Source organism: Megascapheus bottae, chromosome 10 (assembly GCF_031878675.1).
Source record: "Megascapheus bottae isolate mThoBot1 chromosome 10, mThoBot2.hap1, whole genome shotgun sequence".
Taxonomy (NCBI): domain Eukaryota; kingdom Metazoa; phylum Chordata; class Mammalia; order Rodentia; family Geomyidae; genus Megascapheus; species Megascapheus bottae.
In genome coordinates, this window is record NC_143518.1 from 44,768,434 (window position 1) to 44,912,612 (window position 144,179).

The window sequence follows — 144,179 nt, forward strand, 5'->3', positions numbered from 1 at the left end:
TATTTGCTGAGAAACAGTGGCTAGAGGGTTAGGCTCCAATTCACCTTAGGAAAAGTGTCCCCTTTGTTCTAACATTTGGTACATTCCATCGTCTGGCTGTTACATTGTTCCCTCAAGGTTGCCTGTTTGCTACACTTGGGCCATCCCTGTCTGGGCATCCCTTCAAAGACTGAATTCTGCCACTCATTTCTTTCAAGACAAGTATTTCCAAAGGCATTTTGTGCCAAGAGGAGTTATTTTCCCAACTGATTCCTTTTTCTAGCCTAAGTTTCTTTCTTTTGTTTTTTTGTTTTGTTTTGTTTTCCAGTCTTGGGCTTGGGCTCAGGGCTTGAGCACTGTCCCTGGATTTTCTCAAGGCTAGGGCTCTACCACTTGAGCCACAGCACCACTTCTGGCTTTTTGCTACGTATGTGGTGCCGAGGAATTGAACCCGGGTTCTCGTGCATGCTAAGCAAGCACTCTACCACTAGGCCAAACTCCCAGCCCCTAAGTTTCTTTCTTTAAGATATCATTAGTAGCTAATCAGCTAGACAAATGGAGGTCAGAGTAAGAGAGAATTATTCTTTTCTCCTTTCTTTTTTTTTTCTTTTTTTTAACAAACACTGTGAGGTTTTTTTTTGTTTTGTTTTGTTTTGCCAGTCCTGGGCCTTGAACTCAGGGCCTGAGCATTTTCCTTGGGCTTTCTCAAGGCTAGAGCTCTACCGCTTATGCTACAGCACCACTTCTGGCTTTTTTTCTATGTATGTGGTATTGAGGAATTGAACCCAGGTCTTCATGCATGTTAGGCAAGCACTCTACCACTAGGCCAAACTCCCAGCCCCACTGTAGCTTTTGTGGGAGTCTAAGACTTAAAGACAAGAAAATAGTGTCAATGTGTCTTAAATTAAGTTATTCACTTCTCGGTGCTAATTCCCAGACTTCTTTTTCCTGATCTATTTGGTCTCACAGAACAGTTTATAGAAGTGAAATAAATATTTATTTCATTTATGGATTTGTTCTCTTAATAAAGGATGTGATAAAGATATACACAGACAGCAAAATGAAGATATGACAGGCAAAATCAGGAAGGACCCAGGTAGGAGGTTCTGTCCACCTGGGGTTGGAGTGTACCACATTTCCAGAAAGGGGAATGTGCCCATCAACCAGGAGGATTCCCCAAACCCCAGAGTTTGGGGATATTCCTGGATGAATCATTACATACATGTGATTAATTATTAGCTATTCATCCCTTATCCCTTCACCAGAGAATGAGGTATGGAGTGTCAATGAACGTTCCAGATATCTGCTTGTAACTTTGTCCTTCTAGTGACTAGCCCCCACCCCAGAGCCCCCTACACAGAGTCACTCATTAGAACAGAAGATGCTCCTATCACTCAGCCAGTTCCAGGCTGCTCAGTATCTTCTCTATAGCTCTGGAAACACACACACACACACACACACACACACACACACACGCACACGCACACGCACACACACACACACACACACACACACACACACACCCAAGGGCTTATTTCCCTATAGTTGTTATTACTTCAGTACCATAGCTTGACTGTGACCCCTCTAGAATTCAGACACTGCCAATGTGGCAGTAGTAAGAGATGAGGCCTCTAAGAAGGAATGGGTGGTACCCTTCCAAAGGGACTTAATGAACAGAGTTTGGCCCTTTTGTCCTTCTGTGCCCTGACCCATGAGGAAAGCAAACCCCTCCTCCAGAGCAGGCAGCAACCCAGGTGCCATCTTGGAACCAGAGACTGAACCCTCATCAGACAACCAAACCTTCTAGGGGTTACCGGTGGTTGTTGGGGAGTTGGGGGGGGGGGCAATTCCAGGTGCTCCTCAGTCCTTTGTCAAAGGCATCTAAAAATTAACTCACTGTCCCAGTGACAGCAAAAGAACTATGTAGTAAGACTATAGCGGCAAGGAATGACAGTACAGTCCAAGGCAACTGAGGTAGACAATTGAATAAGAGCTGGCTGCATAGAAGCTGTTGGAACTTGGAATTGAGTTATCCAATAGAGTCGAGTAACTAGATGGAATGAGACTAAGGCCCCTCTGCAGTGGTTTAATGCCTGTTCCTGGAGCTACTCAGACGTGGGAGGTCATCCCCTGAGAAAGGGCTGAGTTTTCCCAAGGCCCACAAGGCATGCAGGATGGCCCCTCCATGGATCCATGACCCTGAACCTCAGCCCCTAAGTGATGATCTCTTCCGTCTGTCCTCCTGTCTGGCATTCTGCTGCTCTGGGGCCAGGCCAGACAACAGGACAAAGCATGTGCTTCTGATCAAAAGGCAGCCCGGGAGCTGACTCCTGAACTGCGGCTGGGGTCTTTCCCTTCCCGTCACCTTGTGCACGTTCCACACAAAGTGGGGTCAGGGATGCTAAGGGCAGCGACAGGGTTACTGAGGGTGGCTTTCTACTAGATCAACCACATAAGGGAAACTTACTGACAGTTCCCTGGTTTCGGAGCAGAGCCCACCAGTCCTATAGACTTACATTTTATGTGAGGAGCTTATGTTAAATAGAAACAAATTTGATCTCACTTCTATCCCCAGGTTCTTTGTAGAGTGTGTGCTATTTAAAAATAAATTTTTTTTCTTACTCTTTTCCTCTCCTCCTTCTCCCAAACAACCACCACCTCAGGCTGGACCTAGTACAGGAATGACATGGTGAATTCCAATACACAGCCTAGTAAAATTACAAGCGGAGAATGAGACTGTGCTCAGTGCCAGCCTGAGGGTTAGCTAGTAAAGTTTTCAAGAGAAGTACAATTCCAGGAGCTGGGGGTGGAGGGAGGGCAGATAGAAAAGCTGGACAAAGGTTGGGGATGGTGGCCACCCCCACCAAAGTGGGCTGTCCTTTTGCCCCAGGGACCTTGATCAAGAGAGCACAGGGCAGAGGGTGTGGTGGTGTTGGGGAAAACAAGAGCAGTGCCAGAAAAACCACGTGGGCATCCCTGCCCCCTGCCGGGGAAGTGATTCCTATTGTTTCTGCTTCCTCCTGGGGGCTGCTTGAAAGGGGGCTACAGGCTGCTGATTGTCTGGGTGGCCTTGACAGCTGCTTCAGAAGCTAAGAGGGGGGCCAGGACAGGAAATGGCCACCTAGAAGATGCAGAGGGTAAGCAAGGATCAAATAAAAACAAGCCCTGATTCTGTAGAGAAAATGCTTTAGACTCAAACAGCCGGAAGTGGCTACCTGAGCCCTTCAGACCCATTCCTTTACAGAATATGTCCAGGCTCAGAGGGCCAGTGACAAGTTGGGGGTCACACAGCGATTGGCTCTTCTCATTCTCGTTACAGAGCCTGGGCTACTTTCTGGAGCTGAGAACAGGTAGCAAGGAAACTTTCCTGGTAGTGTGAAGGGATGGCTGGGATTGGAGAGAGAGAAGGATGGAAGGGGTGACACTGGTCCAGATGCACTGCACTCATAAACCGACATGGCACATTGAACTAGTACAATTACTCAAGGATTGAGAAACTCAGGTCACCTCTGCAAAAGATGACACACAGTTTCCCAACCACACCTGACAACCTGCTTGCATGACCTTGATGAACTCATGGCCTGACCCTTAGCAGGACTTCCAGGGCAGACGTAGCTGCCCTACTACTCTCTAGCCTCAGAGATCAAGGTCTAGACAGGGACACTCCCCTGTGCTTCCGTGACTCTAAGACCTGCGATATCTGAGGCCCCCCCCCCCCCTCGCCAGCCCAACTAATCAGGAGAGCGCAACAGGCAAGGCCTGGCTCACAGCAGAAGGCCCTGCCCTCTCCCACACACCTCTCCTCCCATCCCCCAGCCCTGCCACACTGTCATTCAGGGTTCTCATGCATTCCACTGCCTGAAATCCTCCTGCCTCCCGCCTTACCTCTTTGGCCTGAACAGCTTGGACAGACATTCCTTCCTGTTGGGAAGTTTTCCCAAGTTGGGGTGAGATGCTGCCTCTCAGAAGGTTCCATGGATGCGCCTATGTATGTACTCATCATCCTGGGATTCAGTCCTGGGTTAACCGCCATGACTAAGTTCTTTCCACAGACTTCACTATTATGAGAACCAACTCACACTTGCTGATAATTGTGAAATGTTATTGCCCTGCTTGTCAGATGGGCAAATGGGTGGCCCAAGCTCACACAGAAACTTTTGAAGACAGATCGCACAGAGCCAGTGAGGAGCACAGGACCACCTGCTGTCCAGAACCCCCAGACTTTACTCTCCCAGCTAGGAGTGAGGTCAGGAGATCCCTTTCCATTCAGAACCCCTTCAACATGGCTCCACAGTTGGCAGCCACCTTTGCCAGAGCAGTTCATGTGTGGACTAATTAATGTGGGGTGCAGGGGCCTGGGCTGTTGCATCCCAATGCACAGCTAAGGCACTGCAGCTCAGCTTCTCCACTTGCTCAGAACTGCTCCCAAACTGTGGAAGCTTATTCCAAGGCACCTGCAGTCATTCCTGTACACCAATATTCAGCCGGTGACCAGGTCACAGAACCCACATTGCCCCCAACTCACTGCAGCAAGTACCACAGGCTCAGCATCTCCCAGGGCTCCCCTCCCCCCCCACCGCCAGCAGTGCTCAGAACTACGAAGGAATGCACTGAGGGCCTCTGAAGGAAGGAAGTATATATTTGCCTCTCAAACCTTACATAGCATTATGACACGAACAAAGCACCATTTTACTTACTATGAGCCAAGGGGTGACCCCAAGCACCTTCCTGAGCCCCAGGATTGTCTCACTGATCCTCAGGCTCATGCTTGTCCCCCAACTCTGAGCAGTGCCCTGGGGACTGAAAAAGCCTCTGCCTATTACATGTAAGGGGATTCTGGGTGTGCGGAAATAAGGCCAAAGACAAGTGGGAACCGGGCAAAGTCTTTGGTCTTCTGATTGGTCAGCAGAGAACCAAGAGTTGCCAGCCAATCCATTTCTTTGCCCTCTTGCTAGATGATTCATCTGCAACCTGCCCAGCCTGAATGCTGGATCTTGTCTCCAGCAGATCTCCAGTCCAAATCCTCTGCAGCATCAACCAACAAAGGGCAAGCTGGGTCTCTGATCTAGACTGTGAGCTTGCAAGAAAAAAACCATCACAGAAGAACATGGAGCTGTCTCTGTCTTCGTGTTCCCCCAGTCTGGTCCACCCCAAGGCTCTCAAGACTGCACATTTTTCCTCTGCAGGGGGGCAAAATCCACAACAACCTAAATGCTGTCTGTCTTTTTTCCTTTCCTCCAGTGCTGGATCAAATCCAGGTCAGTGCTTTTCCACTGACCTATATGCCCTCAGCTCCAGTGCTAGTGTAGTTCTTAGTATACCTCAAATAAGCCTCAGAAGTAGACACTATTTACTTCTTAAATGGTATAAAATCAAATCCTGGAATTCAAGAAAGGCTGAAGAGCTTGTTCATGCAGAATGGCTATAGTTGCAAAAATAGGCCAAGGAAGTATGGCAAAATCCCCAAGTAAATTCAATACCATGAAGTTAGTGGCGGGGGGTCACAACTTCCTTCCTTGCGAACTCTACATCCTCTCACTTTACAGTTTTGGCCATGGCAAATTAGACCATAAGCAACTTTGGTATTTTGAAAATCCAGAGTATGATGGGGGCTGGTCAGCACTTCCACTTGTTCTTAGAGTCATTCTAAACACTGCATCACAAGAATGCAAACAGGATCGCAGGATGCGTGCGATTACTTACAAAGTCTCTTTCTTTGTTCTCAGGAGCCTGAGAACTGGAAATGAGAGCTAGCTGAAGCAGGCAGAAAGAGCACAGCTTTGGGTCCTGGTTTCACTTCTCCTGGCATTATGGTTTGGATATAAAGTATCCTCCCCAAAGAGTCATGTGTCCAAGGTTGGGTTCTCATCCACAGCGTTCAGAAGTGGGGTCCTTGGGGAGTGATTGGATCACTGATTCTCTGACTTTTATGGAAGATATCATTGATGGAATTATAACCGATGGTTTATTGAGAGGTAATAGAAATTAACAGGTGGAGTCTAGTGTGAGAAATAAGTTACTGGGAGGGTGCCTTAAAGTTGTATAACTTGTTCCTGGCCCCTGGTTCCTATTTCTCTCTCTCTCCCTCCTTCTCTCCCTCCCTCCCTCCCCTCTCTCCTTCCTGGATGCCAGGAGGTGAGCAGCCATGATATTTCTGCCTTGCCACCAACCTAAAAGCAAATAAGTCAGCTAATCATGGACTCTTGAGACCTCTAAAACCATCAGCCGAAATAAATCTTTCCTCCTTTAAGTTTTTTTTCTTCCCTCAGGTATTTTGTCACAGCTACAAAAATTTAGCACACCTGACCATAGATGGCATCAAAGCTGACTTCCTTAATTTCTTAAAAGCTTTGGTTTGCTCATCTTTGAAGCTAAGAGAATCTCAGATGTTACACTGGAAATGGAATCGAAAGGAAAATTAACTAAAATGATGTCATTAACTACCCAGCACAGTGACCTGTGTACCCAGGAGACGCTGACTGTAACTGAGTGCTCTTTTCTGATCCTGTGCCCTGTGACAAGGGCCTAGAGGACTCTAGAAACAGCTTACTGACTTACTAAAACAAAAACACTGGGAAGAGAAATTCAAGTCTTGATTTCATATGGAAGAATGAGAGGCATGAGGCAAGTTCATAATTAACTTGTATGTGCTTTCCTGCTCCTTTCAATGAAGAAAATTTGTAAACATGCTGTATAGGCTCCATCAGAGAATTTTTTACATTTTATATATATATGTATATATACATATATATACATATATATATATATATATTTTTTTTTTTTTTTGGTGGGTCGTGGGGCTTGAACTTGGCCTGGGAGCTGTCCCTGAGCTCTTCAGCTCAAGGCTACTGCCCTACCCTTGAGCCAAGCCCCACTTCCTGTTTTGTAGAGGTTAACTGGAGATAAGAGTCTCAGGTCCTTTTGTGCCCAGGCTGGCTTTGAACCTTGATCCTCAGAGCTCAGCCTCCTGAGTAGCTAGGATTACAAGTGTGAGCCACCACCATGCCTGGCAATATTTGTGTTTTATCTCTATTTCAAATATTTTTATTAAAACATTTTAAAAGGATATCATGCCATTTTTTTGCTTTAGTAACAATTCTATCTCAAGGCAAGCCAAAACCAAAACCAAGTTATTTATGAATGAGAAAAGCAGAGCCTAAGTGGAAGTGATTTACCCTAGTTTTGAAGAGCCAGTGAAGGAAATATGAGCCCTTCAGTTCACTTCTATTTCTCTTCAGTCCTTTGGCTCAGACTCATCTCCTCCCACCACACACACACACTCACCCCCTTTTCTCCACCCCCCACCCCCACATGGAGCTGGGATCCAACACTGGCATGCTAGGAAAGATCTCTGCCACTGCTCTCAATTTTAACATTTAGTATGGAACCAGATGTGTTTAAAATGTTGTCACCAGATTATTAAGAGGAACCACCTGAGAAATAGCTCTTAAAAAAAAAAATACAAAAAACCAAAGCCAGTCCTCAAGATGCTGAATTCCTAGCCTCATTTTTGTCTCTAGACCGAGCTGAAGGTTGGAAGGCATCAAGTAGCCCAAGGGGCACAGATTGGACACAGGCCTCCAGCCACCTGCCCTTTGTGCTCCTTCCGATGCCCTCGAAGGCCTGCCCTTCAGCCACTCCCTGACTGGGGTGCCCACCAGACTCTGGCACTAAACCTTGGGGAAGATCTGAAGAGACCTCTTCCCCTTGGCTCTCATGGTCAGCAAGTAGTATAACTCACAAACAACCTCACCTCTACTTTTTTTTTTTTAAAGAAAAACACTCACGGGGCCTGGAGTTTGACTTAGTGGTAGAGTGCTTGCCTAGCATGCATGAATACCCGGATTCGATTCCTTGGCACCACATACTTAGAAAAAAGCCAGAAGTGGTGCTGAGGCTCAAGTGGTAGAGCTCTAGCCTTGAGAAAGTCCAAGGACAGTGCTCAGGCCCTGAGCTCAAGCTCGGGACTGGCAAAAAACAACAAAAAAACCCAAAAAAACCAACAAACAAAAAAAACACAAAAATCCCCAAAGCATTTAAAAAAAAAACCCAACACTATTTCTGGCCTCACATTTCCATATGAATGGTCAAAGGAGTTCGTGTTTTTTTTTTTTTAGACTTAGAATCCATCTGGCTTTTTGTCAAAACCTTGAGACCTACATATGCAGAAATCTCCACCCCGCCTCTTTTGATTTTTGTCTCCTTTTTTTTTTTTTTTTTTTTTTTTGGTAAAAATAAGTTTACAGGGAGCTCAATGAAGTGCGGAGGCTAATTTCATTTCTTTGTACTCCTGCAGAGTAAAGGGCCAGAGAAAAAGGTCATGTATGGAAACCTCTAGCAGCATCTACCTAAAACAACACCATCACCGTTCCCCAATGGCACAGCTATTCCTGGCAAGGAGGCTTACATTGAAGCCTACCCCGGATCTCCAGCCACCTCCTGTCTACCTCACCACACTAGGTCCTTTCTTATTGCATCTTAGCGGAGTCAGCGAGCCAGCATACCCAGGTGGCACCCTGCAGGTTCCGCCCCCCTCATGGCCTAGCTTCCTGGCTTGGAGTCTCACTGGCCAAGCAACCCAGGCCTAGCATTTCCCAGGCAGAGGGCAGCGGTGTCAGCCTTCTCAGCTACTTGAGGGGGAGGGGGCGGGGAAGTGGAGCTTCCTGGTTCCATGCTGGGTGATCTTAAATCCAAGTTGGAGGTCCTAGAAATGTTTTCTTTCCACAGATGTGTGAGCTGAGGCTCCTGTATCCCCAGAGCCTGTGGCAGGGGCTTCTAGCAAAAGCCTTTTAACCCCCTGGTTAGTGGGGGCCATCTTCCTCTCCTCCAGTCTCCCTGTAGCTCTGGACTCCTCTCCCCCAGCCCGTCACCCTCTGCACCACTGGGCTAGCCTCATGTTTCAGTCAAGGAAGAGAGGGAAAAATAGCCCTTTGCACACAGAAATATCTGGTAAGTGGGGCTTTTATTTCTATCACAGGGCAACAAAAAGATAAAAAAGAAACAAAAAAAGAAGCCTCTTGTTCAAGTCGGTCATGGGGAACATTCAAAGCTCATTCTCAGTAAGGTGTGGGCCCAGTATGAAAAGATTAAGGGAGAAACAGAAGGTAAGCAAGTAATTAGCCAAGTATGACACAAGTTCTTCAGCTCAAAGAACAATCCCAAAGAATGAAGATTTGAAGTCCATCTGCCAGAAATGGGAACCTGGGATCCTGCCGGGTTTCAACTTTTGAGATTTCTGAGTTTAGACTTTCTGAGAAGTTTAGGGCTAGATGTGTGTCCAATTTGGAGGCTGGAAGGGAGCTGCTTTTCTTTGGATAGGCTCCCAGACAAAGACACAGCCCTTGAGAAGCCTCCCTCACTTCCGGTGAGGTGAACAACAACCCCCTGGCCTCTGGCTGTCTTCCCACTGACTACACTTGACTTTTTCTCCCGTTCATATCAGCATCTCCTTTTCCTCACTCCTAGCACTGCCAAACAGGCTATCAGCATGTGTGAAAATGTGCCATTAGCAACTGGAAATAAAAAACATGATCCTTGGCGTCTTCCTTTGCTTGAAACTATGAATGATGTAGGGATCGGGTGACCAAACATCTTCACCAAGCTAGCTAGAGCTGCAAGGCTCTCCTCTACCCCTTTCTCCTTGGCCCATCTTCCCATCTTTACCACTCCTCCCTCCCCCTAGTGCCTCTTAGCTAGACTGTTGGGAGAGTGAGGAGTGTAGAGACCTTACACATATGTCCTCAGGCTCCACTGGCCCTCCAGGGTGATCTAAACAACTGCTCAGGATCTTAGACATTCTGGAAACAGTCTCAACAGTTGCCTACTCTGGGGGTTGGCAAAGGGACATAGAAAGAAGGCCCTCCGCCTTCTTTGATCTCCCTAACTACTTCCAACAGTCTCCACCTAAGGTCATCATTTATTTCCATCCTCTTGACCTAGTGTCCCACAGCAACCCAAGAGTCTGCGCTGGCATGCGTCATCCTTGAGATGATTCAAGTGAGATGTGGTCAATCAGGGCAGCGCAGAGAAGGAAAGGATGCTAGAAATGTCACCAATGCAAGCTCCCGGGTCTCAGAGAAGATGAAGCATCTGGACATTCCACATCCCTCCGCCTCTACCTGGAATGAATGGCTGGATCTCTTAAAATTCTCCGCTGTCACCATCCAGACCTGGCTCCTGGACTCCAATTGCTTTCCTCCATTGTCTTTCTGGCCTGACTTCTACTTCCTCGGCACCTGCCTCCGACTTACTGGTTCCTTCTCTAAATCCATACTTTGATTCCCAGGCTTTGTGTCCACTCCCTCGCCTCCTGTGTCCCACTTCTGACTACACTGAGTTGGCCTGGCAGTTTGTCAGCATTGCATAGAGGCTGCGAAGGCCAGCTAATCACACAGCTGTTTGCAGGGTAGGTCCAGTCTGTCTGGATCAGACTGGGCTCAGACCAGTTATAGCCCCTCAGATCACCTGTCCCAGCTCTGCAGCCTGCATCTGCACTTACCCTTCCTCCTCCTCTCACAGCCTGTTACATTTTTATTTCTTCTTTTTTTTTTTTAATACAGAGCTGGGGAAAATGACATGCTTTTATCTACTTTAAACAGTCTAACACAACTGTGAATACCACTTTCAAAGCATTATAGCTTTCAAAGAGAGGCTTTTCTTCCTTCCTTCTCCTCAGGCCTGTAATTAAACTCCTGGTGACAAGAGTGGTGGAGGAAGGAGAAAGGAACAACCTCTTTGCTGCTCTCAGCAGTGAGGCAGCCCAGGGCTGTGCACACACATCTTTTCATGACAATCTAGCAAACTACCACAACTCCAGATCACGTCCTCCTCCCAGTCTCCACACTGCATCCTGTGCTTTTTCAATCTGTCACATGTCTGTCTCCATCTCTCACAGGAAGGCTCTTTATGTGAAGCAAAGTAGCCCTAATCCCAAACATAATGTCAGCCTAATTCACTGCAGGATGGTCAAACCTGGTGGTCCCTGGGTGGGCCTGGGATGAAGAGAAGTGAGAAACTCAGTAGATGGATGGGGACGGCTCATTCCTAACACCCCTGCAATGCAACATAGAAACATATTTTTTTTCCCCTTCTTCAGTGAGTCCAAGTCTGAAATGCTCCTGGATTCCCACTGTCCCCAGAGCAGAGGCTTTCAGTCATTTCTCAGGGCACCAGCCACAAGACCACAAGAACTCCAGTTAGCGCACAAAGGACACCACGCTGGTGGCTACTCCAAACGGGGCAGAGTAGGCTGCGGCGAACCCTTGCAGGCCGATGACGATGTAGCGGCAGCCTTTGGTGATGACCTTCCCAACGTTCTGTTTCCAGAGAGAGAAAGGCAAAAGATTAGGCTGAGCAACTTGGTAACAATTCCTGCTTGAAGTTATGGCGACACAACTGGGGGACAGCGCTTTCTCCCAGGGAAAGGTCACTCATCACAGTGTTTGGCATCCCTCGTGTCCAAGCCTATGTCTGTATTACAACACAGCAGGCTCTGAGGAGGGGTCACCTCTTTGTAGAATGCTGTAAGCACAATGTATTTCCAAGTCTTCAGAGACATTCTTAGAAACAACAGTGAGGCTGCCAGTTTAAAGCCAAGCCCATTAGTAATTTATTATTATTATCATTATTATTATTATTATTGGTCGTGGTGGTGGTAGTGGTGGTGGTGGTAGTCATGGGGCTTGAATTCAGGATGTGGGCGCTGTCCCTGAGCTCTTTTTGTGCAGGGCTAGTGCTCTACCACTTGGAGACACAGCTTCTAATTTTTGAGTGGTTAATTGGAGAGAAGAGTCTCAGAGGGACTTTTCTGCTTGGGCTGGCTTCGAACCACAATCCTCAAATCTCAGCCTTCTGACTAGCTAGGATTATAGGCATGAGCCACTGGTGCCTGGCAATTTATTATTATTATTTTTTTTTATTTTTGTCAGTCGTGGAACTTGAACTCTGGGCCTAGGCATTGTCCTTGAGCTCTTCAGCTCAAGGCTACCACTATACCCCTTAAGCCACAGTGCCACTTCCAGTTTTCTGGTGGTTAATTGGAGATAAGAGTCTCATGGATTTTTTAGTGCCCAGCCTGGCTTTGAACCATGATCCTCAAATCTCAGCCTCTCAAGTAGCTAGGATTACAGACCTGAGCCACTGCACCCCGCTCTACTATTATTTTTTAACCCCAAACTATTCTTCCAGCTAAAAGTTTCTGGGCCTTCGGTAGGCTGGATTGATTTATCCTCATGTTCCTTGTCTGGAAGCCCATCTTGCCTTCCTTCTATCTCCAGGGCTCATTCCTGTCGGACCCACACATTTGCCCCCTTGAAATATTCTGCCATCCTCCAAATGTTGTCTGTATTGAATCCTGTGATTCCAGAACAAATACCAGAAACTTGTTGAGGGCAAGGAAGGATTGGACAACACTTTCTTGGTGTCTGCTTCTTCCTTTTCTTTAAGAGCTGATGGTGGACAGGAGACATCCAAGAAACTCAAAGTGAATTACAACAGGAGAAATAAAGGCCATAGTAACCACTCATACTGACTGCCCTGCTGTCCCCCATTTCATTATTCTCAGGGAAATCAATGCCTGTGTAAGCCAACCAGAATTCTTTCTCACACACTTCCTGTCTCAACCCTAGAATTTTCCCTAACCATTTGAAATTCTTGATCCCAATCACAAAGCTTACTTTAACATTGATCCCAATCACAAGGCTTACTGCCTGGCAAATCCACCTACCTGTCTATTAAGCTGGCTTGTCCTTTCTCAATACAACCTTACACTTTCCCCCTCCACACTTGTCTATCCCCATCCATCTCCATACACTAAATGATCTCAACTGCTTCTGTCACTGTAAAAATCTCATGTTGTCAGGGATCTGGACATATAAGCTCCTTCCTGGCTTCTCCTACCTTACCTGTGCTACAGTGAAGTAGAGGGACCTGTCAGCCAAGGGTGATTTTTTGACATTTGTGGTGAGTCCCTCATGCCTCTGGCTTCCTTTCACCAGCATTATCCTTCACGTTGCCTGAGCCAATGAGTGAGTTTCAGTTCCATCCCCATCCCCACCTCCTCTCAGCAGCTTTGGATACACTGTGAGGTAATAATTGTGAAGTGATAATAATTTGAGTCCATATTTTTAGGTTTCCCTTACTTCAAAGGGAGCTTTGTCTAAACTTTCTTTACTGGATTCTACCGGCATTGAAAGTGTAAAGAGACCTTCAGTCCTGTTCTCTCCTCTTCCTCTCTTTAGGTTGTCTCATCCTAAACCTTCTTTAGGTTTTTTCTTCTCTATTTACAATGACTTTAAGTATTTCCTGGAATGGATTAGTTTTTGGCTTAGACTTAGATATTCCCTCTCTAACAGAGATCTTGGCTTGCTGAAACCTACAATTCCTTCAGCATACACCAGCCCTCCTGGTGTGTCTTCATGGTCTTTGGCTACTGGGCTTCAACAAGAGCAAAGCACCAAGAACTGACAGTGAACCAAAGAAAAATCATGCCACTGGTAAGAGGTAGAGGGGAATCTCAACCCCAAAGACATCGCCCTGAGGAGCCCCTGTCTTTCAAATCCACCTTATGTTTCCCTTCTTCAACCAAAGCAGTATTTATGTTATTTTGTAGCAAACTGCTCATAGCTTGAGAGTGCTCACAAACCATTTTGGTATTTGTACATCTATGTTTCTCACACTAATAACTAAAAAACAAAATGAAAAAGCTACTTGTCATTTCATATTTGCAGGTATTTTTCTTTGGGGAGGGGAGGAATCTACTAAAAGAACTCACAAGCTGAACATTGTCAAATATAGATCTGAGAGATGCAATACCTGTGTGTTCAGAGGAGCCTAATTGAGATTTTTTGATCTGACTAAAACTAATCTCACAGAGAGATGTGAGGGTCAGAGGAACAGGAAAGGGTGTTCAAAGCTGAATCATGTCCCCTTCCTAAGATGCTCATGCCTTCATTCTATAACTATGTTACCTTACTGAGCAAAGGAGATTTTGAAAATGTGATTAGACAGGATATACGTGGGTTATTTACTCCAGGATTGATCTCCTTCACAGAATCAGGATAGAACCCAGGGTCTCATGCATGAGAGGTAGATCTCAGGTAGTCGTATCTCCAGCCCAGGTGGAGTATTTTTATTTTTATTTTTTGGGGGGTGGAGTATTTTTATAAAGAGGGATGCAGGAGATGTGGGAGGGAAAACAATGTAAGGTCAGGAAGCAGAGGGAAAGAGAGAAGGAGCAGAAGAACGGGGGAGGGGGTGGTTGTCCAGAAAGCTGGAAAAAGCAAAAAACTGATTCTCACTTGGAGCCTCTAGAAACAACAGTCCAAGGTCTGGGTTTAAGCCCTAATGTCTTGTGTGAAGTGTCGGAGCTCACACCGTGAGTGAGGCTTTCTGAGGGTTGCCTCATATTAAACGAGGCCCACGTAATGCAGTCCTATGGCACTGCCTCTCCGGTTTCAAAATGGAAACCATCCTTCCACCATGATGCCTTTTTTGGAATACCGAAGTCAAGTCTTCCACCGTGAATGGGGTCAGGACCTAGCACCTGGGGCGGGTGGTCTGTTTTTTAAGTTAGAATTCATGTGAGCACCGATCAGGAGGAAAAGCGGAGCTCTCTTCTATCGCCTCACATGACAGAACCTTTTCCAGAAGCTCACCAGGATCCAAGACTTCAACATGGATCATTTATTCTCACTGCAATCTCATTATTATCCAGTGTTTTACATGAAGAAACTGAGGCAGAAAAAGAGCACGCAGGTTATGAGCAACTGGACAACAAGCCTTGTATCTGCTAGTCTGGCTCCAATGCCCATGTATGTACTGAGAATACAGGAATTTCCTTTTTCTTTTTGTAGTGCTAGAAATTGAACCAGGTCTTCACACCATGCTAGGCAGTGCTCTTCCACCGAACTACACCTCAGCCCAAACATGGGGATATTTCTAACAGTTATTCACACCTTCCTCTTCCCCTCTCCAACTGTCTTGGTTGTATGATTAGCAAAATTTTAATTACTGTCTGCTCTGTGGCTCTCAGGGTGCCTGGAGAAATGACTTATTTTAAGTTAAATTCTGAGGAATGCTGGGCTTCCTTCTGATACCCAGCTCTGCAGCTCCGCAAGGAAAGGGCCCAGGCCAGGCTGCTTCCCTCCCTCTCCCCTCCCTCTCTCCATCCCTCCCTCCAAACTCTCTGATCTCTAGCTTTGTGGCCTTGAACAGCTTCCTTCATTGTACAACAGGTTACTCACAACTTCCCAAGGTTGTGAGAGGATCCGGAAGCATGGCACATAAAGTACGAAAGCAGGATGCCTGCACCCTGAGGGATACACAGCAAATGTGTGTTCTTTCCTTTCTCTGGTGCCCAGTAAGGAGCATTTGGACAATATCACATATGGCATAGGAATGCTGTTATCATTACTTCAAAGCCTGCTGGGAACCTGGATCTTCTCCAAGAGTCCTGGGCACACAGGCTTCCAGAGGGCTGAACCACCTCAGTTTAAGGTTAACCTCGGGATGAGACCAGCAGAGAATGTACCCTCCTCTCTCCTGGCACAAAGGCAAAGTCTTTTACTTAAGCAGAGGCAGGAATTGGCTTGGGGGCAGGGGAGAGGCAGGATCTAGGAAGTTAACAGTAATGGGAATGACAAGAAAACACATTCCTTAAAATGTGGACTGCTTGCAGGTTCCCTCCTTAGTCCACTGAGTTCAAGGAAGATAAAATTTCTGAAGATGGGTGAAAGTGGGGTCAAAATATTTTACATACTTCCCAGATGGCGGTGGCTAGGATTATGTTTGTAATCTTAGCTACTTAGGAGGTTGAGATGTGAGGATCTCCATTCAAAGCCAGCCACACAGGAAAGTCCATGAGACTCTTATCTGCAATTAACCACCAGAAACCAAAGTGGCACTCTGGCTCAAACTGGTAGAGTGCTAGCTTGGAGCAGAAAAGCTAAGGGACAGCAACTCGGTCTCAAGTTCAAGCCCCATGATCACCACCACCACCACGACCAGTGAATGACATACCTGAGTGAAAATGGAACACTGGAGCTAGTTGAGATTGCTTGGAGGGTTAGGGGGAGATGATGGAGGAGGTCCATTGTGTGCATATATGGAGTTGTCAAAAACACAACCCCCTTGTAAAATAAATGGACAGTGATAAAAAAACATAAGAAAAACCATTATTTTAAACGTAGAAAAAGGATGAAAGTTCACCTGGTGAGTAAAGCAGGAAAAATCATCTTCCACTTTCTAGCTGAGCTTTGACTGTTCTCATGGCCTTTCCCCACAAAGAGGCTGCCGTTCCCTTCTCCTTGCTCCAGCCTGGTGCCCAGTGGGCTCTGAGGGATGGGACCTGAAGTCACTTTTTTGACTCCACATGGAAATGGCTCTTGCCTGGGTCCTAGGTCTTTGAGCTTGTATGCTACTCTAGAACTTACCCAAGCCAATTTCTTTATGCCTTTCATCTCTGATGACATACCTTGTCCATCTTTTAAGATCTCTTACTGCTCTAGTTCAGGCAAAATTCATGTAAGACAAACCCAACTATTTTCGAGTGGACAATTCAGTGGCATTTCAGGTATTTATAATGTTGTGCCACGGCCATGGCTTCCAAAACATTGTCACCTTTTCCCAAAGGAAACCACATGCCTCATTCAGCAATTAATCTCTATTCCCCATTCACTCCCTACCCCCATCCCAATCTGTGTTCTGCTTTACCTAGTCTGGGTATTTTATCACTAGAATCACACAAGTAAAGTTTACTGTGTATAACTTGTGGCTCTGCCTCAACAATTCAGTAGCATATATAATTAGTACTTTGTTTTCTTATGGCCACATCACATTCCATTGTATTTATATGGCATATTTTTGTTTATTCATTCATTTACTGTAAGCCTTTGGGTTATTTTCACCTTTCGGCTATTTGTAAGTAACGATTGCATGAACACGTGTGCATAAATATTTGAATATCTCATTCAGCTCTTTTGGGTATATGCCCAGTTGTATAATGAACTGTTGGATCATACATTAATTCCATGTCTAATTTTTCAAGAAAAATCCAAATTATTTTTCACAACAATTATATCATTTTACATTTCTATTTGTTACAAGGGCTCAAACTTCTCCACAGTTATTTTATGCTTGCTTGCTTAACGTGTGTGTGTGTGTGTGTGTGTGTGTGTGTGTGTGTGTTCATGGCTGGTGTATTACCACTTGAGCCATGCCTCCAGTCTTGCATTTTGCTATTGATTGAAGAGTGTATCTCTGAAATTTTTCTGCCCAGGCTGGCTTTGAATCTCAATCCTTCAAGTGTTAGCTTCTTAAGTAGCTCAGATTAGATGTGAACCATCTATATCCAGCATTGATTTTTTTTTTTTGGAGTATTCATTCTAGCAGCTATGGGTGCTTCATTGTACATTGTTATCTCTTGGATCTCTCTCTCTCTCTCTCTCTCTCTCTCTCTCTCTCTCTCTCTCTCTCTCTCTCTCTCTCTCTCTCTTCTCCCCTCTCTCTTTCTGATTTTCTACAGTAGCTGAAAGTACAGGAGTAGGCAGCACTGCCTGTCTTTATGTGGTGAAATCTCAGCTTTTGTGTGTCTAGTGTTCATGCCATTCTGTGAAGTCTTCCCTGATTTTACATCCTATCCTGGAGGATTCATCTGCTGACCTCTGCCCCATGAGGCCCCACAGTGGATTCCCTACTTCTTATGTCTTGTCTCCAGCAGACTCTAGAGTTTCTAGATTAGGGCTGCTAAGCATTTGGGGTTTTTTGCATCTCTAGTGCCTACACAAAGCCCCATACAGATTGAGTACTCCAGCAGGTTCTTGAACCAGCCTCTTGACTGGGGTTTGGACATCATCAGCTTACCAGTGGAAAGGCAAGGGCTGGCTACGCTGTGCTCTATTCAGACAAGGAAGAAAGATGATTAGTTCAGGAATGACCTTAATCATTCAAGTCTCAAGTGAGAGTTGCTTTTCTTTTTCCACTACCAGGACTTGAACTCAGGGTCTGGTCACTGTCCCTTGGCTTTTTTACTCACTTCCACTTGAATCATAGCTCCATTTCCAGAGTTTTTGGTGGCTAACAGGAGATAAGAGTCTCACAGACTTTCTTGCCTGGGCTGACATTGAATTTTGATCTTCAGATCTCAGCCTTTCTGAGTTCCTAGGATTACATGAGTGAGCCACTGCCTCCTGGCTCCAATGGAGTGTTTTCTACTAAGGAATTTCACCACTGCCAGCTTCGGATCTATTCCCAAAGCTGCTGAGATAGTGTTCAAGAGAACGATAACCCTTAGCAGCCAGAAGGAAGACGAAGTGGCTGCAGGTTGTGTGAAGTTCACAAAGGACTGGACACTAAGTCAGTTGGGGCCATGGCAGGATACAACGCGGTGGGTTTTTGCTGGTTTTCCTCGTGGCCTTGTCTAGGTTGAAGGAACGGGGTAGCAGCAGGGTCTACTTCTTCCAGGTCTTTGGGCTCCCAATCTGGGAAGGAGATTGGTCATTCTAGTCCACAGTCTTCCTTCCTTTCGCCTTCCCCATGGGCTCCCCTGGTCCAAGGTAAATGGCTCCAGCAAAGAAAAGGAGACCCAACAGGTGCCTAGGCACGGAACGAAGTGGGAGGACAAACCCAGGCATCAGGGCTCAGCTAGCGGGACATCCAGGCGAGGCGGCGGTCCTGGGTTCCAGTTCCTCCACGCACCGCCAGCCCCCCGCGATCCCCTCCGGCTCTCCACGCGCGGCAGAGGCCTCCAAGCCCAGCCCCTCACCCGGGCAAAAGCCCCCCTCCTACCTTGCCGTACTTCTTCAGCTTCCGCCGGTATCTCTTCTTGGGCTTGTCGGCGGCGGGTGCCGGCTCCTCCAGCGGCTCGTAGCGCTCGGGCAGCGCGGCCAGGTGCACCCTCCGCGCCCCGCCGCGGGACCCCGCGCGCCGCCGCCGCCCGTGCGCCCCAGGCGCCCCGTCCACCGCCTCCTCCTCCTCCTCCACCTCGCACTCCAGGTGCTCCACGATGGCCTCCGCCTCCTCGTCCCCCTCGGCCCGCACTCGCCCCAGGGGCCCCCGGAGCGGGAGGCTGCTCGCCGCCTTGCTTCGGAGCTTGGCTCCCACCGTCATGATGCCCCGCTCCACTGGAGAAGGTGGTAGCGAGACGACGCCAACCTTTGCTCTGCGCCCGCCCCGGCCAGTCCTAGGGGGAGGGGGCGGGGGAGATGTGGCGACAGCGCCCCCTGGCCGTGGGGTCTGGGATGGCGGCGACCCCACCGTCGCCTGGCCTCAGTTCCCCCACCCCCACCCCACAGACACCGCGTCCCCCCACACCCAGGCCCCAGCATCCCACCTGTTGGCTGGAAGGATGCAGAACACTCGCCCAGCACAGGGCACCGTGGTTCTCAGCAGTACTGAGAACAACGTGGATATATATATATATAATATTCCATATATATTATATTATATATTTTAATATATTATATATGAAATTCGAAGTAAGTCCATATTGTTCTAGGAAATGTTCAGAATATGAGGCAGTGTATCATAGCAGAGGCACATAGTGAAAAGGCAGTAAATCTACTGGGATGGGGAGGAGTGAAAGGAAGACAAACAGTAAATAAGACAAACATTAAGTTAAAGTTGCTTAATTATTGAAGAGAATTAAATTCGGCGAAAGGTAATCCTCATACGTGGATTGTAAAATTTTATCAGTTTTGTAGCTGGTTTAAAATCATATGTAAATTGGCTTTAAAAAGTTAAAAAGGTAACTTGAGTAACTTTTCTACAGCAACGACTTTAAAAAAAATTCAGAGATGTTTGGGAGGAGGTTGGGGGGAGACAAAGGGGGACAAAAACATGAGAGGGGGTATCAAGGTTCAAGAATTAATATACCTATTACATGATGAATGTAACTGTAACCCCTCTCTACATTATCCTGACAATAAAATACAATTTAAAAAGATTCATTGTAGGGGCCAGGAGTGTGGCCTGGTGGTAGAGTGCTCTCCTTGCATGCATAAAACCCTGGGTTTGATTCCTTGGTATCACATAGAAAAAGCTGAAAGTGGTGCTGTGGCTCAAGTGGTAGAGCACTAGCCTTGAGAAAGCTTGAGGACAGGGCCCAGGCCCCGAGTTCAAGCCCCAGGACTGGCATAAAAATTCATTGTAAAGATGATAAACAGGAGGGTTAGTTATATAAGTAAAGTAATGAGTACATTTCTTTTTAAACACTCATTTTCTCCTGCTCACAGCAAGTACTATTTTTAAAGCAGAGGCTCTGTATCCCCTTTTCTTTGTGCTAAATGAGCCTCCAAGACACCCAGGCTACTTGGATACTTATCAAGCGGGAGAAAAGGTGGCCTGACTGTGGGTCTAAAATATGTTTTTGTCTATAGAAACTACTGCTCAAAACCAGACAGTGGTGGCTCATGATTCTAATCCTGGCTACTCAAGAGGCTGGGAGCTGAGGAATGCTTGATACTAGAAGTGGGTAGGAAAAGTCCTGAGACTTTGATCTCCAATTAAGCAACAATAAGCTGTAAAGAGAGCTATGGCTCAAGTAGTAGAACATTAGCCTTGAGTGAAAAAGCTCAGGGAGAGCACCCAGGCCTTGAGTTCCAGCTAATATGGGCACAAAAACAAATAAGCAAGCAAACAAACAAAAAAATCCCTTTATTCATTTGGTTTTTTTTGGGGGGGTTACTGGGGTTTTAACTCAGGGCCTTACTGGGCAGCTGATCTACCACTTAAGCCACACTGTAGCCCTAAAAATTCCTTCCAAAGGTTATTTTTGATATAATACCTCCTATAGTAAAATACCCTGTAGTTCAAACAATGATCAAAATCAATGGCATAAGAATTAGGATGAATTTTACATTTGCCTTTACATTTTCCTTAAAATTTGTACCTGTGGCAACCATATGGGTCCCGTCGTTTAGGCAGAATTTGGCATTTCACCAGGAGTAAATTTTTCACCCGGAGGTTTGGATTTGTGCACCAAAATAAAGGAGAAAGAGTTGAGGTGAATACAGTGCAAATACAAGAATGAAGTTAAAATGGAATTTGCTACACACAGCCAGATCAAGTCTCTTCCATGGAGTGTTCCCTGTGGAAGCTGAAGAATTAGAAAATTTATGTCTTGTCTTTCCTCTGGAGAACTAAGTCCTTCCTTCAGCTATACTGTGGGTCCCCTCCCCCACTTCCTGTGCCCTAACCTAACCTAGTGGTTGTACCGGTGACCACTTTGGGGCAGCCTTCACCTCATCTGCCAAGCTTGCAAACTTCCGGACCATCATCGAGGTCTGAAGGCCCTTGTAGTTCTCTGATGTGGGAGGGAAAGGGGCAAGTGGCAGGGTTTTGGTTCACTTGTAGAGTCTGGCACTCCCAGGTTTTCTGCTTTCCTACTGCTCTCCTGCAGTCTTTTAGCTAACTTGCAGGGGTGAGGGTGGGGGAGCAGGTGTTAAAACAAGCACCTCAGGGCTCCACGATTTAGTTTTTTTCATTGCGTGTTTTTTTTCCCCAGATTTCAGCCTATCCTGCCAGCTCACAATGAAACTATAAGCTTGCCTGATTTTCATCATCCAAGAAAAGGCAGTAAGTGCCAGGTAAGCCCACTAACTTCCCTTCTGCACCCAAAAGGGCAACTTGAATCAGCGTGGGGCTCTCTCATGAAGGGTGAGTGTTTGGAATCCTGTGCAGGAGGCTTCCTGGTGTGCACCACGGCCTGTCACCCCTGTAGAACATGATTTGCTCTTTGTGCTGTCTCCAGATAGAAAAGTCCTTTGTAACATTCTGCACCAGGCAGACTTGGGAGTCTGTAAAGTAAGCTGTATGGCACCATATCTAACATTTAGAATCATTCTTTAATAATTTAGTGAAGTCACAAATGGATCTTATTTAATTGCCTTTACTTAAGGCCACTTAAGATTTCAAATGAGCATTGAGAGTTGAGAAATATACATGTAGAGAAAGAAGGTCAGAATTATGATTTTTATGGGCTAAAATATCTCTGACAAAAACATGGAAATCCTAGCCAGGCATGGTGGCTCACACCTGTAATCCTAGCTACTTAGAAGGCAGAAATCTGAGGTTCAAAGCCAGCTGGGGCACTAAAAAGTTCATGAGACTCATCTCCAATTAATCACCAGAAAACTGGGTGTAGTGCTGTGGGTCAAGGGGTAGGGTAGTAGCCTTGAGCTGAAGAGCTCAGGGCCATTGTCCAGGTCCAGAGTTCAAGCCCCACAAATAATCAAAAGCAACAACAAAAAACCCTGGAAACCCTGCATTACTATGCATTCTCCCATGCCCACAGAATGTCATCCTAACATACACACACACACACACACACACACACACACTTGCGCTCAGACACACACATATCCCAGCCACACGAAATCATGCAAGAACTACATAGTGCCACATACACTTGGCTCTCTAGTTAATCAGTTTTCTCTGAAAAAAAAAATCAAGAAATTGGAAACTTAGATGATGGTACTTCTGGGTTCAAGAATGTTCAAGATCAGTTCAAGGTATTCTGGTGCCAGATAACAAAGACCAAGGTTTTGTGCTTTTTTTGGTCGAATCTGTCAAAATAGTATTGTGAGCCAGTTAAATGGTTCTTTTGGCTAAAATTTGACTTTTGGGTCAACAAAAAGTAAAATTACTGATTATGAAGAATTGAACTGAATAATGTCAGTGAAAATCCATGAGCTCATAAGAGTATTCTGAGAAAAAGTATGATATTAAAAAATAAGATAGCTAGAAAAGACTTATTTTTTTAGCATTCTCAAGGCTTTTGACCTTGCTAAGCTCACAGAATATGAAAAGAATGTAGAATATGAAGTTCTAAGAATGTTATAAAAGCATTACCTTTGCATACAAGAGATTCAATGTAATGGATAAAAGTCTCTTTGTAGCCAGATGGAAAGTTAATGCAAGTGAATAAAAAAAAGTTGCCAAGTCCGAAATAGTAAAGCAAGGGAGAAAGTCAACCTCATATTCATTAGTAGGCAAGAATAATGTTTTGTTTTGTTTTTTGTTAAGTCTAAGATAGCGTGGGTCCTGAAGCCAAAAACTTCAGGGAAAGCTTTGGGGTACCTGCTGTACAAACAGTCCCACAATTTTAAATTACAGGGGTGGTAGGACACAAAATATAGATTGGGCAGGGATTTGCCCTGACCTCTAGGGGTACTGTCTGGTAATTACAGAAAACAGCAACCAGCAATGTGTCACAAAGTTGAAAAGAAATGCTCAGGCATTTCTATGCTTTGGATTGGGGTTATCTCTCACCAAGCAGAATCTTTGGTGAATTATTAGATGCAGAGTGATGTGACAAGTCTTTCTAAAGTTGGTCTACAGAAAACAGTGTGCTCATGGTTGTTGGTTGTGGGGGGATTTTGGAAACCTCAAGTAGCATAGTGAGCTGGATTCAAGATCCAAGGCTAGGCTCTTGCCAGATAAGACTTTAGAGTAACCTGCTTACAACATGTTTGGGTGAATTTCCTCTCCTCTCCTCTCCTTTTTTTCTTCCTTTTTCCTCTCCTGTCCTTTTCTCTCCCGCTTCTTCCCCCTTTCCTCTTCTCCCCTTTTTTACCTGCCTCCTTCCTTCTTTTTTTGTGATTCTGAGGATTTCAACCAGGGCCTTATTTTGCCACTTGCACCCAATCTATTTTTTTTTTTTTGACATAGGGCCTCATTACCTCTGCTCCAAGCCTTTACTTCTGGAGTGGCTGGGATTATAGAGGTATGTGATCACACCTGACTTTTCAATCCATTTTCCAGAAATGAGACTGTGAATAAAATGGTTTCTCAAGCCTCCTCAGTATGTAAGATTCTGAGAACAAAAAGTATACACATTAAAAAAACCCAAAACCAATTCCTTGGTCTGCACACATTTCTTTCCATAGTTAAGTCAAATTCCTATAGTGAACAGTATTATATATTTACATCCTATTATATATTATATCCTATGCTGTTCTAACATTGAAAGCAAAAGCATTTGGATTGGTTTAATCTTTAGCTCTCTTAACAAATGGTTGATGGAAAATAAAATAGGATTGCTTGATTCCTATTTTGAGGCCATTTAATTTTCAAATGATCAAAAGAATACATTTACAGTTTAAAATATCACATTTGGAGTTTATTTGTTTAAAAGGATTATTATTTAACAGAAAAAGAGCTGTAAGATAGCAAAAGGAAAGTGAAAAAAGAGGGACACTTTTCCTAAAGAGAACAAAGACATATTGATGCCAATGACACAGAAATGCCATCTCCAAGAATTTCTGATGCCAAGTTGGCTTTCTCCAAATCAGTCCACCGCAAAGGGAAGATAAAAGGAGGTAATCAGATGCATATTTAGAGCTAGGTGTGATAGCTCACACTTGTAATCTCAGCTACCCAGCTACTCAACTACAGGAAGAGTGCCATGGAGGATAGTCAGGCACAAAATTAGAAGATCTAATAAACAAGCCAGAGATGATGGTTAATAATAGACTTAGCTACAAAGAAAGCGAATGAAGGAAGATTGAGGTCTGAGGCTGGTCCTGGGCGAAAGAGAGACCCTATCTGTAAAATAATAAAACAAACGAGAAAGAGGCCAAGGTGTGACTCGTACGGTAGAGGAGCTGTCCAACAAGTTCCATAGTGCCATGTCCTGAGTTCAGTCCTCAATATTTCAAAAGAAAGGAGGGAAGGGAGGGAAGGAGGGAGAAAGGAAAGAAGGAAGGGAAGGGAAGGAGGGAAGGAGGGAAGGAGGGAAAGAAGGAAGGAAGGAAATGGAAAAAGAAAAAAAATCTCTTTTCCTTGGGGAAGAGTACTGCTCCAGAGAATTTGAGTTCTATCATTTCCCCCTTAATTATGGTTAAGTGTACTTAGAGAAACTGAGTCAAATAAGGCACCAAATGACTATCAAAACAAGTACAAATTGATTCTAGAAAGGTCTTTCAGCTACACATAGGTGGCTCACACCTGTAATTCGAGCTACCCAGGAAGCTGAGATCTGAGAGTCCCAACTCAAAGCCAGCACAGGCATGAAAGACTCTTACCTTCATTTAATCTCCAGAAAATGGGAAGTGATGCTGTGGCTCTCACTAGCCTTGAGCTGAAGAGCTCAGGGACAAGGCCCAGGCCCAGAGTTGAAGCCCCATGACCAACAAAAAAACAAAAAACAAAACAAAACAAACAAAAAAACCCTTCAACTGACCTGGGAACTTAAGATAGAAAACATAAGGTAACTATTACCAACTAGTGTAGATTTACTAAGAAAACATCCTAGCAGATATCTTTTGTTCCTTTTTCCTCTTCTTATTTCTGTTAACATCATGGAAAGGGAATTTAGCTTTCATCTGAACATTTGGCAAAGATTAAAATGTGAAAGCTAGTCAAATGATAATAGATGTAGTAAAACTCATTCCCAGTTGAATGAAATGCATGCAAGTTGATAGCTTGTCCACATTTCTTGTGCTTTGCAGGATGGAGCTAGTAAAGAGAAATGGGGAAAAGCAAGGGAGTGCTTTGGGACTAAGGTCTGCTCTGTGCCTTGTGAGTACTTAGTTATTATTGTAACAGCAACAACATGATCAGGATTTGGAAACCTAGCATAATAAGAGTCCATTGAATCATTGGCATTTTGATTCTTCAACAAGTTTATCTTCCGTTTATTTAGACATGAGGAATCATCTGCAGAAATTACTGTTGGAATTGAAAAATTTGTTTACCATGGATACATAGATATCTGACTTCAGAATGGCTCATGAAAAGTAATTATTAATGGTATCAAGAAAAAAGTCAACGATTACTCAAATTTCGTGTGTGTGTGTGTGTGTGTGTGTGTGTGTGTGTGTGTGTGTGTGTGTATTGGGGCTGGAACTCAGGACTTGGCGCTGTCACTTAGTTCTTTTGCTCAAGGCTAGTATTCTACCACTTGAGCCATAGCAACACTTTCAGCTCTTTGCTGGTTAATTGTAGATAAGAGTCTCATGGACTTTTCTGCCTGGTCTAGATTTAAACCATAATCCTTAGCCTCTCAAGTAGCTAGGATTACAGACATGAGCCACTAGCATCTGGTTAGGTTAGTAATGTAATATGTTAAGAATCTATAAGGAATGACAATTGGCTTTGTTTATATATAAAAAGATATGATTGGGATACTACCTATTAGGAATTATTTTTATAATAATTAAGAATATAATAATAAAACAATATAATTAAGAATCTATCACAAACACAAAAGAAGTGATTTTTAAAAGTATACTATATAACAGCATCAAAATCAAAATATGACTTACCTCAATATTAAATAAAGACTAATTCTCAGTCAGATGTTCAGAACTTCATATGTTCAAAGAAAATATCACTAAAATATAAAAAGAATAGTTTAGAAAATTAATGATCAAGATTGAAGAACTATTTCCTTCAACCTTGTCTATATTTCAAATATATTACCATTAAACCACCAAGTATAAGTTGAGTGAGATAGTAAATTTTATAGGAATATATAAATGCAGTGACCAAATTGTAGTACTTTATATAATTATCTAGGTCAAAAAAATTAAGACATAATATAATATAATGCATATGGGATATTCCATAGCTTCAAATGTGGTTTTAGATTTATTGCCAACTATCCAGTATGTACTAGATTTTTCATATAATTTTCATCAAATATCCTCTTCCACAAGTTGTTTGCTTTATACTCATGAAGATGTATTATGGTATTCTTTAACATATATAGCAAATGCAAATATGATGGTTCACTTCCAGTTTTCTGGTTGTCATTTGGAGATAAAAGTCTCATGGAGGCCGGGAGTTTGGCCTAGTGGTAGAGTGCTTGCCTAGCATGCACGAAGACCGGGATTTGATTCCTCGGTACCACATACATAGAAAAAAGCCAGAAGTGGTGCTGCGGCTCAAGTGGTAGAGGTCTAGCCTTGAGAAAGACCAAGGACAGTGCTCAGGCCCTGAGCTCAAGCCCAGGACTGGCAAAAAAAAAAAAAAAAGTCTTATGGATTTTAGTACCCAGGTTGGCTTTGAACTGTGATCCTCAGATCTCAGTCTCCTAAATAGCTAAGATTACAGGCAAAAGCCATGGCACCCACAAACCATATATTCTTTATTTCTGTTACTGATCCTGTTCTGAATTGACAATCACACATCTTTGCTGATAACATCCAAATCTGCCTTCACGTGCAACCTCTCATCACCCAGTTACAATCTCTAGTCTATAGGACATTTTCTTATTTTGTCAGTTGTGGGGCCTGAACTCAGGGCCTGGGAGCTGTCCTTGAGAGCCTCTTTGTACTCAGACTAGCACTCTACCACCTGAGCTATAGCACCACTTCGTTTTTGTTTTTTTTTTTGCCAGTCCTGGGCTTAATTAAGCTCAGGGCCTGAGCACTTCCTTGGATTTTTCTCAAGGCTAGAACTCTACCACTTGAGCCTCAGCACCACTTCTGGCTTTTTCTACGTATGTGGTACCAAGGAATCGAACCCGGGTCTTCATGCATGCTAGGCAAGCACTCTACCACTAGGCCAAACTCCCGGCCCCCACTTCCAGTTTTTGAATGATTAATTGGAGGTAAGAGTCTCAGGGGGACTTTGATTCACAGCTGGCTTTAAACAGTAATCCTCGGATCTCAATCTGCAGAGTAGCTAGAATGACAGGCATGAACCTCTGGCTCAGCTATCGAATATTTCATTTAGGATCTTCTGCTCCTCACTTCACCAAACTACAGTCTGTTAAATATTGGAGATATTTGTTAAATAGGATATATATATATATATATATATGTGTCTGATCATCTGTAACCTGTGATTTTATGAGTTCATTGAAAATAAGCTTATTTTACCTATAAGCTAGTTAACTCACTATTCTTTGATTTTCTTCTTCACTTATTTATATTACGTGGATACTTGTGAGTAGCATATAGCTGGGCCTGGATTTTTATTTTTAAATCAGATCTGATAATTGCAGGATTTTGTTTTGTTTTGTTTTTGCCAGTCCTGGGGCTTAAGCTCAGGGTCTGAGCACAGTCTTGGGCTTTCTCAAGGTTAGAGCTCTACTACTTGAGCCACAGTACTATTTCTGGCTTTTTCTATGTATGTGTTACCGCAGAACCGAGCCCAGTTCTTCATGCTTTCTAGGCAGGCACTCTACCACTAGGTCAAACTCCGGGCCACAACTGCAATTTTTGCACTGAGGTTTTTTGACGTCTCATTCTGATACGGGTGGGTTTAAAATTGCCACTTTGTTTTCTATTTTCTCATGTGTTCCTTTTTCTATTTATTTTTGCTATATTTGAAAGACTTCTTGTTCAATTTTAAATTGACCAGTAAAAATTGCACACATCTATAGTTTACGGTGTAACATTGTACAAAGGCTAACCTCAATCTATTTACCATACATGTCACCATACTTCTTTTGTACGGTGAGAACACTTAAAATCTACTCCCTGAGCCATGTCCAAGTATACAACGTAGTATTGTTAAACAATTATCCAAAGTTCATTATGTAAAATTGATCCCTTGAGCTATAACTATAATTTACTGTTCTTCCCAACCCCTGCTGCTAGCCAGCCTCTGGTAACTATTTTTGACTTTGTTTCTAGGAGATAACATGTCAAGTTTCTATCACTTAACATAATGTCCCCCAAATTCATCCAGGTATGACAAGTAATATGAGTTACTTTTTTTTTTTTAAAAGAATAGTATTGTTTTGTCTATGTGCCACATTTTCTGTTATGTAAGCATGTCGATGCACACATAAATTGATTCTACATCTTGGCCTTTGTAAATAATGTTACAAAAATGAGTATGGAATGCTGGTATCTCCTTGACTTTATCTCCCTTGGAGACAGACACATTAGTGGGATTAATATAGCAGCTTTAATTTTTTGGAGAAATCTACCTGCTTTCCATAGCACTGAACGAATTCTCATCACACGAACAATTTACAAGGGTTTCATTTTTTCCACTTCCTTCCTAACACTGGTTATCTTCTGACTTAAAAAAAAAAAAACACGTATCTTTTTTGTTGTTCTTATTTTCTTCATCAGTTATGAGGCCTGAACTCAGGACCTGGACACTGTCCCTGAGCTCTTTTTTTTTTTTTTTCTCAAGACTAGCTTTCTACCATTTTGAGCCACAGCTCCATTTCCAGTTTTCTGGTGGTTACTTAGAAGGACGTCTCTGTCTGGGCTGGCTTCAAACAGTGAGCCTCAGATCTCAGCCTTCTAAATAGCTAGAATTATAGGCCTGTGGTGCCTGGCAACACTTATCTTTTTGACAGTGCTCATAAAGATTTATTTTGTTTTTAATTTCATTTCCCTGATTAGTAATGGTGAATATACTTTTGCTTTTCATGTACTACTTATAAACCATATGAATACTTTCTTTTCGGAAAAAAGCCTATTTAAATCCCTTGCCCATTTTGAGTTTGAGTTGTTATCTATCATTTGAATTTCTTATGTGTTTTGGATATTGGAGATAAGTAATTTGCAAATATTCCCTCCCATTCTGTAGGCTATCTCATTGTTCTCTCTTTAGCTGCTCACAAGCTTTTTATATAAATGGAATCCAAAGATAATTATTTTTAAAATATTTCATTTTATCCTGTTGGCTCACTAGCTGCAATTTGTGCATTTTTAAGAATGGTTTAAGATCGTATTATACTTCTAACTTGTCATCCATCTTAAAATATTAAACCACAGTACACATGGTATAGATGTTGCAAAATCAATTCAGCTTTTGTGCTATTTTTGCCACACATTTCACTTTTTTTAAAATTATTTATTTATTTATTTATTGCCAGTCCTGGGCTTGAGCTCAAGGCCTGAGCACTGTCCTTGGACTTTCTCAAGGCTAGAGCTCTACCGCTTGAGCCTCAGCACCACTTCCGGCTTTTTTGTATGTATGTGGTACCAAGGAATTGAACCCGGGTCTTCGTGTATGCTAGGCAAGCACTTTAACCACTAGGCCAAATTCCTGGCACACATTTCACTTTTATATGTTAGAAATTTCACAATATCATTTTTACTAGAAAAATAGTTTTATTGAGTAGATGCAGATTTCCACCTGGGATTTTTTTTCCTTCTGCTTGGAAGATTTAATATTTGTGGTAAGTGTGCAAGTCTTATAAGTGTGCTGATGATAAACTCAAGAGTATATAGAATTCTGATAGGACAGTTTTGTTTTTGAGATTCTTTTTCTGGATAGCATTGTTCTTGACAAGAAGTTGATTGGTATTCTTATTTGTGTTCTTCTGTTACCCTTTCCTCTGGTTCTATTTTAAACATGACTTTAGAGCAACCTTTAAAAAGTGGTATTTGCTCCTTCACTGGTGTTTGCTTCTGTGGGCTTATTGTTTCCAGCAAAATTTTGAAAACTTCTGCCATTACATCTTCAAATGATTTCCTTAGGGACTGTACGCATGGGTTAGGTTGAGGTTAGATCCTCATTTGTTCCAGCTGTTTCTTCCTATTTCACTTTGGGTAGTGGGTAGAAATGGGTATACCATTGTTTACTTCTGCTTCAAATTCCATCCAGTATGTTCTTTCAGAAACTAAAATATCTTTTCTAGATGTCTGATTTGCTTTGCATACCACCCACTTCTCCACTTAACGCCTTCGTTCCTCTTGGTGAACATGTGGTCATAATTGTTTGACCATATCTATTAACTTTATCACAGCTGTCATTTCTGGGTTGGTGTAAATTTGCTGCTCCCCCACTATGGCTTGCATTTTCTTGCATATTTGTATGTAGACTAATCTCCCGTAGAAGTGGCATATGCCTAATGTTGCCTCGTTCTAAAGTACATTTGTATTCTTACAAATGTTCTTCAGCTTTGTTCTGGCACATGAAGTTATTTAGACACATTAATATTCCTTGATACTGCTTTGTTAAGCAGAATAAAAGAATGAAGGGAAGGGCTACTGCATTGCCATGAGTGAGGCAAACTTCCCAGTTGTATCCCCACTGGCCCATGGTTCCTGAGGTTTTCTGGTTGGAACAGGCATTACTTTTGCAGGAGTTCTGATGGTTATTGTAATATTTCAAGTGTTTCATTTGGCTCAAGGTCTTCCCCATGCACACATGGATCTCTGAAGATCCCTGGAGAGCCTGCCTGCCTTTCTTTCTCTTTCTTTCTCTCTCTCTCTCTCTCTCTCTCTCTCTCTCTCTCTCTCTCTCTCTCTCTCTCTCTCTCTCTCTCTCTCTCTCTATTTCTTTCTTTCATTTTTGCCAGTCCTGGGCTTGGTCTCAGGGCCTGAGCACTGTCCTTGGACTTTTCTCAAGGCTAGCACTCTACCACTTGAGCCTCAGCATAACTTCTGGCTTTTTGCTATGTATGTGGTACTGAGGAACTAAGCCAGGTCTTCGTGCATGCTAGGCAAGCACTCTATCTACCACTAGGCCAAACTCCCGGCCCCTCGGATAACCTTTCTATACAGCCCTCTTCCCTCTATGATTCTGCCCTGTATACCCAAGCCTTCCAGGTTTCTCAGTATTGATTTTAACAAGGAGAAAGCCAGACTTCACTCGGGTTCTCCTTTTTGGTCACACACTGTATATATTGTCAAGACAGAGAGCTGTGTCAATCATGGGACCCATTGTCCTCTATAGACTGATATCCAACATCTAGAAGACATGGCTTTCATTTGATGATGCTGTAATGGCATATATTTTGTGTGTTCTTTTCATTGTTTTAGGTGAGAGGGTAAGTCTGGTATTTATTACTCTATGTTATAGGAAAGGAGAAGTCTCGACAAGTTAAAATATTCAATGTCAGGAAGCTACCTGTCATCCAGTGGTGTGTGTGTGTGTGTGAGGGGGGAAGAGGCTGGTCCCAGGACTTGAACTTATGGCTGGGACACTGAGCTTTCATGCTCAAGGCTAGTGATCTACCACTTAAGCCATAGCTCCATTTCCAGCTTTCGGGTGGTTGATTGGAGATAACACTCAAATGGACTTGCCTGCCTGTGCTAGCTTTGAAATACAGTTCTCAGGTCTCAGTCTCCTGAGTAGCAAGGATTATTGAAGTGAATCACTGGCACCAGGCCTCCACTTATCTTTTTTTTTTTTTTTACAGTCCATAAATCTTATTCATGTTCTGATTCATTTTTACCTCTCAAACATACTCCTATTCACCTTGTGTTAATCACTTCTCTGTGTGCCATTTTATATAGTTTTAGAACTAATAAACTGCAAAAAGATCTTCTTGACTCTAGCTTTAAGCAAGCTTAGAAATTTCTATTAAAGATTTTTCTCATTGGTACTTAGGATCTGATGTACATTCATCTCAATAAATTTGCTCAATTAATGAATTACTTTTTAACACTGATGCATTAAGTACATATTGCTCTCTTCTAAATATACACCAAGACCAAGCTGAGGCTGCAATCATTGTTGGTATCATCAGTTATTAACTTATGTGAACCTGGCTGCTTCCTGTAACACTGGGGTATATTTCCACAGCATCTGTTGTCTGGGTTTCCTCACGCACTTGCATTACTGTGCACAGGTTTCTAGTCTATCTTCCCACATGGATCAAAATCTTGGAGTGGTACAAATCACATACCTTAAGACCTAACAGCTATATTGATACACAGAGATTATCTAGCTTATTTTATGCAGACTGACAGAATCACTAATCTACAATAAACTGATGCTTCACACATCACATTATTTTTATATTGTTCTCATTATAAAATGGTTCTTCTGGTGGAAACCACCTCATAATAAAGCCTTTTAAAAGTTTTAAATTAAATTCTACCGGGTAGAATATTATTGGATCAAAGTTCTAGAGTGTATCTTAGTATTTTTCTTTGTTGAGTTTGCAGATGGGACCTGTTATGGTGCTAGGTGCCTCATATTCTACAAAAGTTATTTGGATGTAAGGAATGTTCTATGAAATAGTATTTCCACAGACGCTGGTTATTCATGCAAACATACTTAGAATCCTTTTAAGGCTTCAAAAGAATAATTTATATTGTCATGAGCTCATAAAATGGAATACATAAAGTAAATATCAAGATTTCATTTGTTTATAAAAGCAAAATTCCTTTACACAAAATGGAAGATTGGCCGGAGTGAGGAAGCTTACAAAAATCAGCTTCTATGTTTGAAAGGGCATAACTTCTATTTTTTTTTTTTTTTTGCCAGTCTTGGGCTTGAGCTCAGGGCCTGAGCACTGTCCTTGGACTTTCTCAAGGCTAGAGCTCTACCACTTGAGCCTCAGTACCACTTCCTGCTTTTTTCTATATATGCAGTACCAAGGAATCGAACCCGGGTCTTCGTGCATGCTAGGCAGGCACTCTACCACTAGGCCAAACCCCCAGCCCATAACTTCTATTTTTTAAAAGTATTTTAATGATTGGAATTTGGGTAATAAGATTAGAATTTCTTCTTGACATTACTGAAACCTACATTGCTTCATTCCTCACAAACTAAATTTAGAACATAAGAAAAAAATTCCCCATGTAGAATAGTTTTGTGCTAGCAAACAGGTAATTCACATTCTAATAAAGAGCAAAAGACAAGTGCTTTATTATGAGAAATGTTCAAGTAAAATTCCTGTGTGCACCAGTGGAAGTGAATAAAGATTTGCATCAATTCTTTTGAATGAGCACTAAAAAGGGGCTACACAGTTTTGCTTTTTCTCAAACATCACCCTTTGCTAAGGCAAGAATACACTTCATTTTAGAACAGATGTTACAGAAGAAAGCTATATCACAGTACAGTACAGAAGGTAAAAATCACCTTAGTCTGGAAGCCATTACAGAATGGCACATCACCTATACTTGAGCTTTCCACTGTAGGTTAGTTACAGCATTTAGTACAGCTTTATTTTCTTTAAACTGATAAAATTCAAATACACTTTTTATTACATAGGTGTGTGCAGATGGGGCCCATATGTTGATAGTACAGTAATTACAACATTAAATAACATTGCACAGTCAACCTCCAAGGCTAATTCAGTAGAAAATAACAAGTATTAAAATGTACCTTTACTAGTGGCTTTACACAGCACATATCACTAATTATGAAAGAAAAGAAGGCAAATGCCCAATTATGAAGCTGCACATTCTAGGCATAGAGATGGGGAATAGATACAAGAAATCTGGTAAAATACTTAAAACAAATGTGTTACATGGAAACAAACTGAACAACCCACAAGCATAAACCAATAATAATACACTGTTATAAACAGTCTGGTTTGCTCACAAGTCTTTTAAGTACTTACAGATATTACAGCAGAAGGATGGATGAAGAGGGTGGGAGGAGAATGAGGCAAATGTTCCCCATGTCAGTTAATTCCTGAGGTGGCATTATTTCTTAACGGATGCATTGATCAACACTTAAAGATGAGTTTGTGCTATGAAATAGTCCCAATATTATTGTATTTCCGCAATTACAATGCGGTATTCTGAAGGCAGCAAACCTAAGTGACAGTGGACATTATCACAGCCAGATGAAGTATTGATTCTTTTCAATGTTACTGCTATAATTAGCAGTGGGTCAGAAAACACTCCAAAGTTCAAAAGAAACCTGGTATAGACTAATTTTTTTCTCCCAGTACTTCTAAGTTAACTCAAAGCAAAGCTATTATTTATTTTCATGTACTTTACTTCAGAAACTCTCAGTGCCAACACTGTAAACATTTTGTATCTTTTCAACTAGACCTTGTTCAATGACAAGGCTAAGAGCAAAGATAAGCAAGATTAATTCTGTGTATAATAAAGCTGATCTATGTATCAGCTTCTGGTTTCAATTTAAATATGATTTAAAGTAATTTTATAAAGTTCATGCTACAACTGTAGAGACTTTTTCTGTGTGTTTTTCATCCTGGGCACAATTTCAAAATTGCATGATGAAGGTCAGAATAAACACACACACACACACACACACACACACACACACACACACACAAAACACCAGACTGTAAATAACAAAGACAAGAGATTTTCAACTGAAAGCATTAAACATACATTTATGTGCAGAAATCTAGACAACTGTACAAATTTTTAAGCAATCATATTTTATTATACAACTCTATGAACAGAAAATGAACAGAAATACACAATATACTCACCTGTACATGTGACCCTACTTTTTAATGCTAGATATTTATTACAGTTCATACGGACTTTAATTTTAAAGTTCATGACTATGTATAACCTTATTGCATTAAGGGCAGATTCTACATGGGGAGGCTCCTAGGCGTTAGGCATTTCCAGTACATTCAAAGACTGTACCTTGGACGCGGGTGCATCTTCCCTGATCCTGTAAATTTAGATTTCTTTACAGCTTAAGCTCATTTGCTATTTTGGATGCAATGTTCTTAAAGGCAATAGATGTCCCAGATATTCGCTTGAAACGGACTCCATTAAGTGACAGTCGTGGCAACTTGCAGACTTCCATCTCCCACTGCACGAGGCTATCTTGTCTGGCATCTCCATGGACACAGAAAAGCAAAAACCTCTCTTTTTGTTCGTAATCACAGTTGTTTGCATCTAACACTTTTCGGATTTCTCTCATCATGTCATTAGGGTCCATTGAACTAGTGGTTTTCATACTCCATGTGAACCGCAAAGAACGTGGCTTGGAATCTTTGCCCTCTTCTTTGTCTCTTTCTTTGGGTTCCCCTGATGTACTTCTGGAAAATGAGGGCAAAGGTGAAAAACAAAACAAAACCCCTCCCAAAATTCCATTCATCAAAGATAGCAACACATATAAAATCTAGATAATCATAATACATTGCCTAGTAAAACTACCCAGTCCATAGTCTAGTCTAAAATAAATATACAAAGATTTATTTCTCTTATAGTTGCAAAAATATGAGCTGTTTTGACTTTTAGTGCCTTCAATATAAAGTAATATTTCTTCTTTTTTTATGGGAAAGGAGGGGCTAGGGTTTGAACTTGAGGCTTTGTGCTTCGGAATAATCTCACATATTGGTAGGCTCTTTACCATTTCAGTATTTCCAGCTCCAAAGTAACATATTTTCTTTGTGGAAGACAAATGTGTAGCTGAATGTGAACAGCTTAGTATTTTTTTTCTAAGTTCTTGAAGTACTCCTTCAAGTTTGTCAAAACAGAATCTCCATTTTCTAAACACACATGCACATGCACAAAGCTGGAAACACTAGTATTGTTTATAAAACACAATTTAAAATATCATCAAGAAAACCATTTTTCTGTCCTTTTCAAGCAGGAGGAATGTAATAAGTATTTATGGAAAGAGCATTGTTTCTACCTGGCAATAATGAGGAAGAGAGAATGCTATATTGCAATTACATAAAGAAGTCAGATCATAGCACATACCGATCACTTCCAACACTTTCCCATTTTACTAAAGACATCCTTACAACAGACCACTAGGCTTCACATGACCTCCTGCCAACTCCCCGATTCCTTCGTCATCTACTATTTCCCTTCTTATTCAATCCTGCCTGGACTCACGGGCCTCTGCGCCATTCTTGACCATACAGGCTGTCATTCCTTGAGCACAGAGGCTATGTTCTTGTTTTTAGTCTTCTGCACAGGCAGTTCCCTCTGCCAGGAATGGCCTCTCCTCAGATGGCTGCAGATGGCGGATCCCTTTACAGTTCACTTTTTCCTTAAGGCCTCCATGCACCCTAAGTCCAATCTCACCATGGACAACACCTCCTTACCCTACCTATTGCATCTTTTTTTTTTTTTTTTGCCAGTCCTGGGCTTGAGCTCAGGGCCTGAGCACTGTCCTTGGACTTTCTCAAGGCTAGAGCTCTACCACTTGAGCCTCAACACCACTTCTGGCTTTTTCTATATGTGTGGTACCAAGGAATCAAACCCGGGTCTTCGTGCCTGCTAGGCAAGCACTTTAACCACTAGGCCAAACTCCCGGCCCTACCTATCGCATCTTGAGTCTACCATTCCAAGAGGGCCAACAATATTGTCTGTTTCATTTCCTGTCATATCTCAGGCATCCTGAATTATGCTGGGCCCAGAGTAGGTATTAACACATATTTGTTAAATTAATTTACTTCACTGAATTTTGCTTATGTCAGTACCTCACACTATAGAACCAAAAAGCTACTTTAAATAATCAGAGCAAGTAAAATTAATAGATTAGTTACCATACAGAAAGAATTCACTGTAATTAATTTTGTTGAGTAATTATCCAAATATAGATACATGTTTCTTTTGTGTGTATATATGCTGGTCCTAGTGCTTGAATTTTTCAAGCTCATATGCTGTCGTTGAGCTTTTTTGCTCAAGGCTAGCACTCTACCACTTGAGCCACAATTTCACTTCGGGCTTTCCCCACCTCCCCATGGTTAATTGAAGATAAGTGTCTCAGGGACTTTCTTGCCCTGGCTAGCTCCTGAGTAGTTAGGATTACAGGTGTGAGCTATTAGCATGAGGCTACATGATGCAATTTTAATTTGTTAACCTGTCTCACTTATTTAAGAAAGAATCATATTCTTTGGAAGAGTTTATTCTCTCTTATAAAATACCTTCTATTAATATACATAATCATTTAGTACCACTACTATGATGTACATCTATGTATAATTAACTATATGTAATTTAAAAATGTCATATCTTCCATTTCTAGGTATAGCAATGAGTCTCCAAAGCTCTGCAATCTATGCGAGCTTGAAAAAAATAAGGAAAAGAATAGGCAAAGACAACAAATATCTGAAGAGTGGTAAATAAATATGAAATAAACATTTATTTCACTGCGTCTCTAGCTCAAGGAATCTAAGCCAATGCACACAGGCTTCTTTGGGCTGCAGAGACAGCCAGAATGTTTACCCAGATGACCCCAGTGATGGAATCAGCCTTCCTTTGGCTCCCTATAGGATAAGTTGGTTGCTGACTCTACAAAGACACTGTCAATAGTTCTGACTGAACAGTAGTTTGTAAAGAAGGTTACATGGGAATGCTTAATGGAGTTTTTCCCTAGTTCATTAAGCATTATGTGTCAAATAATTTACAAAGTAGACTAATTCAGAGGTTTAGGCTTACGTTTAGATGGTAAAAAAATAATTCCACAAAAAGCAGAGTGCTCTTCTACCATCCACGTACTTGTTAATTCTGAAGTTTACTTTGTTTGTATCCCTTAATACTTGTATATAATCAAAATAATATAACACTTATAGTTCCTAAATTTCTTGAAACTTAATGTAGAAACACAATTATTAACTTGTCTATCTATGGAAGATGACCACATGACAGACATGCAGGGGTAGCATGGTCTGGGAATTTGTTGAAAATGCAAATGTCCAGGGATTTCCCCACCTCTACCCCCAACTAAATTGAAAACCTAGGGAACAGGACCAGCAACTGATTGTGCCTTGAGCTTGAATATCCAAATGGTATTAAATGTCAAAAATTCCACAGAGCATGCATGGCAGGATACTTTATAAAATGCGGGCTAAGATTGCTCACATAAATTATATCAATAATATCAGTTCTTCCTACATATTTAGTATCTTAGTGTTCTATGTCATTTGTGCTATTTAACTTAGACTAACTTTAGTTACATCCTATTACTGAGAAAAGGAATAGAACATTTTAGGTTCCTTTGATGACAGATTTTTGTAGAAATAAAGACCTCTTTATCAAGTAAACAATTCAAAGTAATGTTAAGAAAACACAAGCTGGGCTGGGAATGTGGCTTAGTGGTAAAGTGCTTGCCTTGCATGCATGAAGCTCTGGGTTTGATTCCTCAGTACCACATAAACAGAGAATGCAGTAATGTCTCAAGTGGTAGAGAGCTAGCCTTGAGAAAAAGAAGCTTAGGAACAGTGCCCAGGCCTAGTTCAATCCCCAGGACTGGAAAAAAGGGAAAGAAACAGAGAGAGAGGACGGGGGGTGGGGGGGTGAGGGGGAGAAGAGAGGGAAGGAAAGAGAAACAGAAAGAAAGAGAAAGAAAAAAAAAGAAAGAGAAGAAAGAAAGAAGGAAAGAAAGAAAATACAAGCTTGATAAACTTAATTAAGCAACAATAGAAAACCTCACTCATATATAAAGATTTAAAGTATGAGTTCTGCTCTTGAATGCTGCTTGATGTAGTATTCCAATGTACACTTCCCTCACAAGCCCAGCAGCCAATGAATGGCGATTCCTCACCTTGAGGCGTCCGTTCTGCCACTGGCTTCCCCTTCACTCGGATCCCTCAAAACCAAAACAAAGATGGAGATGTTAATGATACAAGTGAAAGTATATACCAAAGTAATTTTAAAGTTAACTGGTTGAATAAACTTCTATTTTGACAGTTTGCTATTACTAGTCAGTCAAATACTAATCAGTCTAATATGTTTTTCATCATAGTCACATTTCTATCATTAATTGTCTATTTAGTACTGTCAAGAGAAGGTATGAGGTTAACATGTAGTACAACTTTTTATACTTCTTCCAATTCCTAGCCATGTAATAATTTACCTTTTGGCGTTGTTTAGTACAACCTAAGGTTAAAATTATTTAGTAATCAACTGTAATATTCATATTTCTTGCTATAACTTCATATTTCGTACTATATATTTAGTAGTTACTCAAGAAAGAAAAATATGTAAATCAATCTTGCTATTAGAAATAAAGCTCAAGGGGCTGAGAGTGTGGCCTAGTGATAGAGTGCTTGCCCAGCCTGCATGAAGCCCTGGGTGTGATTCCTCGGTACCACATACACAGAAAAAGCCGGAAGTGATGCTGTGTCTCAAGTGGTAGATGGCTAGCCTTGAGAAAGCCCAAGGACAGTATCCAGGGCCTGAGTTCAAGCCCCAGGACTGGCAAAAAAGAAAGAAATAAAGCTTGAGGTTTGGAGAGATAGAATAATCAAAAGGGTGAGATCAATCAAGATATATTATACTTGTATAAACTGGTATGTTGAATGGTAACCCCTTAGAAGAACTATTTACAGATAATAAAAATTACAACAAAAAGAAGAAATAAAGTTAAACATATAGGTATTTCTAAAAATAAATACAAATTTTCAAATAAGCAAGCAACTGATTTCAGAACTTATACTAGTAATATATGCACAGGAAATATAGCCTATCCAAGCAGGTGAATACAAAAACAGATTCAAACTTAAACAAAAACACTCACCTCACCTAGATAACAACCTATAAAACAAAATCAAGAACAGAGTACTAAAAGTACTTTTAAAGTATTTTTAAAGTTTAAATTTGTTATTTTCCAAGGTAATTAAACATCTACACAAGATCATCAAATTACAAATTAACTAAAAAATACTAAGGTAGTTTACAATAGAATACTTTTTTTTCTTTGTTTTTATTGTAATTAGTAAAAGGGTTACATGATATTTGCCAGATAGAAGGTGCATTAATTCACATACATTGATACCCTTTCACATGTCTTGGTACCCATTTCCCTCCCCCCCACACCTCCCACAATAGAACACTTTTAAGTAATGAGGAAAATCATTAACTTTAATCTTTAAGGTTATGTCTTAATTTTTTAGCCATTCCAGAAACTTCATGTAAAATGAATACAACAGGAATAAAATCCCATTCTAGCAAATAAATAAAATCCTTCACTACAAGCTCTAAAAGGTTTTTTAACAATGAGTATACCATGTCTCTCAGCAATTTATTCTGTCAGAATTGAAAGGATAATAAAATGCATTCTTACATTTAAATGGACTTTCCTGAGACTAAGGTAAATACTTTGCCAGCAAAGTCTCACTAGGCTATTATGCCCAATTAACATTTTGCTTGGTAACTCACTGTTCCAGATACCTACTTCACTGCTGCTGAACTTAACACATTAGGAGTGAAATCTCTGTTAGACTTGAGTATAATTACTGGAAATGGCAACTCCCCCCGTTTCTGCCTAGTTGGGTGCTAGTAGGATGGAATTTTATTTTTGGTATATAGTAATTGTTTCAAGTAGTCCGTTGTTTGTTCAAAGTAGCCCTGGAGGGAGGCAAGTGGGAATACAGAAGATATAGCTGGTACTTCAACAACTACAGCTGAAAAACCTTATCTATAGCAATATACAGGCAACTAAACAAACAGGCTGTGTTGGGGGCCGAGTAACGCCTAATAGCTTTCTGCTGAGGCTTGTAGTAGGGATAAAACATGTGGATCTCTTTGTCCTGTCCATCTTGTATACTGATAGGTTCCTTCAACCAATATAAGGAGGAGGGATTTAGGGAATAAATGGAGAGAGATCTTCCTGCCTTGATAGAGATCTTCCTGCCTTGATGAAGCTGCGTGGCGTCTCTATTCGTGCTCCGGGGTAAGAAGGCTGGGTGTGGGAGGACATTGGGCCCCTTCCTCTTGCGGCTTGGCCTGGTTGGGGTGTGTTTTTCCCCATCCCCCCTACTAGTAGAGAGGGACCGGGGACGAAGGACCCCAACAAGGCTGTTCTCTATATAGGAATAAGCTATAGTTAGAAAAGAGTAAAGCCTGGTACAGAAGAAGCAGGTATTTGAAGCAGAGGATTCCAAGGAGAATCCAAGTACAATGTCCAGAACAGATGTCTGGTGTGCTCTGGTTCAGTGAGGTTCCTGCATGATGGTGTGCAGACACTAAGGGAAAGGCCAGGGAAAAGGATTGAGCAGAGTGGGTAGGAGACTACAAAGATCCGCAGAGGTCTCTGCGAAGACTTGGAACTGAATTCTAGGCAAGAAGAAAACTAGTAAAAGGCCCCCCTTTTTGTGCTGTTGGGAATAAACAAAACAATGTGTGTTTTTTTTTTGCCATAAGGATTTTGCCTTTTCCATTTTCAGTTCTGTCCAATTTTTCTTTTCTTCTCCTGAAGACAAAGATTTTATGTCTTCCTGGATTTTGTTTTTCTCTCCAACTTTTGTAAAAGAGAACACTAATTAAAAGGTGTGAAACCATTTTGGAAAAAATCACTGCAAAGAGAAGAAAGAGTATGCGTCCAAATTTCCTTTTACATTGCAAACACAAAGTACAATGGTGTGCCGGTACTGACCTGCGGACAAACTTGGATGTGATTTTGCTTATTATACCGGTGGACGTTCCCCTTCTGGCGTGTGCAAATGCACCTGTTTCATGCGATGGCGAAGCAGGTGGCCCATTATAAGCAGCACTGCGTCGTTCCCGGAGCTGCTCCCCGTGGAAGGTGCTTCGGCTTGAGCTACCCCTGGGAAACCGGGTCCGGTCTGGAGTGGTGGCACTAATACTGTGAGCAGATGGAGAAGCAGCAGGCACTCTCTGGGTTGTACTGCTGGGACAAATTAAGATATATGAATAATGACAGGGAAAGTTTTCACTCACAGGTGGAAAATTCCACACCTGAGCTCATGCTGTTGTTGGTCACCACAAAAAATGAAGACACAATAAATAAAGTAAAATAAAATTACCTTTGGGTAGGAAGTATAAGGTGTCTAAGAATTTCATGTTCAAACTTAGGTTCCATATCAAAGGTATAAAGCATATATGCAAATATTAAAAATCTGAAAAACTAAAATTCAAAATGCACTGAGCCTAATAAGAACTTTGGATAAAGAGATACTCAATTTGAATTCCTGTAACTCAAAACTATTCAGCAGTGCATTCATAAATTTTATGCTTTATCAAAAAGCGTTTGAGCTGAGTAACAGTGGCTCACATCTGTAACCTTAGCTACTCAGGAGGCTGAGATCTGAGGATTATGGCTCGAAGACGAGTAGAAAAGTCTCTGAGACTCATCTCCAGTTAGTCATCAGAAAAATAGAAGTGGTGCTGTGGCTCAAAGTGGTAGAGCGTTAGCCTTAAGTGAAAAGCTCAGGGATAATGCCAACAGCCCAAGTTCAAGGCCCACAACCACTTACCACCACCAACAAAAGCCTTTGAAGAAAATAATTTCCTACCCCTAATTTAAGCCAAGTGAGGGTACAGTACTCTGTGGCACTATGAGATCTAATTATCTAAGGGCTAACATGTCTGGAATTTCTGAATTTAAGAAAACTTTAAACTAGAAAAAAAGAGACCTGAATAGGTTCTTTGAGTTCATCTGTTTTTCTGTAATAATGGCAAGAATCTAGTAGGACCGGGATCTTAACTCCCACCCCAATGTTTTCATTTTTATTGTATGTGTTGTAAGTAACAACAACAACAACAAACTTCAGTTTACTTAAATGATGAATTAGGCAACAATACTTTATAAATGGATTTAAAATAAAATCCTCTAGAAACAATTTAAATTATAAAGCCACATTTTGGTAACAGTTAAAGCACAATCTAAGTGTATTGTTAAATTTAACTTTTCTTCTGCCACAAACAATGTTTCCAGAAATCTCCTTATTATATTGCATTATATTATATTTATTTATTTATTTGGTCCTGGGGCTTGAATTTTGGGCCTGGGTGTTGTCCCTGAGCAGTTCAGTTTAAGGTTAGCATTTTACCACTTCAGCCACAGTGCCACTTCTGGTTTTCTGGTGGTTAACTGGAGGTAAGAGTCTAAAGGACTTTGGTGCCTGGGCTGGTTTTGAGCCTCGAGCCTCAGATCTTAGCCTTCTGAGTAGCTAGAATTACAGACCTGAGCCACCAGCACCTGGCTTTGTTATTTATTTAGTTATTTTTTTTGCCAGTCCTGGGCTTAACTAAGGGCCTGAGCACTGTCCTTGGGCTTTCTCAAGGCTAGAACTCTACCACTTGAGCCTCAGCACCACTTCCAGTTTTTTGTGTGTATGTGGTACCAAGGAATTGAACCCAGGTCTTCTTGCATGTTAGGCAAGCGTTCTACTAGGCCAAACTCCCGGCCCTATTATTTCTTTTTTGAACAAAAACAAAAATAGGGTCTTACTACATAACCCAGGCTAGTCTGGAACTCACAATGCTCCAGCATTTGCCTCTTAAGTGCTAGGACTTGTGGCATGTGCCACAATGCTTAGTTGAGAAGCATTTAATGTGATAGCTACTATCATATATTTTCAAACGGTGTTGTATTTTCTAAAATCACTATGAAATGAAATGAAATGTTACCCAGGGCGGTAGGCTTCTGAGCCATCTTTAATGGTTGGCAGTGTAACTTTAATGGGATGGCCGGAAGTGGACATGGACTTCTGGTGGCGAGGTCGAGCTGAAGGGCCAGCAGAGGCTACCGCAGAGCCCGCAGAGGACATGCTACTTGCAGACATCTCTGTAAGGCTTTCAACATAAAACAAGAAAAGGTACAGCTCACTAAAACTGGAGAAGTTGATTTAAAAAAAAAAAAAAACTGATGAACACTTTTTTTTTTTGACCAGTCCCAGGGCTTGAACTCAGAGCCTGGACACTGTCCTTGGACATTTTTTGCTCAAGGCTAGTGCTCTACCACTTGAGCCACAGTGCCACTTCCGGTTTTTTCCTGAGTATGTGGTACCAAGGAATCGAACCCAGGGCTTTGTGCATGCTAGGTAAGCATGTGACCACTAGGCTACGCTCCCCTTGAGGAATACTTTTTACATAAAACATCAGGGGGTATATTAGTAACTAATGCAAAGAATTGATATTCTTGCTAATAGTGTATAAGGCAAATCAGTGGAAGAGGACAGAGGTAGGAGGGGGATCTATGCTAATAACAAAATTCTCCAAAAGAAAAGAGTACAGGGAGAATTTATCACTACTTCCCATTGAAAAGATCTTACATACATTTATTCTGAGAAGGTATGATTTTTTGGGGGGGATGAATGACAGTTTCAGACAAGATGATTATGACTAGAGACATATTTCACTTCCCTGAATGAATTTCATGAAATGAGTTATTGAAACCCATTGTCCAAAATTACTCACATTAGGGAAGCATAAATATATTAACATTACTCTCTAGCAATATTATCAAAATACTTTAAACTCATATCACGAAGCAACAGATTACTGTAAACTCAAGGAGCTGTACACAGACCAGCATTTAGTAATCAATCATTCTTCAGCAATGTAGCCTAATGGGTCCAAGGAAGACACATTTATCTTTGTAGGTCTTACAAATAAAATACGTGCCTTATGTGCCCTGGTGAGAAAGGTAGGATGCCATCTGACTGCCTTGGAGATCCTTTCCCCAGATCTACTGATCTGTGGACATGGAAGCTCATCTACTGGAATAGAATAATGACAATGGTACTTGACAGTCACCTGCTGTCTCTCCCATTCTGCAATGTCGTGTACCGATCTGTGGTCCTTTCACAGACATACGTATTCCTCCTTGCCATGCTGCCTCCGGAATACGTGTTGTTCTTTAAGAAGAAAAGGAAAAAGCAATTTGAAAACTGCTAACTCCGTTCATGAAACGTCAAAGAAATGTAGTAAAGCTGGTTTGAAACAAAAATAAGAGCAGAATTTTAACTGATTAGAATCTTACATTAACATGGTTGTCTCTTTTCCTTCATTCTCATATTTAGATTTTTAAGAATAAAAAGTGCAGTATAAGAAACAAATTCATTAAAGATTTGGCTTCTAATCCTATAGTAGCAGGCAGCAGGCATCAGGAAGCAGCTTCCTTGTGAGTGGGTGGTAGAGAAAGGTACAGGCAACTCCATAACTCAGAAGTGAGCCAAGGACACATCAAATCTCATTAGGAACAGGACAGTGAAGCCTTTTTAAGTTAAACTGGAAAATTTAAATCAATATCTCTATAGAAATTGTTGTTCTTGATCCATAATACAAGCAGAGTTCTAAGTTCCCTTATAAAGAGTAATATTCATTTATAACAAATGGGTAATGGCTGTAGCTGATAAATAATAAAACAGATGCTTCTACCAATTAAACAACAAAACTTATTTACATTAAGTTAATTTTTTAACTTGAAACTATTTGCTGTCAATTAAGTGATCAGGTTTTTGTTTTTAGTGGTGATAATGGTGTTGGAGATTGAACTCAAGGGTGGGCTAGGCAGTGGATTATTTGAGCCATGACTCTAGCCCCTTTCTGCATTGGTTATTTACTTACTCACTTATTCTTTTTTGTTGTTGTTGTTTATACTGGTATGAGGGCTTGAACTTAGAGCCTGGGCACTGTCCCTTAGCTTTTTTGCTCAAGGCTGGTGCTCTACCACTTGGGCCACCACTGTACTTCTGACTCTGGTGGCTAGCTGAATGTAAAGACGAATCTCCCATGTTGGAAATGAACTGTACAACTTGGAAGAGAGGATGGACAGGAGGGGAAAAACTGGGTACAAAATGAGGGAGGGGATGACACTGTTCATGAAAAAATATACTCTTTACCTGACTTATGTAACTGTAGCCCCCTGTACACCACCTTTTCATTTTTTTTTTTTTTGCCAGTCCTGGGCTTGAGCTCAGGGACTGAGTACTGTCCTTGGACTTTATCAAGGCTAGAAGTCCACCACTTGAACCTCAGCACCACTTTTGGCTTTTTTCTATGTATGTGGTACCGAGGAATTGAACCCAGGTCTTTATGCATGCTAGGCAAGAACTCTACCACGAGGCCAAACTCCCGGCCCCTCCTTGGACTTTCTTAAGGCTAGAGTTCTACCACTCGAGCCTCAGTACCATTTCCGGCTTTTTTCTATGTATGTGGTACTGAGGAATCAAACTCTGGTCTTTGGGCATGCTAGGCAAGCATTCTACCACTAGGCCAAACTCCCAGCCCTAAATTTTCTTTTTGAAGTCCCATAGACTTTCCTGCTCAGACTGGCTTTGAACTATAATACTCATATCTCAGCCTCCTGACCTCCCGAGTAGCAAGGATTATGGGTGTGAGTCACTGATACCTGATTTTTTTCTATTTATTTTTTTTATTATTTTAAGTAGATGTACAAAAAAGATTTCAATTTAATATATTCATTTACAAATAAAATAATGCATCTTGGTCATCAAGTCACATCTTCTTCTTCATTTCCCTCTTCATCTATTCCAACCCCATCGATATTCTCAAGTTATTTGGTTCCATTCTCATATCAGTCCATTGAATATTAAAACTATATTAGCCTACCTTTCCTCTCTCCATTCATTTGCTTTCCCCTCCCCACGCTTCTTGACGAAATAAGTTTAAGCTTCCTCATATTTATTTGTCACACTATAAATTAGTTGTTTGAAGGAATTATACTTCTGGAATTCTCCTTTGTGTATAGCATACTTTAGTCTCAATTTATGCTTGGGCCTGAGCTATGATCTTTTCACTTGACTTCCACATGTTATGGGGATGGTGGGTGTGCACCACTTCAGCTACTGAGCTTCCCCTGTAGCTGGGATAATAGATGCACACAACTGTGCCAGTAGTTGAAGTGCAGTATCTCAATCTATTTTTTTTTTTAAATGTCTGGTTGGCCTTCAACAGCATTCTTTCAACCTTTGCCTCCTATGCAACTAGGATTACAGGCTTAAACCACCACACCTAGCTGGTTTTAAATTCTGCCACTCAGAGATAAATATCTTATATTTTCAAATAATACTGTCAATAAATCACTTGTAACTAAGGGCTTTTACTATCTGAGTAAAATGCTTCTGATTTTATAAATACTAAGTGTATTATTAGTTTAACACTAACCAAATTAGCTCTGCATGTTATGACTTCTTTTTCCACTGGAAAGTAAAAAGGCTTGCTATCTTATTTGAGTATTTATTTATTTTTCATAATATGCCATTTTACTGATAAATAATAGTCACTTCTAGTCAGTCAGCATCTTTTTTTTTTTTTTTTTTGCCAGTCCTGGGCTTGAGCTCAGGGCCTGAGCACTGTCCTCGGACTTTCTCAAGGCTAGAGCTCTACCACTTGAGCCTCAGCACCACTTCCGGCTTTTTTTTCTATGTATGTGGTACCGAGGAATCGAACCCGGGTCTTCATACATGCTACGCAAGCACTTTAACCACTAGGCCAAACTCCCAGCCCAGTCAGTCAGCATCTTATAATAATACAGAGTTGGGATTATAAATGCTCAAGTTCCTTCTACCTGAGACACTACCTCAAAGGGAACAAAAAGGGATCAAAGCTTTGGCTTTCAAGTAGAGGCAGTCAATTTTTTTCTGGTAAGAGCCAAATAGTGAGCATTTTGGTACTCAATGTCACCAGCTGTCAAGAAAACATAAATTAAAAATAAAGGGACGCAAGGTTTTAGTCTTTCAGATTGGCCAAAAAGATGGATAATATCCAGTGGTTGATGAGGCTGTGGAAAATAATTACTCTTTAAATTGCCCCACCATTTGGAAAATTACACTGGTGGCATCTATTAAAAATTTAAATGTGTATTCTGCAAGGATACAAAAGACAGCAATAACACACATTAGAACTCATCAGAACTGCCAGGAGAGGTGCGTGGGAAGCTGGGACCTGCACAGACTCAGGTGCTGTGACACAGACTGAGGAGTGTGATGTGCCAGAGATTTAAAAAATGTATAATCACAGAGGACCAGAGGTAGAACTTCTGAGAATGCGAATAACAGCAATACAGTCATAACAGGAATATACAAAGATGGATGCTGTGGAAAAGGTAAAGCTCTGAACACTATACCAAGATAAAGACTGAATAAATGATACATTTATCTCTTAATTCTGATGGAAACATGTGGAGCTATTAAAAAGACCTGCATGTTCTGAGGAAGAAGGATGACATACTATCATAAGTGAGAAAACTGAAATGCAATACAGAATGATTTCTTTTTATAAAATGAAAATTAGGGCCGGGAGTTTGGCCTAGTGGTAGAGTGCTTGTCTAGCATGCACGAAGACCCGGGTTCGAGTCCTCGGTACCACATACTTAGAAAAAAAAAAGCCAGAAGTGGTGCTGAGGCTCAAGTGCTAGAGCTCTGGCCTTGAGAAAGTCCAAGGACAGTGCTCAGGCCCTGAGCTCAAGCCCAGGACTGGCAAAAAATAAATAAATAAAATGAAAATTAAAATAACCTTGTATGTTTGTTTTGACAAAGGAAAACTTACAGAAGAATGCGCCTCAAATCATTAGCACTAATTATTTTGAGGATTGAGAATAGAAGGTTATAGGGAGGAGAAAGGACACTATTAACTTGATTTTCCAAACTTCTAAAATTAAAATATACTGCTTAAGTTCTTCAGATTACCAAAACTAAACAGTAAATTAAAAAAGAAGTCTATCATTAAGTGGTTAAGAACAAAATTTCTATATCAGAACTGTTTGGCTGTTTTTCAAAAAACAAGGACAAATGCGGACTAATGTAATGTTTTACATTTTATGCCTGTTTTAAGTCAATTAAATATGGTCTGAATGCCTGCTACGCACATCATCACGAATGACTGAGGAAATTACTGAAGATATGCTATGCTACAGAGAGCTAAGGCTCACAAAAGGAAGCAACATTGAACAGGTGTACAACCAACAACTTAAAGAAAGTGATACAGCAATGGGAGGTGAGGAGACGAGCAGGGCTTAGTCACAGAAACAGGACTTGATATGTGATTTTGGGTAGGCAAGAGTACTACATAAAGAGGTCAACCTGAGCGTGTCCACGCAAATAAGAGCAAGCTAAGTAAAACGACAAGCTAGAACAGGGAGATGGCAGAAAATACAGGACTAGCCAGTGCTTTCTACTATGTGGGTGAGAACTCTGGAAGTTGCCGTTCAGCTGTCAGTTAAATGACGGCTTGCCTGAAAAATTTCTTTAAAAAATGATCAAATCCTTTTATAATTAAAACATTTTCAAGTAAGTCAATTACAAGTCAAGAAGTAAAATCCACTCATCTTTTTTTTAGCTTAATAATTTATTACTATATTTGAATGCAATTGGACTTTTTTTTATAATTCTGGGTGGTTCATTTTAAATCCACTCATCTTTAAAGCAGTTATGCATATTAATCGCATAAACTAGAAAGAGATAACCTAATCAGATATTCAAAAACAGTCTGGTTTTAATTAAGTAAAGTGACAGGTACAGGGCATTTATAACCCATTTGTGATTAAAGATACAGTGGGCTTTGAAGAACACTTCCTTACATGATATGGCATGTTTTCAAATAGTCTATATGTAGCCAAACAGCTGACAAATTTTATGACCAGGAATATGGTTATCGTATCTTACATTTGGATAGACAACTTAGATACACATAAATGTCTAGGCCCCACAATGGAATTCTATGCTGCTGTCAGAAAGAATGACATCTCCCTATTTGTAAGGAAATGGAAAGTCTTAGAAAAAATCATATTAAGCGAAATTAGCCAGACTCAAAGGAACATAGGCTCAATGGTTTCCCTCATTTGTCATAATCAGTAGAAATCTTGGGCTCTCCTACCAGAGATTTACAATAGAACAAAACCTAGATACGTAAGGCCATATAGAATGATGCTAAATGAAAGGATCTCCAGGATATAGAAACAAAAGCCATATAATGATACTTTTGAGCTATTGTGATCTTCTGCTGGGAGAATCCTAGATTCTAATTATTACAAATGAGGGAAACCATGAAACTCAGATGCCTCTCAGTAGATGAATGGATTAAGAAGATGAGGTACTTATACACAATGGAATTCTATGCTGCCATCAGAAAGAATGACATCACCCCATTCGAAAACAAATGAAAAGACTTTGGAAAAAATCATAGTAAGTGCACTACAATTTTTTTAAGCTTTTTTCTATCTATCTATCTATCTATCTATCTATCTATCTATCTATCTATCTATCTATCTATTTGCTTACGCTTAGGGCCTGAGCACTGTCCTTGGATTTTCTGAAGGCTACAGCTCTACCACTTGAGACTCAGCACCACTTCTGGCTTTTTTCTATGTCTGTGGTACCAAGGAATCAAACCTAGGTCTTCATGCATGCTAGGCAAGCACTCTACCACTAGGCCAAACTCCCAGCCCCGACAAGGTTTTCTGTTTCTGTTCTGAATCTCTTTCCTTTCTTTCTTGTTAGTTTTTCCTCACTTCATTTTGTTTTTTTTTTCCCTTTCCAAACACTTTAAATGTTATCAATTCTATTCTATCCTTCAATCTTAGTTTTCTTTTCAGATTTCCTATCTCTTTCCTGCTATCTTACAGGAGAAACTCACATTTCTGTCTCTGTTCTATAATTTCTAGTGTCTTTGCCCTCACTGAACAGTTAATAAAGATTAAATGAACCGATAGATCTTTAACTCCCTGCTATGAACAGGAAATATAAGCAAGAAAGTAATTTTTGTAATTACAAAATGGTACATGGACCATTACTACAACATTAATTATTAATTTAAGAAGGCTTTTTATTATTTTCTTAAATTGTATTTATGAGAAGTTTGGGCTTTCTTTCAGGTTTTTCAAATAACGACTCATTTTGAAACCTTTAAGGTGACAAATATGATAATTTTATATTAAAGAACTGTGACAACAAATCAGTTCAACAAACTGAAACACACTAGAATATTTACTCACACTTGGAATAGTAGAAGATTTTTTTCTCTCTGGACCCACAAGAGGGCTTGCAGTCATCTCACTTTTTGATCCAACCGTGGTGCTGCCAAGTTTACGAGCCACGTCTTTGTCCCACTCCTCTTTCTGCTCATTTTCCACACTGTTAGCCTGAGGCCTTTTTGTATAGGATACAGCAGGGGGAATGGATGGACCAGCTGTAATGAAAAAAGAAAAAAAAGCGCACAATTAGCTGAAAAAAAAACCCTGACATTTTCTTCTCACAAACAAAAACTGTATTAAATAAACTGTATGAATTTACAACTATCTTTCAATATTGTAAGTCTGTGAAGCTGGATGTCAGAAGCACTGGAAATGTGAGTGAGTCTGTAGAGAACCAAGTCTCTAAGTCTAGAACACAGTCTAGTCAATCTTTTCACTACCGGGACTTGTTCCTCACCATGATCACTGAAACGCCGTTGCTTCTGGTTTGCTGAGATGCTTCGCTGGACCTTCAGGTGAGCAGGGGACTGAAGAGTGCTGTTGTTTAGGTCACTACTGGGCCGGGACCTCTGGCACAAATTTCCACTGGACAGTGATTCTCCACCTTCAAACTACATCAAGATTGTAAAATGGAGAACTGTTTGCATAAACAAAATGCATTCTTGATTTCATAAATGATTCAAAACTTTTTAAAATTTTTTAATGTATAGAGGGGTTATAGTTAAATTCAAGAGGTAGTAGATACATTACTTCTCACACATTGATACCCCTTCTCATGTTTTTTTTTTTTTTTTTTGCCTGTCCTGGGCCTTGAACTCAGGACCTAAGCACTGTACTTGGGCTTGCAATCTTCTGTTGTTCTGAACAAATTCTTAAGTTTAGTCAAAATATCAAATACAAATTGCTGGATAGTATCTGGACTACATAGTTTTTAGAGACAAGATACTGCATTACATTTTTTCTTTATATCCTACCCTGAACTCTAGGATGAAAAACTGAAGTTGAGTCAAGGACATTACTGAGATTCAAAATTAGGATAAAATCACCTTTGCATGTTTTATGGTCTGAACTAAGATTAAACTGTTTTGCTTTCTGTACATTTACAAAACAAAATTTGGTTTATCATCTCAGACTGAAAAAAATCACAGATTTTTCCCCCTCTATCTTTAACACAAAAATTGTTTATTGACAGAAAACTTGTATCTGAATCACTAAAGCTAAATTCCTATGTGGAAAATGCCAATAACAAACAGCAGTGTACTACTTATGCTGGTAATCTGCCAGCATAGAGTAATCTGCCAGCAATTATTCTAAGGATTTACAGACTTTTGTTTATTTTGTCCTTTCAATGACCCTATAAGATAAATACTATTACTATTTTTTCTACATAGGTAAGAAAAAGCTAAGGCACAAAAGACTACATGTACAATGGCTGAGCCTAGAGCTCCAAAGTCTACCCTCTTACCACTTACAGCAGTTTCATTAGCTAATCTCCAAGACAATTCATACTTTAATTTATGCAAGGGTATGCTCATAAAATTACTGTTTCCTTTGTGTTCAGCTGTCATTGCTCCCAGTGAGGTTCCTTTCCAAAACTGTGATAGTATTTCCAATTGACAGGTTCATGGAAAGATTAGTATGAATTAATTAATACCTTGAGAAGTGAAGTCCCTGTAACAGTCCTGGCATACTGCAGCATGCAATGTATACTCTTCTGGTGACCACTCCCAAGTTTATTTAATTCTATTTAATTTCCTTTCAAATCCATTTCTTTGTATCCAAATATCTACTAGACAGCATTATTCAACTAGCCTTCAATACAACTATCCCAAATGGAACTTTTCATCTTTGTCTTCAATCCACATCTTCTTGATCCTGGCAAATTACTTTATGTAACAGGCAACCATGCAAGAAGACTGAGTTCTTCCTCATTCCAACTGGTCACCAAGTACTTTTACTTTCCATCTACCATATTACATAGACTACGCTGGTAGGTGCCCACTCTCCTGCGAGCATTCAGAGAATCGATGACACATACACCACACAAACCATGCTGCTGACTGCTAAGCTCTATTCTAAAGACTCATCGAGAAGAGAGACTTAGCAAAAATTCTGTACGAAGTACATTTAATAAATGTCAAAATGTCAACCGAAAAGAACTGTTAATTCACTGCTACTATCTAATTATAAATAATTTCAGCCTTTACCACAAAATGGCTCACAGATGCTTAATTTTTAACCAACTGTCAACACTCTGGCCTCTGTTCCTACTCTCAAATTATATCCTGTATAATTTGTACCCTTTATAATATTCTTTCCCAAAGACTTGTTTGCTTTTATGATTCACCATTTATATACAGTTCTCTTATCATAGATATCTCCTGGCCTTGAGGATTCCCAACTGAATGTATGAAATCCACTTAACATGCTGAAATGCAAAATAAAACAAATCCACTTCCTCCAGGTTCTCACTTATATCTATCACTGTGATGCTGCTATGCATTCACAATAATCATATGGCCTTTGGCAAGGTCATTTTATTTTAATGTACAAACTGTGAATTGAGAAACTCTAAGGACATTTTTCTAAAAGCCAAGACAGTGGGGGTACCTCTGGGTGGCTAACAAGGCAGTGGGCCTGAAATCTCTCTTGTATCCATAAACAAACTTAAGTTTCCAATTCAGCACCTTGATTTTTGAATTCTACTGAATAACAATGTTATTTGTGGTCTAAGAAAGAAAATACGTTTGCTGCCAAATAGTTGGCTGCCTTTTAACTCAAGAAATACCTCAAATTAATATAAAAAGATAAAAACTTACTTCAGGTGGTTTTCTACCCAGGAGAATATAAGTAGCCATAACTTCATCATATTTATGACTTATTAAGGCATCATTTATTTCATCTCGTGCAAAACCCATGGTGACCATAATGTCTAGGGGAAAAATGCAAATCTGAAAATGAGTCTATTTTAGTAACCAAATCAACAAAAAGAAAACTAAGTTTTAAAAGTTTAAAGTGTGGGCTGGGAGTTTGGCCTAGTGGTTAAAGTGCTTACCTAGCATGCACAAAGACCCGGGTTCGATTCCTTGGTACCACATACATATGAAAAAACCCCCAAAAACGGAAGTAGTGCCGAGGCTCAAGTGGTAGAGCTCTAGCCTTGAGAAAGTCCAAGGACAGTGGTCAGGCCCTGAGCTGAAGCCCAGGACTGGCAAAAAAAAAAAAAGTTTAAAGTGTGATTTTAAACTATAAAACTTTTTAGATTATTGACTACAGATACTGTATGTTTAAAGATACTGTAAATGCCTAGTTTTTTCATACAGAATTATTTGCATCCTGGGTTACATACTTACAGACCTGATCAATTTCTCATTGCTTAGTATATTTCTGAGCTGATGTCCTTTGTTCAGAGGGAGACTGTGTCAGTCTGTGTCCCAAAGTCCCTCTTTACTCTCTCTTGTCATTGTCTCTCAACACATACTAGCCACTTATGGAAGTCCGAATCACCTAAACTTCTGCTTTCTTTCTGATCTGCAAGGAATGATTTTTTTTTTTGTGCCAGTTCTGGGCTTCAGTTCAGGGCCTGATCACTGTCCCTGGACTTTCTCAAGACTAGAGCTGTACCACTTGAGCCACAGCACCTCTTCCGGCTTTTTTCTATGTATATGGTACCGAGGAATCGAACCCAGGTCTTCATGCATGCTAGGCAAGCACTCTACCACTAGGCCAAACTCCTGGCCTAAGGAATGATTTTTTTTTTTGATGACTTGACTTCTACAACTATTCTACAGGTATTTTGATCAGTTACTTCGTGTGCGTGTGCGTGTGTGCGTGTGTGTGTGTGTGTGTGTGTGTGTGCACGTGCACTAAAGTCTGATACTCAAACACTTGAGCCATAGCTCTTCCAGCTTTTCTGTGATTAAAGATACAAGTCTCATAGACTTTGCTGCCTGAGCTTTGATAGCCTATGGTAGTACCTCTTACCTATTCTTTTGGAGTCATTGAAATCTGGTTCAGGCTCTGTATATGGCTTTAGTTCTTCCTCTTCATGACCAACATTCATCCATCGATCTTTCATTATTTGCTAGAAAATAAACTCTACATTATATTTGGTAAATCACAGCAGTCATCAGTGTAATATTTTAGTAAATACGAAATTTTACTGTTTTAATTGATAAGAATCATGTAATATTCTCCAATACCTAGTATGATGTGAAGCTGTGGGGCACACATACACTATCTTATGACAGCTGGGACTGTCATCTATTACCCGAAGAGATGACTCACTGTAACCTTTACCCCTATTTTTTATAAAAGAAATATGTCAAATGCTCAAGGTTTAACATTAAAAACTACTGATCCTAACCTTTGGTTCATGTTTTTATATTTAAGATTAATGAAAAGATCTTAATTATGTCTGATTTTCTATGAAATACATGTTGGTATTTAAAAATCACCACAAACTAAAGATAATTCTGAGTATAGGAGGGGAAAACAGTTAAACAGAAGTCTAGAAACACATGGCTTTAGAGTTTGAAGTCACAAGATAATGGCCTAAAGATCAGTTTTACAATAGTGCTCATATAATTAATCATACTATAATATGCAAATACATAATTGTAATAAGCACAGAAATTGTTAAGATGAATTTATGCTTTTCTTTAACCAAAGGATAAAAGAGCAAATTACCACATTCACAGATTCATAATCGCACAATAGGGAACTAAAAGATGGGAAACCCCTGGGTAAAATTATCGTGTATATAATAGAAATTCAGAATTTAAAGAGGCATATATTCTTGAAAAATTGTATTAAATAAAAATCCTCTTTTTTTGGTCAGTCATGGGGCTTGAACTCTGAGCCTGGGCGCTGCCTCTGAGCTCTTCAGCTTAAGGCTAATGCTTTAAACCACAGTGTACTTCTAGTTTTCTGGTAGTTAACTGGAGTTAAGAGTCTCATGGACTTTTGTGCCAGTGCTGGCTTTGCACCACAATCTTCAAATTTCAGCATCCTGAGAAGCTAGGACTGAGCTTCTGGCAGGGTTTTTCCACCTTATTTGCTCATTTACTTACTCCTTATTTAGTAGAAGTCATGCCCCAGAAGACAAACACTCTAGAGCAGATCCCAGACAACTGAGAGTATAGAATACTATTACACAGAATAGATGATTTTTCTAAAGATTTTGGTCATGGGATAAACATTTAAATTAAAATTTATAGATAATGCATATATTTAAAACATAATTGTGTTGCCATGTAGCTCTTAGCTCTTAAAAGATTACCGCTAACCTGGTTTCTAATAATTACTGAGCAATAATAATTTCAGTCTGTTATCCAACTAAATAAAAGCAAACCCACTATAAATTTTCAAATAATAAAACTACCATGTCAGTCGTTAGTGCTCATAAATCAGAAACAAAACAAAACAAATCAAGAATGTTTGGGAGGTTTTACATGAGGAGAAATAATATAGAGAAAGCAGTGAAAATTTCTCCAAGTTAAGATCTTTTCTATTCCTCATCCCTTTCCTTCCAAAAAAAGTATACCTAACAAAAGCTTAGAATCAGAAAGAAAAATTTATTGTTGGCAAAAATGTGAAAGGTAACACAATATCCTCCCTTTATCTGTCTTTTCATTTTCCATGGTCAACCATAACCTGGGAATAATAAATGGAAAACACAAATGAACAATCCCTGCTTTAAGTTGTGTGCTGTTCTGAGTGCTACTTGAACAGACACATTCGCATACCACAACAGTTAATCTAATAACCTAGATAGATAAGTGACTAACCAATGGGTAGTGAATATAATATGGATATACTAGACAAAGGAGTGACCCCTATCATCTGAGGATGAAAATGAACAGTATAAGGTTCATCAGAACTTGCTATCAGTAGCTTCTTAGGGACAAATAGAGAAGGTTCACAGTGACTCGGATCTAACTCTCTATACCGATGTCATTCACCTCATCCATCTCATCAGATAGGTATCATTTCATGTCATCACAAGAAAAAGTGTGAGCAAAATATAATTTTGATATAGAGAGACAGACTACATAATCTATATGACTTTTACTATAACGTATTACTTGAATTTATTATTAGCTGTTACTCTCTTAGTTGGCACAATTTATAAATTAAGTTCATCATGGGTATGCATGGATATGCAGAAAAAAATAGAATATATAGGCTTTGATGCTCTTTTGATGCTCCAGGCAGCCATCCAGAGCTCTGGGAATGTATCCCCTGAGGAGACAACTATACATAACAATCTTCAGAGAACATAATGAACTACCTAAGCATAGTCACTTGGTACAGGCAATGTCTCCCCGGCTTACTAGGCTCTAATCTATCGAGCCCACTTGCTCTAGCACCTTTGTTTACTTCTATAGCTAGATTGCACAAGCACAGCTAGGGAAAGCATATGAATAGCACAGGTGCTATTTCAAAATTGAAAACCTTTATACATATAATCCCATACAAATCTAACCTCTTACCCACACATCAACAGAAGCAAATGAACCTAACTCAACTTTTATCAATATGTGAATGTTCAATGAAGGCCTTGTAGGTTTGCTGTTATTACAATAAATGACAGTGGGCAAAAAAGAAAATGAACCTGAGCTAGTTACAAATACCTGTTGTTCTTCAGACCAGTCCTTTGATACCTTCAAGTTTAATTAGTTAGTAGTAATGAAATAAGGTTTATAATAGCAGCAAAAAAATAGGCTCAAGAAGAAAAACTATTAGTAACAAAAGAGGAATTGGAAGGGAGACAAAAGACTCAGCAAGACCACAACAGGCTCTCAGCAAAGCCAGCAGGATATGTGGGTCCTGGAATTTCAGTATGACTACAGAGAAGTGCATGAAAAGCAAGTAGAGCAAGTTGAGGTGAGAAACTAATAGAAACCAAACCACAAATAGTTACTTTGTGAAAGAGGTGAGGGGTGAATATATGGAGAGTAGATTAGAAGGGCTCAAGGCCAAAGGAACAGAAATCAACTAACAGGCTTCAGCTGAAATCTAAGAGAAAAAGAACACCCCGAAAGGGAGGTAACATAATGACAAGTTCAGCCTCTGCCATGTAAAACAGCATAAAATATGATTGTGAAAAGGAGGAGACATGGGAAAGAATTCCCAGGGTTCTAGTTCAGGAAACTGAATAATTTTCATTGAGAAATCAAACTTTGGAAAAGGAGTAGGACTGGGAGGAGGAAAAAATACAACAGCTGGATGTGTTTTAACAAGTCGTCTGAGACACTATGGGATATGCAAATAGACATGTTCTGAAAACACTGATAAATGTTCAGAGAAATGTGGGTTCAAGACCAACATTTGGAAATAACTAGACTTTTCAGAAGGAATGAGCAGTGAGAAAGTGCAAAAGGAGATTTCATCATTTTAAGGGTTAGAAGAAATGGGACATGTTCACATGGCCAAAAATGGTGGTAACTAATACAGAAAGATGACTGGAAAGATGACTCTGCTGAGGGAAGTTTCATTGGACTGCTGGCATTAGGAACTATAAGGCAATGGATATCAAAGCCAATGGGTAAGGAATTGTTGAGAGGAAGTATGCTCTGTTTAGAAAGAGATAAACAAGAAGGCAGCAATGGAAAGGGATTATCTGAGTTGATGGGTGCACTTTCTGTCTTAAGTGGAAGATACATAATGTATCCATAACGTAAATTGTTTGTGTTTACCTGTTCTTACTACCATTAGATTATAAACCTAAACAAAGACTAGTTAAAGAATGATTTGTTAATCTTATGTATCTAGTCACCTGAAACAGTTAATACTGAAGTTCTTGATGCTATGAGAAGACAGAATGTATAAACCTTGTCTGAAACACTTATTTGCCCTTCCTTTGTGTTTCCATGGAACTCGGCTATTATACTGTTACTGCCAATACACTCCTACACTTCATCACTTACTATAGTTAGCTATGTAAAGGTTTGCCTCCTTCATTATTCTAAAAGTTGTAGAGGTCAAGACTGCCTTGTACCACCTTTTTTTTGGTGCAGGACAAATGCTTATTGTTTTTGAATAGGATAGTTTAAATAAAAGCTGTTGTAGGAGTACAGGATAAAAGAGAATGCAGGGATTTAGCATCAAAATGTCACCTTAGAAAGCTGTCAAAATGTTAGGAGAAAAGCAAGACAGGCCTAGACATTTAGAAATGGAAAAGAAAATGGAGTATCATCTTCAATATCATCTGATACTGAAGAAAAAGATTCTAATCCAAGAGGGTTCTGAAGAATTTAACTCTGGTGACTGACAAAATAGAGATTCTATGAATTAAATACAGGAATAAGACCAGACTGGATAGTTGGAACACAGGCTACAAAAAGTAAAATAAAAAGAACCCAAATTTCCTGATATTTCTCAAATTATGTTTATATGGTACTTTTAGCATATTTACATGTCCACATCAGTAGAGGGTACATACTTGAATCAATATCTAATATATATAAACATTAAGTAATAGCATAACTTCTATTGAATATACAACATCCAACTATTCAATGTCATATTATTAGCAGCAAGCATTTAAAAAAACTCAAAAAAGGACAATTAGTAGCCTGGAGTTGTGTAGGAAGGAGTTATAAGGAGGAGAATGTGAACTGACTCTAGAGATACAATTATTGTTTGGATTGGTAGAAAGTAAAGGCAGAGGGAAGAGGGAGCAAGCAGCAGGGAAGTGCAGTTTTGTGACTTAGAACATAAAGAGTGATAGATAAGGTTTGTTAAGCTTCAGATGATCAACCTAATTTTATCTGATAGGCAATAGAGAATTGCTACATTTTATTAACAAGGAAGATAAACAGCATTTTAGAAACAGTACTGGGAAAAGAATAATAGATACCCAGCCAGAACACTGGCATGTGCCTTACTCAAAATCAGATGTGAGACACGCTCAGCCAGGAAACATGGAAAAGCAGTGATGAGGAAAGAGCAACATCATTTGGCCTTCCTTTTTCATTATTCAAGTAACTGGGAGTTCAAGAGTCTACTTAGCAGTTTATATAACAATAGTTACATTTCTAAGATAAATAAAAATAATCAGAGCTGGGTGTGGTAGTTCATACCTATAGCCATAGCACTTAGGAGGCAGAAACAGCAAGATTGTGAGTTTGAGGCCAGCGTGGAGTACACAGCAAGACTGTCAAACCAAGGGCTGTGGACAGTAGAATGCTTACAGTGTATGTACAAGGCCCTGCATTCTATCTATCCCCAATACTATAAAAATGAATGGATGGATACCAGAGAACAAATGAGAAAGATGAGAAAGAAAAAAAATGTAAATAAAGCAATTGTAACAAACTATATAACCACCATAGCTGGCAAACACTAGAACTTAATATATGTAAGACTATATCAAGCTGAAGAGAAAAGAAATATTAAAAAGCCTTGAGTCATACAACTTTTGGTAAAGACAGTAAGAGCCATCAGATTATAGTATAGTAGTCCCACTCTGGATTATTTACTAAAGACATACCTCAGCAGGAAAAATAAACTATACCATACTATTTTTAAGAGGAGCAATGAAACAACTCAAATGTGCAATAAGAAGGTACAGCTTAATTATAGCTAAATTATAATATGGCACCCATGAAGAATGAATGACACAGCTATTGAAAGGAAATACCTCATTCTATGCAAAAGCAAAAAAGTACATACCAAAAACTTTATCAGATACCAAGTTATGTTTCAATACCCAAAAGTATTTTGAAAGCCACTGCCTTTATTATAAATTTAATATTAAAGGTGGTATGAGAAATAAAAATAAAGACCACTTAATATAATTTATGAAGACACTGGTATTTAAAGACAACTTCTTAAGGTTGATGTACTAAATCCTTTAAAAATGTCTAGTTTCATTGGAAAATTGCTTTTGGGAACTGTGAAGCAGATCAACCTTTGTATAATGAAATCTGCAATATTAAGATAATAACTCCAATATTAATGGAGGGGTCTCGCCTGAAAAATTTAATTCAGATAAACTGGAATAGAAGGTCTTCAAGAATTATTCCAATATACCAACTTCGACTTCTGGAGATCAGATGTTTTAAACATATATAGTCATTCTTGGTTTCATAATTATATAGTATACATAAATTATACAAAATAATAATGGTTTCACTGTGACAAGATTGAATGTTTTAATAACAGTAATCTGGCATTTAAATCCATGCCAACCTATTCAAATATCTTAATCGTCAAATGTTTTAATGTTAAAGATGAAAGATAAATATTTGGCTATTACAAATTAATCATGTTTAAGATAGAAGCATATCTGTTTTGTTCACAGAAACTTATATGATACATTCTCCCAAAATAATTTTTGTATTTACTTTTAGTTTGCCTGTTTGAGCTGCTTTTTCAGCTCTAGGTGTCTACTAAATTAACCTCACATAAAGTGGGTTCCAAGGATGAAAGCAGAAAAGTAGAGGTTCTTGAAACTTCTAGTTAGAAATGAGAGTTAATAACATCAACTATGTAAATATTACATATAATTTTCTATGATAGTTGAAAATAAGCTTAGAAGAGCAGTGATAGATAGAAAAATGGGATTTTCCTTCAGATGTAAAATATTATGAACATACCCTTTTCCACTAAAGGAAAAAGAAAACCCATAAAAGTCTTAAAATGAGAACTAATCACATTTAAACAATCATAACTCAGTTACAAAAGGCTTGATAATTGATCCACTGATACAAAGCATTTGAAATAATTTCCCAGTGGAAGTCACCATCCTTTAACTTCTATCAAAACATATTGCATCTCTTAGTGAAAAGTATTTGTGGAAATAAAATTACAAAGCCCAAACTAACCTGAGAGCTCTGTACCCAGGGATGGCTCATTATAAGGCTGGCTGCCTCCTAACCAGCATGGAATCTGTGCCAGAAAGCCCCACTGCTACACTAAAAAAGTACAGTTTAAATGAGATTAATTCTCTGAATTTTCTACCCTTCCAAATTAAGGCAAACAAAAAAGATCCCCTCCACCCCCCAAAAAAAGCACTAGTGAGTAATGCATGCTGAATCACTGATATTTCTTAGTATAGCCAAAACACCACTCTCAAAAAACAGACAAGCAGAAAACTTAAGCAACAAGTTGTCCGAATTGTAGTACCTAAAGGAAAAAAGATTGAGCATTTTGGTTACATGAACTCCTGATATTCCTGATATTATTTGGGCCTAACGTACTTAGTACAATAGTACGCATGGAATGTTATGTAGGCAACGTAAGTAAGTTGGGTAAGAAATGAAAACATTTATTTCCAATCTTTAACCATTCTGTAAATTTTCTGTATTGAGAGGTTTCTATGAAAATTTTTGTTATCAGATACTAATTTCAGATAACAGTCATATTCACCACACTAGAATTTTTTTTTTTTTTTTGCCAGTCCTAGGCTTGAGCTCAGGGCCTGAGCACTGTCCTTGGACTTTCTCAAGTCTAGAGCTCTACCACTTGAGCCTCAGCACCACTTCCGGCTTTTTTTCTATGTATGTGGTACCAAGGAATTGAACCTGGGTCTTCATGCATGCTAGGCAAGCACTTTAACCACTAGGCCAAACTCCCGGCCCCACACTAGAATTTTTACAATCACTTTTTCATCCTTAAAATATATGTTGAGTCCTTAATAAAATCAATGCTTTGTTTCCATGATAGAGTTTCTGACAGGCCATGTTTTCCTCTTTTACAACTCAAAGTCAACTTTATCCTTATTTCTATCTTATGTTAATTTAATACATCACTGGAAAATCAAGGAAAAATAGAGGAACCTGTGACAAAGTTTGAGAGAAGTATCATGCTGTTTTTATTACTTCTATACACAAGACAAATTAGATAATATGGTAAACGTGGAAACTAGTGCTCTAGAATATTGCAATTACTGTTTTGTAGAAAACAGTACAAAAAAACACTTACTTCCAAGCTGCCTCTCTTTATTGGATTCAAAACTAACAATTTCTTCAGAAGATTTTCACAGTCTGTGGACATATAGAAGGGAATACGATACTTCCCTCTTAAGACTCGTTCCCGTAGTTCCTTAAAAACAGAAAGAAAGCACTTAAACTATCTTTTGAAATGACTGCGTCTGGGGCTAAAACATGACATGAAATTTAACTAGTACCTTTAAATTCTGGCCATCAAAGGGCAAGGAACCACTGACTAATGTATAGAGAATGACGCCGAGGCTCCACACATCCACTTCGGGCCCATCATACTTCTTTCCTTGGAAAAGCTCAGGAGCAGCGTAAGGTGGGCTTCCACAAAATGTGTCCAATTTGTTCCCAACTGTGAATTCATTACTAAAACCAAAGTCAGCAATTTTAATATTCATGTCAGCATCAAGAAGAAGGTTTTCAGCCTAAGAGGAAAATAATAAAAAGGACAATGTAAAAAGTATATATAAAATAAAAATCTTTTGTCCAACTAGCTTCAGATCTCAAACTTACATGTTTACTGCCTTTCATTATTAAATGCACTATAAAATTTAGCAGCCTAAGATGGTATTTCAGTGCATTATTGTACAATACCTATGTTAGACTGAATTTTAATACTAGAAAAGTTGTCATTTATATTTCCATATGCAACTGTTTAAAACAGGTTATCTAAAACCCACTGAATTCCACAGTTATTTTAAGTCTATTTTTTTTTGAGGGGGGGCCAGACCTGGGACTTGAACTCAGGGCCTGGGTATTATCCTTGCTCATCCTCAAGGCTAACACTCTACCACTTGAGCCACAGCACCACTTCTGGTTTTTTTTGTGTATGTGGCACCAAGAAATGGAACTGAGGGCTTTGTGCACGCTAGGCAAGCACTCTACCACTAGGCCACACTCCTGGCCCCTAAATCTATTTTTTTTAACTCCCTTTTTCTCTTCATGGTAGGAAACACAGTGGAACTATGCCTTAACAGGACCTATTCTAAGGACAACCTTATTCTAAACCAAGTTTACTTGCAGGACCTCTATTTTAATGGCATTTTTAAGCTTCTACAAGGCTCAGGATGCATTTAAAATGACTGCTGGGATTGTTCATTTCTTTGTCTTTTGTTTTTCTTCTGGTTCTCAGGGGCTTGTCTTTACATTTGCTAGGTGGAAGCTCTACCACTTCAGTCCATTTCTGGCCTTTTATTTGCTTTCATTATTTTTCAAGTAATGTCTTGCTTTTTGGAAGGTAGACCCTAGACTATGGTTTTATTAAGGCTTCCAGCTTAGTTGGTATTACAGGTATACTATGGCACTCAGGGTATTTTTTTAAACTTTATTGTTACTATAAAGGTAATATATAGTGATTACAATTACATGAGACTCCTAGTAACCCTGTCTATCACCTTGTGCTAATATCAATTCAAAGTGGATCAAAGATCTTAATGTCAGACATGAAACTACTACAGGAAGGAGTAGCAGACACCTTAGAACTTATTGGCATAGGCAATAACTTCCTGAGTAGAATTCCAAGAGCTCTGCAAACAGGAGAGAGAACTGACAAATGAGATCAAATCCAATTAAAAGGTTTCTGCACAATGGGATAAGATCTGATGTATCTGACAAGAGCCTAATATCCAGAATATAAAAAGAACTTAAGAAACTAAACCCTCAAAGAATCAATAAATGGACAAAAGAGCTAAGTACTTTTCAGAAGTAAAAAATAGCCAATACATATATAACAAAATGTTCAACATCCCTGGCCATACAGGAAATGCAACTCAAAACAACACTACGATTCTATCTTACCCCAGTAAGAATGTCCATCCTCCAGAATAAAAATAGCAATATTGCCAGGGATTTTGGGGGAAAGGAAGCCTATTACACTAGTGATGTGGTTGTAAACTAGTACACACACTATGGGAGGCAGTTTAGAGAGTCTCTGAAAAACTAAACATAGAACCAAGCTATATCTGCTCCTGAGTATTTATCAAAATACCCCAAACAAGTCAGGATACAGTAAAGACACTTGCACCTACAATGGATGAATGGATCTATCTATATGTAATATATAATATATGTAACATACAATATATATGACATAATATATATGAATCAAGATATGTGTATATATAAGGGAAATGTATATATGTATACATGTCTTGATTCATTCATATGTTCAAGATGTACGTGTGTGTGTGTGTATGCATTTTCATTTTTTAAGGGAAATGGATAGACCTGAAAAATGTTTATGTTAAGTCAGGTTCTGGGACAAAAGGGACATGGTCTTTCTCATATATGTTGGATCTAAATTGAAAGCATATGATGTGGCCGGGAGTATAGCCTAGTGGTAGAGTGCTCACCTAGCATGCATGAAGCCCTGGGTTCAATTCCTCGGTACCACATACACAGAAAAAAAAAAAAAAAGCCGGAAGTGATGCTGTGGCTCAAAGTGACAAAGTGCTAGCTTTGAGCAAAAAGTGTCCAAGGACAGTGTCTAGGCCCTGAGTGCAAGCCCCAGGACTGGTTTAAAAAGAGCATATGAGAACATATACAAGTTCATATGCATATATAAACATACTATCTAAAGTATGTTATTCAGAGGAGAGGATTGCAATAGAGTAACCCCTTCAAACATGCAACTTATAATAAAAAATGAATACCAGGAAGCTGAAATATGTGTTGCATGCATGGGAGGAGGCCAGAAGGAGGCTAGGAAGATGAATGGTGAGAGAAAGAGTGGGCAAACATAATTATGAGAGTCAATGCACATAGGTGGAAATGCAATCACCTAAGGGGATGAGTGGGATTGAGAGAGATGGGAGGTACAATGGAAAGGGTGACCTTGATCAAGATGCGTTGCTGTCATAAAATTGTATGTTGAACTGATCTGAGACCCCTTTATTCAACTAGTTAAAGAAAATAAAAATAAATACGCAAATAAACTAAAAGACTTATAGTACAGAATAATGTAACTCAGATTTGGGTGAAATAGAGAGGAAAGGAAAAAAAAGACTGAAATAAAGACTGAAATACTTAAGCAGGGAATTATTACCTTCATTTTTTCCACTCTTGACCACAACCATTCCTAACTGGCATATATATTTTTACTGCACAATATGCCAGTTTATATTAATCACAATTATTTAACACTTATTAAATATATTTTAAAAGTTTTCCTTATTTTGGGCTTTAATATAGAGAATTAACACTGGCTCTTATATTAGACAAACATGAATTACCTCAACCTTGCTTCTGTCTGAAAAGAACCTTGGGCATTTTTAGTTGGGGAAAATGTTCCATATTTATCTACTTAAGATAGCTAATAGTGAATCAAATCCTCTATTGTTTAGTGCTAGATAAATTCACGTCCATATTTCCTCCATTTGCTCTGAAAATATTGCCCGTTGTAAAGATGCTGTAAGAATGAAACAAAAACTATCTCAAATAGTGCCTGGAACAGATAGGTAATCAAAAAGATAACTCCAATTTTATTATTAAATACTTAAATACTCATGATTTTGTTAACAGCTTACCTTAAGATCACGATGAACAATGCATTTTTGGTGACAATACTGTACAGCTGACACAATCTGAAATATTTAGATAAAAATCTAATTATTTTATAGTTAAAAACATGCTGATTTTCCAGTTATTATCTCTCATTTAGAAAAACTTCTAAATCAGATTCAAAGTAATACTTGGTAATTTCACTATTTCATTAGTTCAAAAAACTATACATATTAAAGTGATAAAAAAACTTTGCTCATCAAACTATGAGAAATAGATGATAAACAATTCTATAATTCTTACATAAATACAGAAATGGAAAAAATTTGACAGCAGATGATAAAAAGCCAATACTTACTTAAAATTACATCTGCTGAGATCTGGGTGCCAGTACACCTCTAATCTTAGCTACTCAGGAAGCTGAGATCTAAGGATTATGGTTTGAAGCTACCTCAGGCAGGAAAGTCTATGATATTCTTATTTCCAATTAACTACCAAAAAAAAAAAAAAAAGCTGAAGTGGAGCTGTGTTAGAGAGCCAGCCTTGAGTAAAAAAGCATAGGGACATTGCCCAGGCCCTGAGTTGAAGCTCCAGGATCAGCACGTGTGCACACGTGCACACCTACACATACACACAAAATATATCATGTCTATGATGAACATTTTAATGTACAGCAGACCATTCACTTATACAGATGAAGTTAAATAAAAACATGGTTGAATGTTAGATGTTGGTGAATCACTTATAAATGGAGACTGAAGTGAGATTTAACTTTAAAAATGATGTGTGTAAAGTAATGCTAATAGGCACAGATAAAATAAAAGAACTTTAAAGTATTTCAGTATTACCTGATGAAGGTAACTATAACCCCTCTATACATTATCCCAATCATAAAATACAATGAAAACTATACAAAAAAAGAGAATTATTCTGATTCTGATGTTCAAAGACAGAGAAGAAATGAATTCATAACAAATTATCAACACACAATGAGGAATATATAATTCAATCAAATTCAATAATCCATGTCAGTTTATTACCTGTTATGTATTAGAAAAAGTTGCTAAGGGAGCACAAAGGAACAAACAATATGGATCCTGCCCTTAAAGAGCTTAAAATCTGGGCTGGAAGTTTGGCCTAATGGTAGAGTGCTTGCCTAGCATGCACGAAGACCCGGGTTCGATTCCTCAGTACCACATACATAGAAAAAAAAAAAAAGAGCTTAAAATCTGATGGCAAAGAGAAAATATGTATGGAAAAACTGTAATAAGACAAATATTAGGAGGAGAAGAACAAAGAAGCAAGAGTATTATAAAAAAATAAATACAGCACTAAGAGCAGGTGGAAATGATTCCTGCAGAATGTGGTATTTGACTCAAGCTATTCATAAAAGGAGAAAATATTTTAAAATGTAGAGCTTTAAACTATGAGTGCAGGGGGAAAGGGCAAGGAAGTAAGATGCATTCATGATGCGGAAACACAAGTGAAAATTGATGAGAAATGGAGATGGTGGTTTTGTTTCCTTAAGGGTTGAACCCAGTGCCTTGTTGCATAGTAAACAATATACCTTTACCACTGAACTACATTCAAAGCCCAGGAATCAAACTTAGAGGTGCCAACAGTCCTTGAATTCTATACGTTTTTATGAAGGGTGCATGAGAATTCTTAGGATCATTCTGAAATGTGATCTCTAAAAATACGGCAGAATTTAACAATAAATATGTGTAATATTAGTTTTCCTAAGCAATTTGCTTCAAAATTCTAAATCCGGTTTTTCACAAAATTATCAGTCATAAGACATATACTTACATGCATATTTTACAGGGTATGTTTCATAGGTTATAATATGCTCACCCTATCAGGTTACTCTTGGATCATGGATAACATAAATTTTCTGATAATGACATGACCTTTTATAAGTCACACACTTGGCTGATACAGTGAAGTATAACACAGGTAATGACTTCATTACCAAATAGGATCAGCATGGCCAGGCACTTCACATTAGACAGAATGGTCTCTATGAGCGCAATTCTACAGACAATAAAAAATTTCTTATGGCTTCACGCTTTAACAATACAAAGATCACCAAAGGAAATGTTGTGTGTTATGCATGCCTTTTCCCTACAGAGAGAATGACCTTTGACCTAGCATTCAAATATGGTAGTTCATTATATTACCACGTGATCAATTCCGCCATAAAGGAAGGGTTTTGGCATTGCAAGAATCCCCATTCACGACTCCAATCCTTCTTGTTTGACCCTTGAGATCAGACTTTCCCACCAGCCCTGCTGGGATCTAAAGGCTACACATCTTGGTGTCTTCTGCTAAATGCAATTGTTGGGGTTACTCTGGTGTTCCTTATAAATGGGTCAGAAATTTCTATGCTTTATACAGTATATTTGATCTAAAATTATTAGTGATCTTATTATAGGCCCTTATATTCTACAAGATGGGAAGATGAAGTATAAATACTGGTTACTAAAACCATCTTAAACTGTTACGGTGTCTTTGGTATACCTAATAGCAGGGTCAAGGGCATACATCTGTACACCACTGCTAATGTAGTTCACCATTTTTCCACTGCTGAATTTTTAAAAGAACAGAAAATAAATAGAAAACAATTATATTAATTCTGTAAAATCTATCAAGTTGTACAAATGCAACATTTATTAATTTGAGTGTTAAGTGAAAATAAGTCCTTCAAAAATAAATTATCTAGCCGGGAGTTTGGCCTAGTGGTAGAGTGCTTGCCTAGAATGCTCAAAGGATTCCTCGGTACCACATACACAGAAAAAAAAGCCAGAAGTGGTGCTGAGGCTCAAGTGGTAGAGCTCTAGCCTTGAGAAAGCTCAAGGGCAGTGCTCAGGTCCTGTTCTCAAGTTAGGACTGGCAAAAATAAATAAATAAATAAATAAATAATCTAGTGTGGGGGAAACATATATATTAAATAATTGAAAACACAAATGATTATAAGGAAAACACTCTATTTTTCTATATTTTAAATAGCACTATTTCTATTCAACTTCTACAACATAAGGAATATACAAAATACTTCATACTATATTTGAAAAATCAAGGCAATTTAAGTAAATATATGATTAATATCAAACGACCTTTTTTTTTGGTGGTATTATAGATCAAAGCTAAGGGCCCACAATCTTTTCCCTAACTACCTAACACACTCTTGTCAACCAACCAGCAAAGACACAAGCTCTTTCAAATTACAGGCATTTCAATTTCTCTAATTTTACACCATATCAAGTATTTTTTTCTTTTTTTAATACACACTGTGTCTCTGGTGAGTAAGAAGAAAAAGGCAGTAACAATAACCTTTATAATATACATTAAGATTCCAAAGGGACTACTGAATGGCTAGTAGAATTTTCTTGCTAGCCTTCTACTCACTAAAGCTACTGTGATATTGAAACGTGAGTGACACTGGAAGTGATGTCTATAGTGCTTTACTTAAGAGGCAGTTTGGACTCTATCTCAGGACAGGAAAGAACTTAATGATATAGGGTTGAACACAATTCAGTTTCTTAATGCTGCTTTCAGCATCACCAGTTGTTTTTGCACTTAATGTGACTGCTTCGGAAACTCTACCATAAATAAAAGGTTGTTAAAAAGTATTAATTTCATGAAATGTCAATAATAGAGGTTTTGTAAGACATTGCTTCATAATCAATTTGGAGAATTTCATAGCAAGACAAGTTCAACAGTTATTTCCTTCTTTCTTTTTAAAGATTCATCTGATAGTTTAGTACATTAAATACACATGACCACACATGCATATACACATACAACCCTTAGAAGATCTTATGTAAATACAGTGTTCCCCAGACATATAGCCTACAGAATCGCTATAATTGCAGAATCAGTTCTTATCAAAGAGTTATTGAGCAATTTTAAAATAAAAAATCTTAATTGAGTAAGGAGAAGTATCAGATATAACTGTTGAAACCCGACTTCCAATACATTTTATGAATGATTAAAACCAGCAATTTCTACAGTAATTTATAAAGTATGCTTATTATTTTGTGTGTGTATCAGTCCTGGGGCTGATGCTGTCCTTGAGCTTTTTTGCTCAGGGCTAGCATTCCACCACTTGAACTACAACTCCACTTTTGGCTTGTTGCTCGTTTGTTAGGTCTCATGGACTTGCTTGCCTGGCCTGACTTCAAACCCAATCCTCACATCTCAAGTCTCCTGAGTAGCTAGGATTACAAGTGTGAACCACTAGTACCCAGCTAAAATATGCTTTTAATTACCCCAATCCTAAAGATTAAATTTAAATCCTAAGCAAATGTAAATTACTTTTCCTTCTTTTATGACCTCTCCAAGTCAAATTGGAACGGAAAGTCTTCTATCACATTTGCAAAGTTTCTTGCCTACATGGCTCAATGAAATTCACCAGGTACTTTCATTCTATGATTTTATTACCAATATATCTTTAATTAAAAAATAAAATAATATCATAACTTCTTTTACATGGCTAATAATTCTTGATAACAGTTACTGGACACAGGCATCAAAAGATTAAGTTTATCATTTCCATCTTAGTCTGGTTTGCATTTATAAGACACAATTAAACGAGGCGACTTACAAAAATTCACTTTTTATAACCAACTAAAAACAATCTGCAACTATTTTAAGTTTAAATTCACACAAAAAGCAGGTTTCTTCCCTTCTTAAAGTGTTTAAGTAGGATTTTTTTCTTTTTAAAATAGCACACACTCTCTCACTAGTTTGTGAGACAGCCCATTGTACATCACTAAAAATATCAGCAAAACTATTTTCCATACCTGCCTAAATTTTGCACGGGCTTCTTTCTCTTTCATTCTTCCATGGGCCACTAAGTAATCAAACACTTCTCCTGAATCAGAAAAGTAAAGCAGTTAGTAAAATTACATACATAGATTTTTGTTTAACAATACATGTAATGTCAAGCTTCTGTCTTGTTTTTACAGAAACTTGGGGCTCACAATTTTCTGGTGCACTTATGTAAGTTACAAACTTACATATGAACAGAAAAACAATGAAATAAATTATACATGGAATTGAGTATATGCAATTTATAATTTAGAAAAACTCTTTCAAAAACATATTGTAACAATAACCAAGGAAACTTTCAAGTATTACATAACAATACAGTCAACTCTTTATTATCCATTCTAATAAATATAAACCACCACATGGTTGATAAAAATTATATTTAAGATGAATGGGAGGGGGTAAGGGAGGGAAAGTGGGAAAAAAAACATGGGAAGGGATATCAATGTTCAAGATGTAATGTACCCACTCCTGATGAATATAGCTGTAACTCCTCTACACATTACCCCGACAATAAAATACAATTAAAAATATAAAATTAAAAAAAAGCACTGTATGTTGCTTTCTTTTTAAAATTTTACACATCACACAGTCTTGATCAAATGTCATTTTACTACTTCCAATCAAATTGATTTCTTTTTCTTCCTATAATTCCTACATTTCTTCTCATTCTCCAATAACACTTCAGTAAATTGCAAATTATATGCATTTCTACTACCCCAAGTGAAATGCAAATTACTTGAACATCATTGTTATATTTGTACCTTATTGTACCAAAAATACACATTATTTAAACACATGTTTAAATAATCTTGAAATAACCCTTGTTGTACAAATTTTCTATTTGCTCTATTGTTCTATATGTCTTAGTAATTTTTTTTCATTTTTATCCAGTTAGTAACAGTTCAGAAAAATCTTTTTAAGTCTTTAGTATCTCAGTGTAAGGAAGGTTTTTATTTTGCATCTTTATAATCTGCAACATACACACACACATATATATATATGTATATTTAAATTCATAACATAGTTTTAAAAGCTCTTGATAGAGTACAAAAAAAGTGGTTGTAAATCCAGGTTTCAGAATCACATCAATTTTTGTGTGAATCCTGGTTTAGCACAAAGTACTTACTAAGAGACATTAAGATGAGTTAAGTTCATTAGCACTCAGTTTCTACCTATAATTTAACATGGCTGCAATGAGAGCTAATAAATGTTTGTGCTAGGTACCATGAATACGACATATTAAGCATTCAATAAATGATTTATATTTACACTCAAGTATACAGATATATTACATATACAGATGAAATATCAGTCTAACATAAGCAAAATATTAAAAATGAAATGTGTAATGAATATATATCAGATGAAACTAACATACCTACAATGCAAAATGGTATATATTACAAGTACACTTGAGTAATTTAATGGGATAGTGAGAACAGAGAAATAAATACATACTCTAGTTGACTCAATAATAGTTAATTTTAAGTATGTGTTAATATTTGTTAATTCTAGATAATCTACTATAGTGAATAATGAGTTCTAGATACAAGAGTAAGATACGTATAAATCTCTGTGTATTAACAGGGTCTACTTTTAGGTTATGTCTAGAACACTCATAGCCTAGGTATTTATAATACCCAGTCCTTCATGTATCATATATTGTTTATGTAGGACTCAATTCCCCAACTATAATGTAATCTTGAGAATATTATCTTTGTTCACTCCTGTTATTCCCAGCACATTACCTTGCAAGCATTTAATAAACATTGTTTGCATGAATGTGAAAAGGAATAAACATACCATACCTAACTAGCCCTGTCACCTTTTTCACTGGCTCATTTGGATTAAACATGGTTCAAAAAGGTAAAGGACTCTCCTGATTTTTTTTCTTTTTCTTCTTCTTCTTTTTTTTTTTTTTCTTTTTGCCAGTCCTGAGGCTTGAACTCAGGGTCTGGGCACTGTCTCTGAGCAATTCAGCTCAAGGCTACTGTCCTACCCTTGAGCCATAGCCCCACTTCCAGTTTTCTAGAGATTAATTAATGATAAGAGTCTCTCAGTTTTGTATCACCTAGGCTGGCTTTGAACTGTGATCCTCAGATCTCAGCCTCCTGAGTAGCTAGGATTACAGGCATGAGCCACTGCACCCAGCAACCTATGGATTTTAGGAGCCTGTAATTTGTAACATAAAAATAGATCTAGCCATGTTCTCTAAAATTTTTTTAAAAAATCAATATGTTTCCAATATGACAGACTGGTATGGAAATCTAATTGTAGTATAGGAAAATAAAATACTTCATTATGTAGTATTTTGGGATTTGTTAGTTTTATTGTAGACATATATATTTCATATGAATTTGCACACTTACACACTTTTAAACAAATCTATAATAATGCTATAGGTTTTCAGGTCAAGTAAAAAAAATAACACTACACTGAAATATTTTCCAGGTGAACAAAGTTTTGTTGAAAAAAGTTTGGCACTATTTACCATAGCAAAGATATGGAACCAACCCAGATGTCCTTCAGGTGATGAGTGGATCAATAAGATGTGGTATTTATACACAATGGAATTCTATGCTGCTGTCAGAAAGAACAACATCGCCCCATTTGTAAGGAAATGGAAAGACTTAGAAAAAAATCATATTAAATGAAGTAAGCCAGACTCAAAGGAACATAGGCCCAATAGTCTCCCTCTTTTGTCATAATCAGTGGAAACCTTGGGCTCTCTTAGCAGAGATTTACAACAGAACAAAGTCTAGAGACATTAGGCCAAATAGTATGACACTAAATGTAAGGACCTCCAGGATAAGGAAACAAAAGCCATATAATGAGTGATTGTTGTCCTTAATGTACTATGTTATCTCTCATCTCTTTTGCTGTCCCTTGCTTATCTCATATGGTTACAGTATTTCACCTTGTTACCTGATATATTGGTTAGATCTGATATAATTTAGAGGGGCTGAGAGCGTAGCTTAGCGGTAGAATGCTTGTCTAGAATGCACAAAGACCTAGGTTCAATTCCTCAGTGCCATATACACAGAAAAAGCCAGAAGTGGCACTGTAGCTCAAATGGTAGAGTGCTAGCCTTGAGCAAAAAATGTCCAAGGACATTGCCCAAGCCTTGAGTTCAAGCCCCAGGACTGGCAAAACAAACAAACAAACAAACAAACAACAAAACGATAATGTAGAGACATTTACATAAAACCATACATTAATTTTATAGCATTAATGATATGTCATAATAAACCACTAGGCATTATTAATTCTATGTCTTATCAAAAAGAACTTTCCAATTCTGTTCACTCTTACCCCCACTTGCATATTCCATTACTAAATAAAGGGTCTTCTCTGTTTCAATAACTTCAAACAGTTTCACTGGAAAAAAGAAACAAAACTTTATAATCATAAGCACAACAGGATGAGTATTTACTTTAAGTAATTCTTAGGTATCAGTAAGTCATATTACTAAAATAAGAAATAATTAATTTAGAATTCACAAAGGTTCTCAAGAGTGATTACTCCTAAGGGAGAAAACTACCAATTTGGAAATAACATTTTGCACTAAAAAAGTTTGAGATTAAAAATTTGAATTATAATAAAAGACAAAAAATATTAAACCCAAGAAATAGAATTTTAATCAAAGTTTAAAATGAGACTATGATATAATAAGGTATTACAAAGTGTTAAATAATCTTTAATACAGAAACAAAAAAATTCTATAAAATATAGATTATAACAAAACTAAATTACATCTACAGCTGAAACTATTTGCTACAAATAATAACAATAACATTAATAATCAAGATTTAAAAAAAATCTTTGTCACTAAGTTCATACATAAATTCCATACCTATATTAGGATGATTCAGGATCTTCATTATTCGTACTTCTCGAAACAACTGTTAAAGAAAACAAGTAGATATATTTCTGGTTTTGTTTTTAAAAACAAGACTCAAACAGAGTGCCAATTAAGACTTCTATCTGAAAAAAAGTAAGCTGCTTACAAAACCCTGTAAGAGTCTGTTAGTTAGCCCAACGCTGGACAGTAAGTTATGCAACTTAGAACAATTTTACTTCACAGAGAGGCTGGGTTTCTACATGATGAAGAACTCAAATGTGCCTGTGTGGAACATGCTATACACAATGAAATGCACATTTTATTCAATGACGCTTCATGATGACAGATATAAGGAAAGTACCGTGGAAATGAAGCTAAATGATCCTTCATGTGAGCCTCATTCAGAAACAACCTTACTTGGTGTCTAATGTTTTAGACTTATCTCTTTTGGTTCATCAGACATTTTAAAGAAAGATTTGGGAGCAATTTTAGATAGGTCTGCAGAATAATACGTCCAATGAAAATGAAAACACAACCTACCAGAACCTTTGGGATACAGCAAAGGCAGTTCTAAGAGGAAAGTTTATAGTTATGAGCACCTAAATCAATAAAACAGGGAGACCTCATATTAATATCCTAATGATGTACCTCGAGCTCTTAGAAAAACAAGAATAAGCCAAATCCATTAGCAGTAGATGTAAAGAAATAATAAAAATTAGGGCAAAATCCATGAAATAAGTAATGATTTTGAAACAGCAATAAAGAGTCTCCCAACAAAAGAAGTTCAGACCAACAGATTCACAGAGGAATTCTACAAGATCTGTAAAAAATTTGTACTAATACTCTTCAAATGTTTTCATGAAATACAAAGGGAAGGATTGCTATCAAACTAATCCTATGAAGCATTACACAGATCCCAAAACTGGATAGAAAAAAAACACTAAAGAATCAATCTCTTTGACAAACAGATGGAAACCCGAAAGAATACTTGCTAACCAAATTCAGTAACTAATGAAAACAACTGTATATCATAATGAAGCTGTTTTTAAACCCAGGATGTAAGTCTAGTTCAATATACTTAGATCATTCAGTGTAATATGCCACATAAAAAGAATCAACTACGTGAATCATGATGATCATCTCTATAGATGCAGAAGGCATTTTTTAAAAGATAAAAGTCCTAGAGAAGCTAGAAACGGAATTAATATACAACCTTACATCCAAGCTGCAGAAAGATGAAAATCCAAAATCATTTCTTTTATAATGAGGGGCAAGACAAGGACGTTCACTCTCTTTATTCAATATATTACTGGAATTCCAAGTCAGTGCAAGACAAGAGAAAGATAATAAAGATGATCCTACTAGGGAAAGAAGAAGTCACTCTATCCTATTTGTAGATAATGTGATCCTATATCGAAACTATCCTAGAGATTCCACCCCAAATCTACTAGAGATGATAAACACCTTTAGCAAAAGCAAAGTACTAGGATATAAAACTGACAAACAATATCAGTAGCTTTTCTTTCCTTCCTTTTTTCTTAGTCAGTCGTGGGACTTGAACTCTGGGCCTGGATGTTGTCTCTGAGCTCTTCAGCTCAAGGTTACCACTCTACCGCTCTACCACAGTGCCACTTTCAATTTTCTGGTGGTTAATTGAAGGTAAGAGTTGCACAGACTTTCATGCCCTGGCTGGCTTTGAACTGCGATGCTCAGACCTCAGCCTCCTGAATAGCTAAGATTACAGGCATGAACCACCAGCGCCCAGCCAGTAGCTTTTCTAGTTACCAACAATGATCAGATAGGAAATGGAAATTAGGAGAACAATTCTAGTCACAGTATCCTTAAAGAATACTTAGAAGTAAACCTAACCTTGTAATTTTTTAAAAAAAAAATTAAAGCATATATAAGGAAAGAATAAGACGTCCTATGTTCATGGACTGGCAGAACTAATGTCTTCAAAATGGCCAGACTGCAAGGGCAAACTATTAACTTAATGTAATAACCATCAAAATTCCAAGGTTATTCTTTGTAGAGGTAAAGAAAACAAAAAATTCATATTGAACCACAAAAGGCTCTAAACAGTCAAAGTAATTCTGAACGAATAAAAAAACATGCTCAAAGTATTATAATTCCAGATGTACAACTTTACTACAGAGCCATAATAAGAAAAGCAGCTTGGTACTTTCACAAAAACAGATCCAAAAACCAATAGAATAGTCTAGAAGGTCCAAAAATGAATCCTTATATCTTCCTCCATTTAAATTTAGACAAAGGAGCCAAAAATGTATGTTAAGATAAAAGCCTCTCCAGGTACAGTGGCTTATGCATGTAATCCTAACTACCCAGGAGGCTGAGACCTGAGGATCACAGTTCAAAGCCAGTCGGGGAACTAAAGATCCTGAGACTCATCTCCAACTAACCACTAGAAAACTGCAAGTGGGGCTTGGCTCAAGGGGTAGGGCAGTAGCCTTAAGCTGAAGAGCTAAGAACAGCACCTAGGCCCAGAGTTCAAACCCCATGACCAACAACAACAACAAAAAAGCCTCTTCAACAACTGGTATTAAGAAAACTGGACTAACAGCCATTCAAAGTGTATCAAAGGCCTCAAAGTAAGGCCTGAAATTTAAATTACTATACAAAAGGGTGAGAGAAGCAGTAGAACCTGCTGATGTAGGCAGGAACTTCATGAATAAAATTCCAGGGGCTCAGACAATGGGAGAGAGAACTGGCAAATAAGAGTACATCAAGATAAAGGGCTTCTGCACAGTTAAGGATATAGTCACTAAGCTAAAAAGACAATCTACAAAATATACATCTGCCAAAGTTCTAGTATCCAGAATATACAAGAACTCAAAAACCAAACCCTATGGAATCAATAACACAGATCAATAAATGGGCAAAGGAGCTAAATAAATTTTTCTGAAGAAGTAAAAAAGGTCAAGAAATACATGATGAAATGTCTAATGTCCTTGGCCATAAAGGAAATATGAATCCAAACAGTAAGAATCCATCTCACTCCAATCAGAATGACCATCAAGAATAAAAATAATAACAAATGCTCATGAGGATGTGGGGAAGAAGTAAACTAGATAGCATGGATATTTCTCAAAGAGACTAAAAAACTATTGTACTCTATGATCTAGCAATACCAGTTGTGAGCATTTATCTAAAAGACTGCGTCAGGATACAATAAATATGTGCATACCCATGTTCACTGTAGCACTACTTACAAAAGGCAAATTATGGAAGCTGCCTAGATGCCCTATAATTGAAGAATGGATCAAGAAAATGTGGTGTGTGTGTGTGTGTGTGTGTACAGAGATTCCATACAGATAGGGGAGAAAAATGATGGAAGAGATGGCTCTGATCAAGATTCTTTATCTATATATGTGTATATGCATAATGTATATATATACAATTCATACATCAGGAAGGTTACAATGCTATTGACACAGAAATGAATGGACCTGGAAAAAATCATATTAAGTTAGCCAGGCTCAAAGAAACAAAAGGCATGTTTTCTCTTAGATGTGCAAGTCAGATGTAAAATATAAACCTACTTAAAAACACATACCAGGCCATATGCATATATATAAACAAATGTACCTAAAGGATGATATGCATGGGAGTGAGAGTCCATGGTTTGAAAAAAGATCAGCAGACATTAAAATGAGCTAAAACATATCTGACTGTTAAGTGAGTGGGGCCTTAAGATGAATGGCAGATGAATAGGAAGAGAATGGCTGGGTGAACACAACTATAACACTCAATGTACTTACATGAAAATCAAACCAAGAAACACAAGGAAAACAGTAAAGATGGAACAGATAGGGGGAGGAAAATGGTAGAAGAGTGACTCGAAGATCCATGCCCACATATATTCCCATGTTGAACTGAAATATGTTTGTATAACTATTTGACAAAAATTAAAAAATAACAAATGTTTTATAGGAAATAAGCTAGCAGTTGGTGACTTATGACTGTAGACTAGCTACTCAGGAGGCTGAGATATGAGAATGGAGATTTGAAGCCATGTGGGGCAAGAAATGTCGATGAGACATCAACTCCCAATTAACCACCAGAAAACAGGAAGTAGAACTGTGGTTCAAGTGGTAGAACATTACTCTGGAGCAAAAAATCTCTGGGATGGCACCCAGGACCTAAGTTCAAGACCCAAGACAAGCATACAAAAAAATTCAGAAATAACGAGAAGTTACTTCAAATATGAATGTTAAAATTTATTTACTTTTTAAATTTTATTGTCAGGATAATGTATAGAGAGGTTACAGTTACACTCATCAGGTAGTATAGGTGCATTACTTCTCACACATTGATATCGATTCTCATGTTTTGTCCCCATTTCCCTCCCTCTACCCCTCTCAATCATCTTGTTTCTCCCTTTCCCTTCTATATTTCAAATAAACATATATACAATACACCAGGTAACAAAGTCAGATACAGTAATCACTGGAGATTAACCATTAGGGGGGAAAAGAGAAGAGAAATAACATGGTACATTAAGAATGACAATCAGAAAGATAAACCTGTTTCCATACCTACAGTTCATTTCATTTAGTCTCATCATATATGACTTTATGTGCTTTTGAGCTATTATGATCCTCTGGTGGGAGAGTCCTAGATGTGTATTATTACAAATGAGGGAAACCATTGAGCCTATGTTCTTTTGGGTCTGGCTTACTTCACTTAATATTTTTTCCAAGTCTTCCCATTTCCTTACAAATGGGGCAATGTCATTCTTTCTGATGGCAGCAAAGAATTCCATTGTGTATAAATACCACATCTTCTTGCTCCATTTATTTACTGAGGTACAGTATCTAGGTTGGTTCCGTATCTTAGCTATGGTAAATATCGTCGTGTTAGAAGCTTTAGTATGGCCTTGCTTCTGGATGATAGGGTAAATGCCAAGGAGTAGAATTGGTGGGTCACAGGGGAGCTCTGTGTATTAGTCTTTTGAGGAACCTCCATACTGCTTTCCAGAGTGGTTGAATGCGTTTACACTCCCGCCAACAGTGAAGTAGTGATCCCTCCTGGCCACATCCCTGCCAGCATCTGTGTTATTAGATTTCTTGATAATGGCCATTCTAACTGGAGTGAGGTGGAATCTCAAAGTTGTTTTGATTTGTATTTCTTTTATGGCCAGAGTTGTGGAACGTTTCTTCATGTGCCTATAGGCCATTCTTATTTCTTCTTCAGAGAAGAATCTCTTTAAGTCTTTGGCCCATCTTTTAATGGGATGATTGTTTCCTTGAGGATTTATTTTTGAGAGACTCAATTTTTTGAGCCTTAAGTATATTTTAGACATGAGGCCTTTTTCAACTGTTGTAAGGCTGTGGGCTTTCTATTTAACTTGCTAGCTATGTCTTTTGCCATACAGAATTCCTGCAGTTTAATGCAGTCCCATTTGTCCAAACTTTCTTTCATTTGTTGTGTTTCTGGGTATTTATTAATAAAGTTTTGACCTGTAACAAGGAGTCCTAGTATATCTCCTATTCCTTCTTGTAAAGTTTTCAGGGTATCTGCTTTTATCTCAAGGTCTTTGATCCATTTGGAATTAATTCCGGTGCAGGGTGACATAGAAGGATCCAACTTTAGTTTTCTACAGGTGATTAGCCAATTCTGCCAGCACCATTTGTAGAAGAGGCTGTCTTTCTTCAAATTTCTTTACTTATAATAAGCATAAGTTAGCATTTTCCCATTTTTTTCACCCATCTTTCACTAGGTGTTAGATTCAAAGAAATCAATTGAGTTATTTAACTAGTGATGCTCTGAAAAGTAAATATTAAAACATCTATATCTTATTAGAATAAAATCAAAAGTTAGTCTTTCTAGAGGCCAAAAGTATATGTGCTTAAAGAACATGAAAAGATGCTCAATATTATTAATCACTGGGGAAATTTATTGAACTAAAAAGTTCAAAAATGAGAATTTTTTTCATTGTATTTCAAAATACAAGTAAATATATCTTCAATACACTCTGGATATTCTTCCTCTGGAAGGTATTTTTCACATTTGGACAAATCATTTCTATGTTAAACATGTTCAGTAACATATCATTGTGCACTTTCTCCACCTGAGGGCAAACAAGCTTCTTAGTCAGTGAACTGCATGAAACAATTTGATCTTAGACAATTCTTACCAATTAACCTCAACAAGAGGTTAAGACACATAAATATTATTAACATTATTTTTTTTCAAAAAGTTTCTGGAATATTTTATCTTCAAAATCTATCAAGTCTTCGTGTAAAAAGTATTTCCTAGATTCTTCATACAGAATGTTCAAGAAATAAACTCAGCTCTGATTCTTAATAATCTTTATTTTCAATATTCAAAGTCAAGGTCAGAAGCATGTTGCTAATCACTAATTTCATGGAGAATAACTGCACATTAGACATAATCTTATTTGTTCACATATTTTTCTGCAGAATATGAAAAGGAAAGAGAGAAAGTAAGAAAAGCTAGTTGTGTTATTGATTCAAAGACAATTTTGACAGCCTTCAACCCTGTTCATAACATAAAAACTTCTTCTCACTTAGGCTTTTGTAACAAGTGGTCAGAACTTTTGATCTCAAGGTCTACAAATACGACAAGCATGGCATGAAAGAAGTACTCAGCACATACACGACTTTGTTCTACTCTAAAGGGAAATGTGGTACAAAGCATGCCTCTATATGTAAGACTACTGATATTTCAACATATGTCCAATGGAGGCATCTTTTAAAGGAGTATTGCTCTGAGCTTCTTTTGCTTTCTCCTTGGTCACAATAATTTTGTGATCGGCTTCATTAGTTCCCTGATTAAAGTTGCTCAGTGACCTTAATCTCTGAAAACTGCTTGTGTTTTCCTCTCTATCTAAAAAGTTACTAAGTAATTCAACATGATAGCGATTACTCTGCAATTGTTCTGAAAATTTTAGCAGCCTACCTTGTGGAAAGTAAGTGACATTTATTTATATGACTTAGGCCTCTAAGTCACTGTAATGTTTTAATAAATCTAAGATGTCAGTTATTGAAATGTTTATACTTCCTCTGTGGATGCAAATATCACTATCCTAACACAGAGATTCATATTGTATATAACTCTTATGCAACAATCATATTGTTTAACACAATTCTGAATTGTAATAGTCTTATTTTTTTATTTTATTTATTTAATAATTTATTTTGAGATCCAGTCTATGTTGTTCAGGCAAGGCAGGAATACATGATTGGTACGAACTGCCTCAATCTTCTGAATAACTGGGATTACAGACCTGTGGCACTATGCCTAACTCTCCTTTTCATTTGTATTACAGGTTTTGTCATTCAGGCATCATCTGAGCCATAGAGCCATTTTTTTGTATTCTAGAAATACAATGTGACACAGAAAAATAAAAATGTAAATTAATATAAGCTATATACAGGCAATAGAAAAATGTTTGCAGAAACCTTGTCATATAAGCATAATATGCCCCAAGTTTCAAAAGGAGAGAAATTTATGAAAAAGCAATCTTATATTTAAAGTGTATAAATTATGAACAAAATTATGTCATTTTTTGTTTTTCCTTCAACATTACTACTCACCCCCAAAATATCCCCAAGAATCACCAGTATGGACCACCAATCATCCTTCACATGAGGTGAGACCATGCTTCAAATGCTTTTTTGTATGGGTTCTTTTTAAGCAAGGTCTCATTTCCTGCCCATGTGCATGTTTGGACCTTTAGGCTTCTCATCAGTTGGGGTAACATAGGGACACAACTAGATGCAGTTTCTTACTCAGAAACAAGTGTCTCACACTTTTTTTTATTTTTTTTTTGCCAGTCCTGGAGCTGAACTCAGGGTCTGGGCACTGACCTTGGACATTTTTTGCTCAAAGTCAGAGCTCTACCACTTGAGCCACAATGCCATCTTTGGCTTTTGCTGTATATGTGGTACCGAGGAATTGAACCTAGGGTTTTGTGCATGCTATGCGAGCTACTCTACCACTAGGCTATGTTCCCAGCCCTCACAAACTTTTTTTTTTAATCCCAGGGGGCCTGGTAATATTTCCTACAGATATATAACATATGGAAGAGAATGAAAGAGGGTAGTAGCTTAAATATAAACCCAAACAGAACAAGATTTAATCACGCATTCTTGAGGGTAAGATTAAAATGAATTCTTAGCATTTTATTGGTGTCTTTTTTTTTTTTTTCTGCCAGTCCTGGAGCTTGAACTCAGGGCTGAGCACTGTCCTTGGGCTTTCTCAAGGCTAGCAACACTCTACCACTTGGCATCTGTTTTCTAACAGAGGCACAGTGACATGTTTCAGCATTTTTGGGTTTTTTTGTTTGTTTGTTTGTTTTTGGTGGGTCATGGGGCTTGGACTACCTCAGGACCTGGGCGTTGTCCCTGAGCTCTTCAGCTCAAAGCTACTGCCTTACCCTTGACCCAAGCCCCACTTCCCATTTTCTAGAGGTTAATTGGAAATAAGAGTCTCAGGTCCTTTTGAACCTTGATCTTTAGATCTCAGCATCCTGAGTAGCTAGGATTACAGGCATGGGCCACTGCAACCAGTCAGCATTTTTTTTTTTAAACCTGTAGAACTTAACAATGTTAGGGAAAAACAAATGAACTGCATTTCATTCCACTACTCATTTATTATCTTTTAAAATATATTTGACTAGAAGATGCTACTGACAAACTAGATAAGGCAAATGTTAAATGTTCTATAATGATGGAAACTAATCAAGCCATGATCTTGTTTCCCCTATAAAATTTTAACAGCAAGAACATCAATGAACACAACAGTAAATTATCTAAACAACAACACAGGCAGTGTACTGGCTATATTTAGTAGTCTGCTTTTATTTTCATAGTTTATAGTGCGTCCCAGCTACAAGTCCTGTCATCATATCCTTTACCAAACTAACCAAAACTCTAGTATGAAATAGAAAATCTAGTAGCCCATTGGCAAGAAAAGAGCATTGGTTATACTTAGACACTTAATTTGGTGAGCAAAATTGTGAGGCCTAGCAAAATTCTATAGCCTAGCTAAAATTAGGCATCTCTGGGAAATCCATCTGGCTGGTGAGAATGCCTTTTTGTCATTCTGTCACATCACTGCATCATGATTAGCTGGAAGACTGATGGAGGAAAGGCTTTCTCTCAGAGAGACCCATAATATATTATCTCATCTTCACAGAAAAAGATGAATTCAGCAAACCTCTCATGTTCTCACTGAGCAGAAATATCAGTACTATGAAACATTAGTGGGTAATTTAAAAGGAATCTCAGGAAAGAACTGAGATAGATCTCTAAGGAGAAATATATAAAAATATACTAAGTCACCTGGCATTGAGTCAAGAGAGAGCCAAGTTTTGAAATCACAAATGTAAAATATGAACACAACGTTAGACTCACAGCACGTGCAAACACACCAGAATAAAAATTCTTGAAAGAGGGCCGGGAGTTTGGCCTAGTGGTTAAAGTGCTTGCCTAGCATGCACGAAGACCCGGGTTCGATTCCCTGGTACCACATATATAGAAAAAAGCCGGAAGTGGTGCTGAGGCTCAAGTGGTAGAGTTCTAGCCTTGAGAAAGTCCAAGGACAGTGCTCAGGCCCTGAGCTCAAGCCCAGGACTGGCAAAAAAAAAAAAAAAATTCTTGAAAGATTCTATTAGGAATCCAGATTCATTTAAATATGTAATTATGATCCTATTATATTTTTAACAAAATAATAATGTGAATTATATCAATATATATAAACCTAGCATTCATGGCCTGAACTCTAAATTAATTGCTTATTAAAATGCGAAGAACATATTTCTGAGAAGATTTTCCCACTGAAGTAATGTATGAAGAAACAGCTCTGGTTTACCATAATTCATATCCCCATAATTTTATAGTTTTACTCCATGAGGAAATAGTCAAATTGTTTACTGTGAATTATTTGAGAGACAAATCTTGTGAAAAAGGAAGTATAGCCAAGTAAACAACAACATAAAGCCCAGGTATATAAAATATTGACTCATAGCTAGATGGTTTTTTGTTTTGTTTTGTTTTGAGGGGAAGCAGTATTCAGTTTGAACTCAGGGCCAGGCTCTCTGCCATGTCAGCCATGCCTCCAAACTCTTGTTGTATATGTTATTTTTAAGGAAGAACTGTGCCCGTAATGGTGTGGGCCATGATTCATCTACTTCTGCTTCCCCATGCTTATCAAATGATATGTTTGCCACCGCTTGTCCTGTAGCTAAGGTAACGGGCTTGGGCCACAATGTCCAACCACTGATTAAAAGGAAGTCTTACCAACTTGTTCTTTATGTGTGGGCTGCCCTCAAATCACAATCCAAAATCACTGGCTCCAGAACAGTAGATTCTTAATTTTAAAAAATCCTAAATATTTTTGAAATATTAGACTCAGTTTTATTCTATTAATGAAGAGCCAAACTGTTTTCATATGGACATAGAGTCTGATAAAGCCATGCAGCAAGAATTTCAAAATCTGAAACACTTCTGTTCCTGAAGAAGGTATTTTTTCTGTTATAACTTTGTTTTATGTCATGTCTTTTCTTCCTATATTGATAAAATGTAGTAACTAATAAAAAATGTCAAGTGAAACCTGGCACTTGTAGCTTACATCTCTAATGCTAACTATGCAGGAGGCTGATATCTGAGGATCACAGTTCAAAACCAACATGAGCAGAAAATCTGTAAGGCTCTATCTTTAACTCAAATGATAGAGTGCTATTCTTGAGCAGGAAAGATCAGGGACAGCGCCAGAAGCCTGAGTTCAGGCCCTAGGACTGGCATATACAAAAATTTCAGGTGACTAACTGTATAGAACATTATATATCAATAAGAAACTTTGTCATCTATATAAAAATATTACATATAAACAATAACAAATACTCCATTTATTAACTAAGTTAAATACCTTTTGTAGACTGGTAGGATTTAGCTGAGTTTTGTCTATTATTTTCACAGCAACCTATAAAGAGAATTATTAAACATTTTAAGATATATATATTGTTCTTCTGAACAAAAACTTACACAGTAAACATTTTTTTATTTTTTAATATGTTGTTTAGTTCTAACCCAAGGAATAAAATGAATAGAAAGAATTAAATTCATTGGGGAAGGACAATGTCATTGGGTGTGCATTTAAATGGGCTTCAATTGCATTATGCAGACATAAATTTATAATGCACCCACATGCAAATATACATTGTTTTTACTATGTAAGTATAACTTTTTTTAAAAAAACACATGAGATATGGCCTGGGAGTTTAGCCTAGTGGTAGAGTGCTTGCCTAGCATTCAGAAAGACCCAGGTTCAATTCCTCAGTACCACATACATAGAAAAAAGCCAGAAATGGTGCTGAGGCTCAAGTGGTAGAGCTCTAGCCTCGAGAAAGCCCAAGGACAGTGCTCAGGCCCTGAGCTCAAGCCCACGACTGGCAAACCCCTCCCCCACCCCACATCCAGAGGAGATAATGTGGGAGGCAAAGATAGGAGAAGATTTAAAACCAGTCTGAATCCAAAAGCAAGACCCCATCTCAACAAGTAAGTTGGGAGTGAGAGTGTAAATTGGTAATTTCAATTACATGGGAGGTTTACAAAGGTAGACTGTGGTCAGCATGGAGTGCGTGTGGGTAGAACGGCACATGAATCTCGAAAATAACTAAAGCAAAAAGTGCTACAAGTATGGTTCCAATGGTAAGAATACTTACCAAATGTCAGTTCTGAAAAAAAAACCCATAAAAAACAAACCCAACAACCACCAACAAAAATAGTGGGATTTTAGGAGTGGGGATATAGCTAGAAGTGTTGGGTTCAATCTTCAGAAAGAGAGAGGGAGAGAGAGGGGAGGGAGGGAGGGAAGAAGGGAGAGAAGGAGAGAGGGAGAGAGGGACAGACGGAGGGAAGAAGGCAGAGAGGGAAGGAGAGAGGGAAGAAGGAAGGGAGGGAGGGAAAGAAGGGAGGGAGGAAGGGAAGGAAGAAGGAAAAGAAGGAAGAAAGGGAAGGAGGGAGGGAAACAAGGAAGGAAGGGAAAAATGAAGGGAGGAAAAGAAGGAAGAAGGGAAGGAAGGAGTGAGGGAGGGAAGGAAAGAAGGGAAAGAAGGAAGGAAGGTAGATTTCCAGTTATCACCTGAGAAAATCATCTATATAGCAATACTTGTTTGATGTAGCTTCTAAACAGATAACAATTAGTGGGTGATTTTCTATATATTTATACCTAATAGCTTAAGCAGTAATGAAAGAAAGTAATGGCATAGGATAGCAACAGTAACTAGAGATGTTCATCACAGAAACAACAAAAACAAGAAAAAGCTGAAGAAAGCTTATCTACAAATTCCCCTCGTTATAGTTGCTAACATGTAGGACTATTTCTCTTCTAAATGTTGGCAGGCTTGTTTTCCATCCTTTCTTTCACTCCCTCATGCCCTCACCCCCCTCTCTTTCTCTCTCTTCCTTTCCTTTGTCAATTGTGGGGCTTGAACTCTGGGTCTGGGTGCTGTCCCTGAGCTCTTCAGCTCAAGGATACTTCTCTACCACTTGAGCTACAGTGCCACTTGTGTGTGTGGTGGTTTTTTTTTTTTTTTCTTTTTTTCTGGTGGTTAATTGGAGATTAGAGTCTCAAGAACTTTAGTGCCTGCACTGGCTTTGAACGACAATCCTCAGATCTCAGCCTCCTGGGGTAGCTAGGATTACAGGCGTGTGTCACCAGTGCCCAGCTCTACCAGGCTAACTTTTATGCCCTCAGTCATCGGTCTCCTAATATTCTACTATATACATTTCAGTGTTCATAATATTGCAAACAATCATTTACTCCACAACATCAGCCATAAGGAAGCTTTTCACAAGCAAATATTAAAAGGCATCACAAATACTTACCTCTCTACCAGTTAGAACATGTCTAGCCAATTTTACTTTGGCAAAATTTCCCTTCCCTATTGTTTTTTGTAAACGGTAATTTCCAATGTGAGGCTGTTCATCTGTTGCTGACGTGATGGAGTTTCGACACCGGGGGATGTTCTGTCTGCTACTCGATTTGGTAGGCTGAGTGTGTGGTTCAGTATATCCATCCACAGATGTATGCTAAGAAAAAAGTGACAAGATTTTATTGTTAATTAACTCATGTTACAAAAGGACAATTACAAGACTATATAATTTTCATTAACAGTCCATCTCTGAAGAAAGTACTTTACACTACTATACAATTTTAAAGTTTGAGCATTCTCCTTAGAATTTCTCTTTAACTTCAACTCCTTATATTGGGTAGTACAATTATATGAAATAGATGTTACATATATTTTTAGGTAAATGCTTTGCTTTGGTAAAAATACTATATATGTATGTATATATTTATGGAGCCAGGAACTAGTGGCTCATACCTATAATTAATTCTAGCTATGCAGGAGGTAAAGATCTAAGGATTGCAGTTTGAAGCCAGCCAAGGCAGAAAAGTCCCCATGAGACTCTTACTTCCAAATAACTACTCAAGAACCAAAAGTGGTCCTATAGATCAAAGTGGTAGAGCACTAGCCTTGAGCATGGGACAGTGCCCATGCCTTGAGTTCAAGCCCCATGACTGACATATATATATATATATATATATGTAATATATAAATGAGTAATTCCATAAACCAGTAATTTTCAAAACGTATTTCTCTTGAACCAGCATCATCTGGTAACTTGTCAGAAGTATAAATTCCTCAGACCTGTTTCAGACTTGCTAAATAGGAAACTTAGGGGACAAAATGCAGTAATCTGTGTTTTAACATGTTTTCCGATGATTCTGGTACATGACTAACTTTGAAAACAAATGCAATGAATGATGTAAACAGTAAATACATATTGGGCAGGGATTTGGCTACATGGCCTATACATATTATAGAAGTAGCTCAATAAAACTCCTTGTGTGATTGAGATTTGCTAGTAAATCTTTACTTTTAAAACTTTTTTTTTTTTTTGCCAGTTCTGGGGCTTGAACTCAGGGCCTGAACACTGTCCTTGGGCTTTTTCAAGGCTAGTGCTCTACCATTTGAGCCATAGCACCAGTTCCAGTTTTTTTCTATGTATGTGTTACCGAGGAATTGAAAATGGGTCTTGGTACATGCTAGGCAAGCATTCTACCACTAGGCCAAACTCCTGGCCTAAATCTATCTATCTTTCTTTCTTTCTTTCTTTCTTTCTTTCTTTCTTTCTTTCTTTCTTTCTTTCTTTCTTTATTTATTTATTTATTTGCCAGTCCTGGGCTTGAGCTCAGGGTCTGAGCACTGTCCTTGGACTTTCTCAAGGCTAGAGCTCTACCACTTGAGCCTCAGCACCACTTCTGGCTTTTTCTATATATGTGGTACCAAGGAATCGAACCCAGTCTTCATGCATGCTAGGCAAGCACTTTAACCGCTAGGCCAAACTCCCGGCCCACTAAATCTTTATTTTTAAAACATTTGAAAGCTACTACTGGCTCTTCAAGTATTTCTTGAATTTGGGTACAAACAAGAGATTTTAGATGATTTTTAAGAGTTAAATGAAAATTATTATACTTCCCACAAATAGTCCTTTCTCCATCTAAATGCTGACATGCCCACCTTTCAAGATTGAATATCAATATCTCCTCCACAAAGCTTTTGTCTTTTCACAAAACACAGTCAATGACTCCTCTCTTTCGCTGCTACTTTTATAACTTGTAAATAGATGGTGAAGGTACAATGAAGGTACAGAAAGAAAAAGGACAGCAAGTTTATGAAAAGGAAATGGGAGATACCAAAAAAGGGGTAGGGAATGTAGGTCTTCAGTGGAAGACCACAGGCTTAAGCAAACACAAGATTCTGGGTTCAATATCTACACCAAAATTCCCTCGATTCTTGCTGGGTGCCAGTGGCTCACACCTGTAATCCTATTCAGGAGGTGAGATCTGAGGATCATGGTTCAAAGCCAGCCCAGGCACGAAAGTTCTTGAAACTCTTATCTCCAGTTAACCACCCAAAAACAGAAGTGGTGCTACGGGTTAGGGACAGCACCCAGGCCCAGAGCTCAAGCCCCATAACAACAACAACAACAACAAAAATCTTTCCATCCTTAAAACAGAAATTAACTTCTGATGATTTATATTAGACATAATCACACATCAGGTGAGCCTAAAATATGAATGTGTATCAAGGTATTTACAACAGTATTGTTTTTGTAACAGCAAAAGACAGAATAAGCATAAATGTTCATCAATAGGAAACTGGTAATGTATATATAATATGGATTTTGTTAATGTGTCCAACACACACCCTTGTACATACTTTAATAAGCACCAATATCTCCATAAGAGACAAAAATATGAGTAGTGATATCCAGGGAGGGGATCTAGGAGATTGGGAAAAAGAGGCACAAGAATATTTCCTTTTTTAATGACCTTACAATATATGTATAGACTATTATCCTAAGTGCACATACATAACTAATCAGTATGAAAAATGATTAATATATTATCTGGAGGATGGGTAAAGTGTAAAGGGAACCACTATTTCATAAGTTCACTATGTACACATTGTATATCTTATCCAAGTTCAATTAATTTTTAATTGGGGAAAACACAATATAATAAAGAATGGAATTACAACCCCATTTCAAACTCCAAATTAAAGAACAAGTGAGAAAGTGAATAGATTTAGAGCACTACTACTAATAAACCCTAGGTAGAAGGGATGAGCACTGGGTACAGAGACAGATCACAGGAGAAAGAACAACCACTTGTTAAGATCATCTTACCTTTCTCCAACTCAACTTCCTAACTGGCACAAAAGAATGCAAGTTCTCCTCCTTCTGGAAAGAAAAATAGGCCAGAATCCAAGGAGTATTTCTTTATAGATAGATGTGATCTGACATTTTGTGAGATGGTTCTAAGAACTTAAGAAAACACCCCTTAGCTGAGGTTACCTGAGGCTCTCTACACCAACTACCACCAGTCTCTATCCCCTTTACTACTCTTCACATTGCGCAAGCTGCTGAAGAACAGAGAAGAGATTGTGACTCTTTAACACTTAGACCATTTAACTGTCGGTTAGCTCAAGTTCTATTTCTGCTTAATGAGGAGGTAAATCAAGAAGAATCCATCCACAGTATTCTTTAGCAAATAGCAAACCTAGGTAAAGTTTCTCATTCAAAGAATGAACTGTATGGGGTATGGAAAATATTCTCACCTGGTTCCAATGTATAGCACTGAGAAGTAGAGGGAGAGGGACTAGATGAAAAAAATATATATAGTTATGGAAGAATTATTTGAAAAAACAGGAAAGACAAACACTTTAGATAAACCTTTGCTACCACATAGACACAGATTTGCTAGTATTTGCAAAAAGAAACAGCAAAAAGATAAACTGAAAATTCACAAATATGATTATCTGTATGGGAAATAGGAGGAAAGACAGGGAGGTAACATATTTACCTGAATGAACATTATTATATTATATAAGCTTCTACTCAGAAATCAGGTAAATCCTTTAAACACACAAAAAAAATACACATCAAAACTAATGTTAAGAGCCAGGCACAGTGACTCTTGCCTGTAATCCTAGCTACTCAGGAGGCAGAGATCTGAGATTCTCAGTTCAAAGCCAGCCCAGGCACTAAAGTCCATGATTCTTATCTCCAATTAACCACCAGAAAACCAGAAGTAGTGCTGTGGTTGAAAGGGTGGGGTAATAGCCTTGAGCTAAAGAGTTCATTCAAGTCCCACTATTGAAAAAAGAAAAAAAAACTATCAGAATTCGAGAAGTAATGTACCCATTACCTAACAAATGTAACTGTAACGCTTCTATACATTATCCTGACAATAAAATACAATTTAAAAAAACTAAAGATAAAAATATTGAGACATTTAAAATAAAATGTAATGGATGAGCTAGATAGCAAATGGATGATATAACTAAAAATAAAAATTTATGTATATCTTTAGCGCAATATATCTTTAGACAAAGAAAACTTACTTGACAGTTCTGTTAGTGGTATTATTAATTTTAGGCTAGATTTTATATGTGTATACCTGTGTACTACATATATATATATATATATAGCAAGTAAATGCATGTATAAAGCAAGTAATTATAAAGTAATTAGAAACTGTTACTATAAAACCAAAATACTTGCTATGCCATATTAGAGACTTGAGTATTTATTCCATAAGCCAGCAATTCCACTTCTAAGAACTTAGCCAACAAATATACTCCCACATATGCAAATGTGAAATAGTATATGTGCTGGAAAAATGTAACTTACTGCAACAAAACATTTAATATTACATTAGTAAAAAAAGAAAAAAGCCTGAATTGCTCTTGAGAAGAAACTTGGTTAAAGATTTCAATACAATAGAGTACTAAGCATTTTTGAAAAATAAGATCTTTATGTAGTGATAAGAAATCTGAGATACTTTTTTTTTTGTCAGCTGTGGGACTTGAACTCTGGGCCTGAGCGCTGTCCCTGAGCTCTTCAGCTCAAGGCTATTGTCCTACCCCTTGAGCTACAGCGCCACTTCAGAGATACTCTTTTTTTTTTTTTTTTTTTGCCAGTCCTGGGCTTGAGGCTTGAGTTCAGGGCCTGAGCACTGTCCTTGGACTTTCTCAAGGCCGGAGCTCTACCACTTGAGCCTCAGCATCACTTCTGGCTTTTTTCTATATATGTGGTACCAAGGAATCGAACCTGGGTCTTTATGCATGCTAGGCAAGCACTGCACCACTAGGCCAAACTCCCTGGCCCAAGACACACTCTTAAAAGAAATTTGTGCAAGAAAATTCATATTTTCTTATAGTCATCCTTTGATATCTGACAAAGAAAAATTCCAAGATCCACCACAGAGATAAATTCAGAGAATGTTCAAATCTCTTGCACAAAATGATGTAGTATTTGCAAATAATATATTCATCATTCACCTATACATACTTAAATCATTGCTAGATTCTTACTGCATCTATATAACAAATGCCATGTAAATAATTATACATTGTTTAGGGAATAATAACAAGAAAAAGTCTAGAGATATTCTGACTTTTTAAAAGATTCTCCATTTACAACTAGTTGAATCCAAGGATGTGAAACCCACAGATTCAGAGAGATGAGTATATATAGCTACAATATCTCAACTACTCTGACGTTGGGAAGAAAACTTTTCATTGGTTTATCTTTTCCACTTATTTGAATAAATTGCTAGTCACCATTCATATTTAAATGGAATTTAAAGCTATCAAGTAGTTAGTTTCTAATTACCGAGTACTTACATGCCAGGTAAAATACCTGAATTAATTCACTAAATGCTAACTCAATACTTAATGTGCTGACATTTTTAACCTATAGTTTCATGATTTTACTACTTGATGAATATTGCATTCATTCGGGGCACTATAAGCCTCTTCAAATCACGTTTACTCATAGGCTTGCAGTAGATCCAAGTAGAATCACTAAGGGCTCAAGAAGGGCACAGAATAGTGCCAACTCTCACAAAATAGTGCAAGCACAAGCACATACTCACATCTGCATTTTCTTCTGCAATTCCAAAATAAACACTTCAATAGGGAGATTACAAAGCAAATGTTAAAAATGGGTTTCTCTACGTATTACTAGAGACACTGGTAGCTCTCAGAAGGATCTTGATATCATAGCATTCTCTGAAATGGGTTAACTGACCAGAGATATTCATGAGTCAAAACGATGGTCACTTCTGAGAAAATTGATCATCTAAGTTACAAGTTCAACGTACCATTAGGAAAAAAAAGATATCTGATGCACATGATTAAAATGTAGTTATTTTATATTCTACTTGCTTTTCACATCTACTATTCATAATGAAAAAGCTGTTGCAAACAATGCCTTACTGAAATATAAAAGGAGATGGGATGTTTTATATTTCCTTTTGCACAAAACAGGTAGCTCTGTATGTTCTTCGATTACAATTTAAGTAGGATTTTCATTTCTAAAAAATGGGGAAAGGTATAAAACGTAATCTTCTTAAAGAATGAGAACAAAAATAATAAATTATATTGGAAAAAAATTCTTTGGTATTCAAAAACACTGCCTTTAAAGATGAAAAATTATTGACAAATTATTACTGAGAACCTACAGCTGCTTAAGGAATAAATATGATCATATGAAGTAGTACCAAATAATAAAGATCAGTGGAAAAATCTAAGGCCGTTTCTATATGATCTAATAATTAAGAAGATCATATATACACAGCATACTATTTTTCTGTTAACTAGAATTGTTTCCCAGCCTTAAACCATTATTCTCAGGTCACTTGAGTTATATCTCAGCATATTTTCTTTCATAGTCTCAATACCACTAAGGATCAATTGAGATAACATACGTAAGAAACACTTTACATATACCTGGGCTTTCATATTTTTTAGCCATTATCACTACAATTAATTAATTAGAAAAAATAATTCTCAAAACACTGAGACCTATGTATGATGAGACTTAACTTTTATTTGCATTTAATGATTTTTATTTAATGAAGAACATAGAAAACAGTGAAATTAAATCCACAGATTATTTAAAAGCCATTTAATTTAATGTTTTCTACTTGGACTCTCACTAAACTAATGTTTTAAATGAATTAAGCATGTCATCCATTTTAACTTGGCAAGTCTTCCCCGCCCCCCCCAACCCCTTATCCTCTACTATAAGCCCTGATCTACAATGAAAAAGGAAGCCCACAACAGTTATGCAGGTTCCCTAGATGGAAACTGAATTATAAACGGGGACCAAGATTAGAATGTATATGATTCCACAGTCATCTAGGATGAGCCATGTCTCAGCTACTAGGTCTTCAAATTCATTTGCTGTGTAATAGGGAAAGTCCTTCAGGGCTCCAGTGGCTCACATTTATAAACCTGAGGCTCTCCATTCAAGGTAGGCTGTGGAAGACAAGTTCATGACACTCTTCTAACTAACCAGTTAAAACCGGAATGGAAGGGATGACTTAAGTAGGATACCAGTCATATGTAAAAAGCTGAGTAAGAGTATGAGGCCCCAAGTTCAAGCCCCAGTACCAGCACTCCCCTCTCCCTCCCACCCCCCAAATAGGTAAAGTTGTACCTCATTGAGATGGTAGCTTAATTTGACCCTTCCTAGGGCCCCAACCATATGTTCCTTATTCTATAGGTTGGTACAAATGACATTATGACCTAGATGATACAAAAACTGGCTATTGTGTTCTCAGGCTTCCCAAAAGCAACCCCCCACATCAGCTGTCTGCAGCTTAGATTAAGGACTTGGTGAGATAAGGTCTGATCATCTACTGGAAAATTGTCTCTAAATTTGCTTAGGATAACCCAGACAAACCACAGAATAAATATACTACTGAGGAGGCTGCTGTTTGTAGCTATTCCATCCCAGGTCATTTTCAGTATCTTGAAGCAAAAAATAAAAGATAGGAAGGAAGGAGAGAGGGAGGGAGGGAGGGAGGAAGGGAGGGAGGGAGGGAGGGAGGGAGGGAGGAAGGAAGGGTAGGAGGGAAAGGAAAGAAAGAAAAGAAAAAGAAAGAAAGGCTAGGTTCAGATAAAAATACTTTCATTAAAATGTTTGGATTATTTCCATAGACACTAGCAAAGCAGTAAGAACAACAGCTCTGAAACTAGACCTCTTGGTTTGAGCTCAAGGTCTACAAGCTTATTAGCTGTGTAACTTTAGGTGATTTATTTAACCTACCTATCTTAAGTTACCACAAGTAGAAAAACGTGTATGTATGTGCAACGTTAAAGAGATCATACCAAACTTTTACCCAAATGCAAATATGGACTGTCTTAGAGCCATCATTTGTAAAAGAGTTTCTCATCAATTCTCCATTCTCAACTTTTTTTCCACCTCTGCATAACTCATTACCATCTTTTTTTTCCCTAAACTGTGAAGGTGTAGCTAGAAGGATCATTGTTCAAGGATGACCCTGAGAAAAGATAAGAGAACTTATCTAAAATAAGGAAAGCAAAATCCCTGAATTCAAACCCTAGTACTGATAAAAATTACCCATGTCAGTAAACACAACTAATTTGGAATCAACCTATCTATGGTAATCTTGTACTGATCAACTTAGCTAAGCTTCAAATATGGTCTCCCAAATTCACTTCCCTACATGGTTTTGAACTGTCTTTTGCCATGAAATATGCACAGAACCTGGAAGACAAATGTTATAGTTTTTTTAATGTTAACAGTGATACTTTTACGTTAATGCTAATGTTAATAGTTTAGATACCCAGTAGCAATGTATAAACATTCCTTTTTCTGTAAGTCTTTGCCGGTATTTATTGTGCTTTCTTAATTGTCCTGGCGTAAATGTCATTTTGATTGTATTTCCTTTATGGCTCAAATGGTCAACACTTCTTCATGTACTTGCTTGTTATTTGTACTTCTTTTGAGAACTATATGCAATTAATTTGCCTATGTATTAATTGGATTATTCTTTTCATGTTCAATTAATTTTTTTAGTTCTTTTTTATTTTTGCTAGTCCAGGGGCTTGAACTCAGGGCCTGAGCACTGTCCTTGGGCTTTCTCAAGTCTAGAGCTCTACCACTTGAGGCTCAGCACCATTTCCGGCTTTTTTCAATGTATGTGGTACAGAGGAATCGAACCTGGGTCTTCACGCATGCTAGGCAAGCACGCTACCACTAGGCTAAACTCCCGGCCCGAGTATATATGTTTTTAGTAATTTCTCTTGCTATTGACCACTAATTATTTCATGATATGAGACGATATAAGAAACTCAGATCTTTTGGGGGGGGTGGGTTTTTTTGTTGTTGTTTTTTGTTTTTTGGTATTTGTTCAGGCTTGCTTATGTCCTAAATAATGATTTGTTTTAGAGAAAGTTTCATGAGCTGCTGAGAAGATATTCTGAAGATCCTGATGAAATATTTTGTAGCTGTCATATAAAACATTTGGTCTGTAGGACAGTTGTTGTTGATAATGATTTTGTCTGGGTAATCTATCTTTGGAAAAGACTGGGTTATTGAAATCACCTGCTATTATTGTTTCCAGACTTATCTGTCTTTTTAGGTCTAGTAATGATTGTATTAGGAGTGTGGCTGTCCTCAAGTTTTAGTGTCAATGTTCTTAAAGTCTAGGGATGTGTTATATCCTTTATTAATATGTGGCAACCTTCTATATCCTGTCTGAATAATTCTGATGTGAAATGCATTTTGTCAGTTATGAGTACTACTATTTTCATTTGCTTTTGGATTTAATTTCCTTGAAATGTTGTAATATTGTTTCCCATCCTTTGGTGAGTTTCCTGAAGACAGAAAATAGTTGAGTAGATCCATTCAGCCAGTTTCTCTTTCAGTTGAACAGTTGAGATTATTTACATTTTGATGAATTACACAGTGGAATCATATTAGATGGACCAATTTCTCCCTTCTTTTTCTCAGAGATTTGCTGGTTTATACAGTTATTATTGTTTCATTCTTTTCAACATTGCATTTGTTCATTATCTTTTGTGCTTGTCCTGGGGCTTGAACTCAGGGCCAGGGCACACTGTCCATGAACTTTTGTGCTCAAAGCTAGTGCAAAAAAATCCTAGATTCTTTATCACCAAAATAATTATCAAAAAATCAGGATGGAAGCATGGCTCAAGGGATAGAGTGCTAGTCCAGTGAACACGTAAGCCAAACAAGTACAAATCTCTGAGTTCAAACCCCAGTAACAGAAGAAGAGGAGGAGGAGGAGGAGGAGGAGGAGGAGGAGGAGGAGGAGGAAGAGGAGGAGGAAGAGGAGGAGGAAGAGGAGGAGGAGGAGGAGAAGGAGGAAAAAAACTGGGCATATACCAAAGCTGTCATAGAAAAGTTTTCCCACTTGAAATAGAAGACTTAACATGAAGAAAGAAATCCAGTTTTGAGCCTTTGCCAAGCTCCTATAGTACTCCTATAATGCAGAATTTTGTTCTATTTTAGGCATACGGGTCCTGGGCTGTGGGCCATAATTTTTTGAAACACAATCCGGAATGCTCTAATACAGAACATAGAAATCTTGAAAGATCAAAATCCCTCAAGCCTCAAAATATCAAAATATAGTTCTGGAAAAGATAATTTTTGAAAGTTGTTTAGTTACTAAATTTTCAAAGGCAATTTATTTTGAGAACCAACCATTTTTTATTAAAGAATTTATTAACATTGATTTTTACAACATATTTTAAATGGCCTGTTTAACAAACAAGTATTTAAGAAGGGAACCTTTATATATAATCACTGGCACTTAGATTTTAGAATATAATTAAAATTAGGCTGAGAGTTTATATGTCATAGATACATATTAATCTATGTAATAAAACATGTCTATAGTCATAAATTTTTAGGATCCCATGTGCCTTTTGAGAACCAACCATTTTTTAAATGAGAAAAGACTGCCTACATCACTTTGCACTATAAAACAATGAACATATAGCATATATTTTGCAAATATGGACATTTTAGAATAGTAACATTACACAGGTTTGTTATGAATGTATTAATTATAGTCACAAAAATAAGTAAGTAAAGGCAAAGTATGTAGTCTGGTGCTGATGGTTCATATTTATAATACTAGCTACTTAGGAAGCTGAGAGCTGAGGATGGCTCAAAGCCAGCCCAAGCAGGAAAGCCTGTAAGACTCTTATCTCCAATTAACCACCAGAGGACCAGGAGTGGCAGCATGGCTCAAAGTAGTAGAGCACTAAAGTTCAGGGTCAGCAGCCACACACTGAGTTCAAGTCCCACAACTGAACAAAAAAAAAAAGTGTATACTAGTATGGCTGGAAGAGATTGAGGAGTTGACCATAGGCTTACTCAAAGTAAGCTTCCCATAATGACTTAGGTACAGCAACATTCCACTGATGAGAAATACCAAGCATTAGACAAGGCTTGAACAAGCCCTGAAGGTATGTAAAATTTATTTTGAATAGGATGATCCTCCAAAACCCATACTCCTGCCACACACAGTGGTGGCACCAGAGGAAGAGTAATGAAAATTTTCTAGTTACTAAAACTTTGAGTAGTGTACTTGGCTGCTTATTTACAGAGACTATAGAACATGGATCTATAGAAATCCAGGTTGGTGTTAATTGCTTGAGTAAAGAACTTTGAAGGTTAACAATATTTAAAAATTAATGACGGTATAAGTCAATCTCTCGGAATGAATACCAATTGTGCCCCATCTAAACTGGTACACAGAAAGATGGCTTGTGCTACGCCTATGAGCCACCCTCTTTCCATAGTCACTCATCCCTATCACATTAGCAAGAACAAAGGTTATACGTGGACCTAGCAACATGTACTAACATTTACCAAGGAAAATGTGTTAAATGCATAAAACACTGAGCTCTCTGAATGGAATAATTCCTGAGGGGGAGGAGGGGACGGTACTAGTTGGTTAAATGGTGGCAGGCTGATCATATTGGACTGCTTGCATGATAGAATGGACAGTGCTCTGTGTAATCTCATTTTTTATTCTATCTAGAATAGACAATTTGCTTTCTCCTTTCAGAATGATTCCAAAATCTCTACTGACTGGAATCACAGAACAATGTTTCCAATCATGTTATGTTTCACTATTACAGTATTCCACATGACATTGCTTCTAGGAAAGAAATGGATTTTATTGCAAATGAAGCATGAAAATGAGTTCCTGTGGGAGAATTTACCAGTCCTACTATATTTCCCAATAGTCTGATGCACCTGGCTTGATAAAATGTTGGAATTTGCCTTTTAAAGACTTTGTAACAATGCCAGCTAGGTGACAAACACCTTGCAGAGCTGGAGTAACATCTTCCAGGATGCAGTCAGTGACTAATATATGGTGCTATTTCTCCTACAGCCAGGATTCACAGGTCCAGGAGTCAAGAGACCTAAGTAGGAGTAGCTTTCTTCATTATTATCCTTTTAGATCCTGTAATAAAATTTTTTGTTTTAGTCCCGGAAGCTTTGGGTTTGGCTACTTCTAGAAGTTGGTGCCTAGGGAAGGAATGTTCTACTAGATATTACAGCAATGATCCATTAAACTACAAGTTGCAACTTCTTCACAGAGGTGAATTAATAGATAACAAAGGTTATCATACTGACTGAGGTGATTGATCCTGATCATCAATGGAAAATTGTGTTGCTATTACATAACGACTGTAAGGAGGAGTATGTCTAAAATTCCAAGAGCTCCTCTAGGGAAGCTCTACTTACTCTTATGTCCTGAGAGAAGTCAATGGAAAATTACACCCAGTTTAGCCACAACTTCTTCTGAAGACCCAGACTTCTGAGGAATGAGGGGTTTAGTTATTTCACCAAGTAAAAACTATAATCAGCTGAAGTATTTGCTGAGGGAAGAGGGAATATGGAATTAGTAGTAGAAGGTAATTATAAATATCACCTATGACCATGTGACCAGCAACAGAAATGAAGACTTCAATACTTAGAAACATTTCTTCTTTATTTTGTATATTTGGGTACATATTAACATGGAAATTACAGAAAGAAAAAGTAAAATGAGGAGAAAAATAATACCATCCTAAAATGAATAAAGCCCATATTTTCGTGTAAGGAGAGATATGCATGTTTTTGGAACATCTATGATAGCTGCATCACGTCAGGCTAAAGAATAATTTTGCTACTATCGTTATTGGGAAGTTAAATATAGTTAAGGGAAGTACGGGCACAACCCATACTTAAAATAGACAACCAAGCTGACAAGAGAGATAGACTGAATGGACTCAGTGTTAACTGAACCAGGCTGGAACTGTATTTCCCAGAATTCTTTTCTCCCTGTGGCCTTGGGTTAGAATCAGCCACAAGAGAAACTAGCACACATTTGGAAGACAAAAATGAAAATAGCAACCTTTTCTAACTTCTGAAAATCAGTGCAGGACCAGACATAGCTGCAGCTTGTGTATGATGGAGCTGATGTAAAGTCATGTCTTACAGGCATGGAGCAGGGCCAGGACTCAGCTCCTACTGTGTCACTTGTTTCAATTGCTGTGAATCTTAATCCAGATACATGGGTAACTCGGTGATAAGAGGTACCATTTCTAAGGGGACAAAATATAGCATATAATTTAGAAAAGACAACAGCACAAAAAATTAAATTCTAGCATATACAATAATATCGTCAAAATTATCTTTAGTCTGAATTTTCCTTACTTACTTAAGACCTGTCTAATTGGGCTCAGTGAAATCAATGCAGTCTCAAGGGAGAGAATGCATTAGGATGTTTACAGCTGTACTCAATTCAAGTATAGCCATACTCAGTCTGAAGAACAAAAGTATAATGTGAAGGAAACAGTAAGCCGGCAAAAAGAATACCCTCAAAATATTCATTTCTTTGTGTATTTTCATCATTAGGGGAGGTACATAAGAGAAAGATATTCTTGTCAGCAACTACAAGTTTTCTCTTTCCCTTGGTTTTGATTCCTTGTTTCTTTGGATTATTTACTGAACATTACTATTAAAAAGTATGTTATGGAGACTGGGAGTTTGGCCTAGTGGTAGAGTGCTTATCTAGCATGCACGAAGACCGGGGTTCGATTCCTCACTACCACATACATAGAAAAAAAACCAGAAGTGGTGCTGAGGCTCAAGTGGTAGAGCTCTAGCCTTGAGAAAGTCTAAGTACAGTGCTCAGGCCTTGACCAAAAAAAAAAAAAAAAAAAAAAAAGCTAGAAATGGTGGTGTGGCTCAAGTGGTAGAGCTCTAGTCTTGAGAAAACCCAAGGACAGTGCTCAGACCCAGAGTTCAAGTTCCTGGACTGGCAAAAAAAAGTAAAAAGTATGTTATATAAATCTACTTTCTTAAACCCAGGAATTATATACCAGGTATGTATTATCCCTATTTTAGAGATAAGGAAACATGCCCAAAATTGGATACCTTAAATGGATGAATGAAAACAGATGTCTTATCTAAAATCCAGACCTTATCTAAAATCTGAGCTCTTGTACATTTCATAACACCCTAAACATTCCCATTTCCACAGAAGACATCCATATTACTAAACCATTTTCCCCCTCTATAGTGTGCTCCAGTTTCCTGATCACCATCAGTCAGCTCCTAACTTGTTTCTCCAACATGTAATAGAAGCATCTGGTAAACCAGAAAGTTAAAACTACTGGATATTTACAGTAAATTGTCACTTTAATGCTTCTCCTTGGTCTAAAAAAGGAATATAAGATGCTGGCTTCAAATATACAAATTTTTAAAAAGGAGTACCATGTATGATCTACTAACTCTGGGATATGCTTAAAACTCTAATATGGTTACATCTTCTAACATTTATGTGTAATAGCATTAGCAGCAGCTAGTCTTTGCACAGTTTCTACTAGATGCTAGGCATGGGTCTAAGAATGCTGTACATACTCAAGTAGTTAAAATGTCTTAACAACAAAGGGTAAACATTTTTGTAATTCCCTTATGGGAAAAAAATATAAGGATCCAGAATCATAAAGAAATTAAGCAGCTTCCCCAAACAATTCATAGACGACAGAGCTGGAATGTGAACCTGGGGTCTGGGTGTAGAGCATGTTCTCTTCATTAAGTAGCTACACAAAAGCATTTACTATCTTTTACCCCACACAACCTGGGCTGTGGGAAGCAGACAGAATCACTGAGGGTGGGTGTTTATTTTAGAGGCACTCTTCCCCTGTACTCCCAAGAGCTTCTCTGGGAAGGCGTTCTATACAACATGCCAGAAGATATTACAACAGAATACAACCAAGTCCTCAGAGAATTAAAGAAAACATCTGCCTAAATTATAATCTAAAAATATGGTGTTAAATTCTTTTCCAAGCTTCCTAATTCTTTCATTCCCCCCAAGGATAAAAGTGTTACAGAAAACTCATTCCAGAAGTTACAATAGATAATTTGTTCTCTAAATCATTAAATTTGATTAAATTTGACTTAACATGCTACTAGAAGTTTAATACTATGATCTTCAGTTAACTCAACAAAATCTAGTAATTATTTCCTAATATAGTTTTAAGCTAATAATCATACTAATTTAAATGTTAAACTACTTTCTAAATGAATGTTTTGAAGTAAATAGAAATTTTAGCTGATGACTTTCAACAACCAAGAATATAGAATGAAAAAGCTCTATTAAACATGTAAGTTCAGAATTTAATGATCAGAATCTAAAAAGTAACTACTATATCCACATAGCACCATATCAAATGTTTTTTAAAAGATTTCAGCATTTCCAAGAATGAACAAAACATAATTCTGTATATTTATATTTTACACTGTGCAGGAAATATTTTACTGATATATTCTTGCTGTTTTTAATTTGGTACAAGTAGTTCTGCAAACACCAGACACCATAGCTTGATATGACAATCCATACGAGTTCCTAGTCAGGAGTCTGTGATGTTATATGTGAGATAGACTTAAGAAAACTGCAGTATGGTTTGAAAGTGCTGTCACAAAGCATACACAAAGCAAAATAAGCAAGGTGATAAATACTGGCTTCTGACCAAAAGAGGGAGTAGAGTATCCTTGACAAACTCTATTTGCCTTAGTTTTTCTTCCTGCAATAAGAGGAAGGTAAGAGGGGAAGGTTTAAGAGATCAAGCAGTAAGGATCAACTCTCTGTTCTAGACTTTCCCTCTAGATAATGACAGTTAAGAATTCATTAGAGGGTTCAAAGGTAGTCTGCCCTGACTAAGCATGTGAGATGCCCAGGATTCTACCACCAGCACCATTCCTTAGGTTTAAACAGGTAGGCGCTGACTCTTACTTTGTTGCCTTCTCATTTGTGACATTTAAGCTGTAAACAAAAAGAATTTTAAGTGGCAGAGGGTCAATGGCATGATTTACTAATATTATTCAGTTAACAATTTCTGTGAGACATTCAAAGCTGTTTATAAGTACCAAAATGAGATGCATCCATACGAGCCATAAAGAGGAAAATGTAAGGGATTTATTTCAGTCACCTAGCTAGAAACTCATTAGCACCATAGCTTTTTTACTTTGAATCCTACCTAGACTCTTGATCTTTGTCAGTATTATAAACAGATTGGAGACCATCTTTAAAAAACAATGTTATTCTCAAAGTAACCTGAAGTTAGGAGACAAACTAGGTAAAACTAGCAACAAAACAGTCTTTCTCCCATGGCCTAGAGATTAAAAAGTTCAAAGACAATCTGGGCACTAGTGGCTCGCAGTTCTCTAACCTTAATCCCAATATCCACCACTGGACTCATATATGGGTATATGGGTTTTTATGAAGTAAAAATTCTAACTAGTGTTGAAGAAAAACATTCTCACACTTGTTAAAATAATAAGGAAGACTTTATTCACTATTGTATTAGATGTTATATATTTTTTTAAAAAGATACCAGGCTCAATTCTGATACAGCAAAAATGGCTGCCGATTTACAGTCAAGGAGTGAAATGGGAGATGGAAAACTCCTGAGAGTAGGATATCCAGGATGACCAGATATAGAGTACAATATCTCTCTAAAGTGATTCAGTAGGACCCTTTGCCAAAACCAGGCCAATAAGGAGAGGAATGAACACAGATCAAGACTGTGAACTAATTGAAAAGTCAGAGTATCTTACTTAGAGTTTGGTAAAGTTTTTGTCATGAACCTTGGCAACTTCCTATTACCAAACACTCTTCCCAGTATGACAAAGAATGTGTTTGCAATGTTTAAAGCTCTTTCATGAATCATGACAAAGTATTCCACTGAACTGAAACCCTGGAGAGCTGCTAAAACAGATTCAGATAATCCAAATGCAATCATGTTGCCCCTCTACTTCAGCCCTCCAGAGGCTGCATGGTCCCTGGGACCATTCTTGCTACAACCCACGTGTCACCACCTATTCTCCAGCACTCTGAGTCCCCTTCAATAAATGGCACCCCTCTTCCAGCTTCTTCAAGGGCCTTCCAGTGATGACTCCTCCCTGCAGCTCACAGAGCAACTTGGCAAAGCCTCCTTCCAGACTTAACCTACAGGCTGTCTTGAGCACCTAGTCCTGCCTCACCTGCTTTCTTTGTTCTGTGTTCTGATCAGTCAGATGACAAGGAACTGTAACTTTCTACTGAACTTCTTGTCTCTATGTCTATCTCCCTCCTCAGACTCTGAGTCATTCCAGAACTAGGAATAGGTTTCATTTGTCTTTGTATTTCCATCAGCTTCAATTGTGATGAAGTGAATAGAAAAGGAAATAAAAGTAAACCTCTTTTCAAGTTGTGAAATCTGCACTAGGGCTCCCAGAAGGAAAGGAAGCCATACTAAGCCTGTTACCATATCCTTTACCGGCAGGTCACCAAATTTTTGGACTGTTTCTCAGCTTGTTTACTCCCTGAATTACACTGATAACGTGGGTCAAAACAGTATTAAGTAATACTGTCCCTGAATATTCAGCCCATAACCAAAGGTACTATGTTGTGAACTCTTTGTTGCCCTCCCCCTCGCTCCTCTAACACAATTACCTATGTATAAAGCTGAGAGAAGGAAGGGAAGAACCTGGAATTGCTACCTGTTTCCAGCTTCTACCTGCATGTGTTTCATACCTGTACCTTATTACCTCCAAACCAAAAAATTACCTGAGATATGCTACACCTGTCATCAGCTAAGAAAGAACTGCTACATCATTTCTCTTACTCGTCTTCCTTTCTTTTTTTTGTGTCGGTCGTAGGGCTTAAAATCTGGGCCTGGTCACTGACACCTCAAGCCTAGCACTCTACTACTTTGAGTCACAATGCCACTTCCAGTTTTCTGGTGGTGAACTAGAGATAAGAGTTTCACAGACTTTCCTGCCTGGGCTGGCTTTGAACCACATCCTCTGATCTCAGCCTCCTGACTAGCTAGGATTACAGGCGTGAACCACCAGCACCAGCCTCGACTTCCTATGGTCATCAACTATAACTCCCCTTTCCTTTTAAGAGAAAAATGAGACTTATGAAATGCAATCATTACCATTACTTAAATCATCATCATATCTAGTCATAAGATTCAGGGAAAGACCTCTAGGCTTACTAGAGAAATTATGTGAAAATATGTAATGTGATGACAGAAGTGGTTATAGGAGAATATATAAATAAAACAGACTTTGATTTGTTAAATCATTAGTACCAAAATATATGGCAAACCCTAAAGCTAGGATAGTAATATAGGATATATAAAAGCAAGATTAAAAGGAATTTGTGCCTTCAAAGTATTTTCAAATCTAATGAGGAAGAGTATGTTTATATATGAACAACTATAGAACAATGCTAAGCTATGAGGTATAGCACAGTTCCTCAACTATAGCCCAATGACCTCTAAATTTAAATTTTGAACTCCCTATAGGAATTCTGATGGAAATTATACACAAATAACTTTACAAATAAATTACATGCATCTAAAATCAATATTAAAATGCAGAACATTAATAAAACATTTTGTGCAATTGAAATGAATATCTCTTAGTGTCTGAAATCTTAACAATCATGTGATACAGAAAATGGAAGAACTGATTGTAAATTCAGTTAACATTGATACTTGACTTTACTGGTTGCTATGGATAAAGTATCCTCCACGCAAGATGAGATAGATAGTGGATCATCTCATCCAACTACAGTTACTTAACTATGATGCATATATTTTAATTCATGTGGTAAGCAAAAACTTTTGTAAAAATTCTGCCAGTAAAATATTTTGTAAAAGTTCCCCTATTAAGCTGAATGCCAATGCCTCATGCCTGAAATCCTACCCATTTAGGATGGTGAGATTTGAGGATCTTGATTTGAAGACAGCCTGGACAGACAAATCTACCTCCTATCTCCAATTAATCACCAAACAACCAGGAGTGGAATGTGGTTTAAATGGTAGAGTGTGCCAGCCTTGAGCAAAAAAGCTAAGCAAGACCTGATCAGGTTCAAGCATCAGTACCAGCATACACACACACACACACACACACACACACACACACACACACACACACACACAATTCTACCTTATCTGATGACAACTGGATGCTCCTGAAAACTAACCTTTTAGCCAAGCACTGATGACTCCACCTGACATCCTAACTATTCAGGAGTCTGGAATCCAGAGGATCACAGCTTAAGGCCACAAGATTCATCTCTGAAATGTCCAGCAAGAAAAACAGGGCTGGAGGCACAGCTTAAGTAAGACAGCCATAACCCTAGTGAAAAGGACCTGAGTCCAAACTTCAGTACTACAAAAAGAAATTTAATCAGTTTAATAGCTGTAATAGAGTTTCCAAAGCCTACTAAGATTGTGTGTGTGTGTGTGTGTGTGTGTGTGTGTGTGTGTGTGTGTGTGTGTGTGTGTGTGTGTTTGTGCATAAGTACTGGGGCTTGTTCTCAAGGCCTCAGAGTCATGCTCAGGTTTTTATTCTTACAGTGAGCTTTACTTCTTGAACCACATGTCCAGTCTAGTTTTTTGCTTGTCAAATGGAGATTAAGTAACTCAGATTTTTCTACCTAAACAGACTTAAAACCAAGATCCTCAGATTTCAGCCTTCTGAGTAAGGTTCTAGGCATGGGCTATCAGTTCCCAGCTAAGATTTTTTAAACGGAAAAACAACCTGGAGAATCGTGAACATTTTTAGGTATACAGGTGTAAGAATCTCAAAAATGAGACAGTTTAGGATAGTCAAATCACATTTCATTAATGTGAAATTTCTGAACATGTATTTTCAAAAACCTTATTTCACTCTTTCTGTGGTAATTAAGATCAATGAAGCCAAGTTTACCAAAAGATACTAAAATGTTCAGATACTAAAGTATCCTGAATCAACAGGTTACCAAATGGAGCAAAAATAAAAACTCAGTGCAGGACACAATCCTCAAATTAGACTACCCACACCCCTACCCCCCACCCCCACACACACCATGTTTCACACTGACAAATTGGGCAAATGCAAGTACATCATCAAGAACATACATAGACACAAATAATGATAATGAAAAAGATACATAGTACACACAATCAATAAACTAAATCTCCAGGAATTTTAGGTATTGTATTTACCAGCAATGGGATAAAAATAACTATGTAATAAGCTGTTAAGAAAAATAAAATAATAAAAAATAAGGAAAGACTAAGAGTTTATTTTAAACTTAGAGTGGTCTGAAGAAAATCTTAGAATTTTTAGAAATCAAAATAGAATAAAAGTAAAAATCGGGGCCAGGAGTTTGGCCTAGTGGTAGAGTGCTTGCCTAGCATGCACGAAGACCCAGGTTCGATTTCTTGGTACCACATACTTAGAAAAAGCCGGAAGTGATGCTGAGGCTCAAGTGGTAGAGCTCTAGCCTTGAGAAAAATCCAAGGACAGTGCTCAGGCCCTGAGCTTAAGCCCAGGACTGGCAAAATAAATACATACATACATACATACATACATACATACATACATACATAAATACATAAATAAATAAAAGTAAAAATCCAATGGAGAGGAAGAATAAAAATGGAGCATATGTCCAATGCACAGATTTGGGGGAGACTATTAAGAGAAACATGTTTGGAAGCTGACAGATCTTGAATCCTTCCTCAATATGCCACCACAAAAACACAGTAGAGAATAACAGATATAAGATGGATTACAGAACTACAACATGAAAAAGTTAACAAAATGCCAAAGGTAAGTACTTCTCTACCACAAACTACATTAAGTGTAAATGATAAAAGTACCCCAATCAAAAGACAGAATTGATAAAATCCAATTAAATGTTGTCTAAAACAAAGCCCCTCAATTTATATTTAAGGACACATGGAAGTTGAAAGTCAATGATAGAAAAAGATCTTTGATGCTAAAAATTAGAAGAGAACAGAAATGGCCATATTTATGCTAGATAAATAGTTTAAGACAAAACCTACTAACCACACACACACACACAGAAACACACAAAACTGAGTAAAGAACATCACATAGTGATAGATGAGTCAAACCATGAAGAAGATATAACAAGTATAAACACAGATGCAATCAACAAAGAAGACTTAAATTATATAAAGCAAATATTTATGAACCAAAGGCAGGAATAAGAAGCCACCCAACAGTTACAGATTTCAACACTGTACATTCAATAATGGACATAACATCCAGATAGAAGGTCAATAAAAATACAAGGAAATGAACAACATTACAGACCAATCAGAACTAAATGGCATGTTGAAAACATCCTTTATATCACCCAACAAGCACATTATGTGTGCTACTTAGGTATCCACACCAGGATTATCTACTTTTTTTTTTTTTGCCAGTCCTGGGCCTGAGCACTGTCCTTTGACTTTTCAAGGCTAGAGCTCTACCACTCGAGCCTCAGCACCAATTCTAGCTTTTTCCTGTGTGTGTGGTACTGAGGAATCAAACCTGGGTCTTCATGCATGCTAGGCAAGCACATTACCTCTAGGCCAAACTCCCAGCCCCAGGATATCTACCCTCATTCTCATTCATTCATGCTTTCCCTTTCTTTCCCTATCTTGCTCTCTCCCTCCTCTTCTCCTTTCCCCTCCCCATCTCACACACACAACATATACACAAACACAAATACACACACACCACAAAAAAAATTAACAAACTGAAGATTGAAATCATTCCAAGTATCTTTGCCAATTATAATGGCAACTAGAAATGAAAGCTAGGAAATCCACAAATACACTGAAATTAAACAACCAATGGGCAAAGGAAGAAATCAAATAGGAAATTAGAAAATACTTTAAGACAGATAAAAACAAAAACTCAGCATATCACAATTTAAGAGCTACAATAAAAGTATTAGTAAGAGGTCAATTTGTAATTACTTAATTTTAAGGTATCTACACTCAGAAGGAAGAGCTCAAAGGAACAACTGAAGGACTAAAGGACTAAAAAAAGAAACTAAGCACAGAGTAACACAAGGAAGGAAATAATGATTAGCTCAGATATGAGTAAAAGACAATAGGAAAAGATCAGTAAAAATTAACAAGCCTTTACCTAGAATAAGACTACAAAGTACAAGAGCAAATACATAAATACAATCAGAAATCAAAGAAGAGATTAATAACAGGTGATTTTAAAAAAAGGATTATAAGTGACTCTTCATGTTCACTTATATAAAAACTAACTGGACAGCAGAAAAGAAATGGATAAACTAGAAACATAAACCTTGTGAAGTTAGGTGGTAAACACATAGATTCTGGATGTGACTATGAAAGTATTCCTGGAAAAGGTCTGCATTTCTATCTGTAGAATGAGCAAAAACTCTGCCCTTATCAATTTGGCAGGTATAATCTATTTCTTGATTATCTCAATAGTTACAGAAAAAGAATTTGGCAAGATCCAATACTCTTTCACGAGAGTACTACTCAACAAATGAAAATAGAATGAAATTCTCTCAACATAATAAAGACTGTATATGAAAGCCCACAGCTAACAGCATATTTAAGAGTGAGAAACAAAACTTGCCTGCATGATCAAGAACCATGACAAGTAGCCATTCTTATTACTTCCATTGAACACCACACTGGGAGTTCTATCTAGAGCAAGAAAAATTAGTAAAGGCATGCAAAATAAGGAAGAAGTAAAATTACCTATTTGTAGATAAGGTGATCAATTATACAGAAAACTTGTGTATATACATAGTGTTTGCACACACATATACTCACACGTAGAACTTATTAACTCAGCTAAGTTCCAGGATATAAAATCAACATACAAAAAAAATCACTCGCTTGCCTAATAAGAAAGTATCTAAAAAGTAAATTAGGAAAACAGGTTCATTTATAAAAATCATTAAAAGAAAATACAGAGAATAAATTCAACCAAGTAGGTCAAAGATTCATAGTCCAAAAACTTGAAAAAAATACTGATGAAAGAAATTAAAGGTAAAGCAAAGAAATGGAGAGACAGTCATGTTCATGGATTAGGATAACCAATAGTCAAAATATCCACACAACTCCAATCAAAATTCAATGGTACTCAAATTTCTATCAAAATTCAACAGTACTTTTTACAGAAATAGAAAAAAAATCTATCCTAAAATTCATGTGGAATCACGAAGAACCTGAACCACCTAAACAATCACAACAAAGAACAAAGCCAAAAGCCTCATACTTTCTGACTTCAAAATATTATGAAGCTATGATCATCAAAACAGTATAGCACTGACATAAAGACAGACATATAGATCAACAGAACAGATAAAGAACCTAGAATAAATCCATGCAAATATGGTCAAATTAATTTTATCGCTGGGCGCAGTGGCTCACACCTAGCTACTCAGGAGGCTGAGATATGAGGATTGCAGTTCAATGCCAGCCCAGGCACTAAAGTCTGTGAGACTCTTATCTCTAATTAATCACTAGAAAATGATAAGGGGGGTTGTGATTCCAGGGGTAGGGCCGTAGCCTTGAATTGAAGAACTCAGGGACAATGCCCAGGCCCAGGGGTAGGGCAGTAGCCTTGAGCTGAAGAGCTCAGGGATGGCGCCCAGACCCAGAGTTCAAGCCCCATAACTGAACAAAAAAATAATAATAATGAAAATTTATCCAAAAAAGTCTCAGAGTCCTGAAGAAACTGAATGCAAACATACAACAGAATCAAACTAGACTCTTACACAAAAATCAACTCAAAACAGATTAAGATTAAATGTAAGACTTAAAAGAAACATTTCATGGCAGGGGAAAAAAAAAGCTCCAAGGTCTTGGCAATGACTTCTGGCTGTAACAGCAACAGTTCAAGCAAAAACGAGAAATAAGTGAGAAAGATGACATCAAATTAAAAGTTTCTTCACAGTGAAGAAAACAATAGTGAAAAGACAACCTATAGGAGATATATTTGCAAACCATATCTAGAAAGGAGTTAACATCCAACATATACAAGGAACTCCCACATTTTAATAGCAAATAAATGTGATTTAAGGATATACAAAGGACTCGAGTAGACATTTCTCTGAAGGTGACATACAAAAAGGCCAATAGATATATGAATGGGTGATCAACACCACTAACTATGAGAGAAAAGCACATCAAAACACAAGAGGCATTCATTTCGTACCTGTTACAATAGCTATTATCAAAAACAACAAGATACGGATAAACTAGAACTCTATTCTAGTACACTGTTGTTGAAAATGTGAAATGACATAGCTGCTATGGGGAAAAAAAACATACCAGTTCCTCAATAAATTAAAAGAACCAATCTATGACTAGCAACTCCACTTCTTGGTATCTATCAAAAAAAATGAAATCAGGGTCTCAAGAAGATACTTGTACCCCCAGTGTTTATTGCGGGATTATTTAATTACCCTAGTCAAGCAGGAGGAATAATCTAAATCCCCACTGACACGACTGGATAAGTGAACTGTGACATAGACATACATGTGTGAATGTGTACATATATGTACATATGTATATATGCACACACATGCATACACACAATGGAATATCATTTGGCCATCCAAAGAAACACTATCACACTCTAAAACCCAGAGGAACCGTGGGGACAATACACTAAAATAAAGTAAGCAGTGACATAAAGATGACTACTTCATGGCTCCACTGATATGAAATATCTAAAGTAATAAAAATAATCTGAACAGACATAACAATGGTGTCTGCCACAGAAGGAAGGGAAAGGGAAATAGAGAGTAAAGTTTCAGTCATGGGACATGAACATTTTCTAGGGATATTCTGCACGACTGTCTTCTTCAGTTAACAATGCTGGACTATACCATTAAAGATTTAAGAGTGTAGATCTCATGTGATATGTTCTCTACCACAATTTCGAAAATTCAACATACCATGAAGGACTGTGGCTCAAAACTAGCCCATAAGACTCTTAGCTCTAATTAACCAGCAAAGAGCTCAAATGGTAGAAAGCTCACCCTGGGAATGCCAAACAAGAGGAAGAGGTCCTGAATTCAAGTCTCAGTATCAGCACCAAGACAGAAAGTAAAATAACATAACATAAAATAATAAACGTTGAGAACTTAAGTAACAAATACCATTCATAGTCAATCGTGTATTTATGGGTCAAAAAAAAGATATGAATCTGTAGAAGATAGAGCTAAACAAATTATATAATGTGAAATAAATAGTTCATCATTTAGAGAGACAATGAGGTAATAGGAAAAATAAACGTGATGTTAAAGTATATGTGAGTGATTAAGTGTAGCATAACCTATTCAAAGTACAAAATCTGAAATCATTAGAGAATCAGATGCAAGATAGTAACAAATAGATAATACTGAGTAAGGTGCCCAGAAGTTGACACCAGTTCACAAATAAGGAAAGCAGGCAGGATGAAAAGAAACTTAAATAAACTGCAATGAAACACAACAAAATAAAAGTACTTTAGTGAAACAAACACAAAGGATCACTCATGATTTCTCAACAGAAACAACAGATTTCTTAGGCAATGTAACACTATCTTCTGAATCAGTTTTCAGTCTCTAAAAGGCTTATGACTGACAAGCTGACAATCCTTCAAAGAAACCTTTGAGTTTCCTTTTCCAATATTTGTTGTTTTGAGCTAGATCTCAAAACGCTCGCCTTGAACCTATGAGTCTCCTGCACCAGACTCCTGAGTGCTGAGATTGCAAGCATATGCCATTGCACGTGGCTTCACCAAAAGAACTTCTAAAGATGTTCATTGCCTAGCATGCACAAAGACCGGGATTTAATTCCTCGGTACCATATACATAGAAAAAAGCCGGAAATTGTGTGGAGACTCAAGTGGTAGAGCTCTAGCCTTGAGAAAGTCCAAGGACAGTGCTCAGGCCCTGAGCTCAAGCCCAGGACTGGCCAAAAAAAAAAAGATGTTCATCAAGAAGAAAGTAAAAGACCTCCAAAGGAAAATGTTAGATGGAAAGAGAATGATAATTAACTTTGTTATTATAATTTATTAATAAAGGTTAATATTATTTGAAAAGAGCTAGTTCAGTATCATATCACGGATCAGAGAGAAGTGATAGATATTAAAGATACTTCTCCCATTGGACTGTCCTGGACACCCACTTTGGAGACCATTGGGGCATACTGTATACATCTATCACTACTTAGCTAGGTAAGAGAGCAATATTGGGTGCAATCACCTCAAGAGTCTTGTTAAAACTTATATGAATCAAGTCCCAATGGATTTGTAAAGTCTCAGAGAAAAGGGGAAAAGGACACAGCACCCTAGACAGAAGAAATAATAACATTTCTCATAAAGTATTTATCAGCATGTACGTTCCTTTACAATCTCTAGTCAAAAAAATAAACAAATCACCTCCTAGAAGCAAAAGCATGAAGAGAACAGTGGACAACATGAGATGCGTCACACCTTGTTCAAGTCACTTGGCTCTGAAACAGCTTCCGCTTTGAGTTATAATTTGTGATGTTTACCGCTGCACATGTCAGTAACAGTTTGATGATAAACAAAACTACTGAAAAGGGAATGTTACAGCATTGATCTCTTATGTAACTCTCCTAGTAGTCACTTGAGCTAGGGGCAGGCACTGACAGTACAAGTCCAAAATAAAGGAGACAAAATCAGGCAGCAACTGAATTGCAGTATGATAGGGGTTGTGACCTGTGAGGGATACACAAGGTGCAGAGTAAATAATAACGGTAGCTGTCAGAGATGTTTGCCAAAGGCAGTAGTAAATGTATGCTATCCTTTTGCTTTTCATTCTACTAACAATGACTTCCAGTAGCTACCTTAGTTTCATTGAATACTTCAACATCAACATGAATTTCAGATTTATCAAGATTCACTATTAAGGGATTTTTTTTAACTAACAATTTTTAAACTTTGCTGAATTTAATTTTCAAATAATGCAAGATGTAGTCAAATCACCTTTCTTCACATTGAGCAAAATTTCCACACAGAAAGAGAGCTGGGGCATTTCTGACTCATGAAAATGAACATAATAAGTTTTCCCAAAATGTTAAAAGTATTTTTTCTTTCACTTCAAAATTTAGATAAATAGCAATACATTATCTGTATCCACGCTGAAATTACTCAAGAATAATCTAACAGATTTCTTTTCTCAAAGAAAAGTAGCTCTCACAGGGCAGATCTCTCACTGAGATTATTATTACCTTACTATTACCTTCTCTTTTTGCATTTTTAGGTGAGTCTTAAATATTCACTACTGACACTGGAAAAAGTAGATACATATTCCCAAGGACACAAAATCAAATATGTTATGTGCATAAAAATGTCTATATTAATTGTTAAGTGACTATTGAATACCAAAGAATTTATGTAAATTATTGTATTTGTTGACTTTAATTTCTAAGAGTAATAAAGTGAATCAGTTACTGTTTTTGACATTACCTATAAGTCTTTACTGAGTTATAAAAACATAATTTGTTCACACGTATGTGGCTTAAGATGTCACTTAATTGAAAATGACTACAAACAAATGCACTTATTGACTGTCAAGTGGCACTGACACAGGCTAAATACCAAGTTTGGTACTTCATTTCGTAGATGAGAAGTGAGAATGGATAAGGCCATTTACTACTAACTAGACAATAAAGAGAAACAGTAATGGTGATTTTTACAGCCACCAGTGGTAGCCTCTTTGATAAAGACTTGGAACACTTATAAACTAATTAAGCCCTATTTACACACTGTCTTCTACTGTGTATTTGTTTTTTTTTTTTCTTCTCCAAGCCCTATGATGGGAGAAACCTTGTCTTAAATACTTCTGCATCCCTTCCAGCTCACAAACAGAGCTGAGTGCATTCTTATTGATTAATTAACAGCCACAGTATGGTAGATATTTTCCTTGGCAATTAGGAGATAATTAGGATGTGGGTAAAGTGAACTCAATGGAGACATACAACACAGTACAGTACAAGAATGTAAAAGTGACTTTAAAATAACATGTTCAGAGATAGCAAATGAGTTTATACAGTAGCAGAGACATTTTCAGAAAGTACTACTAACAAAACTTATCACACTATTATAATTTAGATTTAAAATCTTCTTTCATTGTGGCAGTTTTGGTCCTACATGCAATGACACATTTTGTTCTATTCCTTATTTGTGTTTCCCTAAGGCTATCTCATGTCAGTATAAAGTCTCTTGCTCATAGAGTGTCAGCTAAGATAAAATAAAAACAATGTATTCTTCCCATTTCTGTGAATTGCTGTCTTTGGTATTCTCTAGGTCATCTGGAATTTTTCTAGTAGAAACAAAGGTATCATTCACACTTCCAAATGATAGTATTTTGGGGGGGAGAGGGGGGCTCTTGTCCAAAAAAATCCTGTACCAGCTTGGCTTTAACATGAACAAAATTCTTCCATCTTTCTGACTTTTTCCAACCTCCCCATCACAATCACACATCAATTCAGAACAAGTTATGATTTTTTAAAAAAAACTAAGCTATAATGTCTGGTGGTGGCATTCTAGCAGTATCTTTATCATTTTAAACACATGACAGAGGAGAGGACAAAAGCAAACTTAAACATCTTGGGTCTTCTAACAATGGTCTCACTGGAATTTCATCGCCTATCAAATAATTATGTTAAATGTCTGTGGTCCCTTATTCTCTCAGATTAAACAATGTGTTTCTACATCCCCCCCCCCCTTTATCTCTGGGGGAAGTAAGCTAGTAATGAATGCCAAAGCATTTCGTGATTTTTGTTTTCCCAGCCCCAGGAAATCCATGGTACATACATCCAGCCCTGGAGGGCTTGATGAGTTAACTAGACACACGAGAGAGCTCTGGGCGGCCAACTAAAACTTAGTATCCTGCTAGTTCCTTAAAACTATCAGAAAATCCGTCAAGGCCCTAGAGAACCTTGGGGACCCTTCACAAGTCCCGGGCATTGAAAAATAAAAAGCCCTTTTCCACAAAGGAACTTGCCCTGGCTCCTGTCCCCCCAACTGTACTTTTCAGAAGGCAGACAACGAATGGTTCTATTCGAGCTCTTTCAGTTTTCTGGAGTCCAACCATCAGACGTCGGCATCTCGATTAAAAAATAAATAAGTCAAACTCCGCAGGGCGATTTGTGCAGACCAGGAGAACCCTCTGGCTTTGAAGAAGAGATGCACCTTGTGACGCTTTCATGAAAAAAGGAGAAGATAGTCACAATAAAATCTTCCCGGAATCCGAACCTCTGCCTGGAGGGAGAGAATACAAAGCCAGTGGGGGCGACGGAGGCTTTGGAAATGTTTTGCTCGTCACCCCAGGGCCTCGGAGCTGTGGGTGCAACCTTCCCGTTCATCTCTGCGGGAGTGGCACGGCAGGACACACACACACACACACACGCACACGCACACACACCCTCGGCCTCCCTCCCCATCCTTCTCTCTCCGGCGCCTATAATAACCCCAAATGTGGACCCGATGTGACAAAAAGCCAAGTCACGGGGGCAATGCGGGTGTGTGTGTGTAAGATCCAGAAAAGCAAGGTGCGGAGAGGTTGGTTAGGTGCCTCCCTTCCGAGGCACGGCCGGGATCGGGCGATTCCCGGGCGCCCATTCTGCCACCGCCTCTGCCGCCCCCCTCGCCCCCGCCCCGCGCTCCCGCGGAGAACCGGCGCCGGGCACAGGGCGCCGCGGGCCGCTTCCCACCCCGCATCCGAGCGGGGCAGGCGGCCGAGCGGGGCAGGCGGCGATGTGGGATGGGCGTGAATGGAGGGGAGAGCAGCCCGCCGCGGGGCGCCCGGGGCGCGCGGGGCGCGGGGCCCGGGGGTGGGGTGGTCTCGCCCGGGCGCTGCGGCAAGGTGAGGGGCGGGGGGGGGCTCCGGTTACTCACGTTCTCCGTGTCCCGCTCGTTCACCGTCGGCAATGGCGTCCGGGCCGACATTTTGTGCGGGCGGCAGGGTCCCGGGTCTCGCCGGTCGGGCTGGGGTGCGGGACCCCGGAGGTGGGAAAGGAGAAGGGGGGGTGGAAGGGGTGGCGGCGGACCGGGAGCGCGCCGACGCGAGCACCAGGCCGGGCCGAGCGGCTCCCGCAGGCCGCGGGGCGGTGCAACAAGCAGCCGGGGCGGGGGAGCCGGGGCCGAGGACGCGGAGGAAGAGGAGGGGGAGCCGCTTCCCGCGGCGGCGCCGCCGGGGGGGAGGTGGGGAGGGAGCGCGGGAGGGGAGGGGAGGGGGGAGGAGGATGGCGGGCCGGACGCGGCGGGAACGCAGGGGGCCGGGAGGCCGCCACCCCCGGAGAGGCTCCCCACCCACACCCCCGCGCGGCGCTCCCCGTCACGGCCGAAGGTGAAGCCGGCGCCTCAAATCACTGCCTGGCGGTGGGACGGAGCGCGCGGCCCTGACCGCGCCGCCCCGCGCCGCCGCGCCTCCGCCTCAGGTGTGCGGCGCCTCCCGGCCCCGCCGCCGCCGCCGCCGCAGCCTCCGCCTCAGCCCCAGCCGCGCGCGCGGGCCCGGCGGCGGCCACGCCGCTCCCACCCCGGCGCGCGGGTCTCCACCGGGTCTGCGCGGCCGCCGCGCCGCCTCCGCCCGAGCCGCGTCCCGAGCCGGCTGCGCGCGGAGCGGCGGGCCCGGCACGCAGCGCCCCGAGGCCCCGCCGAGGGCCGTCTCCATTCATTCCCCGGCGGCGGCGGCGCTCCCCGGCTCGCCTGTGCATCCCCCCCGCGGGGCGCACGGTCCCCCCCAGCCTCCGACGGCGTGGGTTTCTGTGGTTCTTTTTTGTTTTGTTCCTGGTTGGAGAGGGGTGGTTGGAAGAGACAGATTAGATCGGAGGCGCGGCGGCGGGGCGGGAGGGGGGGGGGGACCCTGCCTTTTTATTGTCCTGGCCCTGGGCGGATGAACTGGGGGCCGTCGGCCGCTGGACCCCACACCCTTCCCTCCCTCCCACCTCCCCCTCCTCAAGTTCCCCTCCGCTCCCCGCGGTCACGCCGGCTCAGGGTCTGACTGAGTCCCATTTCCAGGGAGTGTCTGGGTTCAGGGTCACCTTTTTAGACTTGCACAAAGGGCACAAAGCCCCTGCTCCTGATCACCCCAACCTCCCCCACACCCCCAGCCCCAGCCTGGGAGGGAGATGGCAAGAGAACCACCCCGTACAGGAGCTCAGCCCTCCCCCCCCTCCCCCGGGACTCCCTGAGAAGGAAGCAGGTGGACCAGGTCTCCGGCCTGGGCGAGACTCCGCAGACACCCACAACTGGCTGACCGTCACTTCCTGGGGCTTAGGGAAGCGTCAGCCTGGAAGGGTGGAGGGCTGTGTCTGATCTGGGCCTTTTGCCCTATTGGGGTCCTTTCTCACCCTCCCATTAGCAGCCACTCACTGTGTCCTTCAGCTATCCATACCACACTGCCCAGAACCTTGAGTAAGCCAGGCTGTTATCCCCGGGCTTGTTCCAGAGGTGACATTTTGCACACTGAGTCTCCAGGACAATAGCCTAACCATCTTTTTGTTGTTGTTGTTGTTCCACTTCTTTCCAATATCTCACATCCTCTCAAGGATAGGCAGGAAGGTAAAAGAAGCAGTAGATAGAAAGGGAGAGAGAACGTTTTTGTTGAGCAACTTATACATGGCTCCAATGGGAATCTTAGGGTGGTGAGAAATTCCTCCTCTCTCTTCAAATTCTTCCATTCCCGAGGAAGAATTCCTGTAGCAGATGGTTTTTATCCTGACTCATTCAAGGTTCTTTCTGAAGAGTTAACACTTGACCCTTAAAAACATGGGCCCCACCAACCTAAAAATAGCAAAACATAAGTTGTCTCAGACAAAGGGGAAAAAAAATCTCACCCAGTGCGTGTCACTTCTAGAACACCATTTGTGTGTTTATTTCTCTAACATTTTATCTTGTAAACACTGCAGAGTTTTCAACTAAGCAAATAAAAAATGACCCCTTTGCCACTGGTCACATAGCATTGGGGCTTTGGAGCTGTAAGGCTGTCTCTTGAGTGATGAGGTATAAGTGGGAATGCAGCACTCCAGAGATCCTGAATCAAGACCTAGTGAACTTGTCCCGTGTCAGCTTGTACCACGGCTGCCTAGAGGGGCTGCCTGTACCCTGTCCAGTGTACCACTGACCACGGAGTGTCTGGTGTTACAGCAGTACCTGTGTTTACCTCAAAGGTAGTTAACTTTCTTTGGAAAAAGAATTGTTCCTTCCACTGGTAGCTTGGATTTCAGTCTCAAACTGTATTCCTGTACTGTCCTGTATCTTTACCCTTGTGGTGACCCTGACAGGCATATTTATTTCCATTTGACAAAATTCCACAGAGTGAACTGACCAGAGACCATCAGTGCACCGGGTTAATGAGATACAGAAGAAGATAACTGGAATATGTGCCCACGTTCAATGTGTGCCAGTCACAGACCCCTGAGTTCACCCCTGGAAGGTATGAAGGTTAATTAGAGACAGAGCTCAGAGGAGAGAACAGAATTCTGACTTAGTGGCTTCCACAGACAACGCTTTTAGCTATATTTGATACACTGTGCTCACACATTCAAACTTACCAAATACTATGTAAGTCTAATAAGGGATATTTACCATTTAACCCAATACCATTTTTGAAACAACAGAACCACATTCACACGGAATCATTGGATAACTGAAATCCATAAGTCTAACAAAATAAACAAGAAGTGACTATACAAATTGATATTCAAATAATCTTCAGTACTCACAATCTTAGATTCTTACTTTACATAAGTTAGCAAACTGTTTTGTAACAAGAAGTTACATACCCCCATGTGAACTCTCCACTCTGAAAAAAGTGACATAAGGCAGGCAGCACTGTGATAATGTCAACTGTTCAGCCCTAATCCTTGATCATAAAATAAAATAATCGCAGAAATGCTCATGAGCTTCTTGCAGCTGTGACTGGAGAAATAGCAATGGGAGTCATTTTCTTTAGGGTTAACTAAATGTGGCATGTTCAGCTTGGCGACTTCTCAGTATTAGGGCAACAAAAGCTTCAGAAGAAAACTAAAGTTCTAACAAAACATAAGAAAAATTAAGATCTACAAGATGCCAGACCTACACTCATGTGTGGTGAATGATTATTGTCTACAATCAGCCCTAGGAAGTGAAATTAAAAACAAAACTATATTGTCTAATATAATTAGATAAAAGCTACATGGGGCTCCTGACATTTGAAATGTTCCTTGAAATTTTAATTTTGTGTAGTTTAAATACAAATTTGATTCCATGTTTGGAAATGTTTAACACATGTTTGAAAAAAATCTTTTCTCACATTTTCTAAAAAAATAAAGATTGAAATTTCTGATGAAAATTTATCAATGAATTAGGATAATAAGTACAAAGTAGTACATTAGGTTTTCAAAGACTTGGAAGGAGGAAAAATGTAAGGGATCTCACTCATAAATACTGAGACCATAGTAAAATGTTAATGTGTTCATGTATTGAGCTAAATAAAATATACTAAAACTAATTTCAACTTCTTGTTTTTTAAAAAATGTTAACTGTAGACCTTGAAGAAATAGACAAGTGCATATGTGTGTTTATAACATTGTTGGATAACACTTTCCTGTGAGGTCAAAATTAAGTATAATGATATTCAATTTCTGAAAAATCAAAAGCCTCGATTAGAAGTTATTAACAGTTTGTTCTGTAAAGTAGTATCCAAGAAACATTTATTGGGTATCATTCTATGGCATGCCAATCTGAGCTGTTCAAAGAGAATATTCTTCACCTAATAGGTACTATCAATTAGCATTATAGTCTTTTTAAAGGGCTCAGTGGAAAAGATGATAAAGCTCTACAGTGAGCATTAACAGATTGCAGTCGCTTGTAAACAAAAAAATTATCAAATGTAACAGATGCAACAAAGTTCATAGTAAATTAATAAACTCTCAGTTATTATACCATGTGTTTTAAATGTATCTAATGTCTGCTACGGTTTGACAGTCAATCATTTATTGAGGCTTTGTTTCAGGTGTTTCAGCCTGTTTTTTTTTTGGAGGAGAAAATGGTATTGTGGTTTGAATTCATGGCCACATGCTTGGTGAGCTCTACTGAAACCCACCCTCTTTTACAGTAGTTATTTTTCATATATGGTCTTTTATACCCAGGTCTAGCACCAGCCAGTAGTCCTCTTTCCCAAACCTCCTGTGTAACTGGGACCAAAGATGTGTACACTACAACCAGTTTATTTGTTGAAGGTCTTGCTAACTTTTCATTGGGAATCTGGGCTGGGCTGAAATTTTAATCTGCTCACGACTCTCAATCTCTGCTTGCCTGGTAACTGGGATTAGAGGCATTCACAGCCATGCCTGGAACTAAAGGGTATTTCTAATGTTCTATTGAACCACCTAGAAAAACTACAGGATACATATCTCCGTATGGTAACAAAGAGCTATCCATGCTGAAGAGAAACATGGTTAGTGCTTATTGGGAAAGAAGCATTTCCTTTCATAAATAAACGAGGCCCCAGTTACATTCCTATGGTTAGCAAGGGCACATTTTTATTATGTATCAACACTCGCCACTCAAAATGTGGAATCACTGAAAGAGACAAGGGCTCTTGAAACCCATAAGGCTCTTTCTGCCTCTTGTGATGTATATATACATATATAGATAGATATATATGGTATACATAGTGTATATATATATATATATGTTCCTACATGAACAGAAGAAACCTTGTCATTATTTAAATGACACCTTCATAACCATCAGTAGATACACATATGGGTCAGCTCAAAGTACTTTATAACACACTTTATAAGACATAATCTCTGTTTAAGTTCATCCACTGCCTTCCATTCCCTATAAGCTCTATAGGTTCATCCACATTGGACTGTTTGGAATTCACTAAGCATACCATACTGCTTGACAACTCTGTGCCTCACAGAGCAGGCACCAGCAGCTCACACCTGTAATCCAAGCTACTAGGGAGGCTGAGATCTGAGGATCATGGTTTGAAGCCAGTCACAGCAGAAAAGTCCCTGTGAGACTCTTACCTCCAATTAACTTGCTCAAAAATCTGAAGTGGAGCTGTGGCTCAAAGTGGTAGAGCACTAGCATTGAGTAAAAATGCTCAGGGACAGTGCCCAGGTCCTGAGTTTAAGCCCCACAGCTGGGGCAGGGGTGGGGAGTCCTGTAGACTCTCCTGCCCAGGCTGGCTTTGAACTTTCCTCAGCTTTCAGCCCCTCCAAATAGCTAGGATTGTAGGTATGAGCCACCAGCACCTGTCCAGAATAATAGTCTTTTAAGCAAGTATCCATATAAACCAAGCACCTGATCAGATAATAGCACTTTAAAATAAGTTGAAAATTTGAAATGTAGCAACTTCACAAGGACATGTTAGAAGCAATAGAACTGCCAAATCACTACAAGCAAACGAAGGGAGGGAGGGAAAGAAGAGAGAAAAAAATGGAAGGAAGGAAGAGAGAAATGAGAGAGAGGAAAAAATTGGATTACTCTTTCTAAGCAAAACCCCTTCAACAGACTATTCCAGATTCACATAGTAATGCAAAACATGGACAGAAAAACAAAGGATAAGGCATATGGAAGTGACATTTGGGGGTGAGTTGTGTAATTTCCTTTAGCAACACTACAAAAACAATGTAGGTGAAAATCAACATCAATAGCATCATCTTCAAGTAAAAGGACAATGGTTGCGTATACCTTCATACATTTATAGGTGTGGCTACACCTACATTATTATAGCTTTCAAACTCTAGTTTTGCAATGTCATGAAGAAAACAAAACAATCCTTTTGAAAGTCTTATGGTAACCACCCTAAAGTAGGAGTTTGGTTATCTTTCATTTGGTATTTGTGCTACAAATGGAACATAATACAATACCCTTTTCTACAGTCTTGCAATTTGAAGATCTGACTTCATGGATTAACTATTTGGATGAACTGTTACTTTATATTTTTTTTCTTGCCAGTCCTGGGGCTTAAACTCAAGGCCTGTGTACTTCCCTCGAGCTTCTTTTGTTCAAGGCTAGCACTCTACCACTTGAACCACTTCCCAGCCTTTTCTGTTTATGTGATACCGAGGAATCAAACCTGGGGCTTCATGCATGCTAGGCAGATACTCGACCACTCAGCCACATTCCCAGCCATGCTTTACTTCCCCCCGCCTTTTTTTTGTTGATCATGGAGCTTGAACTCTGGGTCTCTGCACTACCCCTGAAATCTTCAGCTCAAAGCTACCATCCTACCCCTGGAGCCATAACCCCACTTCTGGGTTTCTAGTGGTTGAATGGAGATAAGAGTCTCATGTTCTTTAGTGCCTGGGCTGGCTTTGAACCTCTATCCTCAGATCTCAGCCTCCTGAGTAGCTAGGCTTACAGGTGTGAGCCACCACACCCGGCTGTCCTTTACATTTTTATACTGAATTTATTACTATCAAACATTAGCTTTATAGTTTCCATCCTTTATTTAAATTACTTTTTCCACATTAAAAATTATATCACATTATGATGGACTTCTTCCTTTCCCGTATAAGCATTGGCATCATTTGTTACTGTGCTTTTCATTAGCTCTGCTAATGCTAGGTGCTATTCTAACCTCTTCAGAAAGAATACAAGTGGAAATAGACCCCCTCAAAATCCACCCACATGCAATTTACATTTTCATTGTCTAGACAATTCAAAATCTGAGGCTGTAATAATGTAAATAGCATCTTGTCACAGTACGCACTGATTTTCTTTTCTAACAAAAACCAACATGAAGGTTAAAAAATTTAAGTTAGTGAATTGCTATAGCTAGGTCTTTTCTCCAATTCAAATATACCTGTAATTGCTTTTGCTCTTAATATTTTGGCATTTTTCCAATAAGCTTTGGTATAAACAGCTTTAACTGGTTCCACCAGTAGCCTGAGTACTTTAAAACCATAATAAATATGCCTTCTTGAGCCTGTAACTTGTATTTGATCTACATTTTGTAATATTACCCTAATACACTTTCTGCATTGCTTCATTAACAACTGCTTTATCTTCAATCACTGGTAGTTTGCATCTTCCTATTTCTGTCATCTCCAGACAAGCTCTTTTAATAGTTGAATAGTTTGGCAAGAATCATATAGTACATAAGCACAGATGCTTATAACCATTTTAGCAGGACCTTTTTTTTTTCCAGCTGAAGAAACAGTTTCAGAAAGTTCTTCCCTATCCATTCTGTAAAAATTAAGCCTCCCATTATTCACTTTAGTTTGAGGGAGCTGATTCCACTTCTCTTTCATAGCTCATATAATAATGACTAAGAGGGAAGCAGTGAATTGTTCTGTCCATTCTTAGATCTCTAGTGCCTAGCACAAGACAGAGGTAAGTTGCTCAATTCCTCTACTAGAGGAAAGAACAGTAGATTTAGTCAGCCTTATCAAGTTGCATATATGTTTTCAGATCTTTAAATTTCTTTCAAATCGCCTTAGTATATCACCACATAGACAATGAATCCTTAATCTATCCAAAGTAGCTCTCATAGTCGCCTGCTGATATTTGCCCACCATGCTTGAGAGCTCAATTACTAAGGCTCACAGGATGACTTTCCCTATTATTTGCCAATGCCTTTCTTTGATAGCTCAAAAACAAGTATATGAAGTCTAGAAGTCTAGAAATGACAGATGTCTCTTTTTGGAAGCATTAAGAGTGTGGGATGTACATCTAGAGGATTGCCATATCTAGAGTCCAGGTTTACTGACATGTGAAAAAGTGAACTTTATTTGTCATATATTTAACCATTTTTCCCTAGTTATATCAAACTCTTAACCCAGAGCTACTACCAATTGTATACTATATGCTAAGGTCTATTCTAAGAGGAGCCAGATATAATATATGATGCTAACATTGTCACAATTATTGTAAAACATGACACAAATTGAGCTGAGCCTTCAAAAGTGATCGCTCAGAGGAAGCATTCATTTCTATGACCTCCCAGCTATGGGATGCTCTTGACTGGTAGCATAATATCTTAAAGATTCTGAATAAGGAAAAATATTTGTCTTTTGACAAGGCTTACGTCCAAGGAAAAATCATGTGGACACAACTCATGTGAATAGAATAAACAATTAGATTGCATAAACTCCCATTCAATCAAGCCACAGAAATGTAATAGTAGTGCAAACAATATTTTCTTGTATTTATCCAACTGGATGATTCTTTAAAGATACATTTAAGACACCAAAAGATGACAAGTCTTTATAAGCATGATACCTCTTAAAGTGACTATTGTAAGAAATGCATTATTTTTATTTTATTAATTAATCATTTTGTTGGTCATGGGGCTTAAACTCTGGGCTTGGGTGCTGTCCCTGAGCTCTTCAGCTCAAGGCTACTGCCCTATCCCTACAGCCACAACCCCACTTCCTATTTTTTTTTCTGGTGATTAATTGGAGATAAGAGTCTCACATTCGTTAGTGCCCAAACTGGCTTTCAATCGCTATCTTCAGATCTCAGCCTCCTGAGTAGCTAGGATTATAGGCATGAGCCACTGTTCCTGGCTGTTTTTATTTTTTTTTGACAGTCCTCTTTGTGTTCAAGGCTAGCACACTACCATTTGAACCACAGCACCACTTCTGGCTTTTAATAAGTAGTTTATTAGAGATAAGAGTCTCACCAACTTTCCTGATGGGGTTGGCTTCAAACCATGATCCTCGGGTCTCAGCCTCTTGAGTAGCTAGGATTATAAGCATGAGCCATGGCAACCCAGCAAGAAATGTATTGCCTTATATTCGTAAAATCTTATGATTTATACATTTAAGGAATGTGCCATTTTAATAGAGTGACATAAAATGTTATAGAACAAAATACAAAGTAATTTGCTATGTTTCCGTGTATAACCACAGAGAAAATAAAGATAGGAATATCCAAGAGCATCATCTTCTTCATTGATAGCTAATATTTTTGTGAGTTTTAAAAAGCTTTTATTACATTACCTCCACTAATCCACTAAAATTCTTACGAACAGACAAATATTCTTAGTATCTTCCCCAAAGAAGAAATAAATCCCCACAATCTAACATGGTTTATCTAGTAGCATACTTTTCATGACAAAGTGATCTAGAAGGCCAAGTCACCAAGGCCAATCCTAGCTCTCTTTCTATTCATTTCTGAACTTCTCATGGGCTCACACAAGTATCTCCTGTGTGACATCCACGCCCCTCATTTCTTCCTTTTTATTATTAATCCCTATTAGCCTTCTTAGTGTGGAAACTTAAGTACAACATAGACTTCTAAGGGCCTGAAATATATAGGTGAAATCAGATAAAGATTGAATCTAGAAGCAAAGTAAAATTAGGAAAGAAACAGTGAATAAATGTACTTTACAACTTGGAGAATACATATAAAAATGGAAAGAAACTCTTGTCTGTCTGGATGGCTCGGAGTTTCTGGATTAGCAGTGAAAGGAGGTCACATTTTGTACACAACCATTGTGCTAGAAATGAGTCCATTCTAAGTATAATACTAAGCTGTCCCACCTAGATTGGCTTCACAATTAACATGGAGGTAATTTGAGAGACTAAAAGAACCAGAACACTGAAATAAATGGTGAGAAAAGTGGGAAAATACTCAGAAGGTTCAAGAACCCTTGAGTCCTCTTTATTGAAATTGTTCTGATCTGAACAAGGTGTCGCATGCCTGTAATTCCACCTATGAAGGAGGTATAGATAGAGGGATTTCCGTTCATGGATTGGTCCAGGCAAGACGTATGAGACTCTATTTGAAAAAATAACTAAAGAAGGAGTAGGCTGGGTATGTGGCACTAGTGTCATAGTGCCTGCCTAGCAATTATGCTATGGACTCTAATCCAAGAAAGAGAGAGAGGAAAGAAGAGAGGGAGGGAGTGGGGAAAGAAGAGAGAAAAAGTGGAGAGAAAAAGAGACAGAGATAAGAAAGAGAGAGAGAGAGAGAGAGAGAGAGAGAGAGAGAGGGAAAAAGAAAGAAAGAAAGAAAGAAAGAAAGAAAGAAAGAAAGAAAGAAAGAAAGAAAGAAAGAAAGAAAGAAAGGGAGAGGTAGGGAGGAAGAGAGGGAGGGAGGCTGGCAGGCAGGCAGGCAGGCAGGAAGGAAGGAAGAAAGGAAGGGAGGGAAGGAGGGAGGGAGGAAGGAAAAGGAAGGGAAGGGAAGGAACTGTTAAAAGGAACTGTAATAATTAGGTAAGGAGGCAGGGCTAGCTAGCTTCCTGAACTTGTTTTCTGTGTAGTCACACAGTACCCTATACTCACAAGGACCCCATACTTGGTTCAATGGTCTGCTTTAGCTATTTTGAAATTCTGAATGATTTTTGAAGAAGAATCCTGCCTTGGGCCTCCAAATTTATGTCGCTAGACCTACTTGTAGGGTTGTTTCAGGATTAAGTGAATTAATATACATAGAATGCATAAAATGTTCCCAGGTACCATAATTAGCTCTCAACAGCATTAGTTATTATTGTTGCTTATTTGTATTCTTATCCATACCCAGTGACTAACAGAATATACGCAAGCAGATGATGACCTTATAGGCTTCATTAATCTCACAGACACCTGCCCAAAGACAATAAGCAGTGAAAGAGAAGGTGTGCTCTAAGTGCCAGTACCAGTTGAATGACCATCTCTCTTTCTCAGAAGAACAAATGTGGGTTATTTCCATTAAGTCACCATAACAGTGTGGCAACAAAAGCAACATGCAAGTCCTAAGCTTTGAGCTAGAATCATGCACAATTGACTACCATGTATGAGGCCCTGAGTTCAATTGCTAGTACCAATAAATAAATAAATAAATAAATAGGAAGTGGTGCTGTCTCAAAGTGGTAGAGCACTAGCCTTGAGCAGAGGAGCACAGGGACAGCCCCCAGGCTCCAAGTTCAAATCCCACAAGTGACAATAAATAAATAAAAGTAAACAAAAAGAATCACATACAAAAAATATAGAAGGAATCTCATCTTGAATATGTCCTAGTGCCCTGTAGTAGCTTGTGGTCATCTTATTTAATCCCCTCAACAATCCTAAGGCTGTTGATCAAAGTCACATGTACTTATGAAACATGTCCTTGATGGCACTTGAGGAAATTGCCCCCCTTCTCAAGGAGCTTAGATCCTAATGAGTTCTGACTTCCACAAATGACACTTTAGACCCTCACACTCACACCCCACAGTCAAAAATTCCAACAAAGCAAAATGATGACATGAAAACATAGAATTAAAATGCACAGATTACAGTCAAAAAGGATAAAACATGGAGTTGATTAGAAAAGATTGTCTTGCTCTGCAAGACAATCAGGTCATGTGAAGGGCAGACACATGAAATCAAGAATGAATACACCATGGGAAAGAGATAACAAGTTGAACTGGAACTGCAGGCCAGAGGATCATTGGTGCAAACACAAATTAAGAGTCAACTATGTATGCTTATATATGAACAATGTTTTTCTTTAGTGGACCATCTTTATTGTCTGTAGAACCATTGGCATTCACAGAAATATTTTTTAAATTATGCTAGTGTGAAGGGTAAGATAAGACAGAGTTCAGTGGTAGAGCACTTGTCTAGCCTGGACAAGGCTGTGAGTTTAACCCCAGAATCATATATTAGTTAAATAATTAATTACAATAAAATGATGCTCAGAACCATCACTTGTTCTACCCATTTTTTTTTGCTCATTTTCTCTCAGTGTCCCAGTGTCTGAGTTCTCTACAATACCCATTTTCTTGGGTCTATAGATACCAGTTTCTTATATATATATATATATATATTTATATATACATATATGTAAATATTATATAGAATCACAAAGTTTCTATTTCCTCAAGTACAGAATATAATCTGTATTTACTGTTGAAATGCATTATTGTGCATTTTCTGATATTCTTTCCCATTAAAAGACCACAACTATTTGTAGCAAAAGGGTATTTTATAGTTCACCATGTTGAAACTTGTTTTTGTAAGATACTTTTAAATACATTACCAAAGAAATATGTTTGCTTTGCTTTGCTGTCTGTTATTTTTGTAGACCATTTATTTGTGGGACTAAGAGCTTTAAACAATAAACTAACACAGTCTCAGCCTCCAGCATCTCCTCTGGAGAGGAAGCAGGGTTGCATGTTAAACCGAACCAGATGAAGGAATGCTGGGAACTGTCAGCCTCACTCATGCTTTCCATGTGTCTGGGTTATGTCATTCACTGGGCCTCAGTTTGTTTATCTATTAAATGGAGAGAGCCATTCTTACTTCACAGCACACTTTGAAAAAGAAACTATAAAAGGATTTTTTATTAAAATGCTTTAGCTGTACAAGGACACAGTACGTTGTTTTTAAAACGTGCTCAAATCAAATGTTAGAGAGTGACCAATACTAAAATATATGAATCTGTGAATAAAGATAGTAAAATGAAACATTATTGTTGAATAATGAAGATCAGATGCCAGTGGCTCATCTCTGTGATCCTAACTACTCAGGAGGCTGAGATCTGAGGATCGAAGTTAGAGTCCGCATGCGCAGGAAAGTCTTGTGAGACTCTTATCTCTAATAAACTACCCTTCAAAAGAGCTGCAAGTGGAGCTGTGGCTCAAGTGGTAGATACCAACCTTGAACAAAAAGCTCAGGTACAGTACTGTACCTGTATTCATGTACATCTGCACACACGTCACACACACACACACAAACACAAATGGGACAGTGAAGCTTGCTGGAATTGGTTTGGAAAAAGGAAGGAGAGTGTATACATATATTGTATGTCGAAGTGTGTAACTAGTGAATGCTAATAATAATGTGGGGAAGAATAAAATATCCTCAAGGAAGTATAAACCCAAGTACAAGGTATTGCCTTCTCCTATTGAAGAAACAAAATTTTATGTGAAATACAAGTTGCCAGAATGGATCATTTCTCTCAGATGTTGTCTTAAATGACAGAGAAATATTGTATTCATTTATATGTAGCCCAGTTCTGAGGGACGGACTCACAGCTTTGGTCTTTTCTTAGGCTTTTAAGCATACATACATTGCTCTAGAAGAGTGCTTTCCAAATCATGCGGAAAGATTCTCTCTCTATCCCCACCTTAGGCCCTTCAAGTCTCAAATCTATCAAAGGCCAATACTTTTATATAGCACACTAACAATGAATTCATAGAAAAAATTCAGATAATTATATAAAATTAAATTTATTATTAGGCTCAAAAGACAAGAGCTGGGAGCTTAATTTAGCAGTACTGTGCTTGCCTAGCCTACATGAGATCCTAAGTTCCATCCTCAGATCCAAAAACCTAAATGAATTATCCTTTCAAATTCCATAGATTCCAAACTGTTCTCAGCCCGTCACTAAATAACAACAAATGATTTGTGTTTGGTCCTCACTGTAGACCCACTGTACTTTGAATAGCACTGCTCTGAAGCATCTTCCCTGACCTTTTGTCTACTTTTTAATTAATTAATTATTAATTAATTAATTTAGCCATGCCTGGGGCTTGAACTCGGGGTCTGAGTACTGGCTTCCTCAAAGCTAGTGCTCTACTACTTGAGCCACAGCACCATTTCCAACTGTATATATCATACTGAAGAACTGAACCCACGGCTTTGTGCAAGCACTCTCCCACTAGGCCATGCTTCAGGCCCTATTATATTTTTTCTGTGTCCTTCCACTGAATCTGCACAGGAGAATCCTCAGGCCTGGAGCAGGCAAATATTGGGAAGTTGAGACACAGGCACAGCCATCTTGTCAAGAAGGTTAAACCGAGAACCAATGGTGCATTCCTTTATGATAATTAGACAGGATCTGACAACTTCATGATGGCACACAGTGATGTACCTTCAGGAGAACCCATACCCACAGGCCCTCTGACAGTACCTCAGTGGTTAGTGTTGATAAAATCATTCGGCTTTTCACTTTCAGTACCATAGGCAGTACATTCCATGAGATAATCAACATTTTATTAAAATTGACTTTGTTTTAGATGATTTGTCTAACCGTAGGCTTGTATAAGTATTCTGAGCATGTATAAAGAAAACTAGGCTAAGGTGGTTAGTAGGTTAGGTACATTAAATGCAATTTTGACCTGAAGTATGTTTAATATATATTGAGTTTATCAGCATGTAATGGTAAGTGAAGGAGCAGCTCTATTTTAGGCTTGCCCAAGCAAGTCCAAATTTGCACCCCACTCCTGGGGATGTTTTTGTGTGTGGGGATGGGGGGGGAGATTCCTGGTGCTTGTAATAGCTATTTGCTAACTCAGACTCAGACACATCCAAGTAGCATGCCAGGTCATCAGTACCCCAATACCTGCTGCAGGGACTGTGGTACCAAAAGAGTCAGGGACCAGAGAAGTGCCTTTGTCTTTATTTCCCGGCCTTTGTTTTCAGTGACCTTGGCCATCTCTCTAGTTATATCTGCCTCTTGAAAACCTACTTCCAAGCAGTCATCCTTCTTTACTGCCTGGAAAGACTTTTCTCTAATGACTACATTCCCCTGATTTCAGATAAATAGAGAAGAGGGATGATCAACTAATTGTTGTCAGTCTTTTTGGCTTTAAGTCTAGGAAGAAATAACTTCCTGAAACTTGAATAAAATCCACTTATCCTCTTCCCTCTCAAGTCCTGCCCCATGATGTAATGGTATAATAACACCACCCAGGCTGACTTCTGCTTCTACATAGAGCTATTGTTAAATTCAGGATTACTAATCTGGAATCTGATCAAAGAAGTGGATCAGAGGCTTTCTGAAGAGGGTAGAAGAAACAATGGATATATGTGAATTTCTGTGTAAAGTGGGATCCCAGTGATAGATTTTCAAAAAGGCTTCATTTTTTTTTTGTGGGGGTCATGGGCCTTGAACTCGGCCTGCGCACTGTCCTTGAGTTCTTCAGCTCAAGGCTACCGCTGTATCCTTGAGCCAACCCCCACTCCCCATTTTCTAGAGGTTAATTGAAGATAAGAGTCTCAGGTCCTTTTGTGCCTGGGCTGGCTTTGAACCTTGATCCTCAGATCTCAGCCTCCTGAGTAGCTAGGATTATAGGCGTGAGCCACCACACCTGGCTTCCACTTTTTTTTTTTTGGCCAGTCTTGGGCTTGAGCTCAGGGCCTGCGCACTGTCCTTGGACTTTCTCAAGGCTAGAGCTCTACCATTTGAGCCTCAGCACCACTTCTGCCTTTTTTTCTATGTATGTGGTACCGAGGAATCGAACCTGAATCTTCGTGCAAGCTAGGCAAGCACTCTACCACTAGGCCAAACTCCCAGCCCTCTGGCTTCCATTTTTAAAAATGTCTTAAAACCCTCTCTACTTTTAACCTTGGAAGCAATGAGATGGGTGCAGGAATGGATAAGGAGTAGGGGAGGATGATAGAGTAGTGACTGATACAGATGCATCAGTGAATATGTAAAGTGAAAGCCCCTCTTTCTGTAGTCCAAGTTTTAGTTCTCTACCATGTAGGTTTGAATCTTATTTTTTTAAATCTGCACATTTTGTCAAGTTAGCTTTCTGATTCACATCATAAATCACTATACATATTAAAAAATGAATTTGAAAGGAAAGAAATCACTACTAACTAGTGTTTCATGGTTGTAAAGTTAGTCACTGTTTCCTAACATTTGCCTTGCGTATGTATTAGGTCTTGAGAAAAGATAATTGCATCAGTTTGTAAATCAAAGGTTTGCGAGCTATTGATATAGAATAGATTCAATTTGCAGGGTTATGGTACAAAAATCATCTGGGCTTGACAAAAGTGACTTATGCCTATAGTTCTAGCTACTAGGGAGACTGAAAATGGGAGGATTGAAGTTCAATATCCATACACCCCATCATAACCTATAAATGGTAGTGTCATGTAGCTGTCATCCTATAATATGTGGTAGGATCATAATTCTAGGCTAGTTGGAGCAGAGTTCACAAGGAAAGATGCTGGGCATAAACAGGTACACCTTTCACCCAAGCTACCTTGGGAAACCATAGGTAGATCACAGTCCAGCTGCATACTTTATCTCAAAATTAACCAGCTCAACAAAAGAGCCAGAGGAATGGCTTAGTGGTAGAGCACATGCATAGCAAGTATAAGGTTCTTAGCTCAAAGCTTAGTATCACACACACACACACACACACACACACACACACACACACACACAATCACTTAAGGAGTGAATTAAAATGTGGTTATCAGTTCCTGTTAGTAGAATCTGCTTGTTAGAAACCTACACATGCTCCTAAATGTGCTGCAGCTAGGCTGGGACCACGTGATGGTAAACATTCATTTGCAAGCACAGACTGAGAGTTACATAGAGGAGACTGGAAGGACTCATTCAGGGGCATCTATGATGTTGTCAAACTACCCTCATGAGCCTCAGTTTCCTTATCTGCGAATGCTATTGCCAGTCTGGATGCAGAACCAGCTCCATAATTTGTGGAACACAGTATAAAGTGAAAATGGGGGGTGGGGGGCTTGTTCAGGACTTACTCTGAATTTCAAGATGGAGACATTAGAACATTAAACTAAGTGCAGAGTCCTTCTGAAACAAGTATCCTTTGCAACAACACAGCTGCACAACCAGAAAGCCAATCCTGTGAATCAAAGGTGGGGAGATGGTTCACACCTATAATCCTAGCTACTCATGAGGCTGAAATGCAAGGATTGTGGTTCAAAGCTAACCCAGGCACTACAAAGCCCATGAGACTCTTATCTTGAATTAATCACCAGAAAACCGGAAATGGTGCTGTGGCTCAAGGGCTAGGGTGGTAGCCTTGAACTGAATTGCTCAGGGGCAAGGCCCAGACCCGGAGTTAAAGTCCTACCACCACAAAAAAACGTACCCGATTCAAGCCTTACTATGTATAATTTGCTCAAGTAAAGGTCTTTTACCTACCTAGAGTATAGATAAGTATAAATATGAGGCCATCTATATAAAGCATTTTAAACAAAAGCACTCTATAAAAAGACTAAAGTGTTATCAGCAAGATTGAGCTAACTCCTGATGCTCACCTGAACTTTTAAAATTAGGATCAGGGATGCTGTATTATACAATGGGTTGTTTGAAAGAAGTACAAGTACTGAATTGTATCTGGCATGTCCAAGACTGGTCACTTCCACCCAAGCCCTTCAATGGGACTCCCAGTTGGACAAGCCACATCCCTTTTCTTCGGCGCTACCCTTTCCCTCTACTAGAGTCTTTTGGGAACTTCTCAATTCTCTTTCTCAATCAGTATAACTTAAAGAAAGCATTGGCAAGATCCAAGAATAATTCTCTGAACTCCATGTGAAATGGAAAGTACATATTCTTAATATTAGTTCAGAGATGAAAAACAATTTGAAAGACAACTTACCATCCCCAGGCAACTTAATCTATGTTCTTCAGTTGTTGCCTCTCCCCAACTCTCTGAAACATAAGCCAACTAGGTTTACTCATTGTTATCCATGCTCCATGAAATGAAAACCTCAAATGGGTTCAAAAATTAATTATTTCTATGTCCCTTACTGTAGCTTTTCTTAACATTTTTCTTTGTGGCCATATCTCAAATCAAGATCTGCAACTTTTCTGGTGTTTATATCTCCACATACATAAATCTATCATGTATACCATGCAGGCAGGAAGGAAGGAATGAGGAAGAGAGTAAAGGAAGGAAGAAAGGAAGGAAATATTTGCCTTGGATAGGGTTGAGATGTAGAAGACTTTCTACTAATTCCACTGGGTAACAAGGTAGCACTTAAATTTAAAAGTACCTTAAATCATTCTTATATAACATTTTAATGTTTAATGTCTGGGACGACTTCTTATTACAAGGTATATTTTTTGACTTCAGACATCTGAAAGTTGAGTAGAAGCCATATTTATGAAATTAGGAATAAATCAAATAGTATTCATGTGGTCCAGCTGGCTATAAATTTCAGAGATGGTTATAAAGTTATCAGCTGAATACAGGCATTATTCACTGAAAGAAGGCTTCACAAAGATGGACTTGGGCTTCAGCTTCAAAGGATGAGAAGAGTTGAATGGGCAGAAGAAACACAGAGAAGATAGTTGGGAGAATGAGTAAGTCATAAATGAGGTAAGCTTGACGTTAGCAGCTATGGGGGGGTAATAGTAAGAAAACCAGCCTGTCCAGGGATAGAAATTTATACTGGGGAATACCAGGTACCAGATTATGCATATTTAGTTAAGCTTGGAAATTAGCTTTGTAATGATGAAAGTACTGATAGGCACTGGAAAACAATCACAAACTCTTTCTAAGGACATGGCATGAGCAGTTAGGGATAGAAATCTATCCTTGGTATACATGATGATTTGAGAGAATGAGGGCTATGGAGCATCTGGGGAGATGGAGACTGGACTGTGATCCAATGTGTGATTACAAAAAGAAATGGCAGAACCACAGACGTGGTCAAGAGGAGAAAAGAGGAAGCCATTTAGGTGTTATGGCTTGGATCTTAAATGGCCCCTTACAGCTCATGGGTTACAGGCTCCATCTTCCTGCTGTGCGAGTCTAGGAATTTTTAGGACCTGAGCCTAGTTAGACAAAGTACGTTGATGGAAGTGTGTCCTTAAAAAGATACAGGAACTCCAGTCTCTCGTCCCTCCACCCCCCCCCCCACACACACATACTGAAGTGAGCAGCTTTGCTCCCCAATTGCCTGCTTCTCTGTTGGGCCACGCCACAGATCCAAAGTGACAGGATCAAGTGCTCAAGATTGCAACTGCTATAGTTGTGAGCCAAAGGAAATCTTCCCTCCATTTAAGCTATTTAATCTTTAGGTCTTTTGTCACAGTGATCAAAAGCTGACTACACATCGGGAATTCCTGAAAAGATGTATTTCAGTACACACATATATGTATAAAATGAGTCACTGCTGTACACAAGAGCTTCTGACATACCTAGGGAAGTCAATGGTGGATAAGGCCCTGTAGCCTTGATATCCCCGTCTTTGCCTTCTCCTGAGGAGGACAGATAATGAAAGAAGCACTCCCCAAAGTGGGAAAAGTGGAGAGTATTCTCCATGGAGACATACACAGGGGTTCCTGAGGAAAGCATGGTGACTAACCTCCACAGACCTCGCAGACCCAGAGCTTCCGCCCTTCTGTCCTAACAGGAAGTGACCTGCAAAAACAATTCATGAATCAGGTAGTCCTCTTGTTTGAGGCTCATTCTATTCCATTTCAGTAATCCATGGCCAGCTGTGGCCCTCTGTGATCTCATATTGGGGCTGAGCCCATAGCTCAGAGTACAGTGTGTATTTAGCATGCACAAAGCTCAGAGTTCGATCCCTCACTAAAATAAATACCACAGAAAAGGAGGGTAAATACAGATTTTGTTCAGAGAGACCCTATTCCTATAACTTCTATTTCAATAGGTTGTTGAATTTGTTTTAAATTAGTATTCATTACCATTGCTCATATCTTACAATGTCTGTCACATATGTTGAACTTAATGATGGGAGTGTATAAGTCGGAATAAATATAATCAATGAAAAAAAATGGTACTATCTAAAGCTTCAAGCAACCATTGGAGGGTCTTGAAGAGCATTATTTGAAGATAAGGAGAGACTGCTGTACCAACAATATTCCCGGTAGCAAACAAAACTCTCCAGACCAACCAGTGTCATTCTACAGCTTTTGCTTTGTTCTCCATGCTAAACTCATTGTACAATTCTACTTGTCTCCTACTTTCCTCCTTAGCTTCAAACATACCTTGAGTTTATTCACTGTGATATTAAGAGATCAAACATTTTTATCTGCGTTGAGTCACTCATCAGTTAAAAAAATGGTATAAATATTTTAATCTTCCATAGCTAAAACAAGTATGTCTTAGGAATGTTGAATTTAAAACTCTGCATTTCATCCTTGCTCAACTTGTAGGTTTTTTTTTTTACACTATCTGTTCTAACTACACCTAACTATCCTCTCAGTTTCTGAAATTATCTCAAGCTTTTCTAACTTAATTCTTTAAACTTCTCTTTTCTATATGGCTACAGTGCTACTACTAAATTAACACAGTAAGAATTCATCTAATTGTATACATACTTGTGATTGAGTTATTTCATTAAGATTTTTTTTTCTATCCATGCCAAATCCTGGCACAGTGTGAACCAAACTGTGGTTTGGTTGCAATAAATGTGATTCTGTGCTTAGATCCATGTTGAGAATGGAGAGAAGTCAAGCATGGATATGGGCCAGCTAAACTGTTAGCCGCATGGTTTTATGTGTGCACTAAGGCCTGAGAAAACACTACTACTCAGACCTTATCCTGTCTATGCATTTCACACATAACCAGAGGTGTCAAAGGCCTGTGTACCTCAAGCCATCTAGTCCTTAGAAAAGACACACAATCAGCACAGAGCTGTGCCTCTGTACACATCCATTCCACAGCTGCCTCAAAGATTCAATGTTCGCAGTGTTACAATACAGCTCCTAGGAGATCCTCACTTCTCACAGCAGAAGCTACCATAAAACACGTAAGCAGTAACATCTTTTGCCTAATGAAATTTATTTTGTCCTTTCCAAGAAGCCTCATTGATGACTTCAATGAGAGTTCATGTGAACTCAAATGTAAACAGAGAAATCTTAGATGGCCCAACTGCCTATTCAGGACCAGGTGTGGGAAAGAATTTGCATCCAGAGAATAGGTATCTGTTGGCTGATCGATCAAACAAATGGTTAAGTATTAATGATATTGAATGTACTATGAAGATTATTCTAGAAATGGGCACAGCATTCCTCTCTACTTTTAATAGAGGATAACAGACATTAATTCATATAAAGGTCAAAACCTAGACAGTACTAAAGTCAGAATTTGATAGTAGATACTCTATCTGGTCTCATGCTTAATGTTCTTCTGGATAGGATTTCAAGCTGACTGAACATCTTCTGCACATTATAGTTTAAATCTGGAATGTCCAATAAAGGACCATTTGTTGAAGGCTTGAGCCCAGTGTCACCCTGTTCTTAGGTTGTGGGACTTTTAAAATGTGGGGCCAAGTGGGAGGTCTTTATGTCATTGGGATATCCACTTTAAAGGGATAAGAATCTTGGTTTCTTTCTCTTCTCTCTTTGACACCAATCTAGGACATGAGAACTTCTGACATATATGCTGCTGCCACAATCAAAAGCAATGGACTTTACCCTAGGATCAAAAACAATGGGCTCAGCTAATTTGGAACTAAAACCTCCAATACTTTGAGCTAAAATAACCTTTAAAAGTTTATTTTCCTCAGATATTTGTTATAGTAAGAGAAAGTCTGCTAACACATTACATTTTTATGTTGCTTTGGTTTTCTTTTATTTTTATTTTTTTGTATAGCTAAAGGCTGGCCTCAAAGTCAATATCTTCCTGTCTCCCAAGTGTTTGGGATTATAGGTATGTGTAAAATCATGCCCAGCTGCACATTTTATCATCAATAAAATACCTGAGAATACATTTAAAGTTCTTTCAAAAGGAGCTGCATAAGAAATGTCGGTGCTGAAGAAGATAATATCTAATGTTTCTATCAATTATGAGATTATCCCCAAATCTTATTGCCTGAGAAGATCAAGTTTTCTTAGTATCAAACTTTAACATGGAGAGAACAATAGAGAAAATTCTGTCACTAGCAAGCTAGTTATTTATAGTCAAAGCATTTCAAGAAAGCACATTGTCAAATTGATGGGTTCCAAAGATTACCTTAACTACATCCCTTCCCATCCACCTCTAATACTCATACACACATACTTGTCCAGCTAATTCTTTTTTTTTTTCTTTTGCCAGTCCTGGGCTTAAGCTCAGGGCCTGAGCACTGTCCTTGGACTTTCTCAAGGCTAGAGCTCTACCACTTGAGCCTCAGCACCACTTCCGGCCTTTTTTCTATATGTGGTACCGAGGAATCGAACCCCGGTCTTCATGCATGCTAGGCAAGCACTTTAACCACTAGGCCAAACTCCGGGCCCTAATTCTATTTTTTTTCTTCAAATATCTCAGCTCTGGGAAGTGGAGGTTTGGTTCATGTGGTAGAGTGCCAGGCTTGAGCTAAAAGGCTGAGAGTGCAAGGCCCTATTCAAGCTCCATTACTGGCACATGTGCACACACACACACACACACACACACACACACACACACGCACGCACGCACACGCACACACATATCTACCCAAAGACTGCTCCTCTAGGATTCTCTCCTGACCTTTTCTACCCAGCAAGGTCTGTCCAGGTCCATGAAGTCCTTCCCTTTGTCACAGAATTCGTTACTCTGGTTGGGTGCAGTGGCTCACACCTGTAATCCTAGCTACTCAGAAAGCTGAGATCTGAGGATTGCAGTTCAAAGTCAGCCTGGGCACTAAAATCCATGAGACACTTATCTCCAATTAACCCCTAGAAAATCTGAAGTGGCACTGCAGCTCAAGGAGTTGGGAGATAGCCTTGTGCTGAAGAGCTCAGGGACAATGCCCAGGCCCAGAGTTCAAGTTCCATGACCACCAGGGGTTGGGGGGGGGTGGGGGGGGAAGGAATTCATTTCTAGGTCATATAAATCTTGGCTTTCTTATTAGTTTTCCCTACCAAAATACACATGCCTTTGGGATTAAGACCATGCCATATCTGTAGTTTACCGTCTGCTTCACAGTACTGAAAAAACACTTAACATTTGCTTGTATCAAATTAATAAGTCATGACTGCATAGAGCCTCTAAGTCTGAAGGAAGAACCCTCATTTCTGCTTGCAGGGAGCTGTTGGCTGAAGACAGCTCATAGCACATTTCCAAAGTGCTGAACAGGGACGGCCTGTGAAAGGGCCCAGGGTGACCAGAAAAATCCCCAAGTTGCAAACTCTTATGGTTTTGAGGGTAGAAGACCTTAGGGAGACATTGTTCTCACTTGTCACTGTGAATAGAAGAAAAAAGAAGGCCTTAGGTTCCCAGGAGCAGCTTGCTGTTGACAGCACAGTGGGGAGCTGATCCTCTGTCTTCTAGCCTGCTGGGAGGGGGTCCAAGGACAGAATGGGCTATGGAGGGAGCATGGCCTTACTTTTAATTGCACGCTTGCATGAAGTGTCCTTGCCATGGAGAGATAAAAAAAAGAGAGATGCTGTAGTTCAAGGTCACAGGTGTGATTTTGCTCCATGGAAGACTCAGCTTCTTTACCCTCCTGCACAACTAACTTCCCATCAGCTCAGGCTGTGAATTGCCCCAGTACCAGCATAAACAAACAAACAAATAACTTAAGCCATACCCCTTGGGGAAGCCTTCAAGGACTAGCCTCCCTCCGCCCATTAAACGCCCTGCTTCACATTCCTACTATCCATGCACACTTTGTTGTAGCACTTAGTCTCTGGTTGAACTTGTCTATTTTCTACCAGGCTGAGAGCTCTGGGGAACTACATCTCTGCCTCAGGGCTGAGCGCTGGGCCACAGAAAGGGACCCTGTGTTTCTCCTCTCCTGGAGTCTCCTAGTGGCAGTTGTGATGGTGAGGATTTCTTTTGAAGTCTTGCCCTGTGTTTTGGGATGGGAGAGGGAGGCACATCTGCACGTTGCTTGGCTGTAGAAAGCAAGGAGAAAGCTTTTAGTGTGGTTTTTACCATGTTAAGACAAAGACAGCCAACATAAATAAATTCCAAGAGCCCTGCCAGCAAGGAAGATCAAAATTAACATGTCATTGGACACCACTTTGCTCTCTGCCTCCTGCACAAAACCCTGTTCCTCCCTCAGCACAACCAACGTCAGAGAACATAGGGTTGTCCTGAACTGAGCAGCCAACCCGAGTGCCACCATAAACACTCCCTGGGACGTTCTAATGGTTGGGAGGATTCAAGGCTGCGGGGCAGCCACTGTCCTGTGATGGAGGATCACAGGCCCAAGAGGCCGAAACAACCCTTATAGATTTTCCCAGCAGTGCCTTTCCACAGCTGGAATGGAAAGATAATTGGTGCCATGGTCTCAGAGTTCACTGGTGTGTAGAGAAAGCGCTCTGGCTTTCTATAATAGAGTCTCTGTGGAGCCAGGGCAGTGACCGTGAGGATGGTAGCTTGGAAGATGAATTCACATAGTGCGGGGGGCGGGGAGAAGCAGAGAGTGGGAGCCACCTCTAAAGAACATCTGATTCTCTTTCAGAAGCCAGCAGGAGGATGCAAGGAAAGGATTCATCTTTAAAAAAAAAAATTGCTAGCTGGGTATCAGTGACTTATGCCTGTAATTCTAGTTACTCAGGAGATTGAGATCTGAAGATCAGAGTTTAATGCCAGCCTGGGTAGGTAGGTACGTCTGTGAGATTCTTATCTCCAATTAACCACCAAAAGTCCAGAAGTGGTACTGTGGCTTAAGTAGTAGAGCACTAGCCTTAAATAAAAAAGCTCAGGGACAGCACCCAGGCTCCTGAGTTCAAGCCCTCACAATGAGCACCAACTAAATGAGTGAATGAATGAATAAATTAGATTCTTTGCACTCACTCAGGTAGTTAAATAATGGCACTCCAGTTTTGTTTTCATGAAATAAACCTTCTGAGTTAACCAATGAGCTGAAGACAAAGCTAGGTATTTACGTAATGACCATATTTCTCTGTGGAGTAGAAAGAGGAGAGAGAAGTTCGTTTCTCTTTCCTGACTGTAAATGACTTTAAAAGATGCTGTTAAATAATAAATGCCCATCAATTACTGTTGGAATAATTGCATTTAAACGAATTTTATGATCATATAGAACCACATTTTACATCAACGTGCAGGAAGGCAAATTGCTTCATAAAGCAGATACTAACCAAGAACACAGCAGTAATTTTCAGAGCACCAAGAGATTCCAAGTGTCTCCCGAACATGGCTACAACAGCCTGTGGCATCCACCTCGTTTGTCATTACCATGGGGTGAACTAGGAACCAGATCATAAAGATGAAAAAGGATGCTCTTCAAAAAGTAATGTGTAGCCTAGTGCCGTCAAGTGATCAGTAGAAATGCAGGGCATTATTTTATTACTGGCTGCTGTTACCGCCTTCTCTCTTTGCTCAGCAGCATCGTCATCCTCATTTGAGTTTTTATGGACCTACCAAAGTGTTCAATCAAATGATGTTGCTTCTGGTGAAAAACTAGAGAGTGAAACCCATCCTTCATCTTCTCTGTACTTCAAGGAAAGGAAGAGTGGGAAAGAGAAAGAGGGAGTAAAGTGACAGAGAGACACACAGAGACAGAGAGAGACACACAAGGGACAGAGAGACATACACACGAGACAGGCAGACAGAGCGAGGCAGATTTTTTTTTTCTAAAAGAAGAGCGCACGTTATTGGTGTTTGTTAAGACTTGTACTTACCATTTTTAGAAGAAACAAGGGGAAGAAAACCCTTTAGGGAGAAGCATAACATTCCATGACACGATAGGCAGTCCTGCAAAGAGTTCAAAGTGAAGGACTTAGGGCAGGTATAGGCAGAGATGGCAACAGAGCTTTAAGTACAGCAGTTGCCTTGGTAATCTCTGCTGGGTGTAGAGCATGCTGCTTGCTACCGGAAGCACTACCTTAATGGATTAGCAATAGGACAATGTTTCCTGTGTAGCTCCTGTTATGCTACATGAGGTAAAAGGTACATTCTCTGCAAGGACACACATGCTTTGCAAGGAAATCTGCTCCTTGCTTCAATGAGGTTGGGCTTCCCACCAAGGTCAGTAATTCTGAACCCTCAGATGCAATCAGGGAAGTGCAAAATGATCAATTATGGGACAAAGAAAGAAAATTAAATCTGTCAGTACCTTCCCAATTCATATTTTCAAAAACGCCACTCCCCACCCCTACACATAGCAGTACTTATGGACATATTTGTTGTGGATTTGCACTCCTTAATACTATGAGATTTTCAATAATAATAATAATGAGACACTGATAAATTGATAAATGGTCGAATTATCTAGCATTACTTATAAGGGAGCAATATGAGTTGGCTTTCCCTTACCTTATCTCAGACAGAGATAATAGATTTATAAAGAGAAAGGGGTTATTTGAACTCCAAGTTTTGTAAGTTCCAGCCTCTAGTCTCCTAGTTACCACGGCTGCTTGTCTCTATTACTCCATCTCCCTTTCTTACCTTCCTCCACTGATTTGTTCAGCTCCACTCCTCCAGCTTTCCTAGATCTGCCTGTCTCCAAGCCCTCGACCCCTATGTGGCAAAGTATGCACAGTGTCTAGGATGCATGGGGGCTATGT

General features: G+C 38.9%; 2 protein-coding genes and 1 pseudogene across 2 annotated transcripts; all 3 read right to left on the reverse strand.

Moving 5' to 3' along the window:
- Positions 1–10,754: 10,754 nt before the first annotated feature.
- C10H1orf115 (chromosome 10 C1orf115 homolog) lies at positions 10,755–19,138 on the reverse strand. The gene is made up of 2 exons (XM_090341166.1): positions 18,763–19,138; positions 10,755–11,294 (listed from the first exon to the last, which is right to left on the reverse strand). Exons 1-2 carry the CDS (start codon positions 19,081–19,083, stop codon positions 11,175–11,177), a joined length of 441 nt encoding a protein of 146 aa, XP_090197292.1. The 5' UTR covers positions 19,084–19,138; the 3' UTR covers positions 10,755–11,174.
- A 14,330-nt stretch (positions 19,139–33,468) lies between these two features.
- Mark1 (microtubule affinity regulating kinase 1) lies at positions 33,469–118,160 on the reverse strand. The gene is made up of 18 exons (XM_090341168.1): positions 117,978–118,160; positions 88,197–88,400; positions 86,236–86,289; positions 75,334–75,382; positions 74,793–74,858; positions 71,450–71,520; positions 66,671–66,727; positions 63,335–63,571; positions 63,130–63,249; positions 55,183–55,282; positions 54,018–54,130; positions 51,656–51,809; positions 51,220–51,413; positions 45,021–45,121; positions 43,893–44,057; positions 41,896–42,150; positions 39,064–39,108; positions 33,469–35,602 (listed from the first exon to the last, which is right to left on the reverse strand). The coding sequence occupies exons 1-18, from the start codon at positions 118,026–118,028 to the stop codon at positions 35,248–35,250; spliced, it is 2,391 nt and encodes a 796-aa protein (XP_090197294.1). The 5' UTR covers positions 118,029–118,160; the 3' UTR covers positions 33,469–35,247.
- On the reverse strand, positions 95,596–95,708 carry LOC150058376 (small nucleolar RNA SNORA70; annotated as a pseudogene).
- Positions 118,161–144,179: the final 26,019 nt, after the last annotated feature.

What these genes read in the sequence shown, in the direction of transcription:
- C10H1orf115 (XM_090341166.1), bottom strand. Translation starts at nt 19,083, where the DNA reads ATGACGGTGGGAGCCAAGCTCCGAAGCAAGGCGGCGAGCAGCCTCCCG. An exon ending in AGCTGAAGAAGTACGGCAAG is followed by an intron (nt 11,295 to 18,762) that starts GTAGGAGGGGGG and finishes CTCTGGAAACAG; the next exon opens with AACGTTGGGAAGGTCATCAC.
- Mark1 (XM_090341168.1), bottom strand. Translation starts at nt 118,028, where the DNA reads ATGTCGGCCCGGACGCCATTGCCGACGGTGAACGAGCGGGACACGGAG. An exon ending in ATCCTACCAGTCTACAAAAG is followed by an intron (nt 75,383 to 86,235) that starts GTATTTAACTTA and finishes TTTCTTTAACAG; the next exon opens with TTGTTTCGAGAAGTACGAAT. An exon ending in ACATCCAAGTTTGTCCGCAG is followed by an intron (nt 39,109 to 41,895) that starts GTCAGTACCGGC and finishes TTTGGTTTTGAG; the next exon opens with GGATCCGAGTGAAGGGGAAG.